At 50.2% G+C, this 139253-nt stretch overlaps 6 protein-coding genes across 12 annotated transcripts; 2 read left to right on the top strand and 4 right to left on the bottom strand.

Annotated features, from left to right (window-relative positions):
* Window positions 1–25075: 25075 nt before the first annotated feature.
* PSMB1 (proteasome 20S subunit beta 1) lies at window positions 25076–32095 on the bottom strand. Its single transcript, XM_009935365.2, has 6 exons — window positions 31708–32095; window positions 30484–30591; window positions 28974–29055; window positions 28402–28531; window positions 26699–26805; window positions 25076–25349 (listed from the first exon to the last, which is right to left on the bottom strand). Exons 1-6 carry the CDS (start codon window positions 31806–31808, stop codon window positions 25164–25166), a joined length of 714 nt encoding a protein of 237 aa, XP_009933667.2. The 5' UTR covers window positions 31809–32095; the 3' UTR covers window positions 25076–25163.
* Window positions 32096–32149: 54 nt separating this feature from the next.
* Window positions 32150–43084, top strand: TBP (TATA-box binding protein). 4 transcript variants are annotated; one of them, XM_075412010.1, is made up of 9 exons: window positions 32155–32248; window positions 33309–33457; window positions 33797–34040; window positions 35259–35596; window positions 36950–37037; window positions 39365–39456; window positions 40644–40811; window positions 41436–41530; window positions 42413–43084. In XM_075412010.1, exons 3-9 carry the CDS (start codon window positions 33987–33989, stop codon window positions 42490–42492), a joined length of 915 nt encoding a protein of 304 aa, XP_075268125.1. In that variant the 5' UTR covers window positions 32155–32248; window positions 33309–33457; window positions 33797–33986; the 3' UTR covers window positions 42493–43084. The 4 variants fall into 4 exon arrangements, with proteins under 4 accessions (XP_075268142.1, XP_075268125.1, XP_075268143.1 ...); XM_075412027.1 differs by lacking the exon at window positions 33309–33457 and having other exon boundaries at window positions 32150–32248; XM_075412028.1 differs by lacking the exon at window positions 33309–33457 and having other exon boundaries at window positions 32191–32231.
* A 1912-nt stretch (window positions 43085–44996) lies between these two features.
* On the bottom strand, window positions 44997–51170 carry PDCD2 (programmed cell death 2). The gene is made up of 6 exons (XM_075412031.1): window positions 50876–51170; window positions 50551–50802; window positions 48469–48654; window positions 47424–47539; window positions 46079–46195; window positions 44997–45388 (listed from the first exon to the last, which is right to left on the bottom strand). The coding sequence occupies exons 1-6, from the start codon at window positions 51165–51167 to the stop codon at window positions 45218–45220; spliced, it is 1134 nt and encodes a 377-aa protein (XP_075268146.1). The 5' UTR covers window positions 51168–51170; the 3' UTR covers window positions 44997–45217.
* A 441-nt stretch (window positions 51171–51611) lies between these two features.
* On the bottom strand, window positions 51612–76571 carry GNPAT (glyceronephosphate O-acyltransferase). 2 transcript variants are annotated; one of them, XM_075412040.1, is made up of 16 exons: window positions 76353–76571; window positions 72612–72803; window positions 69877–70053; window positions 68895–69024; window positions 65560–65687; window positions 65037–65112; window positions 64300–64451; window positions 64079–64209; window positions 63173–63396; window positions 59782–60027; window positions 58650–58729; window positions 55019–55159; window positions 53995–54094; window positions 53820–53913; window positions 52298–52359; window positions 51612–52003 (listed from the first exon to the last, which is right to left on the bottom strand). In XM_075412040.1, the coding sequence occupies exons 1-16, from the start codon at window positions 76569–76571 to the stop codon at window positions 51960–51962; spliced, it is 2196 nt and encodes a 731-aa protein (XP_075268155.1). In that variant the 3' UTR covers window positions 51612–51959. The 2 variants fall into 2 exon arrangements, with proteins under 2 accessions (XP_075268155.1, XP_075268157.1); XM_075412042.1 differs by having other exon boundaries at window positions 72612–72800; window positions 76353–76447.
* On the top strand, window positions 76568–85914 carry FSAF1 (40S small subunit processome assembly factor 1). Its single transcript, XM_075412043.1, has 7 exons — window positions 76568–76677; window positions 76744–76994; window positions 80568–80624; window positions 81870–81965; window positions 82600–82686; window positions 84216–84262; window positions 85559–85914. The coding sequence occupies exons 1-7, from the start codon at window positions 76617–76619 to the stop codon at window positions 85686–85688; spliced, it is 729 nt and encodes a 242-aa protein (XP_075268158.1). The 5' UTR covers window positions 76568–76616; the 3' UTR covers window positions 85689–85914.
* Window positions 85915–90360: 4446 nt separating this feature from the next.
* TRIM67 (tripartite motif containing 67) lies at window positions 90361–135045 on the bottom strand. 3 transcript variants are annotated; one of them, XM_075412050.1, is made up of 10 exons: window positions 134132–135045; window positions 127579–127674; window positions 123494–123616; window positions 120529–120639; window positions 117968–118121; window positions 110924–111081; window positions 107919–108057; window positions 106595–106898; window positions 100137–100299; window positions 95856–97379 (listed from the first exon to the last, which is right to left on the bottom strand). In XM_075412050.1, the coding sequence occupies exons 1-10, from the start codon at window positions 134936–134938 to the stop codon at window positions 97314–97316; spliced, it is 2121 nt and encodes a 706-aa protein (XP_075268165.1). In that variant the 5' UTR covers window positions 134939–135045; the 3' UTR covers window positions 95856–97313. The 3 variants fall into 3 exon arrangements, with proteins under 3 accessions (XP_075268164.1, XP_075268165.1, XP_075268163.1); XM_075412048.1 differs by having other exon boundaries at window positions 110924–111069; window positions 117962–118121; window positions 134132–135012; XM_075412049.1 differs by lacking the exon at window positions 100137–100299 and having other exon boundaries at window positions 90361–95948; window positions 134132–135012.
* Window positions 135046–139253: the final 4208 nt, after the last annotated feature.

Genomic DNA, 139253 nt, shown 5'->3' on the forward strand with positions numbered 1-139253 from the left:
TGCCCCTTGTCCTGTCACTGGGCACCACTGAAAAGAAAGTAAGTATATATTAGGTCCCCTCACAGCCTTCTCTTCTTCAGGCTGAACAAGCAGGACACAAGCTCTCGCAGTAAAAGCGTGGGTTTAGCAGAATATAAACCTGTGAGCTCAGCTTCCAGCGGAAGACGATCACCCTGTGACATGGCAGCGCAGCCCCTCTAACAGAACAGGCAGGACTGAAACCACTCAGGACTGCCCTGGACCAAACTGGGACTTCATGGGCACCTGAGATGGGGTCTGAGTTACCAAAGATGGGAACAGGTGGGTCTAGATCATCTCCAGCTAGGACCTTAGGGATGGCTGCTGCACCCCAGGCAATGAGCTCCTGCTGGTCAAGGTCCACTGGCTTGAGGACTGAAGGTGCTGTGAAGTGCTCAATGGCCTGAAGCTGAAGGAATCACAGAATGTTTGGGGTTGGAAGTGACCTCTGTGGGTCATCTAGTCCAACCCCCTGCTGAAGCAGGGTCACCTAGAGCAGGCGTAGGAAGAAAGCCACTGTAGCTGTGACACGAAGGAGCCGGAGCTTCACAGCTGGGTAGAACAGCAACGAGCAGGTCCCACACCAGAAACCGAGGGGCAAGGAAAACGAGCCTGAGTTTTTGACACCAGGTAAACTAGTTGATCAACAGGGTCACTGGAGGACCGTGCTGACCTCAAGAAAGCCGTGAGGCATGTCCACGTGCTTTGCTGCGCGCGTTTCGTGCCTTGTAGATGGTGTAGCACCACCGAGCTCTCCCGAGGAGAGGCTTGGGCTGCCGAGGGGCACTCTGCTATCTCCGGCACGAGGCAACGGACTGCCTGTCAGCCTTGTGATTGTACGGCGTCACAAACCTGTAACGAGAATCTGGAGTAAGCAGGGCTAATCAAAGGCCTTTATTTAGATGAGACGATAGGAATGGCAAAGCCTGGCTTATTTTCCAGGGAGGGATACGCGGGAGGGTTTCTTCTGGAGGTAGGAGGAGTGTGCTCTGAGTATGCTTGTCTGGTTTTAATGCTTATTTCTGGTTTGGATAACCCCGTTCGTTTAACGTCCGATCCTACAAACAGGACACAAATAAAGATGAGGATTAACTTTGTGATCTGCATCCCTGCAACATCCCACAGCCATTTTCAGCAAGGAGGAAGCTGTTCGTTGTTCTTGATTCTTTGTGGGAGACAAGTCTTTGTCTATAGCCACCACCAAAAAAAATCTAGCAAACTGCAAATGCTTCTTTTTTCACGATTATTAACCCCTCCCCAGCAACTCCATCCGTTTCTCTTTTGAAACAGTGAGATAGTGTGCCTGGCTGACGCTTGCTGGAGAGCTGTTTGAGCTTGCCTTCCCGCATTTCAAGAAAAAGCTCTTTTCCTCCTCTTAATGAAAACTCACTTTATTTTGTCCTCTTTTATTCATTTATTTTTGAGGCCTTCCACTGCTGTTGACTGTGGGAAAAGGCTTCGCTTTGCCAGGGTACAGCACGCATTGTAAAAGTAATTCAATTTTACACCATAGCAATGACATGATCAAGGGAACTCTGAGCGGGCTTTGTGACCAAGAGCATTTAACAAGTATGTGAAAAGCTTCCAAAGAGCCTCCTTGAAAGAAAGAAAGGTTGTAACAATAGGAGAGGTGGTTTGATAGTGGTAAATTAAGGGTCGCAGAAGTGACTCTAATCAGGCCAGACTTTAAAGAAAGAGAAGCACCTTTATATCTCTCAGGTGCAGGCCTGAGTGCATTAAGAACTGTTGGATTTGTGTTGGGAAGTGCACAAACAAATCCCCCAGGCGCTCAGCGCTTGCTCCTCCTTGGGCTGAAGAATCCAGCCCTGCGAGGACAAAGACTTCCCAGGCGAAATAAATAAAACTGCAGATTTGGACCGAGTACCTTGGAAAAATATACTGAATCTTTGTTGGGTTTAGGCAATCTCTGGACCTCTTTCGAGGTTGTTACCATCCATTCTGTTCCCTGTGGAAACCTCCTGGCAATTCCAATGCAAGCATGGAAACAGACCTGTGTATAAAAGCGACGATGAACCATTCACACATGAGTTTATAAGGTCTGTGCAGCCTGAGCTGGATGCTGGCCTGAGCTCTACCCCAGCGAAATACAACAAGGACCACGTGCAAGAGAGGCCATGCAGATGACAAAGAGTTATATATACTGTGTGCCTTCACACGGACATTAGGGAGGCTGGTTCTGGGCATATCATTAACACTTAGGATTCGTAAGGAGCATGGATAGAGATGTTTGAAAGGAGAATCCAGCTATCTAAAAAGATAACACATACACAAACAGCCTATCAAGCTGCTAGGGCTAGTTTTGTTGTTTCTCACACGCGGCTTAATCAACACCTTTTCTGTATGTGTTACTGTGAAAAACAGTCAGAGTTTGCTTCTCTCAGAAAAAAAAAAGGTTATAACTTGTCTTTTTCTCTGTTAACGGAAAATAAGCAGCACAAAAGTTGGGCCTGACTCGTTTCTGCAATCGACAGGGACACCTACAGGAAGGCACAACGAACGCATTGGCATATTGGGTGTTTTCTGCTTTATTTGTTCACAGCTTGAGCCTATTACCTAATAGAGACACAAGAAAATGGCCCATCTGTTTGCAGCGGGCAAATGTGTGAGCGCTGCTCTCCGGGGCCGCGTGGGAGAAGGGCTGCTTTTCAAGAACGTTATTTACTTTACTCTCTGTTTTCTCCATGGTGTGTATAACTCCGTACTAAAAGGCTAATTTGTTTAAGAAAAACCCAACCTGACTTCTCCAGTTAATTGCTCCCTCGAAAGCCGTAGGTATTGCAGGGATGCTGTGTGCGCTTCGCTGCGGGTGCTGGCGTGGGCTCCGCGATGCGCCCGGCGAGGAAGCGGAGAAGCCAACTGCTCGTTGTCCCCGGCCTGCTCGCTGCAGCCCTTGGAGAAGGTCAAGGGGTGGGAGAGGGATGGAAGTCTGTCTGTCAAGGAACGGGGATGAGGCAGCTGCTGGGAGGGAAAGGCTGCTCGAGGGCACGTGGGATTTGGGATGTGATTAATGCCTTGGCAGCGTGCTAACGTTGGGCAGAGAGGAACCTGATGAGGTTCAACAAGGGCAAGTGCAGGGTCCTGCACCTGGGGAGGAATAACCCCATGCACCAGTACAGGCTGGGGCTGACCTGCTGGAGAGCAGCTCTGTGGAGAGGGACCTGGGTGTCCTGGTGGACGACAGGGTGACCATGAGCCAGCAGTGTGCCCTGGGTGCCAAGAAGGCCAATGGGATCCTGGGGTGCATTAGGAGGAGTGTGGCCAGCAGGTCGAAGGAGGTTCTCCTTCCCCTCTACACTGCCCTGGTGAGGCCCCATCTGGAGTGCTGTGTCCAGTTCTGGGCTCCCCAGTTCAAGAAAGATGAGGAGCTACTGGAGAGAGTCCAACAGAGGGCTACAAGGATGGTGAGTGGACTGGAGCATCTCTCCTACAAGGAGAGGCTGAGGGAGCTGGGCTTGTTCAGCCTGGAGAAGAGAAGGCTGAGAGGGGACCTTACAAATGCCTCTAAATATCTGCAGAGTGGGTGTCAGGAGAATGGGGCCAAACTCTTTCCAGTGGTGCCCAGTGACAGGACAAGGGGCAACGGGCACAAACTGAAGCAGAGGAAGTTCCAGCTGAACAGGAGGAAGAACTTCTTCCCTCTGAGGGTGATGGAGCCCTGGAACAGGCTGCCCAGAGGGGCTGTGGAGTCTCCTTCTCTGGAGATATTCCAGACCCGCCTGGACACGGTGCTGTGCAGCCTGCTCTGGGTGACCCTGCTTCGGCAGGGGGGTTGGGCTGGGTGACCCACAGAGGTCCCTGCCAACCCCTACCACTCTGTGATTCTGTGATTCTGTGATTCTGTGATTCTGTGTAACGAGAATGGGACCTGGTGAGGGAGAGGAGATGCCTGCGTGTCCGCTCGCACCCAGCCGATGCTCCCGTCCAAGCTTCTGCACGCACACGAGTGGAAACAGGCTGCAGCGGAGCGACGTGGAATCTGGGGACCCGCGTCCTGCTCCAGTGGGAGCCGGCTCGGTTTTGCAGCTCATTTTATCAGCAGGGGGACAGGGGTCGGTTCGGTCAACAGCAGCGCGCTGGCAAACCAGCGTCGGTAGGCGCTGCGTCTTCTCCTCGGCTCCGTTGCCCCTCTGGCTTTTAAAACTCCGAGGGTCAGAAGCACTGAGGACAGAGGTAGCCTTTACTTCTCTGCCGTCTGCAGGGACAGAACTGCTTGAAGGTATTAGCTATGCTAAGCCTCTTAAATATCTATTTAACACGTAAAACTCTTAAATGCACGCAAATCCTGTGTAGCAAATGGCAAACAATGAGGAAAAGCTGATCAACAATTATACAGCAATTTGATCTATGCAATCTGCATAATTTTGTCTAACAGAAGGAGGCTGTAGCAGAATCGCTTGCTGGAAAAAGGCAGAGATGCTGTGCAAAATAGTTAAACAATCAGGAATTAAGATTTTGCGAGTCCTCAGCAAATTCTTGGCATAGGGACAAAGGGGGGTGTGATACAATTGCGAGGGATGTGATGTGCAGGGACTGGAAGAGACAAAAGGCGAGCTGGGAGCATGAAAAAAAAAGTCAGCTTTGCATTCCGGTTGGGAAATCTAGCACGAAGTTTGGGTACGTGCCTTTACCTCTGCTCCTCTGTCTCATTTCAGTAACTCTTACACGTTGGCATCCTGTACCTGAGCTACCGTAGTTTTTACTATGTCAGCCAAACCGCAACATCTGTGCACGTGCGGCACCTTCACATCTGGACGGATCGCAGAGCGGTGGCCTCGGAGCAGCCCGTTTTACAGATGGCCACAGGGCAAACGAGCCGCCGGTGCCGGCTCTCGGGGCCACTCCATGAAAGAGTCCTCCGGGGCTCTTACAGAAACCGTTTTCCCCGGTTTCCAGCCTGCGAGGTGGGTCCGTGTTTCTGGAAACGTGCCTAGCGCGTTGTGGACTCCGCAACGCCAGTCTCAACCCACGTACTGGGCACGCAGGTGTTGCAGGGACAGGAGCTGCACAACCTACTCCTAAGTCGGTAACTGGGGGCTGCTTGTCGCTGCAGAGCCACCTGCTTAGGTACAGCCCCTGCACCCTACAAATTGACACCAGGAGCTCATTAACACCTTGGTGCTGGGCTGGGAAGCACCTTTATTTTTTTCTTCCCCACCCCCAAGGAATGTCCTCCATTATGTTCGCAGCAATCTGGTGGCCATCAACACCTTGCCGATAAACTGGAAATCTTCCCCTCCTTCCATCCTCACCTCTCAAGCGACCCATGAAAGAGTCGAGGAGATCAAAGAAATCCTCTCCCATCCTTATCCTTCTGACAGAGAGACTGATGGGATTTAGCACCCATGTGGGAATATGAGCATCGGTAGCTGGGGAGTGGTAGGGGTAGAAAATGATTGGGGGGGGTGGAAGAGACCAGATGATAAATTACCTGGGGAGGGGGTGCATACTGAATTGTGGCCTTCATAGCAAGGGTGAGAAAACAGAAGAGAAATGACTTCCTCTGCCCCAAATAAAGATCAAGGAGTATTTGCATTCAAAGGGGTTGGGTTTTGCACATATCTCCTCTCTTTCTTTTAACTGGAAATCCTCGCTAATGAGTTGTTCTGCAAATTCTGCTCCTGCACAGCGTATGTCTGAAGGGCTTGGTTCTTTCTCCAGTGCTGACAGCATTGTTCCTTGCATTTTGCTGCCCAAAGCTAAACAAAAAGCATAAAGGAGTCAGGTGACAGAACTAGGGGATTCTCTGAGATTTTTAAAAGATCCTGCAATTCCAATAGGTTAAACTACAGGCCTGTGTGCTGCAGGGAACAAAACAAAATGTCCAGTAAGAGCTGTCTATTATTTATCCTATATTTTTCAGCAGTTTTAGGCTTTATCTTGAATTCAAGTTAGCAAACTCAGCAACCTGGGGGCTTTTCACAGCACCTTAAGCAGACTAAAGTGGAGCTGATGAATAATCAGGGACGGAACAGCTGTTATCCTGAGATAACAGAGGACTTCAGGCTGCAGATGTGCACGGGGTCAAGGGGGACAATGCCGTGCATGAAAAAGTCATACAATGGAGTTCTGTGTATTTTCTTCAGATCTGAAGAACAAAGAAGCGACAGCCTTTTGTCTGCTGCTGTCATCCCCTGCTTCACCATTAAGGTAGTTTTCTTTTTTGGGGTTTTTTTTTTTTTCCCCTTCCCCCCCTCATGGGAGGTATTTTGACATAGACCCCTGTCAATCACGCCTTCAAAAAGACGAGCAGAATCCTGGTTAGAAGTTTAAATCGCCCGAATGCCAAAACACGTGGCGGGCAGGTTAACGTAGCGCTTTGCATACCTGAGATTTGAATGTATCTGTTTCAAAACCAAGTTAATTTTGAATCACGGAGTATGCCGAGTTTCAGAGGACAAATGAAGAAATACAAGAAAACAAGACCACACTTATGGGTTCAGCCAAAACCTTTCCAGCTCCAGCAGTGGCCAACAGCGGTGTGCAAGGACAGGGCTAGCAAAGAGACACAAATCTTTTTGGGTATCCTTCTGATACCCGGTAGTCTGTGATTGAAGATCTTTTGAGTTGGGGTTGTCTCCATGTCTTTGTGTTGAATTGTATTTATGGACTATTCCAAACAGAGTTGTCTTTTGTTTGGAGGGGTTTTTTTTGGAGGGGGTGTTGTTAATCAATCCAAAGTTTCGTAACTGATAGTTTACAGGAGGAGATGTTTCCTCTGTTTGTTTTGAACTTGTTGCCAGATCATTTCAGGTGAAGCCCGTTCATACTTGTATTGTGAGAAATGAATAACTGTTCCCTTCTTGTCTCGCCGTATCGTCACAACGGTTCGTATCACTGTTATTCCTCAGTTAGAGTCTTCATCTGCTTAATCTCTGCTTCCACAGAAATCACCTCCTGCTTTGAAGCACCTTTGCGTGGTATTTCACCTGACTTCCAGCGCGGCCGGGCAGCAAGCGCGGAGCAAGCACGGAGCCTGCATCGTCCTCCAGCACGCTCCGAGCTCGCCCCGGCCCCGGGCAGGTCCCCAGCGTCTGGAGGGGACGCAGAAGTGCCCAAACCTCTGGAATATTGCCACGCCGGGGGCGAGGAGCAGGGACAGGGGGCCAGGAGTTATTCCTCACCCCAGAGCCTTAACAGACCGATAAGATTCTAACTGTTCAGATTTTTTCCTCGGGAAGGTGAGTGTTCACAGACCATCTCCCCAGCTTCATCCTCTGTGGAGCATCCCTCATATCCGAGAGAGAGAGCTGGGCTGGGTTTAGTTCAGAAAGGCGAGTGAGGGCACACAGCAGTTACGTCCCCAGCCCAGCTTGTTATTTTTTATCGTTCCCATCCCCAGCAGAGGACAATGGCTTCTGCTGCTCTTACAGTCCCTGGGAAGCTGGCGTTTGACAGTACACTCCCCAAACTTCTGCTTTGTTTTTCTATTTGGGTTTTCACTGCTGAAGTTAGGATTTTAGGTCTTTTTTGTTGGTGGCAGTTTTTTTTTTTTTTTAATTGCTTTCTCCCCTCCTCCACACTTCATTCTTCTGGCATAGGGCTGCCATTCACCAGCTGTTCACAATTCCTTCACCCCTTCTGTTTTTCAGTACCACACTACCACAGCATCGACTCAAAGGACATTTTCTTCCTTGCAGGAGGCTTCCCATGCCCCTTGAATACATTTAATAAAAATACTTTTCTCTCTTTCTTACCTTAGAGGAAAGTTATTATATCTGCACTCCTCACATAATTCAGATCAGCCAATCTGTCATCCTCAAATTGCCCGAGTTTGATTTCTTGACTGTTTTTAGATCCTAGGATGACTGACCTTTCTCTCTACTTGATAGAGCATCCACAAAGTGAGTACCCAATAACTGCTTTTCAACAAAAAGTTCACTCATCAACTCATAAATCCGGTCCCTTCTGCTCTGTCCTTTCTATTTTCTTTTGTGTAATTGGATTTTTTTTTTCTAGTCTGAAACTTAACCAAAAATCAGCGCACTCTCACATATCAGCAAATGGTACCCAAAGGAGGCAAACTGGAACGTGACGCTGGGAAGCAATCGGTTACAGCAGGGTCATCTGCTGCAGGGAGGGAGAACAGCTACGGCTCGGCGAGGTGCGGAGCGTGGCAGCTCCCACTGTCGCTAGCGGGAGGAGAGGCTGCTGAGCTCCTCTCAGGAATGTACTGTTTTAATTTCTAATTGAGTTATTTGTTCACTTGTTAAAGAACGCATCTCTTAGGGCAGCGACTCTCAAAGACAATAACAGCGGCCGCAGGCAGCCACCCGGGAATTCACTGCAGCCACAGGACAAAAACTTGCTCTGATTGCTCCGTTCTGTTTTGACTTAAACTGTCAAAACTGTGGCCGCCATTAATTTGCTCTGATGGCACGTGTCACGGCTGCTTGTCTGAGAGCTGCCGCGTAGTCCTGTCTCTCTTTTGGGCACTCGGAGCCGGATTTCCCAAGCTGCAGTCTAACGGACCACGTCAAGTCGCCTGCAAAGCCGCGCTACCATTGCTCAGTGACTTTGTCTCTCTAATACATCCACTAAAAGCGCCTGGAGAAGGATGGAGTCAGGCTGCAGGAAACACCGGGGAGCTCCGTGGCTCCAGAGCAAACGGGGACCATCAAACTGACTGTCAGGTTTGCTCTCGGAGCATGTGTCCGCCAGTCTCTGCTCCCAGGTGACCAGTGCCTTCTGCTGGCCGGGCTCCCCGTCCCTGACTGGGGTCTTGCAGATCCATCCTTTGCCTGTGGAGCAACATCACGGGGATCAAAGAAATCCCCAAACTTGTTTTTCTAAGGAACTGGTCATGTTGGACTTTGTGCGCAAAAAAGAGCTCTCCAAAGACTCCTAATCCCAGAGCCTCTCGCAGCCAGATTGGCTCAAAACCAGTCCCCTCCAAAAAAGCTCCTACTGCTGAGATGGCTTCTCCTTCATTGCCGGTAGGCAAAGACAAAATTAAACACATCAAAAGTGTTCAAGGCCAGGTTGGATGGAGCTCTGAGAAACCTGGTCTGGTGGAAGATGTCCCTGCTCATGGCAGGGGGGTTGGAACAAGATGATCTTTAAGATCCCTTCCAACCCAAACCATTCTATGATTCTGTAAACATTCTTACTTTCCAAAGGCAAAATTGCAAAATGTCACACAAAGTATCTACATCTATCCATTACTTTTACTGCTTTTACCACTTTCCTTTCTGGTCCTTTCCTTTGGTCCTTATTGAGATTCTGGAGGAGCCATCGTGCGGGGAGAACCAAGAGCAGATTTCTGTGGTAGGAAAAACAAAATCTTCCCTGTTTTATTGCACAATGTGCTATGCTGTTCCCTTACCATAAAACTTCTTCTGAGGATATTGTTCCTCATATGAAACAGTTTTCTCTCCTGTAAATGATCAGCTTTGTGCTATTTTTTTATTATTTATCAACATAGCATCAAACGCCTTGTTTTAACACCTTCCCCCTACAGCCCCGCTTTATAGAGGTATTTGCTGGTATGGCTCAGGACAGTACTTGCATGTGGTTCAAGGCTTGCAAAAAACAGCTAAAAAGAGCAAAAGAAACTTGAGTGCTTTTTCTTTTAGGAAAAACATTGACTATGGACAAATATTAGTAATAATCTAACTGTGAGATAAGAAGGTATTGATTTGCTATTGATGGTCGCTATGAGAACTGCTTGCAAAAGGTAAATAGGGGACCCCTGAAATTCCTGCAACGTGACCAAGCAGCCAGTTAGAAACACTTCTCGTAAAACACTGCAGCCCAGGCAGAGCAGAGGCATCCAGGAAAGGCTGCAGGTGAGCTGCGTAACTGCTCGCCAAGGAGAGCCAGCAGCAACCCAGGCAGGGCAAGAGCAGCAGTGGGAAGCAGATACTGCTCCAGGGTTTGGGTCTCTTCCTGGGGGAAGCTGGGCTAGGCTCCCTGTAGCCCTGCAGAAGAGATGACCACTCAGGAGCGGTGAACCTTGGATAAGGAGACGCCGAAGGCTGGCATATTTGCTGCACCTCGAGTGCTGTGTTCAGTTCTGGGCCTCTCACCACAAGAAGGACATTGAGGGGCTGGAGGGTGTCCAGAGAAGGGCAGCGAGGCTGGGGAGGGTCTGGAGAACAAGTCTGCTGAGGAGCGGCTGAGGGAGCTGGGGCTGCTCAGTCTGGAGAAGAGGAGGCTGAGGGGAGACCTTATCGCTCTCTACAGCTCCCTGAAAGGAGGGTGTAGTGAGGTGGGGGTTTGTCTCTTGTCCCAAGTAACCAGCAATGGGATGAGAGGCAATGGCCTCAAGATGCATCAGGGGAGGTTCAAATTGGATATTAGGAACAACGTCTTTACTGCAAGAGTGGTCAGACATTGGACCAGGCTGCCCAGGGCAGTGGTGGAGTCCCCATCCCTGGAGGTGCTCAAAAACCGTGTAGATGTGGCACTTCAGGACATGGTTTAGCAGGCATGGTGGTGTTGGGTTAACGGTTGGACCTGATGATCTCAGAGGTCTTTTCCAACCTTAATGATTCTACAATAATAATAGCACAGAGCAGCAGCATGCGAATGCAGCGCAGGGAGTTCTCAGCTGCAGAATGATTTGGAGGACACATCTTCTCTTTGAGAAAGGATGAAGGTTTCTGACATTTTAAGCCCAAATCTGATCTTACTTAATCTGTTTCATCACGAATTTACTTTTTTGCACCTATTTCTAGCATGTATATGACATGCCAAATAGAAGAGACAGCTGTCCTGGAGAAACCAAGCTGTGAAGTGACCGTGTCCGCTGCCTAACACCGAGCAGAAGGAAGCGGCACGGCAGCTTGTCTCTGAGCTTATCCAAAACCCTTCGCTCCCCAAGGGCTGGCGGGCAAAGCCGGGCTCCCTCCCCGTGAGGAGGGCATCCGGGAGCAGGGACACAGCCTCGGCGCTGCTGACCCCAAAGCCCCGCGCCAGCATTTTGTGCCTCTGTGGCACGTCGGGGACGGCCGGCTTTGTTTTCCAGTACTGCTGTGGAGATCCGTCATCAACATCTTCGGAGCGTCACCGCGCCGTCCTCCTCCCCTCCCTGCCCTCCACCCCCTTATCGGTGCCCCCTCTGCCTTCCCCCTGCTCGATCGCACTCAGCAAGGCGGTCTGAATTTTCCATATCTACTTTTCTTCTTTTTTTTTTCTTTTCTTCCCCCCCCTCCCTCTTTTGTTTTCTGCTAACGGCGTTTGGCATTTCCCGGACAGCCCGTACTCCATAAGGCCTCGGTGTCTGAATATGAGGACGGCTTGAACGTTGCCTGCTGAGACTGAAGAAGAACTTGAGTGAAAATAATCCCCTCTTTTGTTCCGCTTGGGTTGCTTTTTGTTTGCCTGACAGATGTTCGGCCCCTGTGCGTGTGCACGGAGCCCTCTGATCCGCCAGCTTATTGATCTCTGCCTGGCCGCGCGGCTCCCTTACAGATGCGAGGGCTGCGGCGCGGGCGGCAGCCGCTCTCCTTCGCACACAGCTCTGGACTTGGCAGTGTTGGGTTAATGGTTGGACGCGATCGTCTTCAGGGTCTTTTCCAACCTAAAGGATTCTACGATTTAAAAATAGGGTGATCCTCCGTTGTGAGGGGGCTGGCGGAGGGCAGCCGGCCTCACACCCTTGTCGGGCACTGCGGCAAATCCGGACAGGTTTTGGGGGGCAGAAGGGGGACACCAAGCCACCACGCTGTGTTCTGACATGCAGGAAGGCCTCGGAGCCTTGCACAGTGCCTGCGTGCTATAGAATCACAGAATCATTAAGGTTGGAAAAGACCTCTAAGATCATCAAGTCCAACCGTGAACCCAACACCCCCATGCCTGATAAACCATGTCCCAAAGTGCCACATCCACACGGTTTTTGAACCCCTCCAGGGATCGGGACTCCACCACTGCCCTGGGCAGCCTGTTAACCAACACTTTACAACTCTTTCTGTAAAGACATTTTTCCTAATATCCAATCTAAACCTCCCCTGATGCAGCTCGAGGCCATTGCCTCTCGTCCTATCACTGGTTACTTGGGAGAACAGTCCATATTTCTGTCCTCTGACTGGTGGATGCAGGGACCAAGCTGTGGCTAAGGGGAAGCCTTGTAAACTGAAGTGCTTGCTGCTGCCCTTCTCCTCCTCCACGGCATTGCAGCCTACTGCTCCGAGTTTCGCCAAATGTCCTGGCCACGCAGGCACTGCATCTGAGGAGACTTTCATCTTGCAATTAACGGCCTCATAAGCCACTTGTAATGTTTCATTTTTTATGTTTTGGCTTGACTTTCTGCCTCCTGGGTAATGGCACACGGACTCCATCACCAGAAAGGTGTCAGGGTGCTCTGCGAGGGAGGCACGCTGCAGACCTGCACCCATGTTTCAGCATACGGCCGTAGGGTCCCTTGACTGTTGGCAGCGGTTTGGGTTTTTCCTAAACCCCGACACATCTGCAGAGGTCTGACCTGCCGCTGGCTCTGCTGCTCCAGGTGGAAAACAAGGCGGCCGTGTCCCCGCACCCAGCTGTCTCCCCTCCATCAGAAAGCAGTCGTTGCCCAACACATAGAATCACAGAATCCCAGAATGGTAGAGGTTGGAAGGGCCCTCTGTGGGTCACCCAGCGCAACCCCCTGCCGAAGCAGGGTCACCCAGAGCAGGCTGCACAGGACCGCGTCCAGGCGGGGCTGGAATATCTCCAGAGAAGGAGACTCCACAACCTCCCTGGGCAGCCTGTTCCAGGGCTCCGTCACCCTCAGAGGGAAGAAGTTCTTCCTCGTGTTCAGCTGGAACTTCCTCTGCTTCAGTTTGTGCCCATTGCCCCTTGTCCTGTCGCTGGGCACCACTGGAAAGAGTCTGGCCCTGTCCTCCTGACACCCACCCTGCAGATATTTATCGGCATTTCTAAGGTCCCCTCTCAGCCTTCTCTTCTCCAGGCTGAACAAGCCCAGCTCGCTCAGCCTCTCCTCTTAGGACAGATGCTCCAGTCCCCTCACCATCCTCGTAGCCCTCCGCTGGTCTCTCTCCAGTAGCTCATCCGTAAGCTCTGCGTCTGCAGACCAGCTTTTCTGCTCTGCACGGCGTTGCCCTGCCTGATCTCCCCTCTCCCCAAAGCGTATCACGCATCGCCGTGCACGGCAGAGCCCCAGCGCTATGGCTGCGCCGTGGTGAGCAGACGGACATCCTTCGGTGTCGCCGATGCTATGGGCACCAGGTTGTCACTTCTTACAGCAGTAGCTGGATACCACTTTACTGAAAACTTCTTTTGCTATGTGTTAATGACCTGTGGCTTGCTCTTTGCTTGCAAGGGTTGGGGTAGCTCGGTTTGGACTTAAGGCAAAACTCCCATGGATGTGCTGCAGTCTGGTGGATCTTCCCACGAGGCTGTCAGAGCTGGCAGCAATGCTTCACATGGTGTCGAGTCATTCATACCAACGTGCAAAGCGGGCAGGGAGGGAAACTGTGCTTGCAGGCTGTGGTGGCCTGCGCTGCAGCTCCAGCCGCCTTGCGGTTACTGGATCCGAGAGCCGAACCACAGCTTGGTGCCACCCAGTCCTCAGCGGGTGCTTCCCACCGACGGCTTACTGGGACGAGGGTCCGTCAGAGCCGATGGCAAAGGAGGTGTCCCTCATGAATCATGACTGGCACTGGGCTGGGAAGAGGGACTTGGACAGCATCTGCAGGGCAGAGAGAGGTTCCACGCAGCCTGCACCCCTCTCTGTCCTACGGCAGCACCGCAGCGGTCTCCTTCGCTCTCATGGACAGGACGAACAAACGCTCCTCTCAGCTTCAGCTCCGGTCTGAAGATTTCCTTCACTGCAGCACCTATCATGTGGTTCCTATCATGTGGTTCAAGCAGGGGGTGTGCATGGGTCTTTAATTTCGGGAAAATAACGCTGACAAGCTACAGCAGTATCGGTAGCCAGCAACTTTCATTACCCTCTTCATTAGTCTTGGATCCTTCTGGACACCTATGTAAAAATGAGGAATAGAGGTCCATTTGGAAAGGTGAAGAGCTTTGTAAAATGCTCTCTGGTTTGACAAGTGGGGTTCTTCCAAGCCTTCTATTTGGCCTCTCCTTTGGTCAGCAGGAGAGGACCGTACCTTGTGAGAATCGCTCAATGCATGCTCTGCAAAGGGAAGTTCATCACCCAAACACTCCGTCAGCTGGCTTGCGGCTCGCTGACGTTTGAGGTGTTGGGCTCAACCCGCTACACACGCGTGGTTTGGGGAGAAGCATCCATCCCTGAGGGATGGCCAGCCTCCTAGCTCAAACCAGGAGGGACAGCAGGCGATGTAGGAAGGATCCCCGACTTGAGGATGAAGAGGAGAGAAAATGCCAAAAATCCAGATCTATTGATCTTCCGAAGCCAGGAGGTGGAGGGGATAAACACTTCCTCCGGCTTTCAGGTGGGAAATGCCTCGTGGGTGTGGGAGGGTCGGTGCCTGTAGAGCAACGTAATCCAACCGCCTGGCACGAGTGATTCCATGCACGTGTGCTTGTTGCAAAGGCCGCGTTCTAACTCTTGGCAAGCACCGTTAGACCAATGCGGTGGGACTTCTGTAAAGCAGTTATATCCCGTAGGTGACACCCAAAACCCAAGCTGCCGCCCACGCTGAGTGTTGGAAAGGGAAAAATCGGTGTTTGGATTAATTCCTTTGACTTCCCTTATTCCTGCTTTCGCTCTCACCGCCCTTCTCCTCGCTCCGCGCAGCCCGTGGGTGATGTTGTTGTTTGCAGGGCTGGGCGCGAGCTGTTCTGTGACTTTTTCTATCAAAGCGGTTCTTTGAAATTCTGCTGCGTCTGTAATGGGGCTTGAGCGCGGTTGCGTCACTGTTGTGACGGTCTGTCAAGCCATCTAATTGGGTTGTCTCATTAAACCTTACAATCAGCACTCACCAGGCAGCAGCCCTGCAGCCACACGGGCTGACCAAGCGCCTGCACGTGGGCTGGGATGTGGATGCTGAGGTCGATGGGGACCGGCGTCTCCCGTCAACTTGTTCTGCAGCTTTTACAACGAAGCTCGAATGTATATCAGAGCACTTCCAACATCACCCTCTCTGTAATGAGACTAACAGGAGCAATTCAGTTAAAAATCAACACGTAGGTGGCTTTTAGTCTCCAGTTCAGAGTCAAGATCACTTCTGGGATGTCAGACCGGGCACTCAAGGACCATCCACCAGTCTCTGCTGGACAGCGTAGCCTGGATGTTTCTTTTTGTTAGCAAGAGTGTGAGGAGGAACTGGTGTGAGAAAAGGGCAGCTATGTGCAGTCTTTAACAGAAACTAAAGTCTTGGAGTAGCTCCAAAATGCATTTTGGCTTTGGGAGGTTGTGGCGTCTCCTTCTCTCTGGAGATATTCAAGACCCACCTGGACAAGGTGCTGTGCAGCCTGCTCTGGGTGACCCTGCTTGGGCAGGGGGTTGGACTGGGTGACCCACAGAGGGCCCTTCCAACCCCGACCATTCTGTGATTCTGTGAAAAAATCCTCACCTGTGCAGGTCTCAAGATTAGTTAAACCACCGCAATGGCATTCTCTTATGAGAAGTGCTTTTTTTAAAAAAAACAACCTGAGCCAACTAGGCAAAAGGACCTTGTTTCCGGAGCCTGATTCGGTGTCCTTTACATTATTTTAACCATAACGATGGCTTCTTCTAGCACCATAGCTGAATTTAACTGTGACCACGAATTGGAGCTCAGAGCTCCAGGTCTGGGCAGAGTGAAAATGAGGGCAGCTTTCCTGCCGACACCGGGCTCAAACGAAACACGGGGTTTAAACCAAACTGCCAGAAACCACTCTGAAACGTTTGTGCAGGAGTCTTGTGGGTTAAATTAGACATGCGAACGCCTGCACACAGATGCTGCTGGCACCTCGGGACATGGTTTAGCAGGCGTGGTGGTGTTGGGGTGATGGTTGGACTTGATGATCTTGGAGGTCTTTTCCAACCTTAAGGATTCTGTGATTCACTGCGTTTGATGGAGAGCGTCCCTTTGATAGAGAAGCACCTCAACAGAGGTGAAAGGCACCGCAGCCCCGGACTTTAAAGGCTGTAGAGACAAACAAAAGACATTTGACGGTTTAGATGTGATAGCCCGCCCTGAATCCAGAGCCTGCCTGTTCGAGGCTGTCAGCTCAACAGGTCTGCTCCGAGGGCCTGGAGAAACGAGGGGCAATCGTGTTCCTGCGGAAACGCTTTTGGCTGTGAGCAAGCACGTGCTCTGGCTGGAACGGGACGGCTGGCCAGGAGACACTGGCCGCCCAGGTGACATCTTTAGAGAGCTACGGCGCGTGGATAAACTTTGTCAGTCTAACAAATGTGTCGCCCAGGCTGAGCCACGTATCGCACCGGTCTTCTCGTGAGCTTGGGTGAATTCCGCTCAGCATCGCTCACCCTGCCATCGGGTGCGCACAGCAACGTTTTCCTTCCCCTGCCTCGCGCGGCGATGTCGGAGTCGTACGAGAAAAATCTGAGTGTCACCACTGCAATCTGCTTGTTTGGCTGCTGAATCTAAAAGCTTCACTAAGTACCAGCTGAAAACACTTTGCATCACCCTTTAACACGTTTTTCCTTCAAATTTTGTGGGTTAGCTCAGGGTGAGCACTTCTCTTGGCTTTGGTGAAAAGCCATAAAACCCCAGACTTTGTGGCTTATTTTAAATCAGAGAACGAAAACACACTGCACGGCTCTTCCAAAGACAAATTATCTTTCATTTTTAAATATCCCATCTACTTGTCATTAATCAAGCCATCCCCTGCGCTAATAAGATGGAGGCGGGGAATGGAATGCCATTCCGGCTCAGGCAGCTGTCGCGCGTGTCAGCCCGCTTCAGAACGCTTGGCAAAAGTTGTAAATGCAGTTCTAATGAGATCGACTTGTCTGCAGCTAGCAAACAAATACCAGCCGCACCAAAATGTTTGTTTGCCATGGGACTTAACGGAGATTGCGTTAACCGCTCTGCATTCAAGGGTCCATGTCAAGAAAAGTTCAGATCGAGCATAAGGCAGCGACGCTGGAATGCAGCTTTCTCCAAAACGGTCGCTTATGTCAAACCTGAGAAAAATCTTCCCCCTTCTCTTTTTTTTTTTTTCCCTTTTTTATCCCCCCCCCATCAGTCCTCTTACCTCTCTGCTGTCTCAGAGCATGAGGTTCTTTGCCAAGGCTGTGTAAGCGGGTTACAAATGGAAATACCTTTTCCAGCGAGATGTTTGAGGCTGGGGTCCTGGTAGGGGACAGGCTCCTGAGTGACTCCCTGGTACCCCCAGCTGGGTACGGCTCCATCAGCGGCCCAGGCTGGCTGTGGAGAAGAGAGGAAGCACTCAGCTGAGCCACCCTAGGTCTCCAGTACAAGAGAATCAGAGAATCATTAAGGTTGGAAAAGACCTCTAAGATCACCAAGTCCAACCATCAACCCAACACCCCCATGCCTGCTAAACCATGTCCCCAAGCGCCACATCTACACGTTTCTTGAACCCCTCCAGGGATGGGGACTCCACCACTGCCCTGGGCAGCCTGGTCCAAGGCCTGACCACTCTTTCAGAAAGGACATTTTTCCTAATATTCAATCTAAACCTCCCATGGAGCAACTTGAGGCCATTGCCTCTCGTCCTATCGCTGAGTGCACAGTGTTGCCAGACCAACAAGCAGCTCGATTGCCCACCAGACCTGTCTGCCAAGCTGATTACAGCCAGTCCTCACAAAGCCAGGTTAAATGGAGCGCTTGGTCCAACAGGGCTGCAATCCTGTCCAGCTAAGCCACCTTCATGGGCCAAGCGCTGCAGGTGTCACATACCTGGGTGGGCACCTCGGTAAATCGGCACATCAATGACTTCTTGTAGAACCCCCAAGCTGATCACCAAACTTGGGTGGCTGGAGCAAGCCAAGCAAAAGAAATACCTAAACTTCAGAGAAGTCACAGAATCACAGAATGGTAGAGGTTGGAAGGGACCTCTGTGGGTCACCCAGTCCAACCCCCTGCCGAAGCAGGGTCACCCAGAGCAGGCTGCACAGGACCGCGTCCAGGCAGGTTTGAATATCTCCAGAGAAGGAGAATCCACAGCCCCTCTGGGCAGCCTGGGCCAGGGCTCCGTCACCCTCAGAGGGAAGAAGTTCTTCCTCCTGTTCAGCTGGAGCTTCCTCTGCTTCAGTTTGTGCCCGTTGCCCCTTGTCCTGTCGCTGGGCACCACTGCAAAGAGTCTGGCCCCATCCTCCTGACCCCCACCCTGCAGATATTTAGAGGCATTTCTAAGGTCCCCTCGTAGCCTTCTCTTCTCCAGGCTGAACAAGCTCAGCTCCCTCAGCCTTTCCTCGCAGGAGAGATGCTCCAGTCCCCTCAGCATCCTCGCAGCCCTCCGCTGGACTCGAGATCTCCAGTAGTCAGGTCTCAGGTAAGCCAAAGGCACTTTACTCCCACCGTGAAATATCTATAACACTGCAGCAGAACTTGCAATCTTCCACATCTCGTTCCTCTTCCTCAGCAAAAATGGGAATCCTGTTTTTTAACTTCCCTGTTATGGTTCTTTTATCTAAAGTGCAAAGGGCTGGTTGAATTTTTGGTACCGTGACTACTCTCTGGCCAGTACCCCTTCAATGCGTGTCTTGTGCCAAAGAATATTAATTATTGTGGGCTACTGTGAAGCCCATCCCTACCCCCACTCAAGCCTCTGAAATGAACAGCGAAGTTGAACTTTGCCAGCAAATGTTAGGAAAAGGGCCAAGAACAGCCTGACAGGAAAGATACGGAGGATTTTTTGTTTGTTTTTCTGCTAAACCATGTATTTGTAATTATGAATACTTTGTTGAAACTGCCTAGAAAAGGAAGTGCGCATTAAATGGTGCATAGAATTAAACTAACGACATCTCAGAGCTGAAAGAATATAAGGCTGGTCTCACTCTGTCGCACTCGCCCGGACAAAACCCCTTCTCAGAGGGAATTTGGCTTGGGAAGGCGGATCTGGAGACAAACCTGAGCTACCTTCAGGCCCGTGTGCCATATTGTCTGGTTGATGACTGCCCCAAACGGCCCCAAAGCGAAGGACATCCACACCAAACAAAAGCAGCGGCTGAAAGAAAGAGGAGGAGGAATTGGAAAGCTGTCACTCCAAACTCCTTCTACCCAAAAGCTGGCTCCTAACTCTGGATCAGTAGCCCTGAACAAGGCAGCAATTAGTTTATGCTCCTCAAACTACCTTCTACCGGACTGGGGAGAAACAGGGCTACCTTATTTTGCTCAGACTCACACGAATGCTGCGTTAATCGTTCCCCACTTGCTCCTGCCGCTTCTCCCCAAGCTTAGCTTTGCTCAGGTCCCGAATCGCTCAATGGAGATCACTCGCCGAGGCGGCTTTGTCTTGCTTTCCCAGCTCGATGATTCTGAGGCATCAAAAAAAAGTTCTTGAAGCGTGGGAAGTGACAACTTTGTGTCCTAGGTGAATAAATAATGTAAAGGAGTAAGCTGTAGCGGGATCACTTCAAACTGCTGTGCTTCAAATAGTGTTTTATCATTTCCATTTGACTGCTTTTCTCTAGGAAACGGCAATAAAATAGGAGCAGCCCGCTCCCGCCTCCCATCCCACCGAGGCACAGGTAGCGTTAAGGCATCTCTCGCCGTACGAGGAAAGATGCTGTCCCAGTGTGAGCAAGTGCAGTATTTGGTTGATAAAACCAGAGTGTACGATTAGGCCTTAAGAAAGGCTTGGGTTTAGCTAAAGGAACATTAAACTTGACCGATGTAACGAATGCTACAGCTAACTAAGCTTTTAGCAGCATCTGAGCAGCAGATCTGTGTCCTGTCCAGCACTTTCACTTTCCGTAGTAACCAGCCCCCTCCTCTGCACCCAAAATGGGTTTGATGCATAAACAATATTGCTGAAAATCGGTCCAAAAATAAAGCAAGGTCTGCTTCACTACAAGCCTCGTTTTTCAGGCCGATTCTGACCTTGCACAGTCCCTCATATAAGCAACAAGACGCTGCCATTTGGCCGAGATCAAGACAAAACCTCCCATCACCTCAGCAAACAGTCCTGCAAGGCACATTACAGTGGGAAACTGGTACAAGTACCCGTGACTATTTTTACCCACACCGTAATTGTGCTGAAGCCTGTGCTGGCAACTAACTATTGCCATCTTCAGCTGGCCCTCAGTATTGCTGCAAACGGAGTCGAGGAAGCCGCTGCTGCCCGCTGCTCTGCACAGAATCACAGAAGGCTCGGGGTTGGAAGGGACCTCTGTGGGTCACCCAGCCCAACCCCCTGCCGAAGCAGGGTCACCTACAGCAGGCTGCACAGCACCGCGTCCAGGCGGGTCTTGAATATCTCCAGAGAAGGAGACTCCACAGCCCCTCTGGGCAGCCTGGGCCAGGGCTCCATCACCCTCAGAGGGAAGAAGTTCTTCCTCATGTTCAGCTGGAACTTCCTCTGCTTTAGTTTGTGCCATTGCCCCTTGTCCTGTCGCTGGGCACCACTGGAAAGAGTCTGGCCCCGTCCTCCTGACACCCACCCTGCAGATATTTACAGGCATTTCTAAGGTCCCCTCTCAGCCTTCTCTTCTCCAGGCTGAACAAGCCCAGCTCCCTCAGCCTCTCCTCGTAGGGGAGATGTTCCAGTCCCCTCATCATCCTCATAGCTCTCCGCTGGACTCTCTCCAGTAGCTCCTCATCTTTCTTGAACTGGGGAGCCCAGCACTGGACACAGCACTGCAGATGGGGCCACACTAGTGCAGAGTAGAAGGGGAGGAGAAACTCCCTCGACCTGCTGGCCACACTCCTCTTAATGCACCCCAGGATCCCATTGGCCTTCTTGGCAGCCAGGGCACACTGCTGGCTCCATGGTCAACCTGTCGTCCACCAGGACACCCAGGTCCCTCTCCGCAGAGCTGCTCTCCAGCAGGTCCGCCCCAGCTTGTACTGGTGCATGAGGTTGTTCCTCCCCAGGTGCAGGACCCTGCATTTGCCTTTGTTGAACCTCATCAGGTTCCTCTCTGCCCAACTCTCCAGCCTGTCCAGGTCACGCTGAATGGCAGCACAGCCTGCCGGTGTATCTACCACTCCTCGCTACGCCTCTTGCTACGCACCCTGGCACTTGCAAGCTCTTGAACAAGCAGTGCTCGCCCCAAGGTGAGTCAAATCCTGCGGTACAGCTCTCTGTTTGAAATACACAGGTAATTTGTTTAATATCAAGAAAAGGTATTGCAAGATAAACGGTTTCCCCGTCCCTCCTTTCCCTTACATCAAATCGTATCAAAGCTACCCAACCCCTGGCAGATCTGCCAAGGGCAGACGTAACCAGATCGCGCTCCAAGCGCTTCGTGAGGTATTAATTTACATCGCAGACATGGCGCGAGATGACTGCTGAGCTGATGGACACACACGAGGTACAGGCACAGAGCTGAGGAGAGCTGCAGACACCGGGGCATTCCCACCGCCCAGCCCTAGGTGATGACGACCTTGCAAACAAAGCTAAGGAACTCAGTGGATTAAAAAAAAACCCCTCTTGGTGCCTTTTACTTGTAAGAAGCATCTGACATCTGTAATTTCTGAACATGTTTTAATACTAACAAGCAAGCAACTTGCTTTCTCCCTTTCCTCCCTCAGTGAGTTTGCAGGTGACACCAAGCTGGGCAGGAGTGTCGATCTGCTCAAGGGTAGGAAGGCTCTGCAGAGGGATCTGCACAGGCTGGATCGATGGGCCGAGGCCAACTGTGTGATGTTCAACAAGGCCAAGTGCCGGGTCCTGCCCTTGGGTCACACCAACCCCATGCAGCGCTGCAGGCTTGGGGGAGGAGTGGCTGCAGAGCTGCCCGGCGGAGAAGGACCTTGGGGTGCTGGTCAGACACTGGACCAGGCTGCTCAGGGCAGCGGTGGAGTCCCCGTCCCTGGAGGGGTTCAAAAACCGTGTGGATGTGGCACTTCAGGACATGGTTTAGTAGGAATGGTGGTGTTGGTTGAGGGTTGGACTCAATGATCTTAGAGGTCTTCTCCAACCTATGACTCTATGATTCTGTGAACTTCTAGCTGAGCAGCCTGTGAACGTTTTTCTACTCACACATCTTCTGTCAATCCTGCAGCTCCCAACTCCGAGCGTGAGCGGTGAGGACATCAGCGCAGGGCATAACCAGGAAGATAAAACCAGATTTGGAACAAACCTTCCCACGTCGCTGGTTCCAAACCCGCCCGCACAGGGAGCGAATGCAGCGCTACCTTCTTCTGTAGAAGAACTTGGGTATTTTCAGTCCAACGGGCCCGGTGGGTGTCAGGAGGATGGGGCCAGGCTCTTTTCAGTGGTGCCCAGAGACAGGACAAGGGGCAACGGGCACAAACTGAGGCACAGGAAGTTCCAGCTGAACATGAGGAAGAACTTCTTCCCTCTGAGGGTGACGGAGCACTGGAACAGGCTGCCCAGGGAGGTTGTGGAGTCTCCTTCTCTGGAGATATTCAAGACCCGCCTGGACGCGGTCCTGTGCAACCTGCTCTGGGTGACCCTGCTTCGGCAGGGGGTTGGGCTGGGTGACCCACAGAGGGCCCTTCCAACCCCTACTATTCTGTGATTCTGTGATTCTGTGACAAAGCTCCCATGGCCTGCTGGTTCTTCAGCCAGAGGCACTCTGCAGGGAAACAGAAACTGGAGAAGACACACCACAGCCATCTCGGCTGCACGAGGGCCCAACAGGACAGCGCTGACGCACAGCGGCAGGGAAACTGGCACCCCCGGTACCCGCTGTTGCATCTCTTCCGAGATGGCAAGTGAGACCCAAATCGCCGCCTATTTCTCCCGAAAAAACTTGCAGAGACAGGTCCAGACACCTCAGACTAAACCAAGTGATTCCTAAAATCTGCTGGACACGCTTTTTATTTTGGATGCAAACTTTACCTTTAAATATAAAAGCATCCAAACTTCACACGGAAATTTTAAAAAAACCTGAATCAGTCCAACTCTCCTACACAGCTGGCATTCTGTAGGAACATTAAATTAATTAGTTAGCTCCCCTGCCCTTCACTGTTTAGATCTTGCGTATCGCAGACAGACCCGTCCCAAAGCCCGGCACACCCACTAGTTCCCCTCAGATGCTTTTCACTGCAACTTAAATACAGCGCAGTTTCACTAGAGCTCACCGACTTCGCATAAAGCTCTACCGATGTATCGTCAAGCGCCCGAGCAAGCCAACAAAAATCTGGTATCCAAGACAGCCAAGCTCAGAGTGCTTTAATTGAATTTTATGGAAGTGACAGAGCACGCATTTAACTTGGTAGACACAAGCTCTCTGCCCTCGGAATTACTGCGCCCTGTGGGGTTTGCTCCGTCCGGAGCAGCGGATTGCTGCAGTCACTCGTACAACGAACCCTGTCCATTGAAGATGACTTCTGCAAATGATCTTAAAACACCTCGTTAAGTTCCCTAACGTGCTTCCAAGTTCTGACTTGCATGACCGAGGGACTTCAGCCGGCGTCATTCGGAGCGGGATGCTGTGCTGTGTGAGGAGGCGTTCCCTCCTCGCGCTGGCCAACACTGGCACCCAGTGGTTGCCCTTTCCAGGAACGCTTTGGGAAATGGCTGTTGCTCCGGGCCCCGCTCCACAGATTTCCCAAACGCGGCTGGAGTCAGTTTAAATGGCTACTGCAGCTCAAAATATTCCCCCCTCTTTAAAAGGCCTAGAAAGCCCAAGACTACCATCACTGATGAAGACCAGCCAGAGCTAGGAGAAATGCGCGGCACCTGGAACGCTGCACAGGAGACCACGTTACTGCGGGGTCAAACACAGCAGCAGAACTCTGCTTACAGAAACCAAGTACAACACCTGAGACAGCAAGGTATCTCATATCGTTTGTATCATTGAGGGGCTGGAGAGTGCCCAGAGAAGGGCAGCGAGGTTGGGAAGGGGTCTGGAGAACAAGTCTGCTGAGGAGCAGCTGAGGGAGCTGGGGCTGTTCAGTCTGGAGAAGAGGAGGCTGAGGGGGGACCTCCTCGCTCTCTACAGCTCCCTGAAAGGAGGGTGTAGTGAGGCAGGTGTTGGTCTCTTCTCCCAAGTAACCAGCGATAGGACAAGAGGCAATGGCCTCAAGTCATGTCAGGCGAGGTTCAGATTGGACATTAGGAAAAATGTCTTCACTGCAAGAGTGGTCAGGCATTGGACCAGGCTGCCCAGGGCAGTGGTGGAGTCCCCATCCCTGGAGGGGTTCAAAAAACGTGTGGATGTGGCACTTTGGGACATAGTTTAGTGGTGGACTTGGCAGCGCTAGGTTTACCTGACGATCTTAAGGTCTTTTCCAACCTTAGTGATTCTATGATTCTTTATGTCCTTTTCCAAATAGCTACGGACTGCGCAAGGATTCCTGGGCAAGAGATTAATTTGCCCTTGACGATGCAGCTCTGCTTTCTGAAGGTCCAAGTACTCCAGCCAATCTCCAGGAGCGCGGTACAGCCCATCAAACAGTCTTCCTTGATTCAACTTCCCCAAGAACCCTAAGCATCCGCAGGGCTAACAAACCCTCCAGGCATGAACCAGCACCCAGGAATCTCCACACAAAGTTATTTTCCATCAGCAGGCAGAAAAAGGTGATGCTTCAGACTTTGGACGTTAACCAAATAGAAACACGCAGAGGTAGGCCCAGACGCAGCGTCCAGGACCAAGCTCTGGAAGGTGCTGTTTCACATTCTTCCCTCTTGCACAGAGAAATCGGTCTCAGGTGACTCATGTATAAAGTCTCTGCCAGTAAGTACAGAGAGGTCCAATGCCAAGAGAGCACGTCAGAAATACCAAGGAGAAGACAGGAAAAGCGAGCTATGAGGTACAGCAGGAGCACCAGAAACGCTTTTCTCACTAAACCAAGGCTGAACTAAAAGATTTATCAGCAAAGCTGGCAAATCTAATTTATCAAGGTTACACCCTGCCATGCTGTAGCATAAGGGACTGCAAGAAAGGGATTAAATCGACACTGGAAGTGGAATAACCAACAGGTTAAGATGAGACAAACCAAACTGACTCTTAACACTTAGCTTCATCCTTACCACAAACTGCTCTGCTGAAGAGAGTTTTCTAAGAAACACTGTCACTTCCAACAAAGACAGAAAATATTCAGCACTACAGCAGTTGAACTTCCTGAAAAAGTTTAATAAGACAAATGTCTTAATACAGGTAAATTGTACACCATCGATTACGTGTTTATGAGTGAACTGAATTAGTCTTTTCGCAATTGGACAGTTTCCTCTTTAATGCCGTCTTTTGTGACGACGCAGATCTTGAGTGCATCCCCGGTGTACACGTCTCTCTCAGCGGCAGAAATAAAGACGTCTTTCACCAGCTGCAAAGCCTTTTCCAGGGTCAGAGGAACGTGTTCCACATTTTGCATGTTCTTGAAGCCAATCTAAGGAGAGATGAAAACGCGTTTGAGAGGAAGCATGTTCCAGCTGGGGTGAAAGCTGTTTCAATCTGTGCACTAGAATGAGCAGATTTCGACAACTTCAGAAGAAGAAATGGTTGGTCTGGCTTCGAAACCCAAAGCTGGCAAAAACATTCCTCCGCACAGCTTACAGCTGCAAGGTCAGAACTTTGCCAGGGCCGCTCCTCTTACAGAAGTAACTGGAGGCAGATCCCGTCCAAGCAAACACAGCTCCTCCCACCCACTCAGCATACACCAGATCGCACTGAGCATTCCGATCTGATCTGATGTTTCAGCAGCTTCCCACGGGGTTAGCAGCATCAGAACTGCACACAAGCCTTTTCTCCAGTCGTTCTGTAGTCAGGAACACTTCTTGAAATAAAATACTTGCAACCACATCTAGAATTCAACAACAGCAATCTATATTGGAGCATTAACTGGTCCTATTAAATAGCGTATTTTAGCTGATAAACTGAAGTGTCTGCTTAAGCATCAGAACTGGAAAACGAGGGCGAAGAGTCAGTCACTTTGCCTCAAACTCATAAGCCATAAAAAGGTAAGTTTATTTTCTTTAGCTAATGAAGTTCAAAGTAAGTCAAAGTTGAGAAACTGGAGGGTTCTTTTTAAAAAAAAAAAAAAAAATTCTTTTCCTTTCTCAGCTGGTAAGAACCAAGAGCGATTATTGCTTTTTTAAGTACAAAAGTGGTGTTGACATCAGGCTCAACTGACTAAACAATACCAACACCAATACCTGAGAATAACATGCTTTGGTATTTCTGTCATTCAACAATTAACAGCTTCAATTAAACATGAAAATATTCTTCCAGTATTTTTAGACAGATTTAACTGAGTAAGTTCCCAGCAGCTTTATGTAAGAACATTCTTAGAAAATCATGAATGGCTTGTACAAAACTTCAGAATTTTATCCAACTGTATGTTACATGATGAAATGTATTATACACACCTACTAATTCTGTCTTCTTAACTTAGTATTATTTAACGCTAAGTAACAGGCGTATTTACATTATCAGCCAGGGGAAAACCAGCTTCTACGGCAAACAACTTCCCAACTAAAACATTCACCTGTATTTTAAACAGGCAATCCATTGTTTGCAGCATATGAAAAACCTGAACAGATTCTAAAGCAACACTTCCAGATTTCTCCTGAGAAGGCAGAGCCCCACAATTTGTGAAGTGATAGATCAGCAGTCCTAGCTATAACACATTTGAAGTAATACTCCCCAAAAGTAAAGCTACATTAATTTGAATGTCACAAATGTTTACCAATTATAAAAATCAAAAACCAAACAAAAGCAGAGAGAGAACCATTTTACCTGGTTATCAAGCAAGGGCTGCAGCATGGCACTCGCTGATCCACCTGCCTTGAAAGAATCTCTCTGGTACGAGCCTACCGGATCAAAGCTATACACTGCTCCCTTCCCTAAAGGGGGGAGAAAAAAAAAATAATCTGTAATCACAATCCAGAAAGATTTTCACTACTGATAAGGATTTGCATCAGCAATTGGCTCTCTCCATAAGCCCTGTCTGGAGTACCACAAATCCCAGCAAACTTTTACCTAACAATACAGCAGAGGGTTCAGCCAATGCTCTGTACCCCAGGCTCACCGTGGCTGTGGCCTGGTACTGTGTGTGAGCTTATCTTCAATACTGAAGCTATACGCACGCTCTCACAGATGTTCTCTGCAGTACTTACCACAGGGAAAGCACTGATGCAGAATGATCAACGCAGGAGAACGTGCTAGAGCGCAGCGCTGCGGTGAGCTCTGCTGGTTGTAAAGCCCGCACCAAGAGGCAGTTCAGCCACCGCTCCTGGATGACGTATTTTGACCAATACGGTTCTTTAACTACCTCAGAGAGCGTGCTTGGATGCCTTGGCATCCCCTTCGCAGGGATGATGCTCTCGCCTCTTACACACCTCGCTCTGAATCCAGGTCAGGCTGTGCACAGCTTCTTAGCCTGCTCCAACACCAGAGATGCAGACACACCGCAGCTCTGAAGCGTCAGGATTTGATGAGGACAAAACGCAGCACCTGGCCAAGCGCACCCCTTCCCTTCAGGCAGGCTGCCCCCCAGCTAATAACCCCCAGCTAATAAAAACCCCCAGTGCAGCACGGACAGGTGCCCTGATAAAGCTACCAGAGATCCAGAACGTAACACGAAATCAACACAAATCAGTCTTGCTGGACCCACATTAAGGCCATGCAGGCAAACCTGCACTCTGATTCTTACCAAGTGCTTACCAACAGCACCCTTATGATTTGAGATTTACCATTATGCAGGGCAGACTACTCCCCTTCCAGACTCCACAGAGCGCAGACACGTCTTAACAAGACTGGGAAAGCAGTATAACTTCATGCTAAGAACAAACTGCAGGGAATGGTTGAAATTATCCAAAACAAGCCCACCTCTGAGCTCCTGCTCAAAGCCACAGAACACAGCATTTCAGCAACTCAGCCACATCATTGGACAATAGCCCAGCAAGTCCTGGAAGGGCTGCACGCTAAACTACAGCTTCCACGTAGAAGTCACGATTTTCATTAGAGGTTAGCTAAACATTTTTAAATCTCTTTGTAGAAACCTGTCTCTAGAGTAAAACTTCATAGTTAATAACCTCTACCACACTCATAGGCCTGAGTAAATATATACAACTCTATGCTAACATCTCCTTCAAAGACACAATTAAGAAATCCAGCAAAGCTGCTACAAAGCGTTCCAGTCTAAAGCATCAGAGGTAAGCGATGTCAGGAGATTTCACTTGTCATCAAATAATGATAACACAGTTTTCAGACTTTCAGACATTCGGAAATGGAAGATCCAGCTAGTGGCAGAAAATAGGAAACAAGTCAGATGCATAATACGCATTTGACCTGCGTAAGTACCACAATGCCTAAAGGTACGTGGTAGGAACAGGAAGACAAACTTTGTCATTCCATCAGTACACACGAGATGTAAAAGGACAGCTATTCACCCACAGAAGTTTAGCTCCTCTTTTCTTCATTTTTGTTTAAAGTCCTACCTTCTTCATCAAGTCCACCAATGATGTTGTAAACGTAGTACGGAAAGAAACGTCGAGAATACAGAATTGTAGACAGCATCGCTGCAATAGCCCCAGTGGTCATGGTCTTGTTATTGGAATGCTTGTACATCTGCAAACAGGACCACATGTTCAAGATGAAAGTCAAATGCTAAATTTTACACTCAATCAGAATTACATTTTCTGTAACCTCACTACAGAAGAGTCTGACGCCACACAAGATTAAGTAGTATGATTACTGAAAACACACTGGTCTAAAAGTAAAGCCTTCTTACAAGCCAAAAATTAACATTTCTGCAAAGTTTTGCAAAGAACAGATGTTGCCTCTCTAACATTACCCTCTCCAGCTCTTCCATCCTTTAAATTTGTGATGTTACGCTTAGTAAGAACACAGCATCAATTTCCCCTGCCTGATCCTTCACTAGCAATTCAGCCACAGTTATGATAGAAACAGGTGAAGAAAACCAGTGAAAATTGTATTTAAAACATATCATACTATCGGTCTCATATGCAGTACTAAGAATGTAAGTTTCTAAATACAGTGAGTTGCCTACCTTTAATCTCGCTTCAATAATTTTAGTAAGGGTAAGGCAGTCACCATGGAAACCACTGCACCCAATGACCGTTCGTTCTGTTCTGTAAAATGTAAAGTTTTGTTGTGATTTTAGATTTAGTGTGAACTACACCACTTTCCTACACAGTAGATTATTGTGAAAACACCAAATGTACTTTCAGTTTCTCTAACACTATCAGAAACAGTTGTTTTTAACGCAGTATCAGATATTTTGTGTGTAAAAGGTAACTGCGACCTACATCTTGGAGAGGACTCACCAAGTGCAGGACCACGCAGATGTGTCTCTTCACTGACTTCCACAGCAAGACCGAGAAAAATAAATTCTTGATTTCTTCACGCACCCCTAACCCTAGCTATCACCATTCAGCCTTGCTCCAGGATCCGTTCCGAGACAGGGAGCCCGTGACATCCTATCTCTCAGCCCAGTTTTACTCCCTCTGGGCAGAGGACCGCGTTATGATTGTGGGATGGTTATCTAACATTCACGCTGCAGGTGGTTTTCTGTGTCAACACAACAGAAGTCATCCGGCTGCGGACACGTCGTAGAACGTTAGCTCTTTGCTCAGTTTCAAAGCGTTTCATGAACACTAATTACAAGAACCCACGTTTGAAATTTAAATTCCAGTAAATTGGTGAGAGTCTACAAACACTCACACATACTTGCAGACCAACAGAAAGCAGTCACTCAGAAAACAATTTAGATTGAAACCTTCTCTCAGCCTGTCCCTAGAATTACACAAAGCCATCACGTGCTGTATGCAGACTGCGCCACAGAGATTTCCGTTCAGACAGCGTCAAAGATACAGCAAGCAGTTAGCCAGGAAGTTCATATGATCTTGTGTCATCAATCAAAAAAAAAAAGAAATACACTTTAAAAAAAAAAGTTTACATAGCTGATGGCAAGCCTACTTGGGAAGCACCTGCTACGGTCAACAGAACGCAAACAATATGTATTTTTTACACCAAGGGGATGCTAGGTGAGTCAAGGTAAGCACACAATGAGCATAAAAAGTTCAATAACGGCACACCTGACAGATCTACCTCTCCTAAACAAACACCTCTTCGAAGTGCCAGACGGTTGGCTAGAGACACACAGCACATCTGGCAGCAGTGGGCACACCTGCGTACCAACACCGGGTGTCCTAACGCAGCAGAACAAGTTACTACAGGATTAAGTCTTGCTACAGCTAAGACAAAAGTACTTCTCACCAGCCAGCCAAAAAACCCACCTAGCTTCCATTAAACCTTGCATCGTGCTAAAAACGTTCTGTTAGCAGCTAACTTCAAGAGCACACAAGAATTCTGGCTGTGTTTACATCACATCTTGCACCACAGCAAGTGTCACCATGGCTCCAAAATCACTTTTGTTACTATCCTTTTTTCCTGAGAATTCTGCTTAAAGGAAGCTACAGGTCATTCCAGGCAGGTGACGTGCTCATCAATACAAAAGATCTTTCACCTGCCTCAATTCTTAGAAGATCTGGACTTACAGTTTGTAGCATTTTGGGCTGTCCCGGCAGTGAATTGCATAACCTTCACTCAGTCGTGTGTCCGAGGCAACGATAGAAAAGTCTTCTCCAGCAATCGCCAACACAGTCCTTAAAAGAGAGCATTCACACAAGCGTGACTCAGCACAAATATTTTCTTCGGCAACAGAGGAACTGACGAGAGAGCAGTTCCATACCCAGACTCCTGTTTTGTCAAGCATCTCATATTCCTGTTTCCCACTACGCCCACCCCCACATGTGCCTCCAGGCTGGAAGAAGAAGACACCAGACACCCTGAAGAGGTATGTATGTGATTCTTTGCTTTGACTGCATGGAAACAAAGAAGTAAAAAATAAAATTAAAAAAAAACTGCATGGAAACTTGGTAAAACAGTTTCTATACCAGGCAAGAACCAGCCTTAATGGACCAGCAATTTTAGATGCCTGCTAATGAAAGCTCGACCCTTCTGAAAGAGTTTGGCTCTGCGAACAACAACACTCCAGCCAAGTACTAAGCGTCAGTATCACTGCACTTTAATTATCATCACTTCTTTAATCTGATCGTATCCTATGTCATTTGCTTCCAAACAACTAGTTTTTTGATTGCCACACGTGTGTTACCGTTAAGTAATACCCTGGTTTGGGTTAAACCATGACAAGTAACAAACAGATGTTCTTTAAAGAGCAGTCAGGCATTATAAAAAAACGAAAAAAGAAAAATCTAATACTACTATCCTGGCCAGATCCTGTCAGCGTGCATCTGTAAAACATCACCTGCTTTCACCAGTTATGAGAAGTCACAGGTTTAAAAGCCGGTAAGATGACCATTACCCAAGTCGCCTGAGCCACCAGCTATGAAGAACCCCGCAGGGAAGAGAACATTCTCATTGTGACTCATACATGTTCAGGGAGCCCGAGCGTGCCAGCAGCCACATGGACACGGCAGAACACCCCGAAGAGTCGCGGGGACCGGGGGGATGCTCAGCCCAGGGCAAGGCCGAGCCCAGCTCTCCCCCCGCGCTGCCCCAGCCACCCCTTCTCCACAGAAAGGTACTCGCAGGGGGAGTCAAGCCCTCACAGAGAGCCGGGGGAGGGGGGAGAAGCAAGAGGAGGAAGACGCAGCCCTAATACCACTCTCCTCAGGCCCTCCCCGGGAAGGGGGTACCTCAGGCCCTCCCCGGGAAGGGGGTACCTCAGCCCGCACCATCCCCGGCCCGCGCCTCCTCACCCTCCGTTAAAGGTGTAGGGCGAGAAGCGGCCCTGCACGGGCGCGCCGAGCTCGCAGCCCGCCTCGGGCCTGGGGTCCGCGTAAGCGACGGTAGACAACATCCCGGCCGCCGGGCCCGCTGCTGTCTCACGGTAAAATGGCGGCCGCGGGGCCGGAAGTGGCGACGCGCCGCTCTAGGAGGGCGGCGGCCTCGTCTCGTTTGCTCTGGAGGACGTCGGGCCCCGTTGGGCCCAGTTCCCGCTCCCCCCGGGGCGGGCCCAGGGCTGCGCTGAGGTGATCGAGGACACTCCCCCTCCCCGCCCCCGCCCCCCGCGTTGGAGCAGGCGGGGAGCGCCCCGCGGGAGCGGGTCACCGGCGGGAAGGGCGACAGGCCCTGCGCCCTCACCCAAGATGGCGGCGGCGGGGGGGAGGCGGGTGAGAGGCGGTAGTGACGCGCTCGGGACGCGCCGGCGGCGCGGGCGTGGGGCGCAGCTCGGCTCCGGCGGGCGCTGGCCGTGCGGCGGGGCGGCACCGGGGAGCGGCAGGTACCGGGCACCTCCAGGTACCGGGCACCGCCCGCCTCTCCCCCCCCTCCTTCCCCAGCTCCTCACCCGGGCGGGGCCGCGATGGCGCGGGTCGGGCCTGCAGGGCTGGGGCCCTCCGGGGCGGCCTGCACGGCGGGCTGGGGGGAGGGGTGCTCCGGTGCTTCCCGGTGTGAGGGCGGGCGGGGGGCGGCGCGGGGGACGGGGAGGGCTTGCCTGGCGCCGGAGCGGGGCCTGCCCGAGCGGCGCCGAGCGCTGGGGCCGGGGGCGCGGGGGGGGTCCGGGGCCTTCCCCGGGGGCTCAGGCCTCGGTTCCCTCGGGGGGGGGGGGGGGCGGCCGGGGCCTTCCCCGGGGGCTCAGGCCTCTCTTCCTTCGGGGGGGGATGGTCAGGCTTCTGATTGACCCCCCCACTCCAATCTCCAAGCTGTAAAACCTGGATGCTCTGTTCGATGCCTCCAGAGGGGGTAAAAATAAGAATATTTTATAGTCGCGGGGGCAAAAAAGCATGGCTTTTCAGCTGCGGTGTAAATATTAATGTAAATCTGAGCTCTCATGCCTTAAATAAACAAAAAAGTAAAGGCTGAAGAAGCTTTCTTCAGATTTTGAGGTGGGCTGCCTCTTGCTTAAAAATTACCTTGAGTCTTTCTAAAACCTGGATGCTCTGTTCAGTGCATCCAGAGAGGGTAAAGATAATCAGATTTTATAGTCGGGGGGGGCAAAAAAGCATGGCTTTTCAGCTGCGGTGTAAATATTAATGTAAATCTGAGCTCTCATGCCTTAAATAAACAAGAAAATAAAGGGTGAAGAAGCTTTCTTCAGATTTTGAGGTGGGCTGCCTCTTGCCTAGAAATTACCGTGAGTCTTTGTGGGCAATAGGTACCTCGTTAAGAAAGCTGTAAATTACTGGAAACATGTTTGATATCAGGGCGTAATGTTTAAATTCTCCACTTGTGTTGTCGATTTCCACAAGACAGAAACAGAGATACAGTTAAAAAAAACCCCAAACCACGCGTACGTTTCATTTTTGCACCTGAAAGTGGCTTTCGCAGATTTCTTTTTTTCTCATAATTGTTGTTTGAGATGTGGTAGTGCCTCGTTTTGTGGAAGCGGAAGGAAGAGAAGGTTTCCTAGTTCTGATTTCGCCACTGATGCTTTTCCCTAGAAGAAAAAATAGTTTGGGAAGCCCAGGCCTTAAAATTGCCAGGAAGAGACTTGGAAGCAATGTGTCGGTAAGCTCGTGGGTTAGCAGTCAGTGGGAACCGATTCTAAAAAAAAAAAAAAAAATCAGCGCTTTTCCAGCGAAAGCAAAGCTTGGCGTAGGATGAGCGTGGGCAGCTGGAGCCGTTTGTGCAGGAGGGCTGGGTTAGACGGAGGCCTTGGGCAGAAGCACGCTGCAGCCGTCCTGCAGAGCGTGCCTGGAAAAGGTGGTTTTTGGGGACTCTGCGTCTGTGAACGTTCTCACGTCTGTTTGTGCGTGGGCAAATCTTACCTGACTCAGCAGCTGATACATTTGCTTTTGGGTTTGTGTTTAAGTATTATTCTCAAGATACTGCTTTTTCTCTTTCCAGGCTTTGATTAGTATTTTAGACTCGTAGCACACGTTTCTCTGGAGCTGATGTTTTCCTAACGCTTCCAGCTTGGCTGAAAAAGCTACTTTGCTGGAATGTTTTAACGGGTTGAAGACCCTCTAGGATTTGAAGTTCATTTAAATTAGTTGAAGGAAAGACTTCTGGCCTCGTCAGAGAAATAACTGGAATCATGGATCAGAACAACAGCTTGCCACCCTACGCTCAAGGCTTAGCCTCCCCTCAGGTGAGAATAAATGATTTAATATGCAACTGTGATGTGAATTTCTTTGTGAAAGTGTTTTCTGTTTCTTGCATGTAACTTCAGGTTTTTTGTTTGCAGATCTGAAAAATTCTGCTAGGTGTAGAATAATACAAGGACAAAGCAGGATTTTAAACCCATCAATTTGTATATTGAGTGGTGTAAGAAACGTGCAGATACATGGCATTCCCTGAAGTTGAAACATGACTGACAAGTTGGAAACACTAATTTAATACTAATATTAATTTAATTTAAACTAGAATCGTAGAATCGTTAAGGTTGGAAAAGACCTCTAAGACTGTCAAGTCCAACTAACTTGTACGTAATGGACTGTGGCTGTGCTGTGGACGCAGTTGGTACGATGGGCACGGTCTTTGTTCAAACAATTGCACGTTAAATTGTGGGTCACAGTTGAGACAGGCTTGCAAGGTAGCGTGAGAAGCGTGTCAGCATCGCTGGCTGGAGATGAGCAATGCTAGAACTGACAGATCCCTCGTGGTAATCCCAGAATGGTTGGGGTTGGAAGGGACCTCTGTGGGTCACCCAGTCCAACCCCCTGCCGAAGCAGGGTCACCCAGAGCAGGCTGCACAGGACCTTGTCCAGGCGGGTCTGGAATATCTCCAGAGAAGGAGACTCCACAGCCCCTCTGGGCAGCCTGGGCCAGGGCTCCGTCACCCTCAGATTGAAGAAGTTCTTCCTCACATTCAGCTGGAACTTCCTCTGCTTCAGTTTGTGCCCCTTGCCCCTTGTCCTGTCACTGGGCACCAGTGGAAAGAGTCTGGTCCCATCCTCCTGACACCCACCCTACAGATATTTACAGGCATTTCGAAGGTCCCCTCGCAGCCTTCTCTTCTCCAGGCTGAACAAGCCCAGCTCCCTCAGCCTCTCCTCGTAGGAGAGATGCTCCAGTCCCCTCACCATCCTCGTAGCCCTCCGCTGGACTCTCTCCAGTAGCTCTTCGTCTTTTTGAACTGGGGAGCCCAGAACTGGACACAGTACTCCAGATGGGTAATATTTTATTCTACAGAAGAACTGCATTTCCAAGGGCTTTCCGTTTTTCGCGAGTTACTACTATATGCCTCAGGTTTTAGATGGTCAACTTACATTGATTTATTTTTAGATGACTGCTGCAATCTTTTTCTCTTAAAAACAAAATGGAGTCAACAGGATCTGTGGTTTCTGTTCTGTGCTTTCTTCTCCAGGGTGCAATGACTCCAGGAATTCCAATTTTTAGCCCGATGATGCCGTATGGCACGGGACTGACCCCGCAGCCTGTCCAGAGCACCAACAGTCTGTCCATCCTAGAGGAACAACAGCGGCAGCAGCAGCAGCAGCAGCAGCAAGCAGCGCAGCAATCTACATCGCAGCAAGCGACGCAGGGAACGTCTGGTCAAACCCCCCAGCTCTTCCACTCACAGACTCTTACCACAGCCCCTTTACCGGGAACCACACCTCTGTACCCCTCTCCGATGACTCCGATGACGCCAATAACTCCGGCAACACCGGCGTCCGAGAGCTCTGGGATCGTGCCGCAGCTCCAGTGAGTGTCCCACGCGTTCGTGCAGCCTGTCCTTTCTCAGACAGCCCTTTGAAGACTTAGGACCAAAGCCGCAGCGGGAATTGGGTGCTGCATTTTGGCACGAAGGGAGGCCCTGAGAATTTGTGGGTCTCGTCTAGCGATATGACTAATTTGTCTTTTATTTTAGCTTCGTTACCGCTTAGTAGTATAAACAGTTTCTTAGTGATTGATTAACACACATCTTTTAGGCATGCCAGCAGAGGATGTTATCTATGTCTTCATTTAGCAGCGTTGTAACTTTTACCTCTGTGCACTTTAGGAGTTCACCATGCTTTAGCGATAGAGTAGGCTGGGTTGGTAAGCAAGAATATTCAAAATATGTATACCTGGAAACATTTTCTCATCTGTAATTTACCGGATACTTGTGACCTGTGCACGGAAAAGCAAATAGCTCCACCTCACTGTGCGCAGAATTTTCTTGGTGAGGTGTTAAAGCAGAACACAGAAACGGTCACAGCTGAAAGGGAGTTGGAAGGGTAGAGAGGAGGGGACTGGCTGCTTGTCTAGGAGCCGGACCTGAGCTGTACTGAATATTCCATGTTCCCTTTTCTGTTTCATGGCTACAGCTGAGTTTGTGATAAGGGGCGAAAAAAAACCCTAGAACTAGTCCTAGGTTTAGGTATCAAAGTATTGTCACTGAACTTTCATTTTAAAGAGATTTCTACAGGAATTTGTGGAAGGCGCAAAGAGAAATGGTTGATAACGTGAGTTTTGCAGCAGTTCCTAGTATTTAATTTTTTTTCCCTATTGAGGACCTTTAGATTTCAGGGTTTTCCCACAAAACAAGTTTCCAAGAACATTTTGCATCTAGGAACTTCTCTCAAACTTCCTAGAGACCTGCTTTCCTATCGCCTGGCAATGGGTTTACCTCCTGGGTCATTCCCACTCGGTCCTCCACCTCTTCTTCCTCCAGGCAGGGCACACCGAGGGACATCTCGGGTGGTGCTACTGCTGCCTCATTTTCTCCTGTTTCCAGCACCTTCCCTGGTGGTGGTGGGGGCTCTCAGCGTCAAGAATTTTTCCTGCCAAACCGCAGGAGAGATTCTTCTCGTGAGACACTCTTCATCGTAGCTGGCCGATAAGGAGGAATCGGCAATCGTCCCTCGACTGCCTTACAGAAGGAGGTTCTTGAGCCAAAACACTGCTCAGTGCTCCTGTCAGGAGGAAAGGTGTCATTCAAACTCACTTGGATAAATACAATTAAAAGAAAAACACAAAAAGACCCAAGTAAAATTAATCAGGCACATTTAAAAATGAGGAGGACGCATGAATTCTTTATCGTCTTTTTAATGTATTTCTCTGAACTGTCTTCAGGAATATTGTGTCCACGGTGAATCTTGGCTGCAAACTCGACCTAAAAACTATTGCGCTTCGTGCCCGAAATGCTGAATATAATCCCAAGGTAAGAGAAATGTGTTCAGAGTTCATCCTATAACAGATACATCAGAGGCACAGGTTGTGGGTGTAGTTTGCTGGAAGAGATTGAAAAACCTTCCTACTATAGACACAGCTTTATACTGTAGTTAAAAAAGAAACCTTTAATAAACTTAGAGCATTCTGTCAAACTAGTAAAAAGCATTTTTATTCGTGATGTAGCTGTGTTTTACACCAGATTGGAATTTGGTAGTTTTGGAAAGAACACAGCGTGTTTAGGAAGAACCTAACCAACAGTGTTAATACACTGGCCAAGGGTTTTGCTGCTACTCACATGAGGGTGTTTGCTCACCGCGCTCAGAAAGTTCCTTTTTCACATTATTGTGAAATATCTGATGCTGGAGTCTCGTTGCCTGTCTCCCAACCAGGAGAAGGGAAGGAAGGATTCAGCTTCTGGGCTCCTGCCAGAGCCACGGTTGTTCGATACACGCCGTGGCTTCCTCCACCTGGCCGTTCCCCTGGAATTCTTGTGGTCGCGGCGCAGTCACTGGGTTTTTTACAGTCGTGCTTCCCCTCTGAGCTCTTTTCCTTCATGTTGTCCCCCAGCACTCCTGCTGTCTCCTTCCTCCCGATGGCTAGGTTTGGTGGAACAGCAAAATAAAATTGTTTTGTTTTTTTTCATGTCAACTTCTAAGTTGCCTGCCACTTCTAAACAGCGGTTTGTTAAACCATGGGCTATTTTTTTTTAGCTTAGGAAACTTTGAACAACGGCAGAGGACCTGGAGCGTTCAGTCAAGAAAATTACAACACATCATTTTTTCACACGAGTGGCTCCTCTTGGAAGTGTTATCTTTGCAGCCACAGTAGATGGACACAGTTTCTAATACAAGTTTAGAAGCTGTGTCACTGAATTGGCTTCAGTTCTCCTGTGCTGGGCGGGTTTGGTTTGGTTTTGCTTCAGTATTTGGGATTTTGCTACAGTTTACCTGAACTCTGCGCTCTCTATTACAAAGCACGCGTGCAGGCGTATGACAGCTGTTACTGTAGGTTTAGATCAGTGGTTTCTGTAGGTTTAGATCAGTGGTGCTGTTACACAATTGCACGTGAGTAAGATTTCGGTGCAGCAAGAATCTCAGCATGCTGTGGTGACTCTTACGGCAGCGGTGGGCGGCTCTGTAAAACTGAAGGCAGGAATAATCAATAACGCAGTGCTGTTTTCCACCGCGGGTAGAAGGAAGGGTTGCCTGACGCACTCCTGACTTCTAGTCAGCACGTTCCTCTATCAAAGAAAGATGTTGCTTGGCTGCATTATTTAAGCCGTGGTTTGACAAATGGGCTGTTAGGCAGCCCACGCTGCCGCCGCCCTGGTTATGTCAGCAGAACGGTTCGTGGGACTGCGCCGTGAGCTGCTCCGAGTTAAATAGAGCGGGCAAACAGGGGTCGGCGTGTGCACCCGCCCACATCAGTTTCTAGGATCTCTTGCTTCAAGAGCTTAAGAGTATTTGGAGATCACAGAATGGTCGGGGTTGGAAGGGACCTCTGTGGGTCACCCAGTCCAGCCCCCTGCCGAAGCAGGGTCACCCACAGCAGGCTGCACAGGACCTTGTCCAGGCGGGTCTGGAATATCTCCAGAGAAGGAGACTCCACAGCCCCTCTGGGCAGCCTGGGCCAGGGCTCCGTCACCCTCAGAGGGAAGAAGTTCTTCCTCCTGTTCAGCTGGAACTTCCTCTGCTTCAGTTTGTGCCCGTTGCCCCTTGTCCTGTCGCTGGGCACCACTGAAAAGAGTCTGGATGCAGGCAGAGATGTTACAGCGCTTGCAGTGAACAGCGAGAGCTGGCCGGGCTGCCGTGTGCCGCTGGGGTAGTTGAGGTGACTTCTGCTGGTGCAGAGCTTGGGTCTCCAGCCGTTCTGTTGGCTGGTGGCGTAACGGTGTCCAGTATGTGAAGACAGCAGAAGCAAAACATCGTAAACTATTTGCAGCTAGGTATTCTTCCGTCCTGCTTATAACAGATCAGATATCAAGACAGGGAGGAAATTATTTCAGATTGTCTCCGTTGCTTTGTTGCACGTTGGCATTATTTGTGTGCTGCCTATGCAGTATGGAGGGGTGAGCTTAGTAGAACAGGAGTGCAGTGGTGAATGTCCCTCCTGTCTGACCGTGCCTCTCAGCCTGTGCGTTTGAAGCTGCTCACGGTTTAAGCACTTCGAGTAAATTTTGAGTGATACATAGGTACGTTTTTGAACTTAGTATTTCTTCGCAATACTGTATAACTTGCTACTTAGATTATGCAAATTTGGTTTTAATGTAACGATTGCAGCAATATATCACTAATAGTCTCAACGCTCACCTTTCAGCGTTTTGCTGCTGTCATTATGAGAATAAGAGAACCACGTACTACGGCGCTGATTTTCAGCTCCGGAAAAATGGTGTGCACAGGAGCAAAAAGGTATGCTTAGGCATTTCCAGCAAACTCATTGAGGCTGTCTTTTCTCTTGTACCATGATGCTTTAGCAGTAGTATTATTTGCATACGGCGTTTGTATATATACAGCAAAGTTGTACAGGTACAGCTAAGGTTGTTTCCCAGTTATTTCAAATAGATTAATACACGTTTCTACGCAAAATGTCTTTTCGTGACTGAAAGGACCTCCCTACAAAAGGGGAAATGGTAGTTCTGTTTCTGAAGCTCTTTCATACAGTCTGAGAAACTGGCTTGCGGAGGTTGTTATACTCACTTTTTTGGCTTTGCAGTTACCTATTTTTTTCCTAGTAACCAAAAAATTTCAGTGACTGTGCACTGGAACTGCTTAAACTGTAGGGGCGGTGGCAGGGGAAGAGTAATGTTATATTCGAATAGTTTCATTCATTACAGGCCAAGAACTCTCAAGTCTCTGCTCCCTGTAGCCTGATCTGTTCTTAACATGTTCACTGAAGCGTAAGAATTGAAAACTAAACGTAAGTTTAACTCCAGGTGGGCAGGAGGGAAGTTCTGCTCTGAAGAAGTCTGTTAGGAATCCAGAAGGAATGAGCCAAGGAGCAGGGCTGAGTGAGAGCGAGCTGTCCCGGAAACGCTTTCGCTGCCCGGTGACGCTGGAAGTTCAAGTTGTCTGGCTCTGCATTAGGAGCAACCCGATCCTCAGCTCTTTACAAAACGGAAGCAAACCCAGTTCTGCAACAGCGTGTAAGGCCACACAGTTGTGTTAAACCCAGGCTGGAGTGCCTGGGCCGAATCAAGCAGAGGATTTCAGCAGTTCACAGATTTTTATAGAAATATGCGTTTTCTAGCAGTAGTAGTTCAAAGCTGTCGTACACCAAAAACTTAAGAAACAGTTTTCCTGTCTCATTAGAGTGACTCAGGCCAATATTTTAAAAGAGCAAAACATGTGGAGTTATCATTTACTGTTTCTGCCCCATGAACAGTGAGTACAACATTAATAGTGTTCAGGATCCTAGTGCCAAAATTGGCACCGAAACCAGTGCTAGTTGTTTATTTTGGATGTAAAAATTTTGCATGTGACCTTCCCCCCCCCCCAACACAGACTTTTTTCCCAGTTAAATATTTGTGGTTAATGCTGTTTGCTTCAAGTAATGCTTAGCTGAGGAAATAATAATGGATATACTTTTCTCACTCCAGTGAAGAGCAGTCTAGGCTGGCAGCAAGGAAGTATGCAAGAGTTGTTCAGAAGCTGGGGTTTCCTGCAAAATTTTTGGATTTTAAAATTCAGAACATGGTGGGCAGCTGTGATGTAAAATTTCCCATCAGACTAGAAGGATTGGTACTCACGCACCAGCAGTTCAGCAGGTAAGAAAAGGCTTATTTATCACAGAATAACAGAATCACAGAATAGTAGGGGTTGGAAGGGACCTCTGTGGGTCACCCAGTCCAACCCCCTGCCAAAGCAGGGTCACCTACAGCAGGCTGTAGAGGACCTTGTCCAGGCGGGGCTTGAATATCTCCAGAGAGAAGGAGACTCCACAACCTCCCTGGGCAGCCTGTTCCAGTGCTCCGTCACCCTCAGAGGGAAGAAGTTCTTCCTCCTGTTCAGATGGAACTTCCTGTGCCTCAGTTTGTGCCCATCGCCCCTTGTCCTGTCACTGGGCACCACTGAAAAGAGCTTGGCCCCATCCTCCTGACACCCACCCTTCAGATATTTATAAGCATGTTTTGTTCTTGCTGCGTCTTGACTAGCTTAGAGCCCTCTCTTCAGACTGTTCCCTTGCACCAGAGGGGAAACTGCATCCGTGTTCCACTGCTGCTCTGCCTCAGGTGCAGCTGAGGTTGCCCAGTATGGACCATTGCACCGATCTTCGCCGCTGCTCTCCCCAAATTCCAGCAAAGTCTGCGTCTGCTCTGCCCGTTCCTGCAGATGAAAGGCTGGAACGTGTGTCTGCGAGCAGGTCTAAACACTGTCTCTCTTCTCTGCAGCTACGAGCCAGAATTGTTCCCTGGCTTAATCTACAGAATGATCAAGCCAAGAATTGTTCTGCTTATTTTTGTTTCGGGAAAAGTGGTTTTAACTGGTAAGTGAAGTCCAAACCCTACTCCGGTAGGTTTAGGCTGCGTGATGGAGAATGCATGACGATACCAGACGTGTGTGAGCTGCGAGGTTCTTCCCCGTAGAGAAGACAGCCCTGAGACCGACCCGGTAGCGCAGTCTGCTGCGCAGGGGAAGGCACGAAGCGAACCACGCGTTTGGCTAAATCCATGTGTCGGCAGTGGTCGTGAATCCTCATCAAGCGTGCACACAAACAGCTCTAAGAGCGCTGGTGATGTTTCCGGCGAAATCCAGAAGTCTGTTTCGGTGTGCTGGGTGCGCGTGACTGCGCTAGCTGCTCTCTGACAGCTCGGCTGGAGGCTGCTGCCCTTCCCCTGTGCACGAGCAGCCGCAGCGAGGGAGATGCCCCAGCTCTGGGACCTCCTCAGCCTCGGGCGCTCCGCCCGCACCCTGCCCTTTCCCCTCGCGCTGAGTAAAACCCCGCGAGACTCGCAGGCGGAAGGTGGAGCGTGTCCCCGCAGCGCGGCACGCCGTCGCCCCGCCAGCGGTCTCCATCGCCAGACGTTCACGCTCAAAACCAGCTCCCCCAGTTAGGCCTTTGGGCGGAAACGCCCTACAGGGCTGCGCTTTGCGTTGGGTCTCCTGTGGAAATGGTGCGTAGAAAAGTGCTGTTTGCAAGTAGAGCATAAACACGAGGATACTGAGGAAAGTTTTACCAGTTAGCAGGATAAGCTGAAGGCCAATAACGTATGCTTTATATGAAATGTGTATTAAAAGATAGTAAAAATAGGTGTTTATGGACATGCGTAGGTTTTCTATAGAGTCGCATTCAAATAAACATTCTAAAAGCTAAAATTAAGTATTTGGTGAAAGGTATACACTAACTTAATCGCCTCCCTTTTCCTAGGTGCGAAAGTACGAGCAGAAATCTATGAAGCGTTTGAAAACATCTATCCTATTTTAAAGGGATTCCGAAAGACAACGTAACAGTTCCGACGCCTTTCAGCGAAATCGGGGGTCTCTTTTAAAAGGTATTGGGTATGGCACAGCAGTAACGAGAGACGGACTTGAAGCGAAGCTGCACCACCAGGACTCGGACTCCTTCCCAGCCAGTGCCTCCTTCCCCCATCCTCGAGGGGAACTGCGTTCTTGATTACGTCTACTGAGTTACTGTGAGTTGCTTTACTGGGCTGTGCCTGGAGCAGCCCCTCCGAGTTTTATTTATATCCTAGCTTTTAAATAGTTTTAATGCCAGTTCTACGAATAAAAAATCCATAAGTTGGTTTAGAAGACAAATGCAACTGTGTCACCCGAGTGTATAAACCACTGAAATTGCCATGTATATAAGTTTTAACTTCCTTCCATGAGACCACGGTTTTTATAATTTTCAGAACTTGAGCTTTTAAATTTTTTCAATTTTAAATTTCTTTCGTGCCAGACACATTCCCTCTTTCCAGTATTAAGCAAGACAGAATAAATTTATTAATGAAAATGGCTCACTGTACATATATATATAATATATACCTTCCTTCTCTTTCCTCCTTCAGCTCCACATGTACAATAAACCCTCTTTATACAACTGTGGGAACTGTCTTAATGAATTTTAAAATTACCCAGCTGGTAGAGCGAAATATATTGAAAACTTTTTTTTTTTTTTAATATAATCTGGGTTTTTCAGTAGCAAATGCGTTACTGTAAGTGGCTTGTGTTTGTGAGAGAATCGTACCAGTGCTCTGGCTCGCTTGCCGGCAGTCGCGTCCCTGGCGCCGTCTGGCTTGAGCGTCTCTCGTCCGTTAGAGCAGAAGAGGTGACTGGCTCAAGAAGTTTGTCCTGGAGCGTGTGCTGCCTCGTGTTCAACAGAGGGGATTTGTGCGAGTCTTAAATAGCTGCACTTGGCTGAACTGACACAAAAGATCCCTGCGTAGCTTCTTGAGTTCCTTTACGTTACTACTTTTGTATTTTACCGGCTACGACAGTCTCACTATATTAGTGTTCCTGTAAAATGTCCAGGCCCTTCCGACCAGAGTCAGCGTGTACATAATCTTCCTCTGAACTGTGCTTGAAGCTTAATGGGCTGAGAACTAAAAATAAACTTTTTTTTTTTCTCCAGTGAATTTCCAGTAATAGTAACCTCCTTTCTATGGCTTGCACGTTCTTTCAAACAGCTTTTATCTAAAACTAACCCAGGTGCAACCACGGTCTGTATTTACGAAGCCGGCGTTTCATTCCAGACAGAAGGAGGTTTTGGCTGGCTTTGCTCCCGCTCTGTTTGCAAATCCCGAGTGACCTCGCTGCTCAGCCTGCGCTGCTCCCCCTCGCAGTGCCCTACGCCGGTGTTCCGCCATTTCAATGCCTGGTGTCACTGCTCTCGCCGTAAAGCTGCTGTTCGCGGCGTAAGCTCCAGATACGCGCAGGCCGCCGCGCCCTCGGTGCCACGCCGCTCCGCACCGTGAGCCCCGCTGGGCGGGGGGCCCTGCTTGTGCTGGACCCTGAGCCGTTACCGCTGGCTGGCGCAACTCTCGGCTCCGGGAGAGCCCGGGGCAGCTGGGGGATGGTTTTCAGGAAAAATCAGTCAAGCTGTAGTACAGTCACCTCAGGTGCTGTTTGCTGCTCCATCCCACCTATCAGGGCTTAAAACTACCCCTTTAGAAATCAAGTTCTGCCATGACTGAGCAGCTTAAAGCATTCCCTGCCTGCTCACTTTGAGTATTTCCAACATCTACATTGGAAATTTAGATTCTAAATTTCCAAAACATCTAAAAAAACCCAACAGTCGGCCTAGGGCTTTCAGAAAAATCGCCTTCAGAACCCCGGGTGAGCAGGCAGCAATGGTTTGAGCACGAGAAGGGAGTACCTAACTGAAGCAAATTCTATATCGAGGCACAAAAGTGAAGCCTTGCATTTTCTGCGAGCGTAGCTGTATCCCCAGGAGCAGTTCCTGCTGGATTTGCTGCCGTGGCTGATGATGGTTTCGTTTTCTCTCGCCTCAGCTGTATGGCAGTCAAATCTCAGAAGAATCCCTGCAGGGGGTACGTATTTCTCAACTTCACCAGAGGACGGGCTTTGGGTACAATTCAGCTTCACAACGTGCTGCTGCAGGCAGTGACAAGGCAAACACGTTCTGGTGGGGCTGGCTCGGGTTAAACCCCCTCCGCACCAGACAGTCCCATGCGGAAGGAGTTTAACTCGGTTAATGAAGTCAGATAAAACAATTCTTGTGCGTTTTATCTTGAATAACCCCTCGATCAGAGTGTGTAACAACTGCCAAGTGAAGTTCAGCGTACCTTTGGAGAAAGAGAAGTGGATTTAAGTCCCACAGTGAAAGGCCACGCAGCTTCGCCTCGGCCCTGCCTTCTGTGCACCTCCCGAGCACAGGCGCTCGAACCCGCAGCAGGCTGCTTCTCCCTGGGAATTAACGGCGGGCAGCACAAAGAAAACCCTGTCAGACAACAATCTGAAGTTCAGTCGCCAGCAAATGATACTTCCACCAATCCAAAGACATTTAATCTTTATTTAAACATTCAGAACTGAGAAGTGAACGGAATTCACTGAACCAATGCATCTGGCTGCTCCACCAGGTTGAAGCGGAGCAGAAGAGAGAGGCTGCCGAGGCGTGCAGGTCCGTCGTCGTTACGAGATCGGTATCAGCGACTTCAGTCCCGTGACCTGCTTGCTAGGGGCAGAGGTGCACTGAAACAAGGCACTGCTCTGTTTAGGCGATTCGGATAGAGCTTGCAGAGAAGTCTTGTTTCCATATGAACTCCTCCAGGTACTCGCTGCCCTCGCCGCAGCTGTCGGCGCACGTGTACACCACCAGCGTTCCCCAGTCGATGCTCTCCCCGAGGCTGTCAACCTGAAGGTGGTTCAGGAGCTGTGGCATAATCTTCAAGGAAAAACAAGGGTTTAGAGGCAGGCCACGGCTCTCTAACTTCTCCTCCATCTCCTCCCCGAGAAAGGTCCTGCCTTTATGTTCTCTTACTCCAAAATCCTAACCCAAGCTACCGAGTGACACGGCAGCTCCGATAAAACCCGTTTGGAATTCCCCAAACCAGGCAGCAGATGCCCAGGGAATCAAAGACGTGGCCCTACTTTTTTCATCTCTAGAAGTTTCATTTGACTAAGTGTTGCCCGATTTGTAAGCCGCCTTCCCTTTGAAATTATCTTCATAACTATGTTTTGTCTTTGTGTGAGATGAATTCACCATAGGTGTGCTGCTAGCATTCTGAATTCTACAGCTGAGGACTTCCAGCCAGCCTTACTTCCAATTCACAGCGTGAAGGCCTTTTTTTATTTTAAAAAATACACAATACCAGACTCCTGTCACTTAAGACATGGTTCCATAGTCACAAGTGCACCATTTTATGGATGGTGCAAATTATCCAATGGTAACCTACCTTGTAGATGTGAAAGTCTTACAGGGAAGAGCAGTTCCAACAGTAAATAAGGGCTCTCTGCGACTTAGTTTGTAGCAACTTCAACTACCTTGCTCTGATTACAAGCCAACGCCTACACAGTTGGAACCTGTTAAGGCTGAACTTCATTACCTGTATTATCTTCAAATGGATCTACATACCTGGAATTCAAAAATCCTTTTGGCACCACATAAACAATTTGGAATATCATTTTCTTCGGGAATATTTTCACCTGACACCCAGATCGGGCCTTCTCCTCCTCTGCAGTATCTGATAATCTGAAATAGAGCAGAAGTTTAAATTCTCAAGACCATCTTTCATCTTGGTATAAAGTGGGTATTTACTGACACGGGCAAAGCCGTAAGATGGTGCAGAAAAAGGTCACTTCCTTGAAGTAACACCCACGGCAAAGCCTGCACCCACGGCAAAGCCTATTAGTTGCAAGCGCAGTATTCCAAATAAGACAGGTCCTTTTTCTTAATTATTTGAATCATGGAAGTGTTCATACAGCATTTTTTTCAATGATCCAGGGATAAATTGAAGCGATTTGTATTTCTGGGTCTCTTAATTAGAGAAATACTAGCCGAGGTATTTTATAGCCTTGAGATGGAGGAGGAGCACCCTGATAATTAGCACGTGGAAGCGTACAGAAAAGTCAGGAACGCGACCCAGCGCTCTCTGTTTGCAGTTCTGCACCTAACTGCACGGGCACGGTCCGAGGAGGAGGGACTTTCAGACATTCCTGTCCTTTGTTGTTCCGTTTCTATCCCAAACATCCACGCAGCAAATCGGGCACTGTCAGCAAGAGGACGCCTGTGCAGATCAGTCAGGATGGAGATAGTCAGAGAGGGAAGCAGAGGAGGGAACAGCCTCAAAGCCTCCTACTTTCTGGGTGTGCACCTTAACCCCTCAGCTACCAGGTACGACATGGAGAGAATTCCTCCTGCCTCCACCACTTCCATGGATTTAGGCCTGTGTTTCCCCCGAATGGAACCGGGAACCATGTTTTTGTTTGACAGTGTGGCTTTTTTTAGCCTCTTATGTTGGCAAGAAATAGCACGGAGGGAGATACCCGTTTTAAACACTTGAAATTCTAAAGCCATCGCTAATTTCTTCCGCCTTAAAAAAAGCCAAACGACCCCCAGTTCTGGTTCTGCCGAGGAGGAAAGCCAACAGGGCCAAAGGCTGGGCAAGAGCGCAGCGGTTCACAGAACCACGTCGCAGCACAGCAGGTCCTTCCCCACCGCGCTGGCCTCGGCGCCCCTGGGCCTTCTCACCCTGACCAGTTTCTCCTGGAGATGGATGAGCAGGTGGAAAGTTCTTACTTCAGCAGGGATCAATTTCTGCACGTAAGGCAGACGAGGGTATGCTGGCGAAGGTGTGGGGAGGATGAGGAGGCATCCTCATCGCCATTTCTAACCAGACGTGCAAAAGGCTGCAAATACTCTGCAGGTGCAGGACGCTGGGCCAGAACCTGCAAGCCCTAAGGCTGCCCCATCTTCTGACCTGCTCTGGTTCGGCAGCTACTCGCTCTTTGAACAAGCGGAAGATCTTGTCTTCTGCGGTCTCGTGTTTTGCCATTGCTTCCAATGTCTCTTCATCCAAGGACTGAAGTGCTTCACCTAAGCAAGGAAAAACAACCCCAAAGGTTACAGGCTGGTGCAGGGCAGCCCAAAATTAACAATATTGCACCTGGAAGTGCATTTTGCTCTTAAGAATCATTCCCGGCATAAATCGCTCTACGGCTTTTACTTTTTTTATTTTTGAGACAGGCTAAGATTCAGCCACACACAGACCCATTTACTAGCTTTAGCTGCATTTCGAACACAGATGTAGTACTGAAGCGCAGCAAAGGGCAGGAGTTCATCTACCACAGCTTATGGCTCCCAGCGGGCATCGCGGCGGAACCTTCCGACACCTGGCAGAGGCCAGCGGTGCCGCGCGTGCCAGGCGCCCGTTTCGGGCGCTGAAGAGCGCATCCGTCGCACGCCCGCACTCACACCAACGCTTGGCACCAGCGGCCTTCCCCTGCGACGCCAGCAACCCCCCGCCTCCCTCTGCGTGTGCAAGGCCGGCGTGGGGAGCTGCAAACGCAGCGAGAATGCAGGGGGGCGAGGGGGAAGGGCCCCGCGCGTCAGCTGCTTAATTCAAGGTCAGTTAAAATAGAGCAGTTTTCTTCTAGCACAGATTTGTTCAGTGTTTTCTGTAAATTAAGTTGAACGAAGTCAGGCCAAGACCATCTAGCTCAGCCTGCTGGTCCCAACAGCGCCGGTGCAGCAGCAGATGCTCAGGGCCCCGTTTCTCACCCCGGAGCTGCTCCTCGCCTGCGGAAGCACGCAGGGACACAGCACAGCTCCCAGCTGCCTGCGGCAACAGCCGCCTCAGCAGCTTGGTCAGCCTCTCCCCTAAAAGCAGCTTCTGTTATGGGATGCCTACAAAACACTCACACCACAAATGACTCTAGATTTGGCCTTTTGTCACCAGTAGTTAACAACAAACGCTTAAAAAATCACAGTATTTTGTATTTTAAAGACAGCATCTCATGTCTTACCTGCGCCACCTGTAGCTCTGAGCTCCTCTTGCTCTTCCGGGTCCTCTGATGTCTCCACAGCTCCTCCTTCCTCATCATGATCCACACTGCTGTCAGCGGGACATTCCGGCTCCTCGGGTTCTATTAAAATTTCATATTCTGGAAAAAGGAACTCATTATGCTCCGGAATGGCACCCGCGGAGTCATCTGCAAAAGAGAAAACAGATACCGCTTCACCACGCCATCTCGTACCACGTGTCCTCCTCCCCCGAAGCCGCACTGCAAACTACATGGCAGAAATACACTGCAACTGCCGTGGGGGTGACTTACATCGCCGCCAGACCCCGCACAAGCGACCTAAATCGCCCCCAGACCCCACGTAAAGATAGGCAAGATTTTATATCAAGGACAGTGGAAAGCTACAAGAGGTGATGCGTTGCTTGGAATCTCCGTAAATCCAAGAAACGTGGAAGACAGACCAAATGGCATCAGGAAGATGGGGCCAAACTCTTTCCAGTGGTGCCCAGCGACAGGACAAGGGGCAACGGGCACAAACTGAAGCAGAGGAAGTTCCAGCTGAACACGAGGAAGAACTTCTTCCCTCTGAGGGTGACGGAACCCTGGAGCAGGCTGCCCAGGGAGGTTGTGGAGTCTCCTTCTCTGGAGATATTCCAGACCCGCCTGGACGTGGTCCCATGCAGCCTGCTCTGGGTGACCCTGCTTGGGCAGGGGGTTGGACTGGGTGACCCACAGAGGTCCCTGCCAACCCCGACCATGCTGGGATTCTGTGAGCCACACTGTGAAAACCCAGGCCTGCAGCCTGCCAGCTCGGCGCAGCTCATCCCGACGAGCGCACGAGCCGAGCGCGCATCAGGGGCCCTGAGGCCGTGCCGTTTCTCTTACTTTTCGATCGCAAACCGAGTAGGCAAAGCTTCCACAAACCCATCGAGTGTCCTGTCGGAATTAACCACGCGCTAGTACACGTTTTGGGTTCCTGCTCTTTCAATTAAACGTTTCGAATGTCTGATCCGTAACTTCATTTGCACCAATGAAGTCCCTATGTTCTGATTATTTCTGCTCCCTACACAGTTTTTGGGACCAGCACCCCATGACGTATGACCAGAGGTACGTCGCGCACCCCAGGTTACACTGCCCCACGATTAATGTGATACTTCTGAGCGATAAAAAGATATCTTAAATGCTCTGTGCTCGTGTCTTTAACCACCGGCAAAGAAACGAGCGTAAGAGATGACAGAGAGGGAGAGGAGATGGCTTGAGAAGGGGATCTCAAACAGCGTGTGCATGGAAGCTCCTGAGAAGGCATCGCCTTCACAGAATCACAGCGTGGCAGGGGTTAGAAGGGACCTCTGGGGACCACCGGGGACCACCTAGTCCAACCCCCTGCCAAAGCAGGGTCACCCACAGCAGGCTGCACAGGACCGCGTCCAGATGGGTCTTGAATATCTCCAGAGAAGGAGACTCCACAGCCTCCCTGGGCAGCCTGGGCCAGGGCTCCATCACCCTCAGAGGGAAAAAGTTCTTCCTCATGTTCAGACGGAACTTCCTCTGCTTCAGTTTGTGCCCGTTGCCCCTTGTCCTGTCGCTGGGCACCACTGAAAAGAGCTTGGCCCCGTCCTCCTGACACCCACCCTTCAGATATTTACAGGCATTTATTAGGTCCCCTCACAGCCTTCTCTTCTCCAGGCTGAACAAGCCCAGCTCCCTCAGCCTCTCCTCGTAGGAGAGATGCTCCAGTCCCCTCACCATCCTCATAGCCCTCCGCTGGACTCTCTCCAGTAGCTCCTCATCTTTCTTGAACTGGGGAGCCCAGAACTGGACACAGGACTCCAGATGGGGCCTCCCCGGGGCAGAGCAGAGGGGGAACATCACAATTTATCCCGAAGCCTGCTTAAAAGCAGCCAGCGGAGGGAAAAGAAAAGAAAATAAAACCAAACCCCTGCTCTACGGCCTTCCAGCGGGCAGACAGAGGTCTCAGCAACGCGGCCCTCACGGCAGAGGAAGAGCAGCACCCGACGGCTCCCTCACAGACCGCCCACCCCGCTCCCTCAGCAGCCTGGCGGGGGGGGTCCCCCGGTCACGCACCGCCGGCAGCGCCCTGCCCGCAGGCCGCGCGGTGCCCCCGCCGCCAGTCCAGCGCCTGGTGCTCGGGCCCGCAGTAGGCGGCGCGGCGGCAGCGCCCGCAGCAGCGGGGCCCCAGGCAGCCGCAGACGCGGCAGAGCGCGGCGCCGCATCGGAGGGAGGAAGAGGCGGCCTCGGCGGGGCCCGGCGGCGGCTCCTCGGCGGGCGGCTCCTCGGGGTAGGTGTCGTTCCGCCGCGGCAGCTGGTTCCGGAACACTGCGGGGGGAGGCGGGGGTCAGCGGGGGGCGGCTGCCCTCAATCCCCCCCCCCCCCATCCCGCCCGCCTCACCGCAGAGCGGCCCCCGCGGGCCCGGCTGGCGGTAGCAGGCGGCGCCTCGGCAGGCGAAGACGAAGAGGGTGCGGTGGAAGGCGTCGGGGCGGCCGGGCAGCGGCGCGTAGAGCTGCAGCAGGAAGGCGGAGGGCTGCCGGCAGCGGGCGCAGCGCAGGGCGGAGGGACCCGGCAGCCCGGCCTCGCCCAGCCACGCCGGCCGGCCGCCCACCTTGCTGGGGAAGTGCGGGCTGCGCAGCCGCCAGGCGCCCGCCGGCTCCGCCGCGAAGCCCAGCTCCACGCCGGCCGCCATGCTGCCCCGCGCCGCCTGGCCCCGCCCGCAGAGGCAGCCGGGCCCCGCCCACCGCGCTCGCGGCCCCGCCCACCGCGCCCGCCCGGCCCCGCCCGCCTTCGCCCCCGCGCGGCGCTCTGAGGCGTTAACGGCCGCGCCGTAATGGCGGTTTTAGACGTCACGTTCATGAGGTGATTAAAATAATAATAATAAATAAAACCCAACGCAAGCGGCATTTCGGGTCACGGCTCGATTCGTGCTGTGCGTTCACCAGGGTCTCGCCTTGCAATTGGCATTTCTGGTCATGGCTCGATTCGTGCTCTCCGTTCACCAGGGTCTTACCTTGCCTTTAGCCAGCCAGCAACGTTTGTTTTTTTTTTCTCTAAATATTAATTTTAATAGCAAGTCTTTTTAATTCCCTGTCACATTTTCGCATCCGTGAAATATATGAAACCAATCACGCTCTTGTCACACATCTAGAAAAATGTATTTAAGTGGCCATCACTGCACGCGCCGCCTTCAATATTTATCCAAAAATAAAAATAATAATAATAATAAAAAAAAAAAAAGGACAACGTTGAATCCGTTTTACAAACCAAAGCAGCGTGAGGACGCAAAGGCCGCTCCCACCCTGGGGACAGCCAGGCGAGCGGCCGGCCCCGCTGAGGAGCTCCCGGAGGACGGCGGCAGGACCCGGCCTGCTCCCATCCCCATCCTGCTCCCGGTCCTTGCTCCCAGCCCGATCCCGGTCCCCATCCCGGTCCCCGGGGCTCTCCGCAGGCACCGACATCCAGGCACCGCCGCTGGAACCGCTCAGAGCCGTGCAGCCATGGGTTTCGGTACGGGCGTCCTAGCATCTAACAGGGGGGAAAAAAAGCCAAACATTTATCATCACTGTACACACTACTCCATCAAACTGCTTTTTGCTTTCTTTTCCTTGGGCATGGGGTCGCACGGTATTTCAAATAAGGAAGATTCAAAGCGGCAATGAATGATACTGGCAAAAGTACCGTAAAAAAACAATCCTTAGGATTTTTATACAGATAAATCTAAGGGACTACTAGGGAAAAACCACTACCTCTAACACGCGCGTTGTCCGAAGCACCTTGTAACCGGAGAAACTCTCATGGAACGAGCTGGAGAACACTTACCAAACATGTCCAGGATTTTATTAACAGCCTCTTGATTGACACTGTAAGTGAATCCATTGGACCTACAGTTAAAAGAAATAAAAAAAAAGCAAAACTGTTTCCTCAATGAATATTTCTTATTCCGGTCATTTCTATACAATAATCCGAATTAAACATTTTCATAATTGCATCGTATTTTTCATCCTGCCAGCATACATCTTCATTTTAAGGACACGGCAGAGCTATAAGCAGATTGTACGCAAGGACAGCTACGCTTTCGTTATCCTCCCTCTTGTTCACAGTCCCGGTCTCTCTCTTCCCTCGATTTTTATTAGGGGCAACTGCAGGAAGAGAACATTTGTCTGTTTTCAATCGTGTAATTTTCCAGACTCTCGCTCTGAAACTGAACCTACTCTCCAGCCGATCACAGAATCACAGAATCACAGAATGGTCGGGGTTGGAAGGGACCTCTGTGGGTCACCCAGTCCAACCCCCCTGCCGAAGCAGGGTCACCCAGAGCAGGCTGCACAGCACCGCGGCCAGGCGGGTCTTGGAATATCTCCAGAGAAGGAGACTCCACAGCCTCCCTGGGCAGCCTGGGCCAGGGCTCTGTCACCCTCAGAGGGAAGAAGTTCTTCCTCATGTTCAGACGGAACTTCCTCTGCTTCAGTTTGTGCCCGTTGCCCCTTGTCCTGTCGCTGGGCACCACTGGAAAGAGTCTGGCCCCATCCTCCTGACACCCACCCTGCAGATATTTAGAGGCATTTCTAAGGTCCCCTCTCAGCCTTCTCTTCTCCAGGCTGAACAAGCCCAGCTCCCTCAGCTTCTCCTCGTAGGAGAGATGCTCCAGTCCCCTCACCATCCTCGTAGCCCTCCGCTGGACTCTCTCCAGTAGCTCCTCATCTTTCTTGAACTGGGGAGCCCAGAACTGGACACAGCACTGCAGATGGGGCCTAACTAGGGCAGTGTAGAGGGGAAGGAGAACCTCCCTCGTCCTGCTGGCCACACTCTTCTTGATGCACCCCAGGATCCCATTGGCTTTCTTGGCAGCCAGGGCACACTGGTGGCTCATGGTTAACCTGTCGTCCACCAGGACACCCAGGTCCCTCTCCGCAGAGCTGCTCTCCAGCAGGTCCACCCCAACCTGTACTGGTGCATGAGGTTGTTCCTCCCCAGGTGCAGGACGTACACAGGGTAAACCTGCTATTAAAAATAAGCAGGACTGTTCTGTTTGCTCATCAAAGCCTCAGGAGAAACTTTGAAACCCAAAAGGTAAAGGGAGTCAGGAGCAGCCCGCTAGCGAGTTAATGAATTCCGTTGCTGGGTCCCCCGGGAGCGTTCGCGCTACGAGGGGTGGCCGTTCCGCTTCTACGGCGCCTACAGAAAGGAACTGCCCGGGTTCTTCACCACCACGCGGGTACATCCCATCGGCTGGCTGGTGCTCATGCAGTCGGGCTGCTGCTGCGCTAACAGCTCAGCCGCTCCGAACTGCCAGGAAGGCCACGCGCTGGCCCGCACACGCCAAAAAGCCAGCGTTACTCACATTTTCTTCTTCTTCACCGCGCCCAGCTGCACGAGAGCTGCCAAGGCGTTTTTCTGCATGTCAGAAGAGAGCGCTTCGTAACACTGCGTGCTGCCTGCAGAGAAAGCAAAAGTTTTATCGCTGCCCGTTAACAGGCTACGCCTGTAAAACCGTACGGCGTAATGGCTGTACGCACCCTTCTCAAGAAGCTGGAAAACAAAGTTGCGGACTCCAGGGATAAACTGCTTCTCTGTAAAGGCTTCTTTTGTCTCCTTTGAGAGGTATCTGAAAATTAACTAACATTTAAAAAAAACACAACAGTTAGCACTTCTTTCCTTCGGATTGTCCGCTTGCTGTGAATGACAAACAGACGTGTCCTCGTAAGTGATAGTGTTACACTTTGAGAGGTGTAGGAGAGGAACTCCAAAGGTATCATTACACAGAGCATCCCAAACTTTTATTACTATTTAACAGGCATGAGAATCCTAATAATAAAAAAAGATTCAGTCTTAGTATAATAGTTACCTTAGACATTAATTTAACATTCCCGTTCTCGCAATGAAAAACGGCGTATTTTTTTTAAAGCAATTCCTGTTTTATAGATGGGAAAAACTGGGCAAATCAGCACAGTTCAGCCCAAGTCATCCACCAGATCGTTAACAGATTCCACTAGGCCCAAAGGTCTGCAGCCCCACCAACCTTCTGCCAACAGACCTGAGATTTGAGCCTCCTGGCTTCCTACACATGGCTTCTTACAGGAATGTAAGGGCTCAGTCGTATTAAAACTTGGGAAAACCAAAAGAATTTAAAGAGATACGGATGCAATGAATGATTCCCAAAAAAGCTATCGGATACAAGACGCAAACTCATCTCCGCACCTGGCAGGACAGTCCACATAAAATTAATTAAGCAGGAGCTCCTTGAAAGAAAGAGCAATGAACCTGGCAGCAGCAGACTCCCAGTGAAGCTTACAAACCCACAGTGGGCCACCACGTTACAAGGTAGTTACTGCCTTAGTCAACTGGAAAAGTCTGAGCCAAAAGCTAAAATGGGGACCCTGGGGAGAGGGTGATGTTCAAGGTATTTATTACTGCTGTTTTTAAACACTTGCACTCCCCAGCCATGAAAACAGTCATCATTTGCAGTGCAGAAGTATCACAGCTCTCCCAGTTTCCCTATAAAACGGGGGAAAAAAGGTAATTTTCTGAAGAACAACATACCTGATAACCTTCCACGAAAGGCCTGAACATAGCTGACAAGAAGGACACGACACCGCTTCCTTTGTCGGTAGGGTAGATCTCCTGTTGACTTGTTTGAACGGCATCGCATTTTGAAAGCAGAAAACACCCTTCCTCAAAATCCTGGGGAGGAGAAGCACAACCGAAATTTCAGCGTCTGCAGTAAGCGCAGCTACCTTTCCCCACAAAACCAACACCCAAACCCGCACAACAGGACACCGCTTCCATTTCCGAACTCAGCTCTCCAGAGACCTGAACCAAAATTTTCCGATACGCCTGAAGCACCCTTCGAAAAAGGCAGCGGGAAGACGTTCTCAAAGCCAGCGGCATCTCAGCGCACGACAGCCTAGGAGCGAAGAAAGCGGCCGCGGCTGCTGTTGTAGCGGCCAGCCCAGGCTCCCCCGGGATTCTGTCAGAACAGGGTCAGCTTGTCTGGTTTAGGGCTTTTTTTCTGTGGATGGTTTTTATTTATTTGTTTATTTTTTAATTGCCTTTATCTCATGGCCACTGTTTGTGATAAATGATAACGCAGTTCACCGACCTGTCCTCTACAACGGACAGAGCACAATGGCCAAAAGCTACAAATCACGGAAACATCAATGACAAAACCATTTTACTGCCAGGGCCGGCGTCACGGGGAGGGGACGTGGGAGAGACACACAGACAAGAACAGGAGGGTTGGGACACCGGCGTGACAGACACACGGACGACCAGAGGAGCAGGTTGCTGAGAGGTCCCTTAACATGGAAGCAACTCTTTCACTGGACTCCAGTAAAGCCAGTCACAGAATCACAGAATCGCAGAATGACAGGGGTTGGAAGGGACCTCTGTGGGTCATCTAGTCCAACCCCCCTCTCAGCCTTCACTTCTCCAGGCTGAACAAGCCCAGCTCCCTCAGCCTTTCCTCGTAGGAGAGATGCTCCAGTCCCCTCACCATCCTCGTAGCCCTCCGCTGGACTCTCTCCAGGAGCTCCTCATCTTTCTTGAACTGGGGAGCCCAGAACTGGACACAGCACTGCAGATGGGGCCTCACTAGGGCAACGTAGAGGGGAAGTCATAGCCTGTCACCTTCCCAGTCCCTGCTTGCTTTTGGTACTTAAAAAAAGAAGCTGCAAGAGGCAAGACTTGCTAACAACGAAGAGTAAACGTAATTTCAGAGCAGCAATGGTGCCAGCCAGCCTTAAAAAAGGCCCAGTTTCCCTCTACCTAAAAAACTCTGAGATTTTAATATAGCTGCAAGCCTTGAACATTCTGCCGAGAATTATTCTTATCTCTTCTTTCTTATGCAGGAAAGATCGCAAATATCATCAGCAGCTGTTCGGCCTTAACATTGGTAAAAATCACACTTGATCAGTTTTAAATCCAAATCAAAGGTACACCTCGACTTACCACTTTATACTGGGTATGATGTTGAACCCATTTTTTTAACCAACTCCGTGCTTGCCTGCGTTTGAGCCAGCTGGGACCCAGCAGGATGTGTCCAACCCCGGGAGCAGAGAGCATTTCACAGCTCGCCCGTGCCCAGCCGCCTCAGGAGAGCGGGCAGATGCACTGAGCCCTGTGCTAAGGCAGCATGCCAGAACAGTACTGGAGCATCTCTCCTACGAGGAAAGGCTGAGGGAGCTGGGCTTGTTCAGCCTGGAGAAGAGAAGGCTGAGAGGGGACCTTAGAAATGCCTCTAAATATCTGCAGGGTGGGTGTCAGGAGGATGGGGCCAGACTCTTTCCAGTGGTGCCCAGCGACAGGACAAGGGGCAACGGGCACAAACTGAAGCAGAGGAAGTTCCATCTGAACAGGAGGAAGAACTTCTTCCCTCTGAGGGTGACGGAGCACTGGACCAGGCTGCCCAGGGAGGTTGTGGAGTCTCCTTCTCTGGAGATATTCAAGACCCGCCTGGACAAGGTCCTGTGCAGCCTGCTCTGGGTGACCCTGCTTCGGCAGGGGGTTGGGCTGGGTGATCCACAGAGGTCCCTTCCAACCCCTGCTGTGCTGTGATTCTGTGATTCTGTGATGCTGGCATGGGGCGGGGGGGAACCTTGAGCAAATTGATGGAAGTAAAGCTTCCTCAGGGCTCTGTGAGGGACACCGTTATGCCAGTAGGAAAGCTCCCACTTCACCAACCTTCACAGGCTGCACCCCCTCAACCCTAGAAGATTTCGTCTGCAGAAATTTCAATCAGGCTTTACTACGGAATCATCGAGTCATTGAGGTTGGAGGAGACCGTCAAGATCATTGAGGCCAACCGTTAACCTAGCACTGCCAAGTCCACCGGTAAACCATGTCCCTAGGCTCCGCATCTATAAGTCTTTCCCTGCTTTGGCAGGGGGTTGGACTAGATGACCCACAGAGGTCCCTTCCAACCCCAAACATTCTGTGATTCTGTGTGATTTTGAACACTTCCAGGGATGGTGCTTCAACCACATCCCTGGGCAGCCTGTTCCAATGCTTGACAACTCTTTCGGTGAATAAATTTTTCCTAAGATCCTATCTGAACCTCCCCTGGTGCAACTTGAGGCCATCTCCCCTTGTCCTACTGAGACACTACAAGCACTGTAAGCACTTCCCTCACAGCGCTCACAATGTCCAATCTGAACCTACACGAGATAAATGCCCGTAAAAAAAGCTAAAAGGGCTCAACCATGAACCATCAAAATATTAAAAAAAAAAAACACCCACACTTTACTAATGCACAGGAACATGGAAACCTCCCGAGTTCAAGGTGTAAAGAGGAACATCAGCCGCTGTAGGAACGCTGCAGAGTAGACACCGCCATGCTGTGCGGCCCAGGAGAGGTGGGCACCGAGGCAGACTCGAACAGCTGAGGCACCGGGTGCTGGCAGAGCCCTCGGGCAGCCCTGCCATCGCAGAGCGACACAAAGCAACTCATCACAGCTGCACAAGGAGGAGTGTAACCAACCAGAGGACAACAGGCACCTAAATTTAGAACTGCATACCCTGTCCATCAGAGATAACAAGGGCACACAACGGTCAGTCTTAATTGGTGTAATACCTACAGTTTAACTTTCTGAAAGAGCGGCAGTGCCCCTCTGCCACACAGTCAGCAAGAGCTTTCAGGAACAATTATCCTGGTGTGCCCTCAGTGAGAATTCCTGTTTTGCTTCTGCGCTGACAGAACATACCCACTCCGTGATGGAACTCAATTAAATCTACATTAACACTTTTGTCTTCACAGCCCAAGGTCTCTTTCATAACCGCAGAGCAAGAGGACAGTATTTAGACTTCATTTAAAACACTGCTTTCCATATATTTTTCTATCCGTGCTGGAAGACTGGTAGCATTATGCAAAAGAGCCAGACTTCCATTACAGTTCATTTTAATAGTTCAGAATTGGGCAGTTTCAGGATTTTTAGTTTTTTACTGGAAGGGGGGAGAAAAAAAAAAAGATTGCATATGCAACCTTGTGGATTCAGACAATGTTTTCCAACTAACCCAATGATCCTCTTTTAACTTCTCCCTCCCACTTACAGATCAAGTTGGTATCACAGTAGGTGTTCATCCCAAAGCACGTGTTCGGCAGAGCCCTGACATCAGACGCTATTTTCGTTGGCTGCATTACCGACCATCAGGATTTTTGTATAAAGGATGTTTTTACCTTCAGCGAAATGCGAGGAAAGAAGATGAACTCATCAGAAAAAACGTCTCTCAAGAAGCTGAAGCAGCTATAGACTTCCTCTGAAAAAAAATATCGTAAAGTACTGATGTTTAAAAACACAATTTAAAAGACACAAGTGAAAAGTCATTTACTTCTTATTTTAGAAAGAGTACCTACTTCAGATAAAATCTGGACTTGACATTAAAAGCGTACACACCTATACAGCAGAAACCACCACAGCAGAGCAGCAAGCACTCAAAGCACTTGATTCAGTTGTTACCAGACGAAAAGAGCAGGGGGTTGTAGCTTCTCAGAACATGCATCAAACACCACAGAATCAGAATCTGCACAGAGCTAAGGTATGTATTCCGAAAAGTTTAAAAGCCAAGTATCGGAAAACACGGAAATACTTCCGAAACAGTGGTGGGGAGCGAAGAAAGACTAAGAACTGGTTGCACTGTATCCAAGCGTGAGTAACCTAAAAAGCTGGTCTGCTAAACGCCAGCAAAATAAGACACTTAAGGACTGGGAACAGCTCACCCTAAGCCTGTCCTAAGATCCTATCTGAACCTCCCCTGGTGCAACTTGAGGCCATCTCCCCTTGTCCTACTGAGGCACTACAAGCACTGTAAGCACTTCCCTCACAGCGCTCGCAATGTCCCATCTGAACCTACACGAGATAAATGCCCGTAAAAAAAGCTAAAAGGGCTCAACCATGAATCATCAAAATATTAAAAAAAAAAACCCCACACTTTACTAATGCACAGGAACATGGAAACCTCCCGAGTTCAAGGTATAAAGAGGAACATCAGCCGCTGTAGGAACGCTGCAGAGTAGACACCGCCATGCTGTGCGGCCCAGGAGAGGTGGGCACCGAGGCAGACTCGAACAGCTGAGGCTGTTCTCCCAGCAGAATATACCTACTTTCACAAGTATCCAAGGGTAAACAAACAAAAAAAGCAAGCAAAATACCCCCGTCTGCTCCCAGCACATCCACCTCACGCCACGGGACCCAACCCGGAGTGGAACGGTCTCAGATACTCCCACTAGCAGCCACGGGAACCGCGTGCTCCTCTCACGAGGACAGCACAAGGAGCAAAGCCGTCCGGATCTCCGAGCCACCCAAACGCACCTTTCCTGAAGCTGCCCGTCATCTGCAAGGCGACTGCCACCAGCGAGGGACGCACGAACACGTTCAGCAGCTGGTTTCTGTAGGTGGCACACATGAGGATGGCCAGCGCACGCTTGAAGACGATTTCCCCTACGGCTCCGTCTTCCACTCCTTTGTCGTTGAGGACCACGTGGCCGTCCATCAGGCGAGCGATGTTGGCATGCAGGGTGAGGCCAGACACGACTGCTTTTTTGGCACACAGGTTATCTGGCAGGAAAACACAACGCTCAGGAAGATGCAACAGGGAACACAAATCTATTGGAACAGCCTTAAGTGCACCAGCATTTCATTAATTTGTATCACTGAAGACCAGTTCTTACACCAAACATTCAGTTAGAGAGATGTTCTAAAATAATCCACACCAGGAACCGGCAGCCTAGGCATGGTGTGAGATGGAGAGAACAAATTTCAGACGTTTCTGTAACAAAAGCACTTTAAATTCTTCCATTTGCTAACAATGACAAATACCCCCTTTGTCTCTGGAACAAGCATTCTGAGCCTTCAAATAAAAGAGGAGAGATCTGTTTGACTGCTACATTCATCAGTAAGGAAACAGAGACCATTCTTTTGCTTCGGCGTTTCTGACACTACCAGTTTTGAATCAGATGCACGAGTCTTCACAACGTTTCTCCTCACCTCTCACATGCAAGGCAGGCCTCATCCCAAATTAAGTTTAAAGAAATCCTACCCTAAGTATCGGTACATAATGTGCCTGCTCAAAGAGAAGCCAGACTGTACTTAAACCCAAATCTTCTTTAAAATGCCGAAAGCAAGGACATGTCTGGTTTGGGCTTTTTTTTTTAAAAAAACAACAAAGTTCTTCAAAGGCAGGCGTGAGTTTCACAAACCTGTGGGCTTCAGTCAGGCTTTTTTGTCAGTGTGACGCACTGTGAACTTTATTCAGACAAAGAGCAGCATCTCAAGTCGTGAAAATACACTCACCTTTTCAGAAAACCTTACGCTTCAAACACTACCAAAACATTCCACGCATCAAATGTGAACTCTTTGGCAAGCAAGGAAAGAAGCAATAAAAACTTATTGAACACTAAAATACACTTTACATGTTCACAGCACCACAAGCATATCAAATCAATATGGCATCTGACAGAATAATAAAAAAAAAAAATTATTTGTTCTTCTTAACTTAGATTTCACGTGGAATCCCCTCGCATCTTCATTTGCTCCTCCAGCCTACTTTGCTCCAGTTTCGCTAAAGCTCCCATTTCTCAGTGCAGTAAGGAGCGGAAGTCTGAGCAAGTCATTCTGCAGTTCCTATTTTTCATATAAAATCTCTAACAGCCATGCAAATGTTCTGCCTGGAGCAACCAACCAGCAGCACAAAGGCAGAAATAACTAGCAGTCTGCAGACAGGAGAACGGACGGGGGATCTGCAGTTGCTGACCTGGTGCTATCGCCAAATTAACCTTGAAAATGTATTTATTCTTTCAAATTATTGACAATCCAAAACAAAACAAGAAACCCTGTTTCTATGCAACTGATGCCTAGAGCGGGGCCAGCACACCCCAATAAAGTCTGCTCCGTTGCTGGCATTCCTCTGTTTCCTTACCAGGCCGATTTGCTACTCACTCACTACATCACAACCCTACGAAAGCAAAAGTTTATTCATTGTTGCAAAGAAAAGAAAATAAAAAAGCAAACCCAGCTGTGGGCGACAGGTTGACCATGAGCCAGCAGTGTGCCCTGGCTGCCAAGAAAGCCAATGGGATCCAGGGGTGCATTAGGAAGAGTGTGGCCAGCAGGTTGAGGGAGGTTCTCCTTCCCCTCTACACTGCCCTAGTGAGGCCCCATCTGCAGTGCTGTGTCCAGTGCTGGGCTCCCCAGTCCAAGAAAGATGAGGAGCTACTGGAGAGAGTCCAGCGCAGGGCTACGAGGATGAGGAGGGGACTGGAGCATCTCTCCTACGAGGAGAGGCTGAGGGAGCTGGGCTTGTTCAGCCTGGAGAAGAGAAGGCTGAGAGGCGACCTAATATATACTTACAAATATCTGCAGGGTGGGTGTCAGGAGGACGGGGCCAGACTCTTTCCAGTGGTGCCCAGCAACAGGACAAGGGGCAATGGGCACAAACTGAGGCACAGGAAGTTCCGTCTGAACACAAGGAAGAACTTCTTCCCTCTGAGGGTGACGGAGCCCTGGCCCAGGCTGCCCAGGGAGGCTGTGGAGTCTCCTTCTCTGGAGATATTCAAGACCCACCTGGACATGGTCCTGTGCAGCCTGCTCTGGGTGACCCTGCTTCGGCAGGGGGTTGGACTGGGTGACCCACAGAGGTCTCTTCCAACCTCAAACATTCTGTGATTCTGTAACTGTGGTATGCTTTTCAGTTTGCTGTGCCGTAAGATTCTACACGGTGTTTAGATATTGCCATGAAAATCTTCCTTTTACCAGTCTGGCAGGAGCAGACCTCGTCTGCGTTCACTGCAGCGCAGATCCCCGGAAGGAGAAGTGTTTTTTTCCCGAAATGACGGAGTTCTGTTATGACTGCAGCCTGCTCCTACTTCTTTATTGCAGTAGCGAGAGGGATCCTTGATCATACACAAGCAAAGATCCATGGTTTAAGTCTACCTAGAGTGAAAAGGTGAATGTACTTGCATTACACATTATTTCTCTTTGCTGGCTTTACCACTTGGGTCCCGAGGTTCTAAAATTAACCACCTGGGTCACCTCGGCTTGCAGAGAGAAGTTGGAAGCCACTGTTCAGAAAGTTCAGAAGGAGAATCAACCTCCCAGCAGCCAATACATACATATACATTATATATATAAAAAAGAATGCGTGTGTGTGTGTGTGTGTATAAATATATAAATAAAACGACAGAGGAAGCCTTCTCCCCAAAAGTCATCACTGTTTCTGGGGATAAAGTGATATCTAAAAATAAATCAAAAACTTACAGTTTTGGTTTTCTCTCACCCATTTGTTTCTGCTAGTTCTTTGCCCCAGTAGCAACTTACACTATGGTAAATACCAAGCCATAAGCATAGCATGACACTAAGTTAACTGCTGCAGGTCAGGGACTTCCACAGGGTTCCGAAAGACAGACACTGGGCAAATCTCAGTACTCTAATCCAAGTACCTCACAATTTCCCCTCGTGCCACGCTTCAGGAAATAACAGTCAAATATCCGTTCTGCTTCCACCTAACCGTTTGTCAAAGTATTGTCTTCTACAGGCGAAGTCAAAACCTGCCAGGTTTTAGCATCACTTTCAGCATGCCCTAAAATCCGTTCACAACTCTGAGGAAAACATTCTGTAAAGCTGTCACAATAGACTTCTTCCACAGAAATACAATTTATCCTCCATAAGCAACAAAGCGAATAGAAATAAGACTTTCTCTGCCTACCAGGCCATTCAATGAATCCTCCAAACGTCTGTGTCAAGCCTTTAAGCCACAGGGTCTTTTCTAATAGCAGTTCAAAATCCATGGCTGGCAAATTCTGGAGCAGGACAGCAGCAACCAGCACCCACGGGCTCAAAACCATGTTTTCTATTTGCAGGAGCTCCATTTTATAAGCCACGTCACTGACAAATTCTTGGATATCCTCAGATGGCTTTTGGGGAAGATGCCTGAAAAGAACAGCGCAGTTTAAGGTAAAGAGCTGCAAAACATGGAGTGTATATCACACCCTTCCTGATTTCCTTGATGTCGCTCCCGTAACTGCTTTACAGCCCCTAACATCTGGAGGGGGATTCTAGCTACGTGCTATGGAGAACAGAAGTACAGAGGAAAACATCAGTAGCTTCGCGATAGTATTTGAAACACAGATCTTTGTATTGATGCTGTGCACTTGCTATCTTCAAACAAAATTCAAAAGCATTACAATTTATGCGATAAATTACAAAAGCCACCCAATCCAGTCACAGCTACAGCTCCCTGGCACACGATCACGTAACTGTTCGCAGTAATAAAGCAAGAAGGGAGGGAAAGGAGGAATTTTTATGTGGCAAAACCACCGAATTCGCAAAAAACAGAGCTTTGCCTGGCTCATGCATCCTCATTAATTTTTGAAAGGGCATCTTCCCGACACAGTATGCAAGCTATGCAAGCAACAACCTGTTCCCAAAACACCCAGTCAGAAGCACGATAAGGTTCTGCTCGGACAAGACAGGTTCAGCGCTCTAAATAGTCCGGTGGAAGGGAGGTGTCAGAAGTTGGAAACGAAGTACAAGAGAGCATCGTAACTATTTTACACAGGCAGGGACTCAAAAGATGCTTTTCCTGTGCATACACCAGGGAAGGATGTGGTACCTGGGAACCAAATTGTACGGGCACCAGTTAATTCTCCCAGCTGCCAAGGTTCTAAGCGATACTGGCTGGCCAACGTAGATGTGTATGGTACCAAAATTGTCGCTGAGGATTCTTCTGGCTTTTAACAACCCCTACGAAAACAGGAAAAGCAAAACTCAAATTGCGGTGCTACAGGGTGTGTATACACCCACCTACGTTCTGTTCTTAGGGAATTTACATACAGATGTCGATTCTTTGGGCTTTGGGACACCTAGGAGTTCATATGCATAGAGAGATTCTTCTAATATCCTCTCATAGCTGATGCTGATGGGAACGAGGTACGTGTCAAAGACTTCACGTTTCAAAAACGGTTCCACCACAATGCTGAGAAGACCTGCAAATTGGGGGGGGGGTGGGAAAAGGGTATCACCAATCTTTTTCAAGGGGTGAAAAGCAACTGCAATTGAACTTTGAAAAAGGTATCTTCAAATTCTAGAAACTGCTAATACATGTGCACTGTGCTTGTTCTGTCTTCAAGCAAGCAGAAGCACGAGACATTGCCCAAGCTCTAAAGCAGACGGTAAATGGAAGCAAGGCATCTGGACAGCTCTTTGTGCTCTTTTCAGCAGCGCTGCTCAGTGCTTGCACAGCATCTCCCTTCTAAAGATTCCCCATCACTTTTACAGTTACCTTACGATATTTCTCTGCTGGTAAGGGGAAGCCTATTTTTTAGAAAGAAAACAGGGAAGAGTTATGCAATTAAGGACATAATGGGGCAAAGGGAGAGGAAGCGGTGGAGGGCAAGCGACGTGTATCGCCGTTCTTTGTGTGGCCTTGGAACTCCAACCAGTGTTTTCCACTGCTCTGACAGACCTCACCAGTTTCCCACCACTTTAACATCCCTTCCCACCTAAAGACCTCACGAAGAGCACAGCCACTAATGAAAACACCAACAATCAATCGTTTTCAGCAAACCTACCGAACTTTGGAGTCAGAGTCTTGGCAGTGCGGCTTCTAGTCCCTTCAAGGAAAAACTCGATTGGGGCATAGCCACTCTGCAAAAATAAAACAAACAAACAAACAAAAGCGCCAGTCAGAAAAACAAAAACCTTTCTTCACCGCCCACAAATAATTTTAAGTACTTAAAATGTAAGGAAGTGTTTTTTAACAGAAGCCATGCATGTCTAACTCCAGTCACCTCTAAGCCTATACTCATCCAGTGTATTTGCCACACCATGTAGTTAAATTCATGAAAATACTGCGTCTGTCATGGGGTACGGGCACACAATCCCAGGCAAATGATGAGCAGCGATTTGTTTGCCACCTGCTGCTGAGCTGTAACAACAACAGAGTGCACGCCTGCTCTTCACCCACAGCAGTTCTGAGGCAAAACTCCTTTCACCAGATCACACTGAAGATTTTCAGTCACAGAGCTATAACATCACGCGTATTTCACACGAATCGTTGCAGCACACGTTTTGAGAGCTCAGTACTTTATTTACCCTCAGCATCATTTTTACATATTCAGCAAACACTGCCCAGTAGAGTCTGTTCCCACCGAAGGAACGTCGCATGAAAAAGGCGCCTGCCCTTCGTAACAGCTCACCAACTATTTTCATTCCCAGGAAATCTGAAAAACAATCAAACAAAAACCAAAACCATATACACAAAACATTAATATCAGCCAGCGAATCAACCACTTTCTCCAATACACCGATTCAGTTACCAGAAGATCATCTCTTTCAAGGATTCTGTTGTTGCAAATGCCTTTATTTGCTTTCAGATTGTCTAGCAAGGCTTACGTAGACACGAAAGGCACACGATAATGCATTTTCAGGTTTTTTTGTAAGCTCAGAGCAATTTATTTTCATAATTTAGAAGGCCAGATTTCAACCGTAATAAAGACCAAGTTTTTGAAGTACACTGCCTCACTCACAGAATCATAGAATGGTTTGGGTTGGAAGGGACCTTAAAGCTCATTTGGTTCCAACCCCCCTGCCATGAGCAGGGACATCTTCCACCAGACCAGGTTGCTCATCTTCAGAAAAATCAGTTACCACTGAATGTATCATAGAAGGCACAGAGATTAATTGACCAATTGCACTACATTATACTATCCATGATCCTGACTCATTACTTTGGGAGGCGTATGCCAAACCAGCTTAAATTTTTCATAGTTTTCATAGAATCATAGAATGGTTTGGGTTGGAAAGGACCTTTAAGATCTCCCAGTTCCAACTGCCCTGCCACCACCCCAGGGTGCTCAAAGCACCATCCAACCTGGCCTTCAACGGTACCACAGAGAGGGCAGCCACAGCTTCTCTGGGCAACCTGGGCCAGGGCCTCACCACCCTCACAGGGAAGAATTTCCTCCTTAGATCTCATCTAAATCTGCCCTCTTTCAGCATGAAGCCATCACCCCTTGTCCTGTCACTCCCTGCCCTTGTACAAAGCCCCTCTCCAGCTCTCTCGCAGCCCCTCCAGGCACTGGCAGCTGCTCTAAGGTCACCCCAGAGCCTTCTCTTCTCCAGGCTGAACAGCCCCAGCTCTCAGCCTCCCCTCATAGGCGAGGTGCTCCAGCATGTGACTGCACCACTCAGCTTGGTGTCATCGGCAAAAGTGCTGAGGGTGCACTCAATCCCACTGCCCATGTCGCCGACAGAGATGTTAAACAGCACCAGTCCCCCTGAGGAACACCACTCGTCACTGGTCTCCACTTGGACATCGAGCCATTGACCGCAGCTCTTTGAGTGCGACCATCCAGTTTCTAGTTTTAAACAATGATGGTCAGTGCTGAACTTGTCAAAACCAGGTAACACTTAACAAATTTCTTGGGGAAGCATTTAAAACTAGTCTCCACAGCAGCTGACCATGAGCCGCTTCAGCCTCCTTGCCACCTCAATCCACGAAACACTTGAGAACATTCACTCAGTAAAATAAATTCACATTTCCAGCTGCAACGCTGGCAATGACTGCCTTGAAGATGTCATATAGTACATCACACACATATTTTCATTCATATAAGAAAAAACAGATAAAAAGGAACTGGCTACGGGACCCTGGGCAGCAACAGCAGCTGTCAGAGCTTCCCATGTGCAGAGGTCCATCTTCTCCCCTTGCTCTCCTACTCCCCTCCCTCGCTCACCACAACACAACCTCTGCTGTCCCCTCCCTCACCTCCACCCTCCAGGATGGCAGCTGCATGCCCAGCGCCTCTCCCCACCCCACAAACTGGGACCGAAACGCATCCTTTCGCACACCTCCAGCCCACACCACCTCACCCGCTCTGCGCCTCTGATCTGCCTTGCTCCCAAGACAGAAACACGATCCAAGCCCTGCTAGATTCCTGCTCATGTCCTGTATGAGCACGTACCCTGGTGTTAGTAGCAGCTCTCAGCCTCCCCTTAGCTAACCCCCATAGATCTATCCATCTGCTACTCCAAGCCAAGCAATAACTAACAAAGCAGAGGCACTTGCCACCTGTATCAGGAGACCACCGCTCCACCCAGCACAAGCACCTCTTGGAGAATGAGTTTGTGCACCGCACCCTGTGAACCTCTAACACCACACGCAGTAACTACAACTACAGCTGTAGAGAACTGTGTTTTCTCCAAAGGAACTTCAAATAACACACACGTGCAGCAGTATAATCAAGCTGCAAGCCCCTAGTTCTGAAGAACTTTGACCTAAAAATACCCAAAGCACTTAAAGAAGACATTAATCACTAAAAAAAAAACCCTCTAAGCTAAACTAATAGTATCTTAAGATGCTATTCTGAGGCCCAAAACTCAAAAAGGCTCTAATCCGAAAGTCAGCAAAGGATTACACCGATGCCTACGGCAGCAGGAGAGCAGATTTTGAACGTGACAGGTAAGCAGCTGCGACACCTTGATCAAGGTAGCTATGAGACGCCAACTTCTGAATTCACCAGAAGCTAGTCTGCCTCACCCAGAGGCAAGACACCATGAACTCAAAGGCCAGCAGAATCTCGTCTTCCCTACCAGGTACATTCTCCCAGCTTCTCATGATTTTCTGCTGATCTTTCTAACTTCTCCCATGAAAAAGCAGACTACAGCAGAGTCGTAGGCTCCCAGACCTTTGCTAGCTAGCGCTGCACCAGATCCGAGGTTGCTCTCTGCCTGCTGAGAAGACCTGGTTGATACCCAAAACTTCCAAGATCCCGTTTCTCAGTTAAATGGAGGATGTTCAGGATTTTCAAAAAGCACATTAGCTGGCAAGATATTTACTGCTAACGTCTTCAAGAATTGTTTCCCGCAAATAAAACTGGCTTCAACTGCTTTTGAACTACGTGTGTCCAAAATCTTGCCAATTTGTCCCCTGCTGTGAAATTTTGTTTCCCAGCCAGCTCTGCCCTCAGCACTTCACGTAACGGAGTCCTGCCAACGCTTCAAGGGAATCGGCTGCATCAGCACCTACCACGAGGCGACTGGCACTTCATCCCTGGCCATTACGACCGCACTTCAAACTGTATAAAATATCACAAAAGGTTCTGCACACACAGTAGCTCCTTGGCAAGTTTTCACCTGTTCCCAGGCGAAAAAAAAGGCAATATAGAACTCTTCATCACAGCACCTATCCTTGCCCCAGCCTTGGGTCCACAGATGGGGTACTTCTGGCCAAACTTGCTGTGGAAAAATGCACCTTTGATTGGACTCAGCACTGACGTGAAGCTTTCAGATGCTGTAGAGTTCTCACCCACGGAGGTTTTAACAAGACGCCCTCGGAACAGAAGTTAAACACAACTCCTTACAGCAGCAGCTACCCCTTGCTATTGATCCTGTGCATCCTGAAAACACGGTTGAAAGAACAGACTTACCTATTCCTGCAGCAATGACAGGCAGAGCCAAGTCGTACGTATATAGCAAATAAGACAGCATCAAAAAGTCTACGTAGCTTCGGTGACTGGGCAGCAGCACAACTGGATGCTCCTGAATGGCGTGTTGCAACTACAAAAAAAACAACCAGCACAAACAATATTGTTCCAATATTTACAGGCTTCTTACAGGCCTTCGCAGGGCTCATGACAAACAGAAGATGCTTTGTTTGAGGGTGGTTTCTCTGTCCACACACTCTATACCTTTTTCAGCATGGAACCGTAGGAAATTAGGAGCAGTAGCTATCAGACTCGCAACCTATGGTTCCACCAGCATCGCAGGACTCCAAAGCCAGGGCCACCCCATTACTTCACAGTCTAGTTCAAATCCCCTGAAGGGGATGGGAAACCCAGTGGGGGCTGTCAGGGCTGACATCCTTGCTGTCTTCCAGGGAATGCACCGCACCCTCCAGAGCAGCGGCACCCTGCAGTGAAACAGGGGACAACAGCTCCCCGGGGCACCGTGGCAAGCTTCAAGCATCTCTTGCCTCAGAGGTGCACAGCGTTTCACCACTCGTAGTTATACGAAGGTTTTGCAGAACAGCCAACCCACTCAGCCAGGTAACGTTAGGTATTCACCCCCAATTCAGCTAAATGCATTATTAAATTGATAATATCAGATAGAAAAACTCTCCCAGGGGCTGACCTAACAGAATCACTGACACATGACTGCACCTTACATGTACTCCTTACCATAGGCAGCATTTGGACAACGTACAAAAAGTCCTGCTGTTTGACTCTAAATAGTCGTATATCATCTGTCTTTGCCCCCCACTTACTAAGAAATGCAGTAATAAGCACAAGTGCAATATTTTTTCATAGGGTATTTATCATATTTGTTACTTGGACCAAAGATTAGAGTCTTTGTCCAAGTGACTGGCATGAAAATATTGTAACTTTTTTTCCCCCTCCCACCAGTACTTACTCTCTGCATTCCTTCTTCATTCACACAGACTCTCTGGAAAAGCCGTTTAAATATTTTGCTCAGAGTAAAGGCAAAAAATCGGACGGCTCCCAATTGCATATTGTGGCCCATCTCATCCAGGATTTCCATGGCTTCCTCTTGAATAATATCAGGCGATTCTCCCACCTCTTTTGCTAACTAAAGAGAAACAAACCAAACAAAACGGCAGTCAGATGTTGTTCCCCTCTCCTTGCCCATGCACACCGTTCTACACGCTACAATTACGGCAAGAACTACCGCAACAGTCAGCAAGATCTTACTCTACACGACAGGCATGCCTCTAGTCACACAGCATCTGTCCTGTGTCAGCCAGCAAGAGAAAGCCAAATTAAAGCTGCTCAAGATCAAGAATGAGCCGAGATGCCGATGGCGGCGGGGGTGCAACAATTTCCCCTCTGCCCCGAACGCGCCATCTGAATGTTTTAAGCTGTAGCATCTCCAAAGGAGACTGAAGTTTGCAGAACGTTTCCTGCATCACTGGCCTGAAGAAGGCTGCATGCGATTTCCTTTGACTAGTAAAATGAAACCTGTGTCTGCAGAGATATTCACAACGTAAATTTTTGAAGTGTATTTGGGTTAGATTTTAAGACTTGGCTGAAGAACCTCAGCTCTACCAGGCTTGAATTTCTTTGTAATGCATTGCTTTGGCAATGGCCAGCTGAAATGCACACAAAGCGCTGTCTCTGCCGACTTTGCATATCAATGCTCTTTTTTCTGTTGCTATGCACATTCTCTTTTGAAGCTTCTTAAGGCAGACTTAAATAATGGTAATTCCTCCTATTTGTTACTTCGAGTTTAGAAATATTTAATTGAAAAGTTAGTCTTTTACTGTTATGGAACATGCTTTTTACTGGATATGGAGGAGGAAAGATGAGGAATGGCAGAAGAAAAAGCCTCCAAAAACAGCACGGCTCTGTTCAGAGGCAAACACTGCTTACCTATTATTTCTGTTTTATGACATATGAGAAAACCCATCTCCTCCAATCTACCTCCATATACCACCTTACTATTGAATCTTCTTCTTCAGTTGTGTTTTAATGAATCCATTATACTTCATCCTGTGTATTTCCACATGTAGCTATAACTGATCCTTTAACCACTTAAGCCAGAAACTGCTTCCATTTGAGCCTGAGAAAAAACAATCTCTCTTCGAAGGCCAAGTAATGATTCTTGTCATTCACTAGAGGAGGAGATACTGTTCTCCTTCACCAGCAAAAGGCTTCCCCCACAGTTGCTCCTGTGTGAATTAAGTGCACATCAACTACAGAGCTAAGCACTTACTCCCCAAAATCAGGAATCAAAAAACCAGACCTGTCACTGACAGCAAACTAAACCAAGCCAATGCACTTCATTTCACGTACTGAACGTTAGGAACCTTGGCAATTCGTCCCAAGAACAAATTCTAGTCAGCCCATGTAAAGCTGAGTAACCTCTGCCCAGGCAGGAGGCTCGCTGCCCGCGGACGGTCGGGCACGCTGCCCGGGGCACTCTCCGTTAGATACTCCCAGCGGTCGCTAGTTCAAGGCTGAGAACCAGGCTGCCCCAGCAGGAAAACAGCCATAAAATCATTTCTCACCAGAAAAGCAGCACTTCAGAAGAAAACATCACGCAAATGCTTTTCTGTCAAATCCTCTGTAAAATATTTTCTCTCAGTAAAGGCTTTACTGTTTCTAAAGTTGAAAGATTTTTTTGATTTCGTACTACTTAGCAATTCATGATGGCAACAGGACTCCTGTGTAGGACATGGTTTAGTTTGTTACTTCGTAACAGGTTTTGATATATCATTTCCTTCTCTGGAGATATTCAAGACCCGCCTGGACGGGGTCCTGTGCGGCCTGCTGTAGGTGACCCTGCTTCGGCAGGGGGGTTGGACTAGATGACCCACAGAGGTCCCTTCCAACCCCTACTATTCTGTGATTCTGTGATTCTGTGATTCTGTGATAGGTAACATTGACCACTAAAAAAATAAATAGAAAAATGTTGTGGTAGCTACTCACTCAGGACTAACCCAAACCACTTCGATACTTCTCTTGGCCTGGAATTTCTTTTCATGAATGCTGAAAATAGTTACTCTGCTAACCATCACACACTCTTACTTCAGCCATTTCAACACAGTCTAAAATGTGAACCGGTTTGAACATAAAATATTCCACTCGTTACAAAGTAGCAGCTGCCCTTCATCTTAAAAATATGGTTACATTTCTGACAGCGTTTCTAATTCAAAGAATTCTCTGTGAAATGTAATTTTCATTTTGGGGAATGTAGCATTTATGACTGATTCGTAAATACATCGCTGGCCTGTAAAATCCCTACACGACATCCACAAAGTACAAAAACGTCTGCTAAGAAGGAAAGTGCTTACGTCTTTCACCACGCTGCTCTGTGGCGAGGACAGTGGAGGGGGGAGGGGGGGGAAAGTCATCGAGCGCACTGGAGAAGTGTCGTGTATGCAAAACCAAAACACTATTTCATGAACGAGCTATCTCACAGTCTCAGTGGCAACTCCATGGTAAATCAGTATTTGTTTTTCCTGCCAGCAGAATATGGCCCTCAAGCTAATGATTTATCTACCGGATTTTCTTTGAAACTACAGCTCTCGTGTTTGACCAGGCCAGCAACAACCTTTTTCCCCCTGCTGCTACAAAGTCTGGCTGCGTTGAGCCTGCCTCGCCTTCCAGCTCCGTGCCCAGCCCCACCTGCTTGATCACGTATTGAACTTGCTCCGACTGCAGAACGGCACTTTTAATAGCGCTTGGCTTGCAGGGGCAAAGTCCCTTGTAGATCACAGGGGTATAACATTTCATCGCGTATCTCAAGTCGCTGGACGACCGTCTTTCCTCCAAGATATCTTCAAACTCATCTCTCTTCTTCGACGTGAGCTCTTTCTGCTGGGAAGGTACAGATAAAGAATGAGACACCGTCCTCAAGACACTCGGTGGTCTGCTTGGCTGCAGAACCAAAATACCGGCGTGCAATACTTTTGCAATGTTTGGGGGGGGTTTTTAGCTTCCTATAGTGTCTGCATTCCACATTGAGTGCATGAACAAATTGCACCTGCTTGGAACAACGACACAATAGAAAGGAATGAAAAAGAAAATAAAAAATCAAATCCCAACAAAAAACCTCAACCCTTTCCAACTGCAAAGATCTCCACACCACCCTACGCCACGTTACTTAATTCCGCCCGACAGGGAGAAGCCGGGAGAACACCTGGGCTTTGAAAGTCAAAACGCCTTGCCTCCAGCCTCTCCATGATTAACAGGTATTAACTAAAACCTTTTGATTCCAACGCTAGCAGCTGCACGAAGACAAGGCCATGAATGACATTATAAAAAATCATCAACACCAAAAAATAACCCCAGTTGCATCTGGGACCTTGGTGATCTGTGCTGGCTTTCACCAAGCTTGGACATAAGGTACATAAAACACCGCCAGGCAGGAACACACCAAAAAAACCCCATTATCAGCCACGTGAAGATCAAAATGCAACACGGTGCACAGGTAGGTAAGAAGAGAGTGCAGCCTCTGAGCGCCCAACACCACTGCTGAGCAGGGAAACAAACAGGACGTCAAGGACTAACTGCGGGTCCGTCCCGCTGCGGAAATCGCAGCGACAAAACTCGTCCCCTTGAGTCAGCAGGCATCCCCTGCGCCGGAGAGAGACGTCTCCTGTTCTCTCCTCCCACACCACAGTTCGTATGAACGACCCCTCAAGTCTTTCCAAAACTGAAATTGTATCTCTCCGAACTTCAGAAGAGCAGCAACAGCCCCCAGACAAGCAAGGCAATGGGAGCAAGCCTCTGTGAAACACAAATATAAAAACATTGGTTATGATTAAGCATATTTATTAGAAGCAGATGCTAAAAATAAAAATGCTTACGCCTTCCTCTACAGCACCACTTGAAGGGTAGCGCAGGCACCCCTCTCACTCATTCGGCCTCCTCCCCCTGCACACAACTTGTGCAGAACCGGGCCGGCAGCGAAGGACACAACCCGTTGCTTCATGGGCTCTGCCGGCGACCGTTCCCGGTGCGGAGAGGGAAGCCTGGCCGGCAGGCGCACGGGAGAACACCAGCAGCAGATAAGCAAAACACCCAGCAGTGCCAGCCGGGGTTTCAGCCTTGGGAGAGGGAGTCAGGTCTCGCTGCCAGCTGAGCGCAAGCCACATCAGCAACGCTATCGGAGCAGCCGATGTTTAAAGTGAGCAGAGAGCAAACATTTAGTTCCTGTCCATTCATCAAGACAATTTGGCAAAACAAAGAAAAAAAACAACTCAAATCAGGAATATCTCCACTTAAAAACCACAAAAAAGTCCTTCAAAGCCTCAACTTTATTGAAATCCAATCTCATTTTATCAGAGAACACAAACCCTGCTGTGATGTTTGACCTTCTCAGATTCTTTTTCCCACACAGTGCAGTCAAATTTGGACACCGTCCTCCTACTACAGCACCATCTGGTAGATTCTCTAACCCTTCTTTCCCCCACTGTAGTTTAGAGAATTGTCCCACGGTAGCTGCAGAACGAACTCTCCAGAGACTTTTTAAACAATCCTACACAAGGTATTAAACCCAGGTCCGTATTCATTTAAAACTTCCAGTGGATTTTTTCTCCCGTGTACGGTTTAGCATTACAGTTTTCAGTCTTTCTTCTTCCACAGCTTTCAACTAGTTGGTGTTTTACAAGAGCCAAGCAAGCTAAGGACTCTTAAGCAGACTGGAAATAGTTTGTATTAACCATCTGCTGCCACTGACACCTTGTATCAACCCCCTTGATTAAATATAAGGCAGAAAAAAAACCCCTTATGCTCTATAATAGAAAAAAAGATCGCTCAGAACAGCACCACAAAGAATTAGTTCGCTCTAAGTATACACCCACGTAGCTCAGTATGGGACAATCCATTGCTCAGCAAACCTAGGCAAGATTTCAGTCAAATGGCAACGTTTAAATCCCGCAACGCGCAGCCACACGAGCCCCGCTCGGGTACCGTCGGCCGCACCGGCAGCCACCGCGCCGCTGCAGCCACTCCCCGACACGGCTCTGCCGAGCGGAGCTTCGCAAAGACCGCGGCCGACTGCAGTGTCACCCCTCTGCTCCTCAGTTCACCTTCACGGGGCTGAGGAGCAACCGATTTCACGCCGTGGCAATGGGTATTTCCACGCCCTGTCCTTGAGCAGCGCGGAGGGAGCCAAAACACAACACTTCACCGACCAGTGAGGAAGTAACGCTGCTTTCACACACCACAGCTGAGCTGTTGCTCCAGCTCCAGCTGCTAACTGGTACAGAATCATAGAATAACTGGTATAGAATCACTAGGGCTGGAAAAGACCTCCAAGATGATCCAGTCCAACCAAGAGCACACGCAGAAAACACGCCGCTGGGGACCCTGCCATGGGGAAATGCAGCTGCGTGCGCTGTTACTGTGGCGTTGGTGGAATAAAGCAGGGAAACAGCGGGAGCGTGGAGCTCCTCTGCCTCCACCAAACCTTTGGAAGAAGTAAAAGGAGGGAGCTCACGATGCGATTGGGATCACAGAACCCCAGCACGGCAGGGGGTGGAAGGGAACTCTGTGGGTCACCCAGTCCAACCCCCCTGCCGAAGCAGGGTCACTCAGAATGGGCTGCACAGGACCATGGCCAGGCGGGGCTTGAATATCTCCAGAGAAGGAGACTCCACAGCCCCTCTGGGCAGCCTGGGCCAGGGCTCCGTCACCCTCAGAGTGAAGAAGTTCTTCCTCCTGTTCAGCTGGAACTTCCTCTGCTTCAGTTTGTGCCCGTTGCCCCTTGTCCTGTCACTGGGCACCACTGGAAAGAGTCTGGCCCCATCCTCCTGACACCCACCCTGCAGATATTTATAAACATTTATTAGGTCCCCTCTCAGCCTTCTCTTCTCCAGGCTGAACAAGCCCAGCTCCCTCAGCCTCTCCTCGTAGGAGAGATGCTCCAGTCCCCTCCTCATCCTCGTAGCCCTGCGCTGGACTCTCTCCAGTAGCTCCTCATCTTTCTTGAACTGGGGAGCCCAGCACTGGACACAGCACTGCAGATGGGGCCTCACCAGGGCAGAGTGGAGGGGGAGGAGAACCCCCCTCGACCTGCTGGCCACACTCCTCTTGATGCCCCCCAGGATCCCACTGGCACCCCGGGCTCCCAGCACGCAGCCGAGGGGACGCCGAAGCTCGGGCACCTCCCGCCGGAACCAGGCGCTGCCCCTCTCTCCCCCCAGCCCCCTCCTCCAAACCCAGCCCCCCCCGCCCGAGGCCGGCGCAGGAGCCGCGGGGACCAAACCAAACCCAAGGTCAGAGGAGCCACTCCCCCCTCCATGCTGGGAGCACCCCCCTTCCAAACCGGGAACGGGGTGGGGGTGGGGGAATTGCGCCAAGCGCCGTCATTCCGCTCCAGAGTGAACGGCGCGGGGGTGAGGCCGCCCTCCCGCCACTCACCGAGTAGATGGGCGCCGCAGGCCGCGCCCGCCCGGCCGCCGCCATGGCCCTGCCAGCGCCGCCGCCCCGCTTGCCCGCCCTACCCCGTCGCGGGGACCTCCCGCCCGCCTCCTCCTCCTCCTCCTCCTCCTCCTCCCGCGGCCGCCATGGCCCCGCGCCGCCCCGGCTGGGCCGCCCGGCGCGCTGAGGCGGGGGGGGCGGCGCGATGGGCGGCGCCATCTTGGGAGCGACGGCAGCCGGCGGGGGCCAAGCTTCCTTGGCGCCATGGGGTCGCGGGAGCCGTGCCGCCGGCTGGAGGCCGTGCTGGGCGCCCTCTACGACCTGGGTGGGTGAGCGGGGCACCGGGGGGTGGGTGTTCGCTCTGGAGCGGGGCTGACCGTTCGCCGCGCAGGTGAGGAGCCCGCCGCCGCCGAGAAGGAGAAGGAGGAGGAGGAAGAGGAGACCCCGGGAGCGCAGCCGGCGGCGGGCGGGCGGCGCCGAGCCCGCGACTTCTTCGGGGAGCTGCGGGCCGAGCTGGGCGCTGCCGCCGCCCCGCAGCCCCCCGCCGCCGCCGCCCACCCCCAGGCCGTGGAGGTCGTGCTGTTCCGCGGGAGGAAGGGGAAGGGGCGGCCCGGCCCCGCCGCAGCGCCCGCCGGCCGCCAGGTAGGCCCCGGGGGGGGGACACACACCAGGTAGGCCCCGGGGGGGGGGGGGACGACACCAGGTAGGCCCCGGGGGGGGGGACGACGACACCAGATAGGCCCCGGGGCGGGGGGGACACACACCAGGTAGGCCCGGGGGGTGGGGGGGGGACACACACCAGGTAGGCCCCGGGGGGGGGGGGGGGTGGGGGGCGGCACAAGGCCTCCGGGCTGGGTCTCTCTGGTGACGCCCCCAGCCAAACCTTCTTCGAATTCCCTGTTTGCACAGAAATTGTGAGGTGGTTCCGTCACTGCCCCCTTCCCGTGCCTGTTGCTGCCCTCACGCTGATGAGGTGCAGTGGCCTTGATGGCGTCCGTCATCCCCCCGCTGTCCCGATTCCCAGCCAGGCTGCTGGCGGGAACGGGGCTGGAAGAGATGAAGGCTGGTGAGGAGCTGGGGCTGTTCAGTCTGGAGAAGAGGAGGCTGAGGGGGGACCTTATCGCTCTCTACAGCTCCCTGAAAGGAGGTTGTGATGAGGGGGGAATTGGTCTCTTCTCCCAAGTAACCAGCGATAGGACAAGAGGCAATGGCCTCAAGCTGTGTCAGGGGAGGTTTAGATTGGATTTTAGGAAACATTTCTTCATTGAAAGGGTAGTGAAGCACTGGACCAGGCTGCCCAGGGCAGTGGTGGAGTCCCCATCCCTGGAGGGGTTCAAAACCTGTGTAGGTGTGGCACTTCAGGACATGGTTTAGCAGGCGTGGTGGGGTTGGGGTGACGGTTGGACTTGATGATCTCAGAGGTCTTTTCCAACCTTAATGATTCTATGATTCTAAGACTTGTTTTTTCCAGTTTCAGAAGATCTCTGGATAAATGCCCTGTATCTGAAACAGGTGTGTCCCAACAAAGTAAGCTGATCTGCGGATAGGGCTGCCGATATGGCAAGAAGTGAATGCAAACAGAAAGCAAAGCCTCTTGGCTACCGCTCTGCCTCAGCGTTTTGTGCGCTGCTCTGTTCGTGTGGATGGCTGTGAGGTGCCGAAGCTGCCCCCTCTTCTGTGCCATCACCGCGGCACTCGGCTGTTCACAGGCGCTGTGCATCTTACAGAATCATGGAATGCTTTGGGTTGGGAGGGACCTTCAGAGGCCATCCAGCCCAACCCCCCTGCAGTGAGCAGGGACATCTTCACCTGGGTCAGGCTGCTCAGAGCCCTGTCCAACCTGGCCTGGAATGTTCCCAGGGATGGGGCATCGACCACCTCTCTGGGCAACCTGTTCCAGGGTTTCACCACTCTCATGGTAAAAAATTTCCTCCTTATCTCCAGTCTAAACCTCCCCTCCCTCCGTTTAAATCCATATTCCCTGTCCTATCGCAACAAGCCCTGCTGAAAATATTTTCCCCATCTTTCCTATGGGCCCCTCCAAGCACTGACAGCTGCTCTAAGGTCTCCCCACAGCCTTCTCTTCCCCAGGCTGAACAGCCCCAGCTCTCCCAGCCTCTCCTCCCAGCAGAGGGGTTCCAGCCCTCGGATCATTGCTGGGGCCTCCTCTGGCCCCGCTCCCACAGCTCCAGCTCTGTCCTGTGCTGAGGGCTCCAGAGCTGGACGCAGGACTCCCGGGGGGGTCTCAGCAGAGCGGGGCAGAGGGGCAGAATCCCCTCCCTCACCCTGTGCCCACGCTGCTGGGGATGCAGCCCAGGGCACGGTTGGCCTGCTGGGCTGCCAGCACACACTGCCAGGTCATGTTGAGCTTCTCATTCACCAGCACCCCCAAGTCCTTCTCTGCAGGGCTGCTCTCCATCCCTTCATCCACCAGCCTGTATTTTGTGCTTGGCGTTGCCCCAGCCCATGCGCAGGACGCTGCACTTGGCCTTGTTGAACCTCATGAGGTTCCCACGTGCCCACTTCTCAAGCTTGTCCAGGTCACTCTGGATGCCATCCCATCCTTCTGGTGTGTCAACTGCACCACTCAGCTTGGTGTCATCTCCAAACTTGCTGAGGGTGCACTCGATCTTCCTAAGTCATTGATGAAGATATTAAACAGAACTGGTCCCAGTACAGACCCCTGAGGGACACCATCTTGGAGGACCAGTGTTGGGTGGTCAGTGTGGGAAGGCACGGCAGCATCAGGTCTCAGTCCTCTGGGTTGGTTTGTGGGTGCTAAATTCCCTCGCACTGCCAAAAATTGTAGCTGAGTTGCTTGAACAGAGAGGCCCAGGTTAGGCTTGGCTGGAGGCAGAGTGGCCTTCCACGCCGAGCAGAGGGTCCCCTCCTCACTGGTTGGTCTCCAGATCTTAGAGGTTCTCTGGTTGTTTGCTTTGAGCTGTGTTTATGGCTGTAACATCAGAAGCCCAATTCTGAAATCAGCTCCGATGGCCCAACACGTGGCTGGCTTGGATTCAGGGAGACTTACTGGTATCTGCGGTTTGACTGCTTGGAGTTGGGAAGCTCAAGAGACTGACCAAGCAGTTGGCCGAATCCATAAATTGTTCTGCTTTTTGCAGCATGTTTTCCTCTGAGCACTCCCCTAGGTATTTATTTTCTTATGCTTTTTACAGCTTAATTTTTTCTGCCTGGTAGCCTCTTTAGTAAAATGTCCCTGACAATAACCAGGTTTATCTGTGGCTTGGGAGCGGGCAGAGCATCCACACGGAGAGGTGGCTCAGCGCGTCCTCCCCGAAATCGAGAGCTGGACGCGATCTGAAACAGCCCTGGGAGATTTGTTACCGCTCTGAAGCGCCCCACGTGAGACTCTCCCGCAGCGAGCGGGCAGGGAGCTCTCCCGGGGCTTGTGTGCTCCTTCCTAGGCTACGGTCTGGCCCCCCCGGAGAGTTCCCTTCCGGACCGAGAGCTGCTGGTGGAAGGTGTCCGTGTAAAAGGCGGAGTAGAGAAGACGAGAGCTTTCACTGATCTCATTTTCAGCAAGCAGTTTCTTCACACAGCGTTGAGCGGGGTCTGCCGTTTGCTGACGGTGCTCCCTTTGGAGCTGCTTCCCTTGCACGAGTTAAGCTGGAGGTGTGCGCTCATGTGTGGCCGTGCAGTTGGCGATGAAGCTCGTGCCTGTTGCCACCAGCTGTTGGTACCTGGGCCGTTGCCACGGTGCTCCCCGTCTCAAACAGAATAGCTTAAAAGCTCCTGTCCTGTCCTGCATCAGCAGCTTGGTACGGATTTGGAAATGGAAATGTGCTTGATGCATAGCTCGTGTGGCAGTTTTTCTCTTATAAAACTCAATTTATCCTTGAAGGTATAGCAATTATCGCAGCTGTTAATATCTTTCTGAATTATGAAACTCTTTGTAAGAGTTAGCAGATGAGCCAGGTAAGAAAATGCAGCTCCAATCTATATGCACTGTACCCCATAAATTGTGCAAGGTCGTTGCACTGAGACCATATAATATCTGCATATTAAAAGTGCCGTTGAGACACTCTCTTTTAATAAATCCAGGTAATAAAGCTAGAAAAAGATACTGCTGGGAAGCTGTGTGCTCTTCCCCACAACCCGTTTTACGTTTCACTGCTTTCCGAGAAACTCTGACAATCAGCATTTAAACTGGTGTTACTGGTTACATTAATTCAAGGTGTTTTATTTTGTTTACAGGCCAAAATAGCGGACAAAGAGAAAAATGCGAACAAACAGGAGTTTAACTTTGAAAAAGTAAGTCAGCGGGACCTGTCGAGTCTCCGTATTTGAGTCTGTCTGTGTACGCCCGGGAAAGCCACGGTGGGAGCGATGGGTGTCCCCGAAAAGGTCGTCTGCTGCGGGTGAGGATTTCCTGGTGGCCGCAGGAGGAGCGCGCTGGCTGTCGTCGGCTGCTCCGTGGGGTGAGACCAGGCACATAAACCCACTGCACCGGTCTGTAAGCGAATCCGTGTCTAAGCAGGACAATGCCAGTTATTAAGAACAGATGAGAGCCAGAAGAAAAAGAAAAAATGTCATCTGCTGTTTCAAAAACAGATGCCAACGCACTTTTTTTTCCCCCTGCACACGAGATCAGAGCTCGAAGATGAACAGGGTGGGCTTGGAAGAGCTGTGCTACACCTTACGGGTACTCCCATAGCTTCACACAGCGAGCGTACAGCGATCCTGCTCCAGTCCCTACTGAAAGATGAGAAAGGCCCCACTGTTCATCTTCGAGCTCTGATCTCCTGTGCAGGGGGGGGGAAAAAAAAATGTGTTGGCATCTGGTTTTGAAACAGCAGATGACATTTTTTCTTTTCTTTTTCTTTTGGCTCTCATCTGTTCTTATATGATCATAACTGGCATTGTCCTGCTTAGACACGGATTCGCTTACAGACCGGTGCAGTGGGTTTATGTGCCTGGTCTGGGCTCGGGGACGTGCTGTGATCCAGTGGGATCTCTCACTGGGGGTGCTGCGGGGAGCCCCGTGCCGCTGAGAACAGGGAGGATCTAACCACTGCCTTTGGAAAGGCTGTGAATTCACCGCTGGCTTTGCTAGGGTGTGTAGGAGTGTCAACTACACGCGTGTAGGTAGTCACACCACTGCCCCTTCCGTGTTTCTCACGGGCTAGGAGCTCTGCAGCCCAGGAAGGAGGATGCTCTGTAGATGTTGGGTGCTGTAGGCAGCCCGTTTCGTTGCTCTTTGTGCAGCACAACAGGGTTCATTTTCGTATGGAGGAGATCCATTCATTGTGGTGTTTTATGTGAAATGAGGAGAATCAAAAATTGTCCCTGAGAGATTAAAAATTGTCCAGAGATCAGACGGACAGTGGTTAACTCTTCTGCAGGAGAGCTCCAGACTCAGTTTTATCTTAGGGCACCCTAATTTCAGGTATCAGCCAGGTTTTTGGGGGGAGTATGACTTTGTTGTGGTGTCAAGCGTGGTTTTACAACGGATCGGACAAATCATGAAACGCTTGCAAATTCTCTGCAACGTTTTAGGCTCGTTTGGAAGTGCACAAGTTTGGAATCACTGGCTACAAGAAGCAGGAGCAACGCTTGTGGGAACAGGAGCGCGCGGTCATGCTGGGAGCCAAGGTAACGTCGCTGGGACAGCGCAGGGAAGCGGTAAAAGGCACGGGGGGGGTGGTCACTGCTGCTTTAAAACACGAGATCCCAGCCCCGATCCTTCTCCCACTTCATCCTTGCCTTTACATTTTCTATTCTTTATTGTCTGTTTTTGGCAGTCGTTTGGAAAATCAGTGTGGTTGTGTTATCAGAGGTGTTGTGGAGATGACATAGGACTAATTGGGGTGGAAAACAACATGTACTCATTTTTAATCAGGCCATACAAAACTAAATTATAGCGGAGAAAACTTTTCAGTTTTGTTTATCATCAGTAGTGTAAAAGAAAAAATTACTTTTGTAGTTCTTTTTTGGGGGGGTGGGGAGGAGTATGGGTTTTCCTTCTAGCTCGATGTGTATCTGGAAACCTTGTAGGATGGATATAGAGCATAAAAATCCCTCTTTACAGTCTCCACCAAGAAAGACACGATCTCTGTGTGTCTACCTTAGATCCCTTCAGTCCCTTCCTCTCACCCAAAAGGAAATAAATGATTTCTAATGTTTTACCACCACCACCTGAAAAATATTGTCCATGCAAGTGTGCGAATATTTTTTTGAACCTATTTGAAAGATTCATCACTGGTATCCTTCCCAATCTTCACTGCAGCCCCCGAAAAAGGAACATGTGAACTACAAGACTTACCAAGAGAAAATGAAAGAGAAAAAAGCAGCGAAGGAAGAGGAGAAGGGAAAGGTTTGTGTGAAACTTTCTGTATAAAAAGGCAGCAGGTGAGACCTAGCCCGAGAGCCTGACAGATGATGCCTCGGGCGCAGGAGTGCCTGAGCTTGACGCCTGCTGCTCCCCGTGGCGTGGGTTCCTGGCTACAGCAGCACCGATTTCGTCAGTGAAAGCTGTTTGTGTGCAGGGCACAGAGCTAGGCTTGTGTTGTGGTGGGTGTCACTGCCTCATCCAGTGCTCTCCTGGGATGCATTAAGAGTAGTGTGGCCAGCAGGTCAAGAGAGGTTCTCCTCCCCTCCACTCTGCCCTGGTGAGGACCCATCTGCAGTACTGTGTCCAGTTCTGGGCTCCCCAGTTCAAGAAAGATGAGGAGCTACTGGAGAGAGTCCAGCGGAGGGCTACGAGGATGATGAGGGGACTGGAGCATCTCTCCTATGAGGAGAGGCTGAGGGAGCTGGGCTTGTTCAGCCTGAAGAAGAGAAGGCTGAGAGGGGACCTTATAAATGCCTATAAATATCTGCAGGGTGGGTGTCAGGAGGACGGGGCCAGACTCTTTCCAGTGGTGCCCAGCGACAGGACAAGGGGCAACGGGCACAAACTGAAGCAGAGGAAGTTCCAGCTGAACCCGAGGAAGAACTTCTTCCCTCTGAGGGTGACGGAGCCCTGGAACAGGCTGCCCAGAGGGGCTGTGGAGTCTCCTTCTCTGGAGATGTTCAAACTCTGCCTGGACAAGGTCCTGTGCAGCCTGCTCTGGGTGACCCTGCTTGGGTAGGGGGTTGGGCTGGGTGACCCACAGAGGGCCCTTCCAACCCCTCCCGTGCTGGGATTCCGTGGTCCTTTGAGGCTGATAGACTGATGACACAAAATCGTCAGGGTGTTTTTTTTTTTTCTTCCCTGGCCTCTTAAGGGTTAAAAAATGGTGTTCAATTAAAGTTTGTTGCGTGTTGTCTAACCACAGAGAGCCGGATCTTCAGCTGGTTTTTTATCAGCACAATTCCATCTAGGATCTCGCTCATTATTTAAAGCGAGGGTGAGGTTTCTGTTGCATCCATCCTCTGGCACGGCCCGTCTGGCTCCAAGCCCACTCCCTGCCTCCCCGTGCAGTCTGCTCATGTGTGATTGCTCCGTCAGCCTGGTTCCTGCCACCCTCTTCCCCAGGAAACCTGCTTCTCCTCCTCCTCTCTCACGCGTCTCAAAGTGCCGCCAGTGCCCGGCCAGACCCAGGCGAACCCTGTCATGGACGGGGACGCTCCGTCAGGCGACCAGGCACGCTTGCTGGTAGCGAGTCCCTCTTTTGACCCCCTCGTGCGGCTGGATTTGTGCCTCCTCCCGTGGCAGGGGCAGCGGGGTGGTCATGCGAGGGCCGTGCCTGCCGCACGGTGACAGGGAGGGCTCTGGACATCGCGTGGCCTGGCAGAAGGTCTCCCCACCCGCTTTAAAAGCCCGCTGCGAGGCGACAGCTGCCGCCTGTTTTGTGTGCGGGTGGCTGTTTGGCCACGATGCTGTGTTCCTTTTCCATTAAAATATCTTGTCTTTAAAAACAGGAACAGAAAGGTGATGCTTTTAAGAAGAAGAAGAAAGAACAGGAGAGGTGAGATGGTTTTAACGTGTTAAAATTCACTTGCTTTTGTGTAGCCTCCCCAGTGTGTTGCCCGTGTGTGACTGTGCACAGCCCCGCGGCAGAAGGCACGCACATGGCAGGGGAAGGAACTCCTCGAACTGCAGAAGAGCTGTTGGTCACCAAATGGTGACCTCGCTCTGCGTCTAGCAGTTGCAGAGGCTTCAGCCCAGAAAGCCAACTGTATCCTGGGCTGCACCAAGAGCAGCATGGCCAGCAGGGCGAGGGAGGTGATTCTGCCCCTTTACTCCACTCTCGTCAGACCCCACCTGGAGTCCTGCGTCCAGCTCTGGAGCTCCCAACACAGGAAGGACATGGATGTGTGGGAGCGGGGCCAGAGGAGGCCACGAAGATGATCCCAGGGCTGGAGCACCTCTCCTACGAGGACAGGCTGAGGGAGTTGGGGCTGTTCAGCCTGGAGAAGAGAAGGCTCCAGGCTGACCTTAGAGCAGCTGCCAGTGCCTGAAGGGGCCGACAGGAAGGATGGAGAGGGGCTTTTCACAAGGGTGTGTAGTGACAGGACAAGGGGGAATGGCTCTAAACTAAAAGAGGGCAGATTTAGATTAGATATTAGGAAGAAATTCTTCCCCATGAGGGTGGTGAGGCCCTGCCCCAGGTTGCCCAGAGAAGCTGTGGCTGCCCCCTCCCTGGCAGGGTTCAAGGCCAGGTTGGATGGAGCTCTGAGGAACCTGGGCTGGTGGAAGATGTCCTTGCTCATGGCAGGGGGGTTGGAACCAGATGGTCTTTAAGGTGCCTTCCAACCCAAACCATTCCATGATTTAGTTAGGCAGCTGAACTGAGAATGTGCCAGTTCTGCCCTGACACAACTATGAGTGCAGTGGGAGCTGAGATGGATGGAGATCCTGTCTGTGAAGCCAGGAGATGCCACTTGCTCCGAGCCCGGAGAAGTAATTTCTGCCAAACACAAGCCGCGGTGGGCAGAGGCTGGAAAGGTGGCAGAGGCAGTCTGAACGATGGTGCAGGAGCTTCACCCAAACGTACTCTTTATCTTCATTCTCTGTCTGAAAGTCTTTGGTTTTGAAACTGTTTTTAAAAAAATGTAATTCATTCTGTAGCGTGCTGCGAATTTTGAATGGCTGTGCAGGTCATAAATGTTCTGGACTTACTGCCTGCTGTGGTTTGATATTCCATACTGAAAACAGCGATGGCGTAAGGAGGTGCCATTTTTCACCATACTGAGGAGCGTTTTCATGCGTTTCTGGTGTTTCATAATTTTTTTTTTTTTTTTTTCATCCTTTACTATTTCAGGAAGGCCAAAAGGAAGAGATTTGTGCCCAGCATCTGGCCTGCAGGACAAGTTGGGAAATTCCGCGATGGGACCTTGATTCTGAAAAGCCGTGACATAAAGAAAATTAAATCGTCGAAAGTTATCAAATGAACTTCTGGTACAGAGTGCGATGGACAGTGCGCCTGAGGTGCAGTCACACTGCTGCCAGCGCAGGCCTACGGACCCTCTCGCCCTCCCACCATGTCCTCATTTTTTTTTACCTTATTTGTTGCTGCAGGATTCCCTGTCTTCCGTTCCGCCTCGGGAAGAATATGAGAATTTACCATTTTATAAATAAAAATAAGATTTGTTATTCAGAAGGCTACACAGGCTATTTTTATCTGTCAATATGTGTGAAAGGAAGCATTTCACTTTCTAGGATCTTGGCTGTAAGCAAAATATTAATTTAACCAATTAATGGATTAAAATACCTCAGCTCTCTGCTTTCATCTGGAAGGAACATGGAAAAAGCAATACTGCACTTGCTGTGAGCCTGAAGCAGGCTCTCAGACACTGACCGGGCACCCGGCTCTTTCTGCCTCTGTACGAGCTGTCGGTGGATGGTGGAACTGCACAACGAGGAGTCTTCCTGTCTGGCCAAACCTCGTAAGGTCGCAGAGTTACCCGCTTTGGAATGAAAATGAGATTTTTCTGAGGTTTTGTCCCAGGTAAGGTGTAACTTGTGTATCTCTGCAGAGGTCTCCATGTAGACACCGCTTCAAATGGTGGTTTGGTTTTGTTTTTTTTTTTTTTTAAATCACAACAAAACTAAAAACATGAAAGACTCGAGGCCCGAGCCGAAGGAGGCAGAAGACACCCAGCAGCTCCCGGTTGTTCATGGTTCACTGGTGTTTGTTTTGGTCAGCGTTCCCACGCCTCCCAAGGCTTTTCTGGGAAACCTTTGTCAAAACCGAAGCTTTAGTGCTGTTTGGATTTCAGCAGTTTGGTGGTTCTGAAAGAGCAGTTCATTTTTTATGAAGTTTGTGTTCCCAGTCGAAATGGCAGTTGTTAGCAGCTTCCCTGTTCTACCTCCAGCTAAAGGAACTTGAATATTTTAGGGGAAGGTCAGGGGAGGTTTAGCTTGGATGTTTGGAAAAATTTCTTTACTGAAAGCCCAGTTCTGGGCTCCCCAGTTCAAGAAAGATGAGGAGCTACTGGAGAGAGTCCAGCGCAGGGCTACGAGGATGATGAGGGGACTGGAGCATCTCTCCTACGAGGAAAGGCTGAGGGAGCTGGGCTTGTTCAGCCTGGAGAAGAGAAGGCTGAGAGGGGACCTTAGAAATGCCTGTAAATATCTTATGGAGGGGTGTCAGGAGGACGGGGCCAGACTCTTTCCAGTGGTGCCCAGCGACAGGACAAGGGGCAACGGGCACAAACTGAAGCAGAGGAAGCTCCAGCTGAAGATGAGGAAGAACTTCTTCCCTCTGAGGGTGATGGAGCCCTGGAGCAGGCTGCCCAGGGAGGTTGTGGAGTCTCCTTCTCTGGAGATATTCCAGCCCCACCTGGCCGCGGTGCTGTGCAGCCTGCTCTGAGTGACCCTGCTTCGGCAGGGGGGTTGGGCTGGGTGACCCACAGAGGGCCCTTCCAACCCTACCATTCTGTGATTCTGTGAAAGAGTGGTCAGGCATTGGACCAGGCTGCCCAGGGCAGTGGTGGAGTCCACATCCCTGGAGGCGTTCAAACGTATAGATGTGGCACTTGGGGACATGGTTTAGCAGGCGTGGTGGTGTTGGGGTGACAGTTGGCCTTCATGATCTCAGAGGTCTTCTCCAACCTTAGTGATTCTGTGATGAAATAAGGTTAACTGTTAAACAACAGAGAAAAAAGTTCCTGGAGTGTTGTTTGTACGTAGGGTTATCTGGAGCTTGTCAGCACCGCTCTGGCAGCGAAGCAGGTGTGTACGAGAAGGAAAGCAGCCCTTGCTGGAGGAGCTTCTTGCGGGCGTGCTGGTGGGATTCAGCGTAGCCCTGTGGGCTGGGGACATGAAGCACGCTTGCTCCTGCCTCCTGGGAGCCCGAGCGAGGTGATCTCTAAGCCCAAGGTCCACGTCGGCTTGCAGCCAGCATGAGAACCGCAGCAGAGCGTCGGAGGCGGCCCCCGTCCCGCGATAAGGAAATATTCCGGGGTCAGGAGAGCCGCGCCGCAGAAGGAGACGATTTCTCACACACCCCTTCCACCTTAATTTCAGGTCCTGGAGAAGTGCCCTGCCAGGACGGAGGAGGACTGAGAGGAGGGAGAGGGCCCAGAAGGGACAAAGCAGAAGGGAGTTTTTCTGGAGCCGTGTGGGAAGAGGAGGGGTGTGCAAAGTAGGGTTGCTAAATACTGTTATCACATGTCACAATTGCATAATTTTATTTCTTCTTATTCAGTATCGGTCGCGGATTCAAACCGGAATTAATCCTGTCTGATTAGAGACTTGGAGAAAGGTCAGATCAGGGTTGCGTGTGACAACGTGATCGCCAGGCAGCACGGAGTGCAGAGCCCCAGCGCTCGCCGCGGCAGCAGGCGGCTCGGGGGGCTGTGGGATAACCTGGATCTTGTCATTCCCGGTTAATCCCCGAGCTCAGTTCTTCGGTGCTCGCTTCTAGCTAAAGTTTTGATCAGCTGGCTTTGGGCATAACGTGTCGTGGGTGTTTGTGTCCTCAGTCTGGTAGGTTAAAGGGTTCACCTTCACCCTCCACGGCTCCTAAAAGCTGCTAGGAGGGAAACCGGGTCGGAATGGGGTGTCCGATTTCTGCAGTCCCGGGCTCAAGCTCGTAAGCTCTGTTAAAAGCAGAGTGGAAGAAGATTCAGTCCGTAAAATAAACAGTTGAAAACTGAAATGCCAAGCTGGCAGTGGGACGTGAAAGCTTGGAGGAGACAAAAAAAGCGAAATAAACCACAAAAATAAACGCTCGATTCGACGCTTTGCATTTTCTCCCTCGTTTGGCACCGGTGCGTGTGCGTTACGCAAGGTTTCTGTTACGCGGCGATGGGTTTGCGTCTGTACCCCGGGTCCCCCCGGCGCTTTGAGCTGGCCGTGCTGCATCCCGCGGGACGCGGTTCTCCTGGTCCCTCCAGCCCCGCTGCGTCACTTGACGCGGTACCAAAAATGCGAGCAGCCAACACGGGCCAACAAAACTGCTGAGAACCTGTTGAGGACCTCGTGTTTCTCCGGACGGGCGTGTGTTGTTAATTAACGGCAATTACCAGCGTGTGTATGTTCAGGCAGCAAGCTGTGTTTGTTCTGGGGCATGTGCTGACGCACGAAGGCCGGTGTTGACTGAGTAACTGGTTGATTATGGGCAAGGGAGAGCAGGGCCCGTCTTACTTTGCCCTCTACCTGCAGCTGGGCAGAGGAGCGAGGGATGAAAGACGAATGCAAGGATCTCTCCTTGTCTGCTCTCTTCCACATGCCTTTTCCCGAGACACTTAGCTTTGTTCCCATCTTCCCATATGCTAAACCCACTGCGGTTGCCTTTCCTCCCAGTCAGACCCTTTGCCATGAAGGAGTTGACGCCAAGTAGTGGTCTCTTGCAGGAGAAAAACCAACCAAACAAAAAGGCTGCGATGGACGGGGGCAACGGGCACAAACTGAAGCAGAGGAAGTTCCAGCTGAACAGGAGGAAGAACTTCTTCACTCTGAGGGTGACGGAGCCCTGGAACAGGCTGCTCAGAGAATCACAAAATGGCAGGGGTTGGAAGGGACCTCTGTGGGTCAGCTAGTCCAACCCTTCTGCCGAAGCAGGGTCACCTACAGTAGGCTGTAGAGGACCTTGTCCAGGCGGGTCTTGAATATCTCCAGAGAAGGAGACTCCACAGCCCCTCTGGGCAGCCAGTGCCAGGGCTCCATCACCCTCAGAGGGAAGAAGTTCTTCCTCATGTTCAGCTGGAACTTCCTCTGCTTCAGTTTGTGCCTGTTGCCCCTTGTCCTGTCGCACAGAGGCTGTGGAGTCTCCTTCTCTGGAGATATTCCAGCCCCGCCTGGACACGGTGCTGTGCAGCCTGCTCTGGGTGACCCTGCTTCGGCAGGGGGGTTGGACTAGGTGATCCCCAGAGGTCCCTGCCAACCCCGAACATTCTGTGATTCTGTGACGGCCTCTTCACCCCCTCGTCCAATGTTTCTGTTCCTCACCCCGGCGCCGCTGTTAGCGCGTCGGCGAGCTTTATTCTGCTCCACGAACGGACGTTTGTGAAGGTCGCAGAGCTTCAGCGAGGGCCGTCTGCCGGGGCTGAGCGTCCCTGCGGAGGGAGGCGTGCAGCTCCGCGACCAGGCGGCGTTTTGAACCGGCTGGCGAAGCTGCGTCTCTCGCGCCCTGGCAAGCTCTCTGCCCACTCTTTTAGGCTCGCCCAAACGGCTTCCCGATCGGATCCTACCGGTGATTTCCAGGCTCTGCCTACTCCGGTGTCGCAGATTTCGGGACGTGGGGGAAACCACCCAAAGAGTCTAAGATGGGTTGGGGCTTAACGACGCGTCCCTGGGTACTCTACACCCAGCGTAAGCCGGAGCTGACGGGGTTGCGCTGAGGAAGAGAGGAATTCCCGGCCACCCAGCCCAGGCTCTGTCTGGAGCTGATGCCGGGAGGGAGGACTCCTGGCTTTCTCCAGCCCCCGGGTTATTCCTGACTGCGGTAACAAAGCAGGTGTCAGGCACGCGTCCTGCGCCAGTGCCTCATCTACAGTGGGGCATATTGGTTTTTTAATAAGAATTTTTAATAATAAATAGGGTACTGATGCTGAATTTGTTGGCAATGTTTTAAGAATTTATTTAGAAACTGTAAGACAGCATAAACTCATATGTTTTGTTTTCCAAAAGGGTAATAATAATAACAATTATAATAATACACAAAGTTTTAGTCGGACCAAAAGACAAAAAGCAGTTTGTTTCCAATTCAAAAAATACAAACGTTTGCTACCGGTAGAAAATTATAAAAAGTTGGTATTTTCCTCCCGACCTGGTGACAGACACATACGGCGGAGATGTACAGTTCACCAGCTCCCAGTCCGTCCAAGCGGTGGGAAATGCCGATAAAGAACAAAACGGTGAAGAAGAAAACACAGCAACAGCTTCTTGTCGCTCATTTAACCAGAAGTGACCACCGTTCTCTTCTTCCTTCGCGCTTTTTTGGTTGCCAACATTTAAATTAGTGTTATTCATGCTTCATACAACAATCAGAAATAACAGCAGGTTTACCTCATGCATTTATTTTTAATATTCATCACATAACGTCTTCTCACCATGCTACCTAGGACGGTTAGGGTTTTTACTGACAACATTTAAGGGAGGTGGAGGATGAAGGAATGCAGTCGGGGCCCAGGAATATTTCTATCTACCTCTTCACAAGCAAATGTTAGAAACCCTCCAATCAGCAATAAAAATAATTTCATAATTAATTCTTTTTGCCATAACAAATGTAACAAAAAGGTCGCTTAACAGAAGGGGACGATGCTGCCGAGTGCCTCCGTCAGCGACACGCGCGCCCGCCTCCCGTATTGTGCAAAGGCGCAGGAGCCGCGCGCGTCCCGCCGAGGCGGCTGGCGTCCGGGCTTCCGCGCCGGAGGAGACCGAGCGCCTCTGACTTGCGATGGATTTGTGCTTCGGGCTCCCGCCCCGGCCGCTCCTCTGCGTGCAGCGCTCAGTAGGGCCGGCCGGGCAGAGGGATCGCCAGAAATGTTGTCAGTAACAACTAGAAGCAGCTCACTTTTTAAATTAATAATAATTTTTTTAAAAAAGTCTCTCCATCTTTGTTTGATAATTTTCTGTGACAAGTGCCCTTTATACCTTGCAATGGGGTTGACTTGTTACCGTAACCTGTTGAAGGACCTAGTGAGGCCCCATCTGGAGCATTGTGTCCAGTTCTGGGCTCCCCAGTTCAAGAAAGATGAGGAGCTACTGGAGAGAGTCCAGCGGAGGGCTACGAGGATGAGGAGGGGACTGGAGCATCTCTCCTACGACGAGAGGCTGAGGGAGCTGGGCCTGTTCAGCCTGGAGAAGAGAAGGCTGAGAGGGGACCTTCTAAATGCCTAAAAATATCTGCAGGGTGGGTGTCAGGAGGACGGGGCCAGACTCTTTCCAGTGGTGCCCAGCGACAGGACAAGGGGCAATGGGCACAAACTGAAGCAGAGGAAGTTCCAGCTGAACAGGAGGAAGAACTTCTTCACTCTGAGGGTGACGGAGCCCTGGCCCAGGCTGCCCAGAGGGGCTGTGGAGTCTCCTTCTCTGGAGATATTCCAGACCTGCCTGGACGCGGTGCTGTGCAGCCTGCTCTGGGTGACCCTGCTTCGGCAGGGGGTTGGACTGGGTGATGCCCAGAGGGCCCTTCCAACCCCGAACATTCTGTGATTCTGTGACCTGAAACTGTGATCTCACTTCCAAGGCTGATCTAGCCAAGATGCTTGGGGTCCTCCTCTTTTGCCTGGTTCAAAGCTGAATTCTCACCTTTGCTATTTAAGCAGAATGCTGCAAAGCTGGGGCTGCAGCCTAGGCCTAGCAGCTCTCTTTCCTCACCTGTCTGTCTGTGAGCAAAGGATGCACGAGGTGGCACCAGGAAGCTGCGGTGACCAGGTTGTTGGTGCTCGGCCTCCCATCTCCCAGGAACGGGGTAATCTGAACTGTGGTCTGAAAACGCACCACCGCCCGCTGGCTGTCTCCAACGCGGGGCTTTCACGCGGTGGTAGCGGCAGCTTAGCCCTGATCTCATCTCTCTCTTCCCTTAAGAAATATTATTACATAAGAAAGAAAGAAAACAAAGCCGCAGCTCGCATTTCTCCTTGCTCTAGAACAACTCGGAAACCAGAGGACTGGGTGCGCTCTGCCGCCTTTGCTAACTACACTTTGGGGAAAAAAAAAAAAGAAAAATCCAAATCAAACTAAAAGCTGACACAGCACTGCGACAGAACTCTATTACCAGCCAAGACCAAACCACGGCAATACACTCTCATGGCGTTATTTACAACGTGGTGGAACGTTATGCATATAGTAAATTACATTTAATACTTTTCCTCTTCAACTCTGATCTACGTAAGCTCCAGTTCGTTTGTTTGGTCCAATATATTCTCCTCTCTGTACCTTAACTAAATAGGCAAGATGGGAGGTGGCAATGCCACCTGCCTGCCTATTCTGTGAAGGGATTCTCAGCGAGGCTTATGAAGTCTCACCAAGAGATCTTCTTCTTGGGAGCTCTGCTGGAGCTGAAGAAGAAGGGAGGGGAAATGGCGTAGCGTTGCACGCCCCGGGCAGTCCAGCAGTGCTGCTCCTCTCTATTCCCACTGAGCTTCATGGGGAAATTTGCAGCGGAAAGAGCCGGGAAGAGGGTTCAAGAAGGCTGAGGTTGGGGTTCACAGGTGGGGGATGAAAACTACGAGTCCCTTGTTGCCCTGAGGACAGAAAGTTCGCCTGCCGTTATTTATTCAGCAGCTATATTTATTTATTAAGCTGGTTCCAAATTGGTGTAGGCAGAAGGCAAGGTTTATGTTTGTTAGAGGAGGGCTTGCTTATTTGTGGTTGGTTTGGGTTTTTTTTTAAAACATCAGGTCCCTTTACAGCTACCTTGTGTGGGCTCCGTACCACAGCGGATGGGATCCATCCCATGGGAAAGGCTCCGCTCTCCTGCTTGGAAGGAGCAGCCTGGCCTCGGAGCAGAAGCGTCCCACGAAGGGCAGCTCTGCACGGGTCCAGCTGCTGGGGCAGCTTGGAGTCCCAGAGAGCTGAACAAGTACCCCAAGGACTCCAAAGGAAGCAAGAGGATCCACAGTGGTCTCCTTGGGTGTCTACGCTGCTCTTCAGCCCCTGGGTTCTCCCTGGAGAGCCAGCACCACAGCTTCTGCAAGGACCATAGCACTGAAGGGTGACCCCATGCTGAAGGGGGGATTCAGGGGAAACAAAACCTGGCCTAAGAGATGCTGTAGATGAAGAACATGTGGACTGTTGGGTTATTATGGCCAGCAGGTCGAGGGAGGGGATTCTGCCCCTTTACTCTGCTCTCGTCAGACCCCACCTGGAGTCCTGCGTCCAGCTCTAGAGCCCCCAACACAGGAAGGACATGGATGTGTTGGAGCGGGGCCAGAGGAGGGCCACAAAGATGATCCCAGGGCTGGAGCACCTCTACTATGACCACAGGCTGAGGGAGTTGGGGCTGTTCAGCCTGGAGAAGAGAAGGCTCCGGGCTGACCTTAGAGCAGCTGCCAGTGCCTGAAGGGGCCGACAGGAAGGATGGAGAGGGGCTTTTCACAAGGGTGTGTAGTGATAGGACAAGGGGGAATGGCTCTAAACTAAAAGAGGGCAGATTTAGATGAGATATTAGGAAGACATTCTTACCCATGAGGGTGGTGAAACACTGGCCCAGGTTGCCCAGAGAAGCTGTGGCTGCCCCCTCCCTGGCAGGGCTCAAGGCCAGGTTGGATGGAGCTCTGAGCAGCCTGGTCTGGTGGAAATTGTCCCTGCTCATGGCAGGGGGGTTGGAACCAGGTGATCTTTCAGGTCCCTTCCAACCCAAACCATTCTATGATTCTATAACGAGACGGACCTCGGGGGAGCTACCTGCCGAGAAGCAAGCTACCTCCAGCCTGAGCAGAGAGGTGGAAGGGGCCCCACTTCTGCCCACCTGGTGCTGCTCTGCAAAGGGAAAATGCCGCTCCGCCTACGTTCAGACAGCCACCGCCACCTGGATGCTCTGCATAAACACTCACCTGTGGAGCAATTAGTTTCCTAGCACAATTCTAACTACTTAGGCATTATCTCTCTTCATCAAACTACCAAAATGTATCCAGCTGAAGCCATCAGACTACGCTCAGTTGGGGTAATTGGATTATTGCTATGGGCCGTGCCCAACCCAAGTCCTTGAACGTGAACACAACCGACACACGCAGCCTTTGTTTAGTTTTTGACCCAAGCTAAACGAGTCTTACCAATGCAGGTTGCCTACTTCTAACTGAATTCTTTTTATTTATTTGCATTTCCACTAGGTTAAAAGAAGATTGCAGTGGTAGCTAGTCTGTACCCTCTTTTTACAACTGCTGGAATGTGTAGAGGGTGACAAAGCAGCTTCTCCACAGCTCTGAAGCACGTCCCCACCTCCCGTCCGTATTTCTGCTAGAGATCAGTAACCTGTGTCCCTCACCATGTTCTCCCCAGGGTACAACACACCGGGAACTGCTACCAAAGTGATGGTCAAAACCAAAACCAAGTACTGCAAACACTTCCAAAACCCATTCAGAATTAATTTTAAACATCTGGCAATGGTTGAAGATTGGAAAGATGTAAATTCATTGGAGTTTCCTTCACGGAAACTGGGAGTAAAGACAAAGGTTCGGTCCCAAAACAGACAACGCCCTTTTGCTTTTGATACAACAAGTAAAAGCGGAATGTCTTCTGTATGAAAATTATCACGGGATGTTTCCCGATATAAAAAACTGTGTGCAGCTTCTGTACAGTGTTCCCACACACTGCTCTGACTGGCAATACTCCAAGCTAACGCTATGGTTACAACCGCTAGGCTCGCAGAAGAGCACGCTCAAGGGGAAATTCAGGGTCCGGTAGCGTTCTAGCTGAGGTAGGTTAAAGCAGACCCGCTAATTAGAAAATCCTGCACAAGTTCATACGGTATTAAATGAAACCAAAAATTATAACACAGACTGTTATTCTTTAAGAAACGGAGATGAGCGCGGCACAGTTACACCGATGTCCACAAGGTTACTCACACAATCCATTCCAGACTTTGAAGAAAGCACCGCTGCTTTCCCGCTCTCCACAGCTTATGGTGCTTTTTCCCCCGCCGCTGGCTTCATTCCCTGTCTCAGTCTCGACGTCTCCGCGGCGCAGTGCCGTTCTGCAGGGGCGGCGGGCTGGCTGCGGGACGGCAGGCTGCTTTCCGGCTGCGGGCCAGTCGACCCGAGAGCCGCCGTGCAGCGCCGTGCCCGGGGGCTGCGGGCTGCGGGGCCGGCAGCTGCGGTCGTGCAAGGCAGTAAGCTGGATTTTGGTTAGAATATTTGTTTTCGGGTTTAATAATTGCGTGTCTGATCGCAATAGGCGTGTGCATATACGTGTGCTTGGAGAGGAAAATTTGTATAAGCAGCAGGGTTTAAAAAAAAAGGAAATAGCACATCGATGGGATTTAAGATCTGATGCTTTTCTTGTTTGATAGCACCACGCTTCCGCAGGATGAGAGGGATGGAGTCCGAGACGTCGCGGGCTCACAGCGTGCTGCGCCCTGCCCTTACGCGCCGCCGCTATACGCACACACTCGCACCCCTTAACGGAGTTCAGAGGGAAAGAAGCCTCCACGCAAATCACGGTGTTTTCTGACAGCCGCAGGCAGGGGACAGTGCCAGGGCTGTGGGGAGCTCCAGTCTGCTGCTGCCTGTTGCCACGGGAGAGCCCAGACACGGGTACGTCTGGAAAGAGATGTAAGTCCCAACCCAGCAGAATGCGCAGGGACGGGTTTCACATTAACGCTTCGGTAGGATCGAGACGTTAGTTAGCTCACACTAATTGAATAGAAAATTAAGGCTTCTGCTCTCAAAGCTACATTGGAACTACAGCTGCCCAGGGCCGATCGGGATCAAGGCTGGGAAGCAGCACGTCTCTGCATGGGACACTTTGCACGTACCATATTTAAATAAATCCCTTCTCAGTTCAGTTCAAAGGGGTCTCCCCTGCACCGTTTTTCAAGAGTTGTGCTGATAACCGCTATCAGATCTTCTGCACGTGGTCACCTCCACCATCACACCTAAATAAGGAACACTAAAACGTTGGGCACAAACTGAAGCAGAGGAAGTTCCATCTGAACATGAGGAAGAACTTCTTCCCTCTGAGGGTGATGGAGCACTGGAACAAGCTGCCCAGGGAAGTTGTGGAGTCTCCTTCTCTGCAGATATTCAAGACCCGCCTGGACAAGGTCCTCTACAGCCTACTGTAGGTGACCCTGCTTTGGCAGGGGGGTTGGACTAGATGACCCACAGATGTCCCTTCCAACCCCTACCATTCTGTGATTCTGTGATTCTGTGATTCTGTATCAAGGATATTTTTCTCTCTACTTTTCATATCGGAGTTCCGCATGGATCACGGTGCTAGCTAAAATGAGCACAGCTATTACCTGGCAGTGTTCGGAAACCAGTCTTCTTGCAGACCACGAGAGAAGTTCTACCACTGAATTCCAGGGGAAGGTTACCCATAGTTTACTGCAGTCTAGAGCCAGAAGGAATAATTAACGGTCATTTGAGCCCCTGAGCATAAAGGACAACCGGGAATTCTTTAACTGAGCACACAGCCTCCACTCAGCTGTCAGAACATCCGCTGGCTCCAGTTAAGGACCTCAAGTGGCAAGGTTTACCAGCTCACCTACTGGTAAATTGCTCCAACGGCCGTTGTTCCCCACTCTTAGTCTTCCCCATTTTTTCCAGCATCCCTAATACCTCTTGAGCACGGATCCTGAGAGAGAAAATCTGCTCATTTAACCTCACACTTTACCAACGTACGTGTGTGTGTGTGCACAAGCGGGTACACACGCCTGCGACGCAGTGTAGATACGCTCAGGTCACCATCCACACTCGAGTGCCAGTTCAGCGGGTACGCTCGCTGCGACCGTTGGGTTAAACATGGAGTGGGCCAGCTGTAACCAGCGGAGTACTCGGCGAGCAACACGCCGGGCGATGTTTTAAGTCAGGGAAGAGAAACGCTTTCGTACCGACCTACTGAGAAGTGCCAAAGGACACTGCGAAAGCTTGCAGAACCCAGCGCAGGGTCGGGCAGGGGCTTCCTTAGTTGTTGGGCAGCTTGGGCTGCTTTACACATTGGGGCACGTCCAGTCCTGTGTGCAGGGTCACCTGCGCAAACAAGAAATGCGTAAATTCAAAACTGGGACAACCTCAGCAGAAAGCCTTCGTGAAGGCCAAGAGCAAGTCAACGACAGGGGAAGGGCTGTGGGACTTCAGGTCCAGATTTAAGTCATCAAGAATACTAATGGAGATGATGCTGAGCTCCTGAAACAAACAGGGCTCCTTCCTCATCCTCTCCTGAACGTCCTGGGGTCTATCTAGAAGCCAGGAGTCCACATCTCTCCCCAGACCCAGCCACCGGCTGCAGGTCTCCAGCAGCGCTGCTTGCTAGGCACAAGGGGGATGGGACCTTCGTGTGAGGGACCCCGAGTCGCTCAGGAGAGGGATCACACAGTGGAGCCCATGTACTGCGTGTAAGAAAATCCTTTTACCTTCACCGTCCTGGCAGGACAGAGCACACAACATTTTAGTGCTCCTTCTATAACCTGACATCTCTGCTAGGTCAGGATCCCCACACAGACATACCAGAGCACCATCCAACAGCAAATCACAGAATCACAGAATCACAGAATGGTAGGGGTTGGAAGGGACCTCTGTGGGTCATCTAGTCCAACCCTCCTGCTGAAGCAGGGTCACCCAGAGCAGGCTGCACAGGACCTTGTCCAGGTGGGTCTTGAATATCTCCAGAGAAGGAGACTCCACAACCTCCCTGGGCAGCCTGGGCCAGTGCTCTGTCACCCTCAGAGGGAAGAAGTTCTTCCTCATGTTCAGATGGAACTTCCTCTGCTTCAGTTTGTGCCCGTTGCCCCTTGTCCTGTCGCTGGGCACCACTGGAAAGAGTTTGGCCCCATCCTCCTGACACCCACCCTGCAGATATTTGTAAGCATTTATTAGGTCCCCTCTCAGCCTTCTCTTCTCCAGGCTGAACAAGCCCAGCTCCCTCAGCTTCTCCTCATAGGAGAGATGCTCCAGTCCCCTCCTCATCCTCGTAGCCCTCCGCTGGACTCTCTCCAGTAGCTCCTCATCTTTCTTGAACTGGGGAGCCCAGCACTGGACACAGGACTCCAGACGGGGCCTCACCAGGGCAGTGTAGAGGGGGAGGAGAACCTCCCTCGACCTGCTGGCCACGCTCCTCCTAATGTACCCCAGGATCCCATTGGCCTTCTTGGCAGCCAGGGCGCACTGCTGGCTCATGGTCAACCTGTCGTCCACCAGGACACCCAGGTCCCTCTCCAGTAGGTCAGCCACAGCCTGTACTGATTCATGGGGTTGTTCCTCCCCAGGTGCAGGACGCCGCACTTGCCCTTGTTGAACTTCACCAGATTCCTCTCTGCCCAACTTTCCAGCCTATCCAGGTCTCCCTGAATGTCAGCACAGCCTTCCGGTGTATCTACCACACCTTCAAGTTTGGTGTCATCAGCAAACATGCTGAGGGTAAACACCAGCTTCATCTCAGACCTTCCCCTTGTTGGCCACACTCTGCCTTCACTTGGCCACGGTAAGAAATGCAAGCCAGGTACTTTAAGGATGTAAGTAGCTAAACCTGCAGGGAGGCTGTGAGTAAAAATCTGTGTTGAATATAACAGTGAGGTGCCCAGAAAAAAAGCCTGTGCCTTCCACGTTGGTGCACCAAATACAATAAAGCTACAAAACCTATGAAATCTATGAAAGATTGAGATGCCACCAGCAAAGAAGGCTGAGAGGGCACCTTATAAATGCCGATAAATACCTTAAGGGTGGGTGTCAGGAGGACGCGGCCAGACTCTTTTCAGTGGTGCCCGGCGACAGGACAAGGGGCAACGGGCACAAACTGAAGCAGAGGAAGTTCCAGCTGAACACGAGGAAGAACTTCTTCACTCTGAGGGTGACGGAGCCCTGGCACAGGCTACCCAGGGAGGTCATGGATTCTCCTTCTCTGGAGATATTCAACACCCTGCCTGGACGTGGTCCTGTGCAGCCTGCTGTGGGTGACCCTGCTTTGGCAGGGGGGTTGGACTGGGTGACCCACAGAGGGCCATTTCAACCCCTACCACTATGTGATTCTATGATTCTGTAACTAATGCTGAATGTTCACGTACTAACAAGGTCATGCAAGGTTTCTGGTTTCAGTTTGGGTCTGTTAAACGATGAAGGTTCCACCCCAGCTGCAACGGTCCTGCCTGACCTAAGCTGACCTCTTTCAGTCCTCAGGCTCCTGGGTGGTTCCATAGGTTCTCCCTTACACGACATCCCGTTCCTAGCCATATGCAGTGGCCTTGAAGTAAAAAGGCGTTATGTTTAAAGAGGGTTCCTCCAAGAGGAGATCCTCTCGAGAACAGTGAGCAATCTCCAGAATTCAGAAAGAGCAGGAATGATGGCTGACTGGGTCTCTGTTGCACCAGTTCTCTGACCTACCTTGTCTTTGCTCTACTTACCACTGTGCTGCTCACATTTCTGTCTCTTGCCAATGTTAATAATCTCCAAATATAAGATCTAAGAGGAATTAGGACACTCACGTGATCGGCAGAGGAAGCCACAGCACCGCTGCTCTCCAAGCGGAGCATTGCAGCAAAGTCAGCGTAGGAATTAGTGCGTGCAGGTACTTGTTTTTACAGCATTACTCCTTGGAGCTTTGAGGCAAGGCAGAAGGCCAAATGCAGCTTTCCAAAAAGCGTTCGTAGCCTAGGTGTCAGTCTGAGAAGGCAAGACCCCCTGTCCGTACTGGCCACCGACAGACGACGTTACCAGCCCCTGCAGCAGCGGCCGGTAGCACACGTTCTCCTTTAGATGAGCAGGGTAAGTGGGACTCAACTGCAGAAGACTTACCTGGACGTTTCGGTTGAGGCTCAGTGCAGGCATGAAGACACCCTCGACGTTCTCAAACGCTGGAGGCCCCTGCTGCTGCCCGTTTATGTAAAAGGTCAGGTTGCGCTTGTTCAGATCCAGGAGAACACCAACGGTGGCACCTTTAGAAACTCCTCCTTCGGTCCTAAGGTACAAAGAGACCACACCTGGAGAAGGCAGAGGGCTACACCGCCGCTGCTCTCTCGAGGACAAGGCAATCTCACCAAGCAGAGAGCGGAGCAGCACGGCGAAACGATTATCCCCGCGGCATTTGGCAACGACTGATCCACGCCTTTATCTGAAGCATACGTGCCACCTTCATCAGAGCTTAATGGGGGGATCCTAAAGAGAAATTAGGTCCAGCTCTCCTCCAGTTGCAATCTAAGAGCTGAAAATGGGGTCCAGAGCGAACAGGTCCCCTCAGCTCATGGGCAGGTGAGCAGGTCCGGTCGGGACTGAGCGTGCGGGAGGGGAGTCCTGGAGACACGGCTCCTCAGAGCTCCCCTGCCACAGTGCAGTGACGTGCGGCAGGGAATGAAAAAGCAGAAAGCTTAATTTTCTAGGTGTTCATTTCTGACCTTTACGCCTGCCAGCAGCTCGAGATCAGACATCCAGTTCGAGTACTCACCTTGGCTTCCCTTAAGGACACCCAGCTTTGCAGAGAGCAGGGAGCCAGCACAGGTACAAGAGATTATGAGGAGATTTATGAGCAGCGGCTGAGGGAGCTGGGGCTGCTCAGTCTGGAGAAGAGGAGGCTGAGGGGAGACCTTATCGCTCCCTACAGCTCCCTGAAAGGAGGGTGTGGTGAGGCGGGGGTTGGTCTCTTCTCCCAAGTAACCAGCGATAGGGTGAGAGGCAATGGCCTCAAGCTGAATCAGGGGAGGTTCAGATATTAGGAAAAATTTCTTTACTGCAAGAGTGGTCAGGCATTGGACCAGGCTGCCCAGGGCAGTGGTGGAGTCCCCATCCCTGGAGGGGTTCCAAAAACCCCTGTGGCACTTGGGGACATGGTTTAGCAGGCACAGTGGTGTTGGGGTGATGGCTGGATCTGATGATCTTAGAGGTCTCTTCCAACCTTAATGATTCTGTGATTCTAAGAGATGCTGGTTTTGGAGAAGCAGGGGAACAGTGGGGCTGGCTAGGGACAAACGTAGCTCCCCGACAGGCAAGGTGCTCAGCTATAGGACCTTGAGCTGTTTCAAGCGTGCCGGCACGGCCATTAATACCAGCGATAATCGGTTGTGTCAGGAGCAGCTGCTGACAGCTACCATGGTATCAGCGCTTGCCAGGACAGGCTCAGCCAGCCAGGACACGCTCGAGCGGTTTGACATTGATGCACTTTGATTTGGGGGTTAGTCAGACCCAGTATTACTTTAAAGAGCACCGAACAAAAAAACCTACTAGATACACAGACTGGCCACAGGCACTGCTACCCTGCTAATACCACGGGGGCTCTGCGATGGGTTTACAGCCTGGCGCAATTCGTTCGGGCTAAATCAGATTTCAAATCATTTGCAGTAGGAAAGGAAGCAGCTGTCTTTTGTCCCACGCGCTCCCCTCAGGCACTACACATTCACAAGATTAATGCAATTTCAACATAAAATTTGTCACGATCGGTAGGCAAAACATCAAAAAAAAAAAAAAAAGGGAGGGGGGAGGGAGCAAAATACGATTAGGAAGACTATGGGAAGATTAGGAAGACTATAGCGCAGGGTAAGACATTTTCTCTTGCCCACTAGGTGTCATAAACTGGTTTCTTTTGGACTGCAAGCGGCACACGGCCCTTCCTCCGAAGGCAAATTACAGAATCACAGAATCACAGAATGGTAGGGGTTGGAAGGGACCTCTGTGGGTCATCTAGTCCAACCCCCCTGCCGAAGCAGGGTCACCTACAGCAGGCTGTGTTAGCTCTGACAGCGATGGAAATGGTATTCTGACTTCTCCATTTAAAGCTCTCCAAACAATAATAGTACAGCTGAGAAGCACGAACTGGGCTCTCAGATGCGTTAGATGTCAACTTTACTGTTCTCAGGTTCCTTGTGTTTGCTTGCTGGTCCTATCAGCATTAATAGGTTTCTCTTTCAGCTCGTCTCCAAAACCATAAAGGAGATTCTTTTCCAACAAAAGTGAAGATGCTTACCTATCCTCAGCACCTTACTATCCAGACTGTTTTGATTAAAAGCACTCAATCATAAAATTCTTTATGAGATTGTGGGAAGCAACAGTGCTATGATCTAGAGCTATTTACAGATAGATTACACTATGGTTTTCCTCTCTTTAGGAACAGCGTCGATTGTAGAGCACCACGTTTTGTATCCTGCAGTGTCTTAAAATAGATTTTATGACATCCTTTAAATGACTTTGATTCTCTTAGGGAAAAAAAGAAACAGCAGCTTTGCCTTCTTGAGATTATTCTGCTTTTTCCTAGATGATAAACTAATTTGCTGCTTGTGGGCTGATGAGCTGCGTGCTGCACAGTGACATTGAGCAACCCCTGGGCAGTGCTTGGGGACGGACCCGCTGAAGAAGAGAGAGATGCTGCCTGCAGAGCCCACCCAAGGCGAGGGCAGGACCCGGCTGAGGCCCCTCCACGGAGGCGCGGGAGTGGAGCAGAAGGATGGGGACCCTCTCCCTTCCTCGCTGCCGCAAGTCTCGCAGCACCTCAGCAGCAGATCGCTCTGTTCCTCAGCTGCCACCTCTCCACAGCGAGCAACCAGCTCTGGCAGGACGAAGCCGGGGCAGAGGCAAGCAGGGGACACTTGCCAGGCTGCTGCCAGGGAGGTTGGACTTCTGAGGCTCTTCCCAGGCATCCCACCATTTCCTTGGGAACAGTACTTGGAGGACTCCGGTGCTTTCTGGACTACTGTCCTGGTCACTTCCTTTAGCAGGAGAGGTGGGGAGAGTCAAAGTTTCAGGAGCAAACTTCTGCAAGGCGTTCATTAAATGATAATTCAGTTCTGAAGATATGCATCACTTTCGTTCAAGTAAATCCCACTTCTCGCACCTCTTTTCTCACAGTCCTGCACATTTTTATTTCTGTGTGCAACAATAAGCCCTGAGTGTTTTCTTAACCAGTTTGCTCAACCTATTACAGAATCCCAGCACGGCAGGGGTTGGAAGGGACCTCTGTGGGTCATCCAGTCCAACCCCCCTGCCGAAGCAGGGTCACCCAGAGCAGGCTGCACAGCACCGCATCCAGGCGGGTCTGGAATATCTCCAGAGAAGGAGACTCCACAACTTCCCTGGGCAGCCTGGGCCAGGGCTCCATCACCCTCAGAGGGAAGAAGTTCTTCCTCCTGTTCAGCTGGAACTTCCTCTGCTTCAGTTTGTGCCCGTTGCCCCTTGTCCTGTCGCTGGGCACCACTGAAAAGAGTCTGGCCCCGTCCTCCTGACCCCCACCCTGCAGATATTTACAGGCATTTCTAAGGTCCACTCTCAGCCTTCTCTTCTCCAGGCTGAACAAGCCCAGCTCCCTCAGCCTCTCCTCGTAGGAGAGATGCTCCAGTCCCCTCCTCATCCTCGCAGCCCTCCGCTGGACTCTCCCCAGTAGTTCCTCAAATTCTCGAAGGTCCCCTCAGTTTTTGATAGCATTACAGTCTTCTGTTCATGCCTCTTCTTCTAGTGTTACAGAAGTGACGCTAGTTTTTAAGGCTGCAGACCGGTCCAATTCTGCATGATGTGAGCGAGAGGAACAGGAACGTACTCTAAACGTGACAGGTCTCGTGAACAGATCTTTCAGGCTTTACCTCAGCTTATCCTTGAAGCTAGTCATTTATTTATTGCCCTAATTTATTCTCATGGAGATCAGGAAGCGTGAAATGATAACTAAGATGTAACTTCCACCGCAGTAATATCCAAGAGGCTAAAAGCTGACAATAAATTTCCTTCAGACTGGGATACTGTGCGGTCATGCACTTGTCTCCAGTGGGGAAAAACAACTAGGCAGCAACAACTGCTTCCACAAGACTAATACAGCTAATGAGTTAAAAAACTGACCTACTTGACAGTCACGGTTGAAAATATAAAGCCTAGACCTAATTTCATTGGAGTGCATGTGATTTCGTAAGACTCCATGCCCTTTGCGGGCGTACTAGACTTGAGCAGATATTCCACGGGTCTACCCACGCCTGGGATGTGCCTGCAGAGCCTTTGTGTTTTACCTAGTGGAAACTGGGAAACTATCATCAACAAAAAGCACTCCGCTCTCCTGTTTAAGAGGGAGGATTGGAAATCCAAAGTGTTTCCATTGTTTGTGCTTCCCAGAAGAAAAGCTTCGGCTTAGCTCGTGTGCTGCTTTCCGGGAGGAGCACGCCGAGGACCAAATCCATAAAGTAGGTTTCTGGGACAGTACTATGCAGAATGGTTGCCAGCTTTTTTCCAGAAAACATAAGCTGTTTCACAGAGCATTAAAATTAATACAGCTTAAGATTATTTCCGCCCTAAATCAAATCAAGATGTTAAAGGGACAGAGAACCTCTTGATAAATTTATTATACTGATGTTGTTTTACTCTGTATTTTCTTAGGACATGATCTCAGGTCTTTGGAGACACGGAAAATGTTCTAATTGACTTCAGGTAGCTTTTGATCCTGCTACAACGTTCTTCCACCTGTCTGTAATGAACTGCAAAATCAAACTATGCTTCAAACAAAAATTCCCAGCAATTGCAGTACACTTACTTAAAATACAAGTATGCTCTAGAGTGCAAATGGCTATTCTACAGGAAACATAGAATCACAGAATCATAGAAAGTTTTGGGTCGGAAGGGACCCCTGGAGGTCATCTAGTCCACTCCCCCCGCAGCGAGCAGGGACACCACTAACTAGATCAGGTTGCTCAGAGCCCTGTCCAACCTGGTCTTGAATGTTTCCAGGTATGGGGCCTCCACTACCTCTCTGGGCAACCCGTTCCAGTGTTTCACAACCCTCATTGTAAAGAATTTCTTCCTTATATCCAGCCTAAACCTACCCTGTTTTAGTTTAAAACCATTACCCCTCGTCCTGTCACTGCTGTCTCTACAACAGTGAGAAACATCACAACCAGCTTTAGGATACAGTGCATGTTGGCATGAACTTTTCTATTTAAGGAGGTAACACCTGCATTTGAGCATTTTAAAAATCGCTGCAAGCCTTTCTTTTAAGCATTTGAGTGCATGTTGGCATGAACTTTTCTATTTAAGGAGGTAACACCTGCATTTGAGCATTTTAAAAATCGCTGCAAGACTTTTTTTTAAGCATTTGGCATAGCAGAAACAACATCCGAGCCAGCGAGTGCGGAAGACCTGCTGGGACAGCCAGCAGAAAACTAAATCGGAACTGATTCCCGCTCTGCCACAGCCCCACTACGTATTTTTGGTCAGTCACTTGATTCGTCCATCGGTCCCCCCTCGTGATGGAGCAGGTACACAAAGACACCGTTTTCCAAACTAAGCAAGGGACTTAGGATCCTGAATCGCGCCCTTCAGTGGCGATCTTCTCCAGGATCTCAGTTCCCGTAGCACAACGGCTCAGTTGGACGGAAGCTGTCACTTAGCCCTCCAGTCCCTTGCGTCCAGACCACCCGAGGTGTTACCTTTAATCACCTCTGATCAGCTTTCCGGACTGGCAGTCAACACCTGCACTTCGGACAGGCGATCACCAGCGCTTTGGCTAATTATTGTGCAACCCTGCAGCCAAGATTCCTCCTCGGGAAGAGAATCGACCCCTTTCTCCCTGCGCTCGTCCAGCGACGAGAGAGAAATCCAGCGTCCCCATGCGCTGCGCTCCTGTCTGCTGACGCCGTGGGTGGAACGGGCAGTAAGGGGCTTAAATCACAGCAGGGAGGGGATTTAGAATCATAGAGTCATAGAAAGTTTTGGGTCGGAAGGGACCCTTAGAGGTCATCTAGTCCAACCCCCCCACAGCGAGCAGGGACACCGCTAACTGGATCAGGCTGCTCAGAGCCCTGTCCAACCTGGTCTTGAATGTTTCCAGGGATGGGGCCTCCACTACCTCTCTGGGCAACCCGTTCCAGTGTTTCACCACCCTCATTGTAAAGAATTTCTTCCTTATATCCAGCCTAAACCTACCCTGTTTTAGTTTAAAACCATTACCCCTCGTCCTGTCACTGCTGTCTCTACTAAAAAGATTGTCCCCATCTTTCCTATAGGCTCCCTTTAAGTACTGAAAGGCTGCAATCAGGTCTCCCCGCAGCCTTCTCTTCTCCAGGCTGAACAAGCCCAACTCTCTCAGGCTAGATCTCAGGAAAAAACTGCTAACAGAAAGGATAACAAACACCAACGCAGATCGCTGAGGTGCAATCGCTGTCACTAGTGATTTTTAAGACGGAATTAATGACTACATTTAGCAGGGAGATGGACTAGATGGCTTGCTGAGACCCCTTCCTCCGACGCGAAGCTGAAAAAGCCATCAATAACGCGAAAAGCACGCAAGCGGCGCTTACCGATTGGTGTGAGAATTGCAGTGCATGAACCAGCTGCGGTTGTTGTCAACGTACATGGCCCAGGCCTTGTCGTCCTTGCCCAGCATCATGTCCTTGACGACGTTAATCCTGGCGATGCCAAAGGCTGGGTCCGGGTGGTTGTCGTAGCGGTCCACGTGCAGTTCCCAGTAATGCACGCCCTTGGAGAAGGCCGCTGTGCCAAGAACAACCCGGTCGTCGTAGCTGTTGCAGGTGGCGGTCTGGTTGTCGTTCGACAGGACGATGTCTCTGTGAGCTGAGGAGGGGTCGAAGGCGAACCACGCCACTGCGGAAGGGGAAAAGGAAAGGCAGGAATTGGCTGCGTGCACGCGCCATCCGCTTGACTTCAATTAGGAGAATGAGGTTCTGCGCTTTCAGGTAATAAAGACGATCTTTCCTCGTTACTGTAGGCAGCTACACAAGATTGCTCTGAGCCAGCACCCTACCGGTTTTCAGCTCAGAAGCACCTTATATTGCTCCTCTGAACGTAAGCTGCCAAGGGCAGTGACTCTCTGTTCTCACACAGTAACAAGAAAGTCATTGAGGGGACAAAGGCTCCTCCGTGACATGGAAGCTGCTCACACAGGTGGATTGGTTCAGGGCTGTCTTTACTGGAAATGGAGCTCCACTGTGTCCGTGCTGGTTAGGACTTCACCAGTTTATCAAAAGGGAAAAAAAAAAAAAGAAGGAAAAAAAAAAAACCCCAAACAAACAGGAAAAGCACTTAAAGTATAAATATTTTATACTGGCCTATTTTGGCAACACAGCATGAAAGTGGAAGTGATAATAGCATGCACTTCTCGATTCATTACAATATCATTAATGAAGATGAACTTCTTCTAATGCCCGTACGGATGTCAAGTATAATTACAGAGGAACAAGCACGAATTCCCATCGCTGTATTATCAAACCTTGCTGTGAAATGGAAGCAGTAGCGAAGAAAAAGGCAAATGGCAAAGATATAAGGAGAAGTGGAGACAGCGTGGCACAAAAATATCCCGTGTGTTGCGTAACTGCTTCTGTATGCTAAAGCTAATAAGAATCTTAGCTAGACCCCAGACTTCTACAGCCAAACAAAACTGCATGACTTGAAACCTGAGGTGTTACTGATAACGGAAAATCCCCCTAAGTGCTACGAGGAGAGCTCAGCCCCTGTGCACAGTCAGTTCCTGGCCTCTCCGCTCAGGTGATCCACAATCTCCGTGCCACTAAGTGCCAAAGATATGAGGGGGTACACAGGGATGCAAGCGTCCTGCCGCTGAGACCTGCAGCTTTTCACTTAGAAGCTGGCAAAAGCCCAACTCACCATCCGACGTCTGCAAAATAACCGTCTTGCTGTAAGGACCAACCCCCGACGAGTTGAAAGCTTTGACTCTGGCATTGTAGGTGCTGTTGAAATGAAGGCCATCGATGGTGCAGAGAGTCTCCTTGCCAACATACACTTCCTGAACGTTCCAAAACAAAAAGGAGGGAGAGAAAGAGGGACAAAATTTAACTGTTTCTATGTGCCTCGTGATCATGTCAAGACTTCTAAACACAAGCCACGAGAGAACAACTCCTCACTGCTTCCCAGGATGCAGAAGCTACGCTGTTACAGCCACAGCAGTGGAGACATCAAGGGCGGTTAGCAGTGGAGACACTAAGGTGAAGCGGAAGCTGGAAGGGTACAGCAACAAAGGGCAACACAGAAAGATCTTAATTCTTATCCTCTGCTCCTAAACACTATTTTGGATAGTAGTCCCAGTGTCTGACCCACCGTGGCCATTCTTATATTTACGCAGGACCAAAAAGGAGGGGCGTCGAGGAATTAAAAATCCAAGTAAGCACAGCTTTATTCTGTTGGAAATGTCATCTCAGGCCTGTGCTAAACTACAATTTGGAAACCTGCAAGCGCAGACCCAGAAGAAACTGATCTCCTAAAGATCAGGATCACACACATCATGTGATGGAACAACAATTAGACGGCAGAGATATCATAACAGTCTGCAAAGATTTACTGAACAGCAAGCACTTGTGTAATGTGAAATATTTCATGAGGAGGAACATCTAGGCAGACTAATGCAGAGGATCAGCCAGATTATACAGCCTGTGGTGAACTGAAAGAAGCCTAGGAATCTCATCTTTGTTGGAAAACTGAACGGACAATAACAGAGAAGGAGAAAATCCTGTCTTGGCAGTGGGTTGAAAGCCACAATTCCTTTCCACCTCTAATTTCTCTGATTCTTTGAAATCTGTAGATTTATGGTAGCAAAGGCCCAAACAAGCTTACGGCTGTGACTAATCAGACCACTCAGGCCCCAGTTCAGTTAAGACACTTGAGTATATGCCTAAGAGCAGTCCTGTTGGTTAAGGCTCTGTGATATGAACCTAAAGCGAATTAAGCATGTGATGAATAAGAAAGGGATTACTTCAGTTTACAGCCGGCCATGTGTTTGTCCACTTTGCTACCATGGTGGCTGCTACAAATAACAAAATCTTTTGGCTCCTGAGTCAGCTGATGGTCTTTCATGGAAAGAAAGAAGAGCTTTAATAGAATAGCTGAACTTATCTCCATGTTATAACATATGCTGTCTGTGCAAAAAGTTGTATTTGTGGGACAAACTCTCACATTTTCTAATCCATTTCATATTTTTACCGCCGGTCACTGCTTGTGTTTATTCAGATTGATGCTCTCTGCTATGATGGGAGACAAACCCTGTGCTTTAAATCCACCCACCGAATACCGATAAAGTGCAGTCAGGGGCGTTGCTTTCAGATATACAATCCTTCACGAAAAGGATCGGCGAACTCTTACTGAAATGGCATTGCTGAGAAGCCTGCTGTTTGGCTTTCCACGGGTAAAACCGAGGGTGTTTCTACCACAGCAAGCAGAGCGTTCCCCTGAGAAGCTGTCACCCCAGATTTTTAAGGACTGAGATGGTTTTGTATCTTTTTCAATCCAAAACCTTGCATGGCAGTGCTGGCAGTCCTAAAACCTTTGCCAGTTACAACCCCTCCCCCCAACAGGCTTTGGATATCCACGACCCTGAAATCTTGTTTATTCACAAGTATTTCTTCAGATGTGAACAGCACTTGGAAAGGTTTATCCAGGACACTGGAATTCCTAACACCTTGTTCCTAACTCTTCATCCATCACACACCAATAATAATATTAACTGTATCAGCAGCTGCCAGCAGCTGTTCACAGAGGTACCTTTCCACACTTTGAGTAGTGCAGACCAGCCTCTTTAAACCCACGTGAAATGATACTTGGGCCAAGGAACTGAGGAGACCATCCACAAACACAGTGCCCTCTTCACAATGCCCTGCCAATATTGCTGTTTCTTCTAATGAGGGGGGTCCAAGTCAGGAGCCTTTGCTGGCTATGGGCATAGCGGTTTGGGAAGGGAGGCAGTTCCTTAGGTGGACCCGTGCCAGGCCATTTTCAGCTTGAGAAACCTTTACATTTCCAGCAAGAAGCCAGTTTGCAGCTCCCAGAGAAATGCCATCACATGCTTTTGGCAAGATGTCCCATTTGCGAGGAGAGCAGCTGTGCTCCAACAGCGATCTCCAGCTGCTTTCCAGGCACTGGCCGCTAGGGAATGCAATGGACCAGCCTGGACCTAAAGCAACAGGAGCTTGAAGCCTGCCTGGCAGAAAGCTGACGGAACCGTTCCTGCAGTTTGTTTATCGGGACGTGGCAAGAAAGGACGGGAGCCTAGAAGCACCCTGCGCCTGCAGCCGGGAGCAAGCAGCTGCGGCATCACCCCGAGGGTCTGGAAGGACAGCGCTCGGGATGCCTCCCCATGCTTACCAACCCCACCGCAGCGAGTCTGAGGAAAGCTTCCACCCGCCTGGCCTCACCCGCTCCCAGAAAAGGATTTAGAAATCCTGTATTTTTATGCAGGATCCCATTTTTACTCAGAAAACCAGGAAAGACTGAGTTGCATTTCCGGACCAAGGATCTCAGCTGTTGAAATGGGGTGCTATGGACAGACAGCAGTAGGGGCTTCAAAGAAATATCTGATTTGTGGAATGAACCACTTCCAGCTCCTGTAGGCTAGCATGGGATTTTCCACTCTGGTACACTCCAGGAGAACCTCAAGGCCCTCTTTGCCAAAGCCCTGAGAGTAATGTCAACCAAGCTTCCGACCCAAGCTGGGGGTCCTTCTGTCGAGCAGCATCTGCACCCAGGGCTTTCTACACCCACGCGACGCAAGCAGGGACGTTCTGACCCCCTGTACCTTCCCCACCCTCAGACAGACACAAATCCGTAGCCTGAGGAGACTCCCATACAAAGAAACACAATCAAACGCTGAATGAAATTCTCACTCGGAACTGGCCACCGTCTCCATCATCAAGCTCCAAGATGTAACCCTCCACCGGGTTGTGGCTCAATGGCAGCATCCTCCAGGCCAACGTCACGCTGTTGTTTCTGGTGCAGCACTTCTCCAGCTGCAGCAGCGGGACGGGCGGCACTGTAATGGGAACTGGGAGCAGGTTAGCGTAGCTCTGCCCTACCCCGTCAGCCCGCGCCACGAGCAGCGCGGCGACCGCGCACCCGCCTCCGCTCGCAGCGGGGTCAATATTCGTTAGGAAGAGGCTCCGTTCCCTTCCTTGAAACAAAAGGCAGTAAAAATGATACAACAAGACATCACTACTCGGTTAGACAAATCATTTGGCTGAAATATGTAGACAGAAACGTATCTGGACACGCTTCTGGTGCCTCCTAAGAACTACAGTCTGGGGGCCTCACACCCGGTTTCCTTCCTAGGGGTCACGGGCTGGAAGAGGTTTTTCCACGCTCGAGTGCTTTGCCCCCGCTGTCCCCAAAAGCAGAGAGGGAGCAGGGGGTGTCTTGGGCCGCGGGACGGCATGGGAGATGCAGTGCTGCCAGGAAGCCCAGCTCGTTAATGAAGAATTGGGTTATTAACCAGCAGAGCAGCCGCTGCTCCCAGCACGGCGGCGAGATAGAGCCTGAACTCCACCCACAGCAGCAAAACAATTCTTCACAACAGAGCTGGGTTTTTTCTAAACTAATCTAACACTCGCCCTCCTCCAGTTTTTCATCAAAACCACCTTGGATATGTTATCTCTATGGCAGCCCTACTTAAAAGGAACTATCCGTTTGCAGATTTTATCTCACTCCCTTGGTTCAAGTAGCAAAGGGAGCTTCTGCACCACAGGAGGCTGCTTTTGGCTCTCTCCTCTCAGAAATTATGGGTGCAAAGTTATCTACCAACATGCCTTTTTAGTGACTTGCCCGGGAGAAACACCAAGAGGCTGTTGACCAGACCAGCATCTTCAAAATAAAAATAAACAGTACAGCTAAACTCTCACCGCTCGCCCTTCGCTGGAAAATAAAGAGTGAAAATTCGGTCTTCTGGAGAGATCTGACACGAGGATGATGAGGGGACTGGAGCATCTCTCCTACGAGGAAAGCCTGAGGGAGCTGGGCTTGTTCAGCCTGCAGAAGAGAAGGCTGCGAGGGGACCTAATAAATGCCTCTAAATATCTGCAGGGTGGGTGTCAGGAGGACGGGGCCAGACTCTTTCCAGTGGTGCCCAGCGACAGGACAAGGGGCAATGGGCACAAACTGAAGCAGAGGAAGTTCCAGCTGAACACGAGGAAGAACTTCTTCCCTCTGAGGGTGACGGAGCCCTGGCACAGGCTGCCCAGGGAGGCTGTGGAGTCTCCTTCTCTGGAGATATTCAAGCCCTGCCTGGACGTGGTCCTGTGCAGCCTGCTCTGGGTGACCCTGCTTCGGCAGGAGGTTGGGCTGGGTGACCCACAGAGGTCCCTGCCAACCCCGAACATTCTGTGATTCATTCTGTGATTCTGTATCTCACGCATCACTGGAATCGCACAGGTTAAGTGGGATATGTGATGCGCAGACCTCGCCTGGTCTTCTCCCCAAGGGTGAATTTCACTGCTGAGGATCACTTCTGCAGAGCTCCACCGCATAATGCAAACAGCTGAGTGCTCCGAGCGTTCATTGACTTAGCTCTTCTAAGCTCTTCTTTTATCTGCTCCACGTCGAGCCTCCAGTTTATTTACCTCCCTCTGTCTGCGCGAGAGCTAAACCCTTGAGCTGCTCCTTTTGTCCTATTTTACCTCTCTGGATAAAAAAGGACTGTTAACGTTTTGTGTAACGAGCAGTCTGCGGGCAAACGGACGCCAGAGTGTGACAGGGCTAAGGCTTCACCCCCGCTTTGGAAGGGACACAAAAGTCAACATCGCACTTGTGATACACAGTGCAGAAGCCACCACGGCTTCCCGCTGGCATCACCCACCACCACCGTGAACACAGATGGTTGGTAGCCCAGAGGAAAGACTGTGGCCTGAAACAAAAGAGCTTTGTAAAGTAGCTCTTGGAGGTTTTTATGTGAAAAGAGTAAAAAAAGCCTTGCTCCTATTCCTTGATATTTAAGGATGATTCAGAGGGTGTCATAAATAAAAACCTGCTTGTTTTTTTTCACATGGAAAGCTCAGACTTTTCTCTAGGAGACACTGTGTCTGGAGAAGTAACAGAAATGTGACATTGCAAGAGTCAACAACCTGAAAACGAGGAATTCAGAGGCAGTGAGATTTCTTGAAGAGGACCATTTTAAGCTTGGGGTTCGTTTGTCTTTGCTAGCCTGTGTATTTCCAGTGAGATGAGCCTGGCAGAAGACAGGGCTGTATCAGCCATCCACGCTCCTGCCACGTTAGCTAACCAGTCAACCTTCTCAGGAGGCATTCGCTGGGTCCTCCCCACTTCTGAGACACCCCCCTCCCCCCCCCAAAGCGGATGAAAATCTAATTCCTGAAGTTCATAAAGTGCAAGACAACATCCCCTCCCCTCTGAACAAACCACTAGCCTCTCCAAACCCTGCAAAAATCTCCTCAGAAGACTGACGGGAGGCTTTCAGGGAGTGTCCATGTAAAGCACAACGTCGAAAAAAAAGAGCAGAATTTTTGGGGGGAGGGTGTGTTTTACGAGTCCCTTTTAATTATGGAAAGAGGAATGACCTCTAGGATTAGGATCTGTTTTCATATGGCAAAGTGCTGTTGTTCCCCCCGCCCAGGGGCAGTGTGAATTTTGGCCCGAAGCGTGAGAGTCACACATACGATGGGGAAGTGCCTGGGCATCTTTATGGTGTCACTGGAATCACAGAATCACAGAATGTTCGGGGCTGGGAGGGACCTCTGTGGGTCACCCAGTCCAACCCCCTGCCAAAGCAGGGTCACCCACAGCAGGCTGCACAGGACCGCGTCCAGGAAGGTCTTGAATATCTCCAGAGAAGGAGACTCCACAACCTCCCTGGGCAGCCTGGGCCAGGGCTCTGTCACCCTCAGAGGGAAGAAGTTCTTCCTCATGTTCAGCTGGAACTTCCTCTGCTTCAGTTTGTGCCCATTGCCCCTTGTCCTGTCGCTGGGCACCACTGGAAAGAGTCTGGCCCCATCCTCTTGACACCCACCCTGCAGATATTTATAAACATTTATTAGGTCCGCTCGCAGCCTTCTCTTCTCCAGGCTGAACAGAAAAGTAGAGGGTAGATATATCTTTTTCCTGTTTTGGTCCCAGTCTCCATCTTACAGATCCAGCTACCTGAACAAAACAAACCTTCAGCACACACTTGCCTGTGTCCACAGCCTGAACTGAGGAAATGTGATGTACACACTGAGCTGGCCATCAAGGAGCTCAGGAATCTTGTGCCGAGGCACTCAGAAAAAGCAACAGAGAGAAGAAAGCATGGACAGAGGAAATGGATCTGGGAAAGCTCAAAACGCCAGCACATACGAGAGCTGTGCGTGTGTCTTGGAGGTCAGCTAGCCCGGGGAGCGTGGGACTCTCGCCAAAGGGCTATCAGTGAGACCCACTGGTCAACGCGACTGCCGAAGCATTGCGACTGCACCTGTCACATTTCTGCACATTTAATTTGGTACCAAATTGCTTTTTCTTTCTGTAAAAAGAAAAACCAGCCCCTGCTCTTTATTTGTTGAGATCAGCTTTAGATATGGGCTTATAGAGAGTCCACCAATCAGGTACATGAACAAGTCACCAAAGCAAATGTAATGTGATTTGTTCTCCTTTTCATTCTTCTTTGTCTAACACAGTCAATCAATGTTTACTTACAACCCAGCTTTCACTCTAAATGACCCATGCAAGCTCACTGAGGTTGAATGAGGCCAGAGTTTGAAAAAAACAGAAATTCAGTCATGCAATAAACATCAATACCAATAGTACAGACCTGAGATTGCAAAGCTTTTGGAACGAAACAACTTGCAGTTGGAAAAGCCACACTGGCCCTGTGCTCCTAGATTTCCCCAAAACTCTCTTTACAGATTGTCTCTGATGTACTTAATGCATCTGCTCTTGTCAGATCAACGAGTACGGTGAGTTAGCAACACTCCCCTCAACACCAACGTCTGGCAAAGATTGATGACTTGGTGCCCTGGGGTGAGGCAGGATTGGAGAAAGAGGAGCAGATGTGGAGACACATAGATTTTCCTTGGTGAAACTGGAGGCTCAGAAGTAGACAAGTCCTGATGGTGATAAATAGCAAAAACATCACCCTGCAACACCAGCTTCTCCTCACAGTCAGCAAAATGAGGTTCCCAGTAAGTCTGGGTGCTCGCTGCTGAAATGCTGAGTTGCTTACTCTGTGGTACCTGTACTTCTAGATGCAAGACCACTATGCACGAGAAGATTATACAAAGCTGATTGAGGTCATAGAGGTAAAATTTCAGAAATAAAAATGCCAAAGCATCAAACTGCGCAGTTCAAACGCAAGTGGACTTCCTGTCATAAATTGAAAAATATAAATACGCCTCTATTTACCAAACAATCTTCAATACTTCTGAATGTTAGCTTGGGACCAGTCGGTGGCTTGTTCTGCTGGGGCACACAGAGGCACAAGTGGGAATAGTTTCATCTCTTCTGTACCTTCAGGAATGGCCGCCAGGACAAATGGCATTTCCACCATTCTTTGCATAGTGTGTCCATGGTCACGCCAGTTGTGCTGACCAACCTGGCAGGACACGCAGCAGGTACTCCCTGGTCAAGGCCAAGACAGCTCAAGCACAAGCCCTTTCTGAGGGCTAACTGTCCAGGTGCCTCTGGGGAGCAAAGCCCAAGGGTGTTTGTGAGCTCTGCGCAGGTTTGGGCAGAAGCTGTCCTGTCCTCTTCTCTGCTCCTCAGACCACGTCTAGCTCAGTAGCAGAGCTTCACTGGGATCGTACGATAAATGAGAGCATCAGCAGACAGCGCTATCTTTCATAAAGCTCCAGGGAATCTGGCTCAATTAAAGTCTCTTAAGTCTTCGAGCTTAAAGCCAGATGAATGTCCAAAAGCCAAATACCTAAGCTCTTCTCACCTCCAGTGACCTGTGGTTAATTAAGAATGTAAGTGGATAGTTTAACTAAATTCATTATATGTTTGGGAAGGGGAGTGGTGGAAGATTAGTATTAAATATACTTAAAAATAAATACGGCCAACATTAAACATAAACTGATTTAAAAAGACAAGTGCAGACAGTATTTGGAGAAGTTTTGTCAGGGTTACTCTTTCTCTCTTGACTCCACTTTCCTGGCTGTTAACATTTCAAAGGAGCATTTCACTGGTGGTTTCTGAGGGACTGGAACACAACTCGTTTATGCCAAGACACAAGCTGTTCTTGGTGAGCAGACTTCGGCCTTCAGCTGTTTATCCACTGTTTCTCCTCATGTTTATCTGCCAAGTTATCCTCCATCTTGGGTCTCTTAGGTTCAGAATTAGGCCCAGAGAGGACAGATAAAGTAACAGAAATCTTTATGCTTGCTTGGAGTCCAAAAGCAGCACATCCGGCATCACAACATGATGGTTCTTAACTCATTCACTGACTGCTGGCAGCCTCTAGCCTGTCACCCACAAAGAGAACCAAGGCTTGAACTACCACTGAGGGAAGCTAACGGCATCCTTCCCAGGGACCACAATGGCCTTCAAATCTAGCCGGTCTACGGATCTTCCAGTTCCGAAGCAGTGCTCATCCTGCTCCATATAAACCAAGTGCGTCACAAGCACACGATTGTTAAGGGTTTTGGGTTTTTTTGCCAATGGCACCGACTGTTCATCAGCTTTTGCTTTTAAATACTTTTCTGAACCTCGTCTCTCTTTTTTGTGTCCCTCGGGACCATTCATACACCTGGAGTCAGGGAAGGGTACAGCCATTGAACTACCTTGCCCTTGGGAATCTCCACCTCCCTTTTTTGTTTTTTTTTTCACAGAATCCCAGCACGGCAGGGGTTGGAAGGGACCTCTGTGGATCACCCAGTCCAACCCCCTGCCGAAGCAGGGTCACCCAGAGCAGGCTGCACAGGACCGCTTCCAGGCGGGGTTTGAATATCTCCAGAGAAGGAGACTCCACAACCTCCCCGGGCAGCCTGGTCCAGGGCTCCATCACCCTCAGAGGGAAGAAGTTCTTCCTCATCTTCAGCTGGAACTTCCTCTGCTTCAGTTTGTGCCCGTTGCCCCTTGTCCTGTCGCTGGGCACCACTGTAAAGAGTCTGGCCCCGTCCTCCTGACACCCACCCTGCAGATATTTACAGGCATTTCTAAGGTCTCCTCTCAGCCTTCTCTTCTCCAGGCGGAACAAGCCCAGCTCCCTCAGCCTTTCCTCGTAGGAGAGATGCTCCAGTACCCTCATCATCCTCGTAGCCCTCTGCTGGACTCTCTCCAGTAGCTCCTCATCTTTCTTGAACTGGGAGAGCCCAGAACTGGACACAGCACTCCAGATGGGGCCTCACCAGGGCAGAGTAGAGGGGGAGGAGAACCTCCCTTGACCTGCTGGCCACACTCCTCTTAATGCACCCCAGGATCCCATTGGCCTTCTTGGCAACCAGGGCACTTTCTTCTTTAAGCTGGGCAGTGTTTGCAGCATGATCTGGACATAAATCAAAGGGATTCCTTCCCTATTCAAGCATATGTGTGGGGGGCGGGGAACATTTATTTACTACTTCCGTTGTTCCTGACAAGATAGGGGTAACTGGCATTTTGAATTAACCGTGTTAAATCTAGGAGTGCTGTAAAATGGCATAAAGTTTCATGCAGTTAACGTCTTTTTTTAATCTTCAAAGTTGACAGATATCCTTACTCTGAAGAATTTATCTTTTCAGATCTTTAACTGCACCCGGTATCTCTGTCCGAGCTGTTACAAGCCATGGCATGCGAGGTGAGCACATCCTTCCAGGAAACACCCAGTAACCTGAATTGCTTGAAAACTTTTTAAGACCACCCAGAGATTTCAAGCCACTCCTCTTCTCACCCCGCTGCCCCCCTTCTTCCCAGCACTGCTTCAACACATGCACGAAAAACAGAAAAACAAAAAAAAGCAAAACGCAAAAGCTCACCCCTACATTTCATCTGAATAAAATCCAGCTGGTGGATCGACTGCAGCAGAGGTTCGCTATCCAGAGTCAAGTCAAACTCCGCAGACACTTTTGGCTCCAAGGCTCCTTTGACCCACTGCTCCTGAGATACCTGCACACGCTTGATCAAAGCATCGGAAATCTGAAAGAGAGTATTCGGGCTCAAAATGAAACGGCAGATGCAGACGTGAACAGCGACAGAACGCCCGTGAGATGCAGCACAGCGAAAGCAGGCACACGGCAGCACGACAGCTGGGACGGGACCCGGTCGGTTTGGGGCCAGCGCCACTGACGTTGCACCCTTTCGTCTCGCCTTTTCAAAACAAATCTCATCTTAGGGAAGGAAAATAAAAATCATATCACAGAATATCACAGAATATCACAGAATAGTAGGGGTTGGAAGGGACCTCTGTGGGTCATCTAGTCCAACCCCCCTGCCGAAGCAGGGTCACCTACAGCAGGCTGCACAGGTTCTTGTCCAGGCGGGTCTTGAATATCTCCAGAGAAAGAGACTCCACAACCTCCCTGGGCAGCCTGTTCCAGGGCTCCGTCACCCTCAGAGGGAAGAAGTTCTTCCTCATGTTCAGACGGAACTTCCTGTGCCTCAGTTTGTGCCCTTTATAAAGGCTTTTAGGATTATGTTACGTATCAAGCCTCGGAACGCCACGTACACTTCTGCACTCTCTGAGCTGCACAGCCTAGCTTTGCTCTCCTGTTTAAAAAGCAGTTGCACAGAGAGAGGCTTAAATGTTAGAGGGTCCTTCCGTTCAGCAGAGGTGATTCAGTGGATGAATCACGAAAGGAATAAGAAAATCACATGGGAAGAAAGGTGTATATTTCCAGCAGTGAGGGTGACAAGTTGTCCGATAGATTTTCGAAGAATATGATGGATTTTCTGTCATTACACCCAAACTGAATTTCACTTTTAAAGCTTTGCTCTAGCTCAGCCCACAGACAATTAGGCCAAAGGTCAGACTAAGATGATCGCAGCAGACTCTTCTGGAAGTGCAATCCTGGCTCTGCGGAAAACAGTGAACTCAACTGCCCTCCTCGAGTTCAGCAAAGCTGCCTTTTGGATATCTCGAGTTCCTCCCACTGAGCTTCCTCTAAGTCACAGGGAGCAGAATTTTCTTCTGGACAGGTCAGAGAGAGTTTTTCCTTATTTCAGGAGTTCCAATACCTTTCCTCATTACTGTTACTGGAAGACAGTTCTGTCTGAGCCCCTGCATCAACAGCTCCTAATCGGTCTGGGCAGTAAGTGGAGGAGCATCTTGCAGCCTTCCTACAGCCTTGGGGTCGCTTATTGGGATGCTGGATCCCTCGGCGGTGTTTCAATATCCTGCCTGCAGGAGCAGTTGGTCTAAGGGATGCTGTGCCTCAGTGTTTGCTGGTTGCCTTGAAAGCATCATTAAATAAACCAGGAAAAGGTAAAAGCAAAAGTACTCTTTTATAAAAGGTGACTTCAAAGAACGCAGCCACAAAGGTTACGGGAGAAGTAAGCTGAAGGTTTCATTTGTCCAGCAGTACCCAACCGACAGCCTGCCAAAAGCTGCGTGGTCTTGAGATTAATATACACCACACATTCCCCGCTCTTGCTTGCGACCAGACGTGACAGTAGCAATCAATCTGGACTGCTAATGGGTTTAAGCTGGCTAATTCTCCTCCTGTTTTTTCGGGATGCTGTGACAGCCCCCCGACACTCGCGCGTTCACGTGCGCAGCGTGCCCTGTTCAGCCGACAGCCGCGCGCAGATCACTGTGTCTGATGTGCCTTTCTTCTTAGGCAATTAATAAGGCAACAAAACTAACGGGGCAAAATAAAATCATTAATCAAAATAACAGAATTAACCAGGCAAAAGAATTAATTGGATAATAAAACTCCTATGTTTTATCTCATCAACAGACACTCTCACTGCTTGCACCTAAGAAACAAAACCCTGCAAATCAAGGCAATTTTTGGCCAGGCCCTGTTTTGCAAAGAGGGGGTACCTGGACCCTCCAGCTGCGAGACAGGTCTTGTAGCCCTCTGAGGTGCAACCACACCAGCAGAGCAAAGCTACACACAAGCCCTTAAGGCTGGCTTTCCTCACAGGGGAGATGTTGAAAGGACTCTTTCACATAGGAAAGAGCATAGCAAAGGGGAGAAATACTACTCTGCTGAGTCACAGAGCTTTCCAAAGGACAGGAGAGCTCTGTGAGGCCCTCTGTTGGGTTTCTCAAGTGAGAATAAAATAGAAAGTTACCATTAGCCGCACAGCATCTCTCTTTCAGCCCAGAATGAAGGGCTGGCAAGAGGAAAAACGCCAGGAATCAGGGAGGTGATGTGCCCACTAATCCCCCACCTTGGGGAACGTGCTGCTGTTGGAAGGCATCCCTTCGCTGGGACGCTCCTGCGATCACCAGGCTGCCTGAGCTTCTAGGCAGTACTCACAGGAGTCAGGGTGGACCCGCCTCGGAGGTGGAAGAGGTTCATTAGCAAAGCAGTCCATTTTCAGATTTCGCTTTCAATTCTTTCCGTTTTGTCCCCCAGAACGTTGGAAAGGAAAATACCTGTAAAAACCCAGAGGGATCATTTTCTTTGATGACTTCTAGGCAGTACTCCATCAGCCCCGTTGACTGGCGTAGCTTCAGCGTACAGTGATTTATCTGGTCCCAAACAACCTGGAAAACAAGCATCAGTACAGTTCTGATGACTGCCTCAGCGTAGAGTGAAGTGTATAAGATTATTTCAGAAGAGACAACGAGTGGAAGAGTGTGTTAAAGCTATGCTTAATTTAGCTGCCATATGGCCATTGCCATACTCCATCAGCTACACTCACTTGCTCTGTGTTGTAAATACCGATAATTAGCTTGGCAAAATGTTGTGCACAGGCAATCTCAATTTTCAGAGCAGATTAATTGCTCAAAGATCAGGCATGCTTGGGGCAGAAAAAGCACAGAACACATTTCTGCATTTGCAGTATTCACATTTACAACCACACTTCCATTAAAATCTGAGCTTTTAAAAAATCTTTGACTTAAAAAGCAAGTGTTGTAGAGGAAAACTGCATGAGTGCTTTCTTGCAGATTATACTCTCTCATTCTCTTCACAATTCACCATTGATCCTGCTCTGCTTAAAAACGCATTGCTAGGATTAAGAAACAAAAAACTGCATTTCATTTCTCCAGATTTTGGACTTGATTCTGCTGCCACACGGCTGCAGACCAGGCCTAACAGCGCTGCGTCCGAGAGCACAGCTCCTGAGGTGCAACAGCCTAACAGGAATAACCACAGGACCAGCTGTCCTGCCAGTAGCACGTCCTAAGTGTTGGTCCTCGTTAAGTACAGGGGGGCTTAAACGCTGATCATGAACATGGATTTTATTCGTTATTTGTCATGTTCAATTTTTCACTTCTGTTTTTCCTTCTGGTTTAGATACTTTTAATGTCACGGGCACTGTAATACCTCAAAATCACATCTGCAGTTCACCATTTGAAGAAATGTGTCTATTTAAACATTTCTTGACCACCACTTCATTCATAGAATCACAGAATCACAGAAAGTTTTGGGTCGGAAGGGACCCCTAGAGGTCATCTAGTCCACACCCCCCCCCCGCAGCGAGCAGGGACACCACTAACTAGATCAGGCTGCTCAGAGCCCTGTCCAACCTGGTCTTGAATGTTTCCAAGGATGGGGCCTCCACTACCTCTCTGGGCAACCTGTTCCAGTGTTTCACCACCCTCATTGTAAAGAATTTCTTCCTTATATCTAGCCTAACTGGCTGGGTAGACGAAGGGAGAGCTGTGGATGTTATCTACCTTGACTTCAGCAAGGCTTTCGACACAGTCTCCCATGATATCCTCCTGGGGAAGCTGAGGAAGTGTGGGCTGGATGAGTGGTCGGTGAAGTGGATAGAGAACTGGCTGAATGGCAGAACTCAGAGGGTTGTCATCAGCGGCGCTGAGTCTAGTTGGAGGCTGGTGACAAGTGGTGTCCCTCAGGGGTCAGTACTGGGCCCAGTCTTGTTTAACTTCTTCATCAACGACCTGGATGAAGAGTTAGAATGTACCCTCAGCAAGTTTGCTGACGACACCAAACTGGGAGGTGTGGTAGATACACCAGAAGGCTGTGCTGCCATTCAGCGTGACCTGGATAGGCTGGAGAGCTGGGCAGAGAGGAACCTGATGAGGTTCAACAAGGGCAAGTGCAGGGTCCTGCACCTGGGGAGGAACAACCTCATGCACCAGTACAGGCTTGGGGTGGACCCGCTGGAGAGCAGCTCTGCGGAGAGGGACCTGGGTGTCCTGGTGGACGACAGGTTAACTATGAGCCAGCAGTGTGCCCTGGCTGCCAAGAAGGCCAATGGGATCCTGGGGTGCATCAAGAAGAGTGTGGCCAGCAGGACAAGGGAGGTTCTCCTTCCCCTCTACACTACCCTGGTGAGGCCTCATCTGGAGTACTGTGTCCAGTTCTGGGCTCCCCAGTTCAAGAAGGATGAAGAGCTACTGGAGAGAGTCCAGCGGAGGGCTACAAGGATGGTGAGGGGACTGGAACATCTCCACTACGAGGAGAGGTTGAGGGAACTGGGCTTGTTCAGCCTGAAGAAGAGAAGGCTGCGAGGGGACCTTATAAATGCCTACAAATATCTGCAGGGTGGGTGTCAGGAGGATGGGGCCAAGCTCTTTTCAGTGGTGCCCAGCGACAGGACAAGGGGTAATGGGCACAAACTGAGGCACAGGAAGTTCCGTCTGAACATGAGGAGGAACTTCTTCTCTCTGAGGGTGACGGAGCACTGGCCCAGGCTGCCCAGGGAGGTTGTGGAGTCTCCTTCTCTGGAGATATTCAAGACCCGCCTGGACAAGGTCCTGTGCAGCCTGCTGTAGGTGACCCTGCTTCGGCGGGGGGGTTGGACTAGATGACCCACAGAGGTCCCTTCCAACCCCTACTATTCTGTGATTCTGTGATTCTGTAAACCTACCTTGTTTTCGTTTAAAACCGTTACCCCTCGTCCTGTCACTGCTGTCTCTACTAAAAAGATTGTCCCCATCTTTCCTATAGGCTCCCTTTAAGTACTGAACCATCTACAGCTTTCTTCTCCCACCCCCCTTTACTGCATTACTTTAATATCTTTTCAGTGAGCACATGGATCTCTGGAGGTGGCTTGCCTGAATTTCAAAGGTTTCAAGAGACACCAAAAATCAAAAAATCTTACTTGGACAGAAGGGGTTTCTTGCGTTTGGAAGGTCCCAGGCTCCAAACCGCACACAGGTTTCACTGACAAGCACCTCTCAAAAGACAGCCCGAAACCATGGGATAAATAAAGACTGATGGCCTGAGCCAACCACCTGCTGAAATACAAGCCCCACTTGAAGCATATAAGCACAGCTCCGCCAAACTGCTGAACTGGAACCCGCTGCAGGACTTCAGGATTTGGCCACTAGGAATTTCCATGGTGTAAAGGGCTGGGGACTCAACAAAACACACCGTAACGCCAGGTATCGACAGCCGTGCTCGGCTGACGAGAGTTGTGCTCACCTTCAGCTTGTGCTCACGTTCTTTGGTCACCTTGGTGAGCAGTTTTGCCTTTTGTCGCGTTAGCGCATCGACCAAGGCATCGCACTGAGCGACAAGACAGGCTTCATAATCCAACCCGTTCTCCTAGAAGAAGGCGAGAGTCATACTCATCAAAAAAAACCTTATTTTACACCTTAAACTGTTGTTCATCCTTACCTGGGGTTCTGTTCAGAAAAGATTTCCTTTCAAGACTTTGGAATGTCTGTTGCCTTTCTGATTTCATTATAGCTGTAGCAGTAATTGCTGCACGCTATAAAACGAAGCAGTAAGATGCTATGCCACCAAATGGGCTTATTTAAAACCCTGATTTACTGGCACTTTCCGGACAACAGATGTAGTACAACATAACATAAAATCTAAACCTAACATACACAGTGCATAGAAATACATCAGGCAATTCTGCCCCCCCTCTTTTAATTAACCCACTGTAACAATTTTGAAATCACTGGCTCTATACCATGACAATTAGAAGAGAGTTATTGACCAGCAACTGGTCTGCAGGCTTATCCCAAGGAAATTAATCAGGTACAAAGCCCTGAGATTTTGTGTATTGCTTCAAGCGCTTTTTTAAAAATAGCTTGGCAGTGGAGATATGTATTAGATTAGCTTTAAAAAATAAATAAACAGCAATTTTTTATTCCCATTGTGGTAAAAGTGTCTGCTAGGCAGAGACCAGCATCTGAGGTGTAAAACACCTCTCCGACTGAGCCTTGTGCAGGGCCTGGGTGCCATAAACCCCTGTCCTATCGCCGGGGAACAAACCGTGCCACCACAGCGTCCCACCGCAGCCGCAGAAAGCCGAGCAGGAGGTACTACAGGCTCCGGAGCCGCCCTGCTCCCGGGGCTGGCTCTCTGGCCGTGGAACCGATGCTGTAGCACCCATTCGAAGGGAGGCTCACCCTTGCTCCCTCTGCTCGCGAGACTGGAAGGAGGAGAAAGTGTTCAAGCTCCTCTTTCCAGGACGTGTTCAGTTATCCTAGCAGGTTTCCTCCCAAATACCCAAATCAGAAAAAAAGCAGCAGCGTTAAATGCGAGAAGATACTAAACGTGCTGAAGGAGCAGCAGCTCTATGGAAAGCCATCACACTCTCCTAACTCATTACTATCTCTTAGCTCCTTTGGTCATGCTTTTCTCTTCTTTTCCGTTCATTGCCTTGTCTTCATCCTTTTGAGGGTGAAATTTTCAGCGCTGTATTCCCTTCCCCGCCTGCGATCCACACATCCCTCTCTGCCGCTGAGGGATGCAGGGCCACCCTTCCCCGGGAGGCCCCCCGCCGCAGCCCTAGACCTGCCAGCGAGGTGGGTGCGGGGAGAGACACCAGACGGCTCAGCTACTGGCTACAGGTCGGTCTTGGGCTCCTCCTGTTTGCATCTCTCCCTCCTTGGCTTATATCACACCCAGCTCCCTCTTCAGCCTGCTCCCATCCGGCTACTCCTGAAGTGCTCACAGAGCCTGGATCAGCCGGTGGCCGCAGCCCGTCGCTTCTCTCCTCGTTTTCTGCTCACCCATCAAACGGGGCGTTTGGCAATACGCCTCTTTCAAGTGAGAAAGGATGAAATTGTTACAGCAGATGGGAAAACGTGAAAATCAGATAACGAGAGCAACAAGGAGGAGCAAGGAAGCAACAGGAGCAATGAGGAACAGGCAGTTTCTGGAAAGAAGAGACCAAGAGATTTAAAAGTGACCTCAGAAAGGAGAAGGGAAGGAAAAAAGAGGGGGGAAACGAGCTCTGCAAAGCAGGGAAAAGAAAAGTAGCTTATGAATTTGCAAACTGCCCCAGGCAAGATAAAAGCACAGCTCCTGGCAGCTCTGGCAAACTCAAAGCAGAGATACAGAGTGCAGATGGCTGGCTGGTCTGCTCTGCATTGAAACGGGATAATAGAACGTACACATTGCTCGGTCCTTTGTGTAAACACACATTTTCAAGACATTTTTGCTGAGGGGTAAATGGCTGTGTGTGTGTGGCAACCATCATAAGACTTCTACTAGAAATAATGTCCTCTGAGATACAGGGTTCGGGGTATAAATCCACGCACAAAGGCTACATCTATTCCCCCCTCAAAGAACAGTCCAAGAACTGCTTTTTTGGTCCCGATGCCACAAGGCGCAGATCAGCCCGTGACATATCTAAACCCTTTCCCCTCGAGCAGCGTGGCTGTAGCAAAGCTGCCTACCAGGAGTAGTCCCCTGTACCAAAGCTGCCTCCCAGGAGTAGTCCCTGGCATGTGCTATCATCAAACGTTGCCCGAGCATCACCTGGGAAAAGTGCAATTTGCCACGGGAGAAAACCACACCGGGGAGCTCATGAAGGGTTAAAGCGTGTGGGTGGTCATCTAAGAGCTTTGCCCTAGCCTTGTTTTACTTAGAAATATGTCTGCAGCTGATTCATCCTGCTGAAATTTGATGTCCTCTCTCAGACTCATGCCGGAGACGGGCTCGACACGCGAGGGTCGGATTCAGCCTTGCGCCCAGACATGCCCACGTGTTAGAGGGTGACCGCCGGCGACGGTTTGCTCCTCTGAGCTCTCCTCTAGCATTTCAAGCCATCAGCAGTGTCAAAGAAACGGCTTGGTCTTTTGATCTAATTGTAGCGGCGCCCTTACGCAGGGCAATTTGGCAGTGATTTTATTGAAACACATTAAAGGATTTTACAGCAGTCATAAACAGTCGTAATAGGCCACCTTTAGGGTTTCAAAAGGGAAAAATACATTTTTAATGGAGCTAGGTGACTCAAGAAAAGACTGGTGATAGACAACTCTTTTGGACGAGTTATCTCATCCTAAAATAGCTGTTCAGACCTACGGGAAGATCTGCTCTCTAGAGGAGCCTGTCCTTCTCCTTGGATGATGAAAGAAGCCTAAATGACTAGGTTAGATGAGTTACATAACTTTTTAATTAGGTAAAGTCAGCTGAGAGAAACCTCAGACCGTGTCTGAAACACAGCACGTGACAGGTGCCAGTCGGTGGCTTTGCACTGGTTTCTTTCAGTTAGATGTGGGGTTTTTTTAACCAGTTTCCCAGTCTGGGGTTGCTCGCTTCCCCACACGGCCACAGAAGACTGTGAGGGTGGGTAGCGACACTGCCCTGTGGCAACCGGAGAGCTTGGGCAGCACTTGGGGTACCAATCCATTGCCTGGAGAGTTAAGTGGAATTTTAACAATTAAACTCTAAACCAAACACAGATTTTTGAACTTCTGCTGTGGCTTTCTGTTCATAAAAGGAACAGGACCTGCTCGCTGACGAAAGATGGGCACGCCGCAGAGCGGCCACAGAAAACCCACTGCCACAGAGCACCGCTGCTGCAGATGACAAGCGTCCCCTCCCGGGCGCGGGGGAAGCTCAAACTATGGTGGCACGTTCCCAGCCACGCTCTCCAGGGTGAGAAGGACCTTGAGGACCATCTGATCTCCAGAACTGACGAGTCTAAATTTGGTTGAAAACGGAACTTGTTAAGTTTGGGGTTTGTGCCCTCAATTACTGCACTCACCACGAGCCCTTTCCTGGCTATTAAAGCTGGGCAATTATAGACAAGAAAATATCTTCTGCTTCAATAAATGACTACACTGATTTAGCAGCACTTGCTTCTTCTCTTTTTTTGACTTCCTGCAAATACTCTAATAAACAGGTGGACTGGATTTTGTCCAGAAACGAGTACATTTTTAGAAAATGTCAGATGAAAAACAAGTAGTAAATTGTGAATCTGCTAAAATAAGAACTTCTCCTAAATGAAATGCCCAATTCAAGCAGCTCCAGCCAGGAAGGAGCCCAGAAGCATGACCGATGGGTTCAATCAAACCCTAATTAACACAGCTTGGACGGCCAATATTGAGTATCAGCTTCTTGCAACAAACAGCGAACAATCCAGAAGCTAAGCGGGGCTTGCCGGCATTATTTGATGAATAATTCTGCCTAGCAAATCCGTTCAAGAAAGGTTAGACGATTCCAGGAAAGACAAGAACAGCACAGGAGACAAAGCCATCAAATAAATTATTCACTCAGTTCTATTGATTACTGTATTATGAAAACAGCCAATATTCTACAGTTACCTGGATCTGCTGCAATAAATTTTTCAGCTGAACCAGAAATTCTTTAGCTTCCTTTGCTTTATCCGAAACACCGTTTAAAGCCTGGGACAGCTGTGCCTGCGAGGGAAAAAAAGAGGGGAAAAAAAGGGAAAAATCAGAGATAAAATGCAAATGTGTTTCTTACTAATCCTTGGTTTTGATGATTAATCATGTGCTAAAAGGCTGACTTGCTGTTGCATGTATTCTTACACGCACAGAGTGGTTGTGCTAGAAAAGACCGGTGAAGATTTTAATTGTAATAAGATTTAATAAAGGTGAAATATGCATGTGGGGGCAGTCAAGTATTGTGTCTGCACATCCCACTTTCCTGCAGTAACTTTGTAAGTCAAAATACCTTTTTACCAGACAACAACCCACGTATATAAGGAAATAAGAGTCTTACACTTCCACAGCAGCATCTGTCATGCTGAAAAATCCCCAAGTGCTTTCCAAAATGGCACTATTTTTTGCATCAAAGCCTGAATTCTTTATAAATGTGGTAGCTCCTACCAAACCTGAGATACACCAGGACTTCAAAGACAAATCTGCATTTTCAGACTCAGGGCTCCAGTTTCCCATGCTCCAACGCAACAAAAGAGTGAATATTTCTGGAAAAGTTGGAAAAAATCCTTCCTCTAACTTCTGACTGGTGAGACACATGGAATATGTCTTTTGTAGGTCCACCCCGAAGACCTAACCTCCCCTTTCCTCAGCTGGCACCTGAGATCTCTAAACCAAACCAGAGGCTTCTCCATGGACTTCCAGGATGGGAAGGAGACGCAGAACCACCATGGGCTGACCGGAGCAGCCCCTGTGCAGCTCCACTGGAAGCCCGGCTGGGATTACAGAAACCGCATTGCTCTGCTTGCCAGCCCGTGGCGAGCCTGGATCCAGCATTACTTCTCCGTGCAGACACAATGCCGAGCGACCGGAGAGGTCCCACCCTGAGTGTCCTGCAGGTTAGACACTCTCTTCGTCAATCCACCCCTCAGGTGGACTTGGCAACCACCAGATTGCCAACAGCCCGCTAATTAGCCTCACCAAACGGATATGACAGCTGACATCAGGAAATGGACGGTGAAGTATCTCTGCTAACGTCGGGATTTCCAAAGGTTGCTGTCTCCTGTTTCCTTAGGACTAGAGCGTGCCTTGAGACAGAGCCTTGTACGTAGGAAGGCATGGAGGGCTAAGAGAATGAGGGGACTGGAGCATCTCTCCTATGAGGAGAGGCTGAGGGAGCTGGGCTTGTTCAGCCTGGAGAAGAGAAGGCTGAGAGGGGACCTAATAAATGCTTATAAATATCTTCAGGGTGGGTGTCAGGGGCCAAACTCTTTCCAGTGGTGCCCAGCGACAGGACAAGGGGCAATGGGCACAAACTGAAGCAGAGGAAGTTCTGTCTGAACATGAGGAAGAACTTCTTCCCTCTGAGGGTGACAGAGAACTGGACCAGACTGCCCAGGGAGGTTGTGGAGTCTCCGTCTCTGGAGATATTCAAGACCCACCTGGACAAGGTCCTGTGCAGCCTGCTCTGGGTGACCCTGCTTTGGCAGGGGGTTGGACTGGATGACCCACAGAGGTCCCTTCCAACCCCAAACATTCTGTGATTCTGTGATTCTGTGAAGGCTGTGAGCCTCTAAGAGGAAACCTAATGGAAATTCAGTAAGGCAGCACTCATTCCCTGTTTCCCTCTTGCTGCTGGAGGGATGTAATTTACTCCACCCCTGAAAAGGGCACAGCTCACCTCTTCGGACTGCCGAAGCTCCGAGCGTACCTCCTGCCCGCATGTCTCCTACTCCTCCCCGCGCTGTGCCCGCTCACTCGCGCAGGAGAGCGGAGAGCAGAGCCTGGCAGCTCCCTCCGGTCCCTCCCCAGCCCCGCTCCGAGGCAGGCAGCCTCACACAGGCAGAGGCACCGGAATACTCTCGGAAGCGGGCGCAAACCCTGACCAGGAGCTGGGGCTGAATCACAGAGCAAGCCTACTGTGGTTTCCTTCTGCCTCACATAAACTTTCCCCTTTAGCCCGGCTGTAGGTGTTACATTAGTGCTAAATTTGAAATTAAAACGTGCTTTACTACAACTCATTTGTAACATATGTAGCGGGAAGACACATTACTTCTTAGTATTTGAATATTTAATATCCTCTTACACAAACTCCTGTCACTGCACAAAAATTTAAAGTGATGATGTTTGACATGAACAGTGCTTGAGGTCGCAGAAGCAAACTCCAAGTCTTTGAAAGGATCCCTATTTTCTACCAGATCGACCAACTGGGACTTCAGATCAGCTTCCACGGGCTGGCAGTGATGGCCAAAGCCCACCTTTTTTGATTGCACTTTGGGCTCCAGCCACAAGACACGTTTGAGCCTCTGGTTTGTCAAGCTGACCTACGACAAGGTGGAAGCGGCGTATGACCAAGCGAGAAAGACATCGGTGGCAAAAGCGTGGTATGCTTTGCCATTGACTGGCCCCACCAAATTGTCCCAGGGACGCAAGGGCTCCTTTCTTCCAAATCAAAACCAACAGCTGGTTTCAATACAAATAAAACTTTCACTTTTCCAACATCTGCCCTAGCTCTCAAATCACCTCAAAGTGGATTTCACCAGATAAGAAGAGCCAAAAGCTACACGTGGGCATCACAGCAGCCACAGAAAACCGAATCCCTGCAGACAAACTGTAACCAGCGCACGCACGGCGGCAATCGGCACAGCCACTCCCGGCTGCCGGCACGCTCCCGTCGCAAAGAGCCGCAACCGAAACTCAGCGACGTCGTTGTTCAAAGGGCTCGTCAGCCAATTGCCCTGTTCACTAAAACCTGCGGCGGCATCAACGCAGCTGCAACGTGAAACCAAGGAGAAGACCGGACCCCCACTTCTGAAACCCGCTTAGAGACAACAGCCTTGTTTTTGCAGCATCTGTAAAAGACGCCTTACAAAGCAGTGGAATTTAGTCATGCACTTCCCATTAAAATCAAATCGAGCTGCAGGACTAAGCTCCCAGTAAACCAACCAAGTCATAAAAGAATGCCCTGTACACTCCGAGCAATCTTTCCTGCTGCAGAAATATTTTCCGGAAGCCAAACTGAAATGTCACCAGCTCCGCTGGCTGCGACGAGTAATGACTCCGGGCAAAAGGTATTCTACCTGGCGTTGTCTTTACTTGAATGACTGGTCTGGCAACCAGAAATGTGGATGTCAGGGATGGATACTGAGCTGCTACTTCCATCAAACGCAGGAACAGAGAGATAATGAGGGTGAGTAATTAAACCCAGATGGGCATGGAAGACCGATGCTTGCTTTGATTTTAGAAAACGAACCAGATAATGCCGACATCCTTTTTCAACCGAACAGTTCATGCTCATTTAACTTGTTTTTCCTCTATCTCTCTTTAGCAGCAGATTAATTATCGATTAGATAAGCTCACCCTGGTGCTGAATTCTGAAACAGCCCTCTTTTTTTGGGGCAACACAGCTCTTTCGGCCAGCAGATAAAAGCAGGCGTTTGGACTCCAACACTCACCTTCCACCGCCTGCCTGCCCTTCACAGACCCATCCAGCTGTGGCTTTTTTTCAGCATTTCCGTATATATTTAAACATTCAGAATGGGCAGAGTTGAAATGTGTCCACCATCATTCCTCGTATCGACAGGACAAAAGGTCTACCAACTCGAATCTGAGCGGTGTCACTGTTCTTGCTGTGAAAACCTAAAAGGACTTGACTTTGGCAGTAAACTTACAGTTTTACTAAATAACCTTAAACTGCTGGTCCAGGTGCACAGTTCATGCTGCGGCCCTGTTGTAATTTTACACCGTTTTTACTCCCTCTGCAGGAGAAGTTGCATGCAGCAGAGTAAAGGGGAAACCAGCACCATGAACGGGGGCCAACCAGTCTCGCACAGCTTTCGTGCCAGCAGTACAGCTGAGGACAAACGCCCTTTTCATCGCACGGTCTGAAGCACCGTATGGACAAGTTCATCTGCTCTGTAATTTGCCATTAAATCCCTATACAAGGCCCGGACGTGGGAGCAGTCAAACAGTTTGACCAAAAGGCTGATACAGAAGCGGAACGGGAATGGATCGTGAAGCTGAAGGTGGGCAGGGCCCCTGCAAAAGCAGTTCCACAGTCAGGAGAAAAAACGTTTGAAGTCTGCTGTGGTGGAATGAAGCGCGAGAGGTGGGGAAATGGCCCTGGCGACCCCGCTTAGGTGGAGAAGGCCTTCGAAGGAGATAAGCAGGTGCTTCTGAGCTGGCGTTGAACAACCTCAGTCTGTCACATCTACTGGGCTACGGTCACCTACGGACAAGCCCTTCCAGCTGCCTCTACCAGCTACGCCCAGAGCATCGGGAGACAACACGTGCAGCTTAAATTACGCTTGGCATACCACTCGATGTAAGTAATTTATAGTTTGGCCAAAGTGACGGAGCCCTGGCCCAGGCTGCCCAGGGAGGCTGTGGAGTCTCCTTCTCTGGAGATATTCCAGACCCGCCTGGACGTGGTCCTGTGCAGCCTGCTCTGGGTGACCCTGCTTCGGCAGGGGGGTTGGACTGGGTGACCCACAGAGGTCCCTTCCAGCCCTGACCATTCTGTGATTCTGTGTAATAAATTTGTAGAAATTGCTGTACCTGAGAACTATTTCTAAGCAGAAGTATCTAACTCCAAAACAATTTATCTGAGTGAACGTGAGCCGATGATTGAGGCTGTCTGGCTGTACGGTTCTATTATATTTATTTTCTGTCAAGCACATTGTTCTGGGAAAAACAGTATTCACAGGAGCACAATTTGAGAGTCCCCAAATAAGTTAACTTGGAGTATTTTTTTTCTTTCGCTAGAATTTTCACGTTGATTGAGCCTGTAAATCAAGAGTGAAATCACACCCTGTGATACCTTACTCCCAGAAAAAAATTGCAGTAAAACCACAAACCACCAGGGTATTGTTCTTTCTTTTGGCAATGTTTGACAGTAGGAAAGAAAGGAGATGACTGACTGTGCACTTTGCTTACACCAGAGTTTATCACACTGTTCAAAAAAGGCATGGAACAGTTTTAACTCCAGGTAGACCACAATACAGCACGGGCCAGTCTCTCACACTCCAAAACATCAGCCACACTTGCACAGCGAATTCAGCCCCTGCTCCTTAAAATAGTGCTGCTCAGAAGTGGATTCTGCCATTGGCATAAGCAGAGGCAGCTGTGAATTGTAACCTGCTCCTTCTGGGCCTGGAGAACCTCTCCTCCACATGGCCACCACGTTAGGGAGGAGATGGCTGACCCCTTGGCAGAGAGCATTCAAACTGAAACAACGTACTGAAGAAGTTTGTCTCTCTCAGGTGGACAACCTACGCAGACCATCCCAAGGGCAATCTCATTTTAATCTTAAAATCGAAAGCGGGGCTTTTTTCACCTTGTCAAATGTCTTAGCCTAGCTTGCGCTCAACCACTCCACGGATGAGGAGAGAGCAGTGTGGATTTTGTCCTCTCCTGCAGCGTCTGAAAGCATCTCCCTGTGCTTCCTTTCCTGCTGACTGCAGCAGCGCGTGAGAAGAAGGGAATCCTGCACCCAGGAGAGCTGGGCAAGGGCTTTTTGCACAGTCGTAGAGGAAGTCCTTTCCCCCCTGTACAGCGGGAAGCTCCAGAGGACTGCTCTCAGCACTCAGGTATGAAAGTCCCCTCTGTACGGTCATGTTTTAACCAATCATTTTTCCAGGGTCTGCTGCTCCTTGCAAGAATGAGCTACCTTCATAGACTTTTCCAACTTCTAAGGTCGCTGCTCTTTATTCAAATGGTTGCAAAGTCTTATTTTTAACAGGGAGAGTGTGGCCAAGGGACCCAGCAGCTCCACCAGAACTTGGCCAATGGCCTCTGCTGCACAGCGGCTGGCTCTGAAGCCTTCCCGCGGCGGGTCCAGGGAGGGCTGAGGAGCAGCGCTTGCAGGGCAGCGTGAATCAGACCGCGACACCACGTGAATCAGAAAAAGCTTTACTTGTCACAGAATCACAGAATGGTCAGGGTTGGGAGGGACCTCTGTGGGTCACCCAGTCCAACCCCCTGCTGAAGCAGGGTCACCCAGAGCAGGCTGCACAGGACCGTGGCCAGGTGGATCTTGAATATCTCCAGAGAAGGAGACTCCACAGCCTCCCTGGGCAGCCTGGGCCAGGGCTCCGTCACCCTCAGAGTGAAGAAGTTCTTCCTCATGTTCAGCTGGAACTTCCTCTGCTTCAGTTTGTGCCCGTTGCCCCTTGTCCTGTCGCTGGGCACCACTGGAAAGAGTCTGGCCCCGTCCTCCTGACACCCACCAGACCCCGTCCATCCCACCATCCCCTACTCATCCTTGTGCCATGGTGGTCCCTCCAGCCGTTCCTCCTGGCCCCTTTGGCAACTGGGTGGGAGACCTCTTCGAGACGACCCACAGAGGTCCCTTCCAACCCCTACCGTTCCGCGAGGCGACGCCCCCGTGACCCTCCTCAACCCGCCCGCGCGGGTCCGGGCCGCTCTCCCTCACCGCCACGCGGGCGGGCGACGGCGTCGAGCCGCCGCCACTCACCTTGTGCTGCTTCCACGCCGCGCCCAGGGCCCTGACGTCGTGCTGGCCGTGGCCGCCCTCCTCCAGGCACCGGCGGCAGACGGGCGCGCGGCAGCTGGCGCAGTAGGCGCTGTAGCTCTCGGCCTCGTGCTCGGCGCACGCGGCCGCCTTCCCGCCATCGCCGCGCGGGCAGGCGGGCGGCGGGGCCAGGCGGTGCGTGGCGAAGGGCCCGCGGGCCGGGTGGCAGCGCAGCTGGCAGGCCGCGCAGTACAGCGCCCGGCACTGCTGGCACAGCACGGCGGCCGGCGCCGGGGGGCTGCGGTCGCACAGCTGGCACTGCGAGGAAGACGAGGAAGAGGAGGAGGAGGAGGAGGAGGAACCGCGCTGGTAGCGCTGCACGATGGCCTCCAGCAGCCGGTTGCGCTGGAAGCCGCGGAGGCCGCGGTGGTCGAGGGAAGCGCTGCGGTGGCACTGCGGGCAGGTGAGGGAGGAGGCGGCGGGCCCGGGGGCGGGGGGGACCGGCCCCAGCGGCAGCACCCGCACCCCGGTAGGGGACTTCAGGCTGGGGGCGTAGGAGCCGTAGCCGCTGTCGGTGTCGCCGGGCAGGCTCAGCTTATCGGCGTGGTCCCCTCCGCCCCCCCCCGCCGCCGCCGCCGCCGCGGGGTCCGGGTCCGGCGGGGGGAGCAGCGGCGGGAGGCGCCGGTCGCTCTCCGGGGTCCGCAGGGCGATGGTGCGGGCGCAGGGCAGGCAGACGTTGTGCGAGCAGGGCAGGATGATGGGCTCCCGGTAGAGCGAGCCGCACACCGGGCACTTCAGCTCCTCTTCCATGGCCGCGGCGGGGCTTTGTGCGGGGGGAGCGGGAGGGAGGGTCAGACCCCCCCCCCCACCCCGGGCACAGCCAGCTCTGCGGGGCCGGGGATGGAGAGGCTCCCGTAAGGCTGGCCGGCATGGAGTAGCGATACGCGGGGAGGGGATGGAGGGATGGAGGGAGGGATGGAGGGAGGGAGGAGCCCTTCCCAGCGAATAAGTGCTGACGGCTGGGGAGGGCGAAAACATCGTTTTTAAAGGGTCTGTGCGCAGCGCTGGCTCGATGTGTTTAAATAAAGGCGTTGGTGGGGCCCCCAGCAGCTCTCCTCTCCTCTCCTCTCCTCTCCTCTCCTCTCCTCTCCTCTCCTCTCCTCTCCTCTCCTCTCCTCTCCTCTCCTCTCCTCTCCTCTCCTCTCCTCTCCTCTCCTCTCCTCTCCCCTCCCCTCCCCTCCCCTCCCCTCCCCTCCCCTCCCCTCCCCTCCCCTCCCCTCCCCTCCCCTCCCCTCCCCTCCCCTCCCCTCCCGTCCTCTCCTCTCGATGTGACAAGGCTCTGTTTTCATGGGGAAGAGACTACACATGAGCCATTTAACCACTTTTTTTATAAATTTTTTTTTCTATTCATCTATCTCATTTAAAAGCTGCTTCTGGCTTAATGCCAGTTCCACAAGCAGTTCCTAATTTTTTTTTTGTTTTGTTTTAAAACGCGAGCTGGTCGTTTTGGACCAGTTATTTAAAGAAAATGCAGAACTGACCGGTGTCAAACCCAAAAAGAGAAAAGCAGGAACGTATTGAACGCATCGCCTCTGATCGCGACGTCTCTTAACACACGGCGAGCATGTCGTGGTGCCGGGCAGGAAGGGATTTTCTAGCTTCAGGTTTTACTTTTGCTGGATTACTAAAAGTGTTGATGCGTAGAAAAGCAGGAATGGGAACAGAGAGTAGGAATATATTCAAGATTCCTTTTTTTATTCAGTCTTTCCTCTCTGCAGTTCCCCTTCTTGCATCGTGCCTCATCACAAGCTGAGGGGGGGAAAAAAAAAAGTCCCAAGGGGTTTAAAGCTTTGCAGTTCCCCAGTTCAAGGTGCAAAGGGACAGGTTTGTCCTCTGGCACGTCAAAGAAACAGCCCTGACCCACCTAAACCCGCCTGCCTGATGGCCGGGTGTCTTTTTTTGCTATGTGACCTCTGTGCCGAGACTGGGATGTAGAAAAGCAGGAATGGGAACAGAGAGTAGGAATATCTTCAAGCTTCCAGGTTTCTTCAGTCTTTCCTCCCTGCAATTCCCCTGCTTGCATCTTGCCTCATCACAAACTGGGGGGGGGGGGGGGGGGGAAGTCCCAAGGGGTTTAAAGCTTTGCAGTTACAGAATCACAGAATCACAGAATGGTAGGGGTTGGAAGGGACCTCTGTGGGTCATCTAGTCCAACCCCCCTGCCAAAGCAGGGTCACCTACAGCAGGCTGCACAGGATCTTGTCCAGGCGGGTCTTCAATATCTCCAGAGAAGGAGACTCCACAACCTCCCTGGGCAGCCTGTTCCAGGGCTCCGTCACCCTCAGAGGGAAGAAGTTCTTCCTCATGTTCAGACGGAACTTCCTCTGCTTCAGTTTGTGCCAGTTCCCCAGTTCAAGGTGGAAAGGGGCAGGTTTGTCCTCTGGCATGTAAAAGAAACAGCCCTGACCCACCTAAACCTGCCTGCCTGATGGCCGGGTGTCTTTTTCTGCTATGTGACCTCTGTGCCGAGATTGAGAGTTCATAAGGTGACTGCACATTTGGGCAACCTCCAGCCAGAAAGCTGAGCCGTGCGAGAAGCGTTCTGAAGCACCGCTGATTTTACAGCTACCTTATGCTACTGCATCGCGAGGGCAAGCTGTGGGTGAAACGCTGCTGTCTTCGTAGGATCTGTTCTCTGCTCCGCCGTCTGTCAGCAGCGGGAGGGGATGCGTGCTGAAGATTCCTTGCAGTTCTGTAGGTCGATCCAAGTCACCAATTTCACGTCTATCTTGGAAGCCATAATCCTACAGGTAATTAGGACGGCACAGCAGCTTTTTTGCTGGACTTTTGCTTTCTTTACCTGTCGTGTGTAAGGTGCCAGTGATCGTAACGCGTGTAGTGGTAGCATCAGGATTGAAACATCCAAGCAAAACTGGATGTATTGGTCATGAAGTGGTGGAAATGCAAAGGTGTGAACACCAAACCTAACCAGCTCCCCTTTACAGCAGCTTTTCAGCTGGGGCTCACAAGTCCCAGAGTTCTAATACACTGAATTTTGCATTTCTATTTTGACCATTACTTGAGAGTTTACGTAAAATCCTAGCATTGTTTACGCTTGGCTACAGAGGGGAATGGCAAGAAAGAAACCATCTCTGAAGTACAACTGCTCTCTTTCACACTGAGCTTTCCTTCTCTCCACCAACCTGATTTGGCCTCAGAGCATATTTCCATAACAGATGACTTTTGAAACTAAGTGATCTGGTCTTCTCTATACTTTAAACTTCTCTTGTACTTTACTTCTCTTGTAAGTAAGCTTCTCTTGTACTTTACTCAGGATTATTTCCTACAAGAAAGCCAGAGAGGGACTTTTTACAAGGGCATGGAGTGACAGGACAAGGGGTAACAGCTTCAAGCTGAAAGAGGGGAGATTTGGACTGGATGTAAGGAAGAAATTCTTCACTATGGAGGTTGTGAGGCCCTGGCCCAGGTTGCCCACAGAAGCTGTGCCTGCCTCCTCCTTGGCAGTGTTCAAGGCCAGGTTGGACGGGGCTTTGAGCACCCTGGGCTGGTGGAAGGTGTCCCTGCCCATGGCAGGGGGGGTGGAATGAGGTGATCTATAAGGTCCCTTCCAACCCAAAACCATTCTGTCATTCTATGATCTTTTTCCACCTGCTTTAGAAGTTTGTCTGAAACATTCATTCTCAGGACAGCTATGGCTTTGGGAGAAGGGAGAGCTGCGTGGACCGGTGCCCCCTGTCCTGCTGATCCCAGAACAGCTCTTATTTCTAAGGAATTGTAGAGTTTGAATGCAGAAACCTTCATCTCCGTGGCACCAGAGACTGGTGGTGGAACTACCACCTACTAGTACGATACTACACGCTCTGATGGGTTTAGGTTGCAGAGCATCGATTTTCCTGCTTATGACAAATATTTATCTCTGTGTTAGTGGTGATGGAGGTGAACAGTCAACCAGAACAGAAACTGAGCTAAGCGTTGAAAAATGCCGCTGAGCCTGAGCAGACGGACCTTGGACACCCTTCCTCTTGCTGGGGAACAGATCGCACCCAGTCGATCCCACTAATTTTAATGGAGCTATGCATAAAGCGCTGTTCGCTCCGAGCCTGATAGAATCGGGCCTTTACTATGTGTTGTAATCAAGCCAGCTTTATAATGGCGATGATCCCTATGATTTTTCCTCTTTTTATGTTCAAATGAGTCTTTAATCTGTTAGAGCTGTAACGGTACGTGGATAACCTAGAAACCCTCTGCTGGAGTCATGGCTTTGATCTTTATTTTCATATTTCAGTATCGTTAGTATCATCCCCTTAAACTATTTACCCTCTGTAAGAACTTATTAGCATGTTTTATACCCCCCGAGAGGAAAAAGCTAATGAAGTTTATTTATAAATTCATATAATAAAAGATAAGGCACGTTGCAGTACAACCCCTCGGTAAGGACAGAGATTTGATGCATCTTTTTGCCTCTCTTGTTTTATTGCTTATGCCTTCCCCTTCTGTTTGTTGTTCCTTGTTTTTGTTTTCCCATTTCTTTTCTTGCGCTTTTTATATTTTATGTTGCTCTCACACATTAACCCCTTTCCAATTAGTTTTCCCTCTTTTTTTTTTTCTCTCATTTTTTTTCCTTCAATAGCTGTACACTGAGGTCAGTTCACTTTCTTCGGTTTTTTTCTTTCACCACTGCTGCTTCGCCATGGGGAGCTTTTCCATTCCGGCATTCCAGCGTTGCTCCCGCTAACGGGCATCCCTCCGAGCACACATCCTGCGGTTTGAAGGGTGACAGAGAAAAAAGGGATCATGTCTCTGCAGGTGCTTATTCCACCGCAAAAAGAAGGACAGAGAGAGAGTTCGCAAGCGCAGAGAAGACAAAATGCACCGGGGCTAACGCCAGCGGCTGGTGCGGCAGTGTAAGGTGGAGAGTCGTTATACTTACAAATATCTGCAGGGTGGGTGTCAGGAGGATGGGGCCAGATTCTTTCCAGTGGTGCCCAGCGACAGGACGAGGGGCAATGGGCACAAACTGAAGCAGAGGAAGTTCCAGCTGAACAGGAGGAAGAACTTCTTCCCTCTGAGGGTGATGGAGCCCTGGAACAGGCTGCCCAGGGAG

This window comes from Opisthocomus hoazin, chromosome 2, assembly GCF_030867145.1.
Source record: "Opisthocomus hoazin isolate bOpiHoa1 chromosome 2, bOpiHoa1.hap1, whole genome shotgun sequence".
In the NCBI taxonomy this organism is placed as follows: domain Eukaryota; kingdom Metazoa; phylum Chordata; class Aves; order Opisthocomiformes; family Opisthocomidae; genus Opisthocomus; species Opisthocomus hoazin.

Bases quoted from the DNA above. Each gene is read 5' to 3' on its own strand.
- FSAF1 (XM_075412043.1), top strand. From the start codon at position 76,617: ATGGGGTCGCGGGAGCCGTGCCGCCGGCTGGAGGCCGTGCTGGGCGCC. The intron at 76,678-76,743 runs GTGGGTGAGCGG...TTCGCCGCGCAG, and splicing joins GGGCGCCCTCTACGACCTGG to GTGAGGAGCCCGCCGCCGCC. The intron at 82,687-84,215 runs GTTTGTGTGAAA...CTTTAAAAACAG, and splicing joins AGGAAGAGGAGAAGGGAAAG to GAACAGAAAGGTGATGCTTT.
- PSMB1 (XM_009935365.2), bottom strand. From the start codon at position 31,808: ATGTTGTCTACCGTCGCTTACGCGGACCCCAGGCCCGAGGCGGGCTGC. The intron at 30,592-31,707 runs GTGAGGAGGCGC...CTCTCTTTTAAG, and splicing joins CCCTACACCTTTAACGGAGG to GACTGTGTTGGCGATTGCTG. The intron at 26,806-28,401 runs GTAGGACTTTAA...TCCCCCCTTTAG, and splicing joins TGGTGGACTTGATGAAGAAG to GGAAGGGAGCAGTGTATAGC.
- TBP (XM_075412027.1), top strand. From the start codon at position 33,987: ATGGATCAGAACAACAGCTTGCCACCCTACGCTCAAGGCTTAGCCTCC. The intron at 37,038-39,364 runs GTAAGAGAAATG...CTCACCTTTCAG, and splicing joins ATGCTGAATATAATCCCAAG to CGTTTTGCTGCTGTCATTAT. The intron at 39,457-40,643 runs GTATGCTTAGGC...TTCTCACTCCAG, and splicing joins GTGTGCACAGGAGCAAAAAG to TGAAGAGCAGTCTAGGCTGG.
- GNPAT (XM_075412040.1), bottom strand. From the start codon at position 76,571: ATGGCGCCGCCCATCGCGCCGCCCCCCCCGCCTCAGCGCGCCGGGCGG. The intron at 69,025-69,876 runs GTAAGTACTGGT...TTTTTTTTGTAG, and splicing joins ATGAAGAAGGAATGCAGAGA to TTGCAACACGCCATTCAGGA. The intron at 65,688-68,894 runs GTAAGTCTGTTC...ATTGTTTTTCAG, and splicing joins TGTCATTGCTGCAGGAATAG to ATTTCCTGGGAATGAAAATA.
- TRIM67 (XM_075412050.1), bottom strand. From the start codon at position 134,938: ATGGAAGAGGAGCTGAAGTGCCCGGTGTGCGGCTCGCTCTACCGGGAG. The intron at 123,617-127,578 runs GTAACTGTAGAA...GCCTTCTTCTAG, and splicing joins ATTTATTGCAGCAGATCCAG to GAGAACGGGTTGGATTATGA. The intron at 100,300-106,594 runs GTAAGCGCCGCT...TTTGTACCTTAG, and splicing joins TGCAATTCTCACACCAATCG to GACCGAAGGAGGAGTTTCTA.
- PDCD2 (XM_075412031.1), bottom strand. From the start codon at position 51,167: ATGGCGGCCGGCGTGGAGCTGGGCTTCGCGGCGGAGCCGGCGGGCGCC. The intron at 48,655-50,550 runs GTGCGTGACCGG...TCTCTTTTGCAG, and splicing joins CGGGCAGGGCGCTGCCGGCG to ATGACTCCGCGGGTGCCATT. The intron at 46,196-47,423 runs GTCAGAAGATGG...GCTCTATTTCAG, and splicing joins TAGCTGCCGAACCAGAGCAG to ATTATCAGATACTGCAGAGG.